The sequence below is a fragment of the Saccopteryx leptura genome, chromosome 1, assembly GCF_036850995.1.
Source record: "Saccopteryx leptura isolate mSacLep1 chromosome 1, mSacLep1_pri_phased_curated, whole genome shotgun sequence".
NCBI lineage: Eukaryota > Metazoa > Chordata > Mammalia > Chiroptera > Emballonuridae > Saccopteryx > Saccopteryx leptura.
The window spans coordinates 68,900,376-69,044,554 of NC_089503.1; the positions used below are offsets into that span (position 1 = coordinate 68,900,376).

The 144,179-nt window shown below is 40.6% G+C and overlaps 2 protein-coding genes across 5 annotated transcripts; one reads left to right on the top strand and one right to left on the bottom strand.

Annotated features, from left to right (window-relative positions):
- Positions 1-8,743: 8,743 nt before the first annotated feature.
- ANKRD42 (ankyrin repeat domain 42) lies at positions 8,744-74,325 on the top strand. The gene is given in 15 exon segments (XM_066369719.1): positions 8,744-8,883; positions 11,053-11,219; positions 11,420-11,484; positions 11,487-11,602; positions 18,639-18,746; positions 21,295-21,414; positions 22,785-22,920; positions 27,597-27,797; positions 32,934-33,059; positions 39,687-39,792; positions 46,021-46,193; positions 53,428-53,554; positions 55,842-55,986; positions 62,291-62,373; positions 74,191-74,325. Coding segments are annotated over 14 exon segments (1,668 nt in total). The 5' UTR covers positions 8,744-8,883; positions 11,053-11,154; the 3' UTR covers positions 74,288-74,325.
- Positions 68,004-97,065, bottom strand: CCDC90B (coiled-coil domain containing 90B). 4 transcript variants are annotated; one of them, XM_066369698.1, is made up of 9 exons: positions 96,812-97,065; positions 94,566-94,685; positions 92,880-92,983; positions 77,872-77,973; positions 77,189-77,230; positions 77,025-77,096; positions 76,876-76,929; positions 74,349-74,463; positions 68,004-68,588 (listed from the first exon to the last, which is right to left on the bottom strand). In XM_066369698.1, exons 3-9 carry the CDS (start codon positions 92,898-92,900, stop codon positions 68,533-68,535), a joined length of 462 nt encoding a protein of 153 aa, XP_066225795.1. In that variant the 5' UTR covers positions 92,901-92,983; positions 94,566-94,685; positions 96,812-97,065; the 3' UTR covers positions 68,004-68,532. The 4 variants fall into 4 exon arrangements, with proteins under 4 accessions (XP_066225795.1, XP_066225782.1, XP_066225791.1 ...); XM_066369685.1 differs by lacking the exon at positions 96,812-97,065 and adding an exon at positions 96,597-96,802; XM_066369694.1 differs by lacking the exons at positions 77,189-77,230; positions 96,812-97,065 and adding an exon at positions 96,597-96,802.
- Positions 97,066-144,179: the final 47,114 nt, after the last annotated feature.

Sequence of the window (144,179 nt, forward strand, 5' to 3'; positions counted from 1 at the left end):
GGCCATCTTTGCTCCAATGGAGCCTTGGCTGTGGGAGGGGAAGAGACAGAGAGGAAGGAGAGGGGAAGGGGTGTAGAAGCAGATGGGCACTTCTCCTGTGTGCCCTGGCTGGGAATCGAACCCAGGTCCCCCGCATGCCAGGCCGACGCTCTACCGCTGAGCCAACCGGCCAGGGCAAGAACAAGTAAATTTAAATCAACAAACTGACCAGTATTTCAATGGGAACTATGCTCCTCTCACTGACCACCAATGAAAGAGGTGCCCCTTCTGGGAAGTGCGGTGGGGGCCAGATAAATGGCCTCAGGGGGCCGCATGTGGCCCGCGGGCCGTAGTTTGGGGACCCCTGGTATAAGGAAAGGTACCTGGGAAACACATTTAGATTTACAGGTAGGGAGGTAAGAGCAGTATTGAAGTAAAATAGGAAAACCAGCAATGGGGAAATCAATGGATTCTGTAATAGGTGAGAAAATGGTTAAAGAGGTACTCTTTAAGAATTTAATTGGAGATATTTGTTAGAGTGAGATGAGTAGATGTGTAAGTTAAAAGCTCACTGGAAACAGGTTGACAAAAGAGATGCCTGTTTTCAGTTGGGAGATGGAAAGCAACTATAAATAGCACAAGAATATGGTAATTAGTGTTAGGAAGGAGGGATGGTCACAGGTATTGGACCTGGAATTGAGAATACCTTTGAGGTAGCAGGCTAGATGTCAGGTAGTGATTTAAATGTTCCTTTCCCAACCCCAACTTAACTAGCGCTGTGCACTAGAATCACTGTGGGGAGTCTCACTTGGTAGATTCTCATTCAGAGACTCTTCAAATATTTTCCATGGTTACACTTGAAACTAATATATCAATAAAAAAAGTTCCATACTTGATACTAATGAACAAATTTCATAACTGATCTAGAAATTATAAACTTTGAGTTTTAGCCCTAAAAGATGGAAAAGTAAGTCACCACATAGCACTGGAAACTAGAAACAGTAATCTATACTGGAAAGTGTAGCAAGGAAAGCTGGAAACCTCAGGGAAGATGTGTCATTTGAAATGAGTTTGTGAGAATAAAAGGAATAGTGTATTTCCTGAAAACTACAAATTTCATTGCTTATACTCTTACAATGTCAACATAATTTACTTAAAACTTCCAACTTTCATGTTCAGTAAAATACTACATAGTAATCTGTTATTCAGCCAAAAACAAAATAAGCTTTAGGAAGAAAAATTAGACCTAATTATATATTTAAAACTTAAGATTCTCATGTAAGAGCTTAACCTAAGATAGAGAATTCTAGGTTCTATTTTCCTGGCATTCAGCAGGGGTCCCCAAACTTTTTACACAGGGGGCCAATTCACTGTCCCTCAGACCGTTGGAGGGCCACCACATACAGTGCTCCTCTCACTGACCACCAGTGAAAGAGGTGCCCCTTCCGGAAGTGCCGCAGGGGCCGGATAAATGGCTTTAGGGGGCCACATGCGGCCCGTGGGCCGTAGTTTGGGGACGCCTGCTTTACAGCCTATTTTAGTGCCTAATAAATGCTCTGAAGGTGTATACAAAGTAGGAAAACAAGAGGCATCTATCTATCCAGTCTCCAAGTGAAAAGATATAGCTGACTCAAGTGGTAATCTGAAGGTAGAAATGGACAGTCAGGTTATTGTCAAGGCCTGAATTTGTGCAGAAGTTTTCTTCTAATCCTATATGGGGTCAACTCCCTGAAATAATGGGCACTTTGTTGGGCAAGTTAAAGAAAATGCCAAAAAGTACCAGTAGGTGCCTTAGTGAGGTTTTGGAGGTGTGTACCAGAGAGCAAGGATACACGGAGCAAGAATACAGAGAACGCATGAGGATACACAGGCAGAAAGTAGAGAGGATTACCAAAACCCCCTTAGTTCAGTTTTTGGTTGGGTTTGTCCTTTCTCTCTCCGGAACTAGATACAAAGAGATGAGTTATGGGGGATTATGGAGACAACCAGATTAATTACCCCACTTTGTAGAGGTGGACTAGCCATTTTTACTAATTGGAATCATAAGCTTCCCACTTACAATGAGTTCCAGTACTTGGGAATGCTGAGATGCCCACTTCAGTGTGTTCTGAAATGTTTCACTTGAGAAACTTCATTCACGTCAGTCCCTTACTTACCTTGAAATCTGGTTTTTACATCTGGACTACTTCATTAAAATTGCTCCTGAGTATTATCAATGGCTCCTTGCCAAAACCAATGTGCTTTTCTTCGTCTCTTACTCTCCCCTGGCCCATATTTATGTGACAGTGTGTCTTCTTATGCTTCTGTATGTTTTCTTAGGGAGAATTAAACTTTAAAATCAAATACAAGTATAGAAAAGTCTCCTTCACATCCCTTCTTGTATAAAGTAACCCCAAGTTAATTTGGTATAGATCCTGTGCAAACTTTGAAAAAAATTCTTTTACAAAGTAAAATTAAAAAGTACAGAAATTAAGTGAAATCACATGTATTGTTTTGCTTCCCTTTTATGTTACCGTTTTCATGTTAATGAATGTAGATCTGTATTTCTACTATGTATTTTATATTACAAATGTAATTTAGCTATTCTCCCACTGATGGATATTCAAATTTCTAATTATTTATAATTACAAAGTGTTGCAATGATCATCCTAGAACATACATCTAAGCAAGTTATTCTGAAAATTTTAAAACTGACAGTTGCTGGTTCAAGTATCATGTATATACACTCCTCACAAACATTATTAGGGGATATTTCAAAATGAATATGAAGCGATAAAATTTCCCCTGATGTTTGTGAGCAGTATACATTCTACTTGAATTTTATTAGGGAATGTAGTGTATATTTAGAATTATGATAGTGCAAAATTGTCCTTCATGGATCGCACTTTAGTCTTTCACTAAGTCTTCAGAGTGCCTTGTTTAGACCTTTTCCAACACTCATTATCCATGAATGACCTTTTAGTTTTTATAATTGTGATGTTAAGTCTATGAGCTTGAGTTTATTTTTGTTAATTTGATCTTGGTATTATTTTTTGCTCATTAATTATTGTTGTTATTCTTTCTCACTGACTTAAATTTTTAGAATAAGCATTAAGTTTTCTGTGGTTTTGACTTTATATTAACATAACCTATAGCATTTTAAATGTTTATATACTAATTTTTCTTCTGTGGTCTTGGGGTTTGTCTTGCTTAGAAAGGTCTTCCTAAGATTTATAAAATATTTTCTGTACTGCCTTCTAACACTTTACATTTATACTAATATCTTTAATTCTTTTGAAATTTTTGTATATAAAAATATTAGAGCCTATATTTCTGTATTTGAAAAACTCCACCTCTATAATAAATATGGTTATTTCTGGATTCTGGTTTGTTCCACTAATCTTTTGGTCTACTCTTGTTCCAATACCATCCTGTTCTAAATACTCTAGCTTTATAGTTTTACTAACATGTATTTGGGTTAAGTCCTCATTAATGGTTCATTTCCAAAAATTTTTTGGTTAATATTGTATATTTAATCTTTCAAATAAACTTTAAAATCATCTTGCCAATTTTCACTAAGAAATTACATTAGCATTTTTACATGAAATTCAACAAATTTAATCTCAGAACCCTATTGTTACAATACTGAACCTCCTCGTACAGGGACACAGCATCTTTTACTTATTCAAATCTATTGTGATATCCATCAAGTTTTGTTTTCATGTAAATTTTTTACTCCTTGATAGGTTTACTCTTAGAACATTTCACCACTGTTGCTACTCATGTGAATAAGATCTTTCTTTACATTTAAAAATTGATTACAGTTTATAAGAAATCTTACTTTTAGCTCCAGCCAGATAGCTCAGTTGGGTCAAGCATTGTTCAGAAGCACAGAGGTTGCAGGTTTGATTTCTCATCAGCGCATACAGGAACAGATGTTCCTGTCCTTTCTCCTTTCCTCTCTATAAAATCAATAAAGTAAAAACAGCCTGACCAGGCAGTAGCGCAGTGGATAGAGCGTCGGACTGGGATGCAGAGGACCCAGGTTCGAGACCCCAAGGTCGCCAGCTTGAGCGCGGGCTCATCTGGTTTGAGCAAAAAGCCCACCAGCTTGAACCCAAGATTGCTGGGTCCAGCAAGGGGTTACTCAGTCTGCTGAAGGCCTGCAGTCAAGGCACATATGAGAAAGCAATCAATGAACAACTAAGGTATTGCAACGCGCAATGAAAAACTAATGATTGATGCTTCTCATCTCTCTCCGTTCCTGTCTGTCTGTCCCCGTCTATCCCTCTCTCTGAAAAAATTTAAAAAAAATAAAAACAAACTAAAAAAAAGTTCTGTATGTTGCTCTAATGCAGGGGTCCCCAAACTATGGCCCGTGGGCCGCATGCAGCCCTGAGGCCACTTATCCAGCCCGCCGCACTTCCGGAAGGGGCACCTCTTTCATTGGTGGTGAGAGGAGCACATTGACGATCTCATTAGCCAAAAGCAGGCCCATAGTTCCCATTGAAATACTAAGTCAGTTTGTTGATTTAAATTTATTGTTCTTTATTTTAAATATTGTATTTGTCCCAGTTTTGTTTTTTTACTTTATTTTTTTTTATAGTCCGGCCCTCCAATGGTCTGAGGAACAGTGAACTGGCCCCATGTAAAAAGTTTGGGGACCCCTGCCCTATAATAGCTTACCATCTTACTGAACTCTCTATTCTAATATTTAATATTTCACACTTGTATTACATTCTCCAGGTAAATGACATCATTTTGTCTTAATTTCTTCCTTTCCAATTTCATAGCTTATTTATCTTGTTATAACACAGGGTCCAAAATTCTCAGAACAATGCTGACTTACAGGAATGATAGCAGATAGTTTGGACCATACTACTGGGTGTGCTGTTTATGTTCATTCAGTTAAGCAAGCTTCCACTTATTACTTAATATTATCTTCTTTTTGAGTCAGTAATAGATGCTAATTTTTAAGTGAATTTTCAGTATCAATTTAGATGATAGTTTTTCTCCTTGATTAAATTAGGAAATTTTCATTGCTATATTGTTTAAATGTTAACCCATGCATGTGCTGGCAGGATAAACTCAACTTGTTTGACATTATTCTCTAAATGCACTGCTGGCTTTATAGTTTTCTTAGGATTTTTGCTTATACATTAATAAGGGAAACTGAGATATGTTTTTGTTTTTACTCTCCTTATTTAGAATCTATTTGGGTTATGCTATCTTCACAGTTGAGAAGTATTCCATTCTTCTTTATGCTTTGTTCCTGGTCACTTGTCAGGGATACCAGCTATTATTGTAATCAATTTATTTTCTATTTCATTTATTTTTAAATCCTTTGAAATTTATTTTGGGAGATTTAATTTTTCTGTGTTGCTGTTTCCATTTTCTGATCCTTCCTGCCATGTGTGTACCTTTAAGGATGTGCTGCCTCATTCCTTCAGTGAGTTTATCCATACAACAAAGTAAAAAATGAAGTCTTTCCTATTATTATATAAGTGGCTATAAGCACTGTATTAATTTGGAGTCAGTCATAGTGAGTTCCAATTCCCCACCTCCTAGTTATGTGATCTTGGCCAAATTTGAGCAGTTTCTTCATCTGTAAAAACAGGAATAATACAGATTAGGAATAATAATAGAGATTAAGTTTGAAACTATTTGCAAATCACTTTAGCATAAAAACTGTCCCACTTTAATAATCCAATAGATGTCTGGTAAAAGGTCTCAGCTGCCTCATTTCTAAAAATAAGGGAATTGGGATGACTAATCCCAAATCCCTTCCAACAGTAAAAAAATCTTACTTCCAGTCTATCAGTTTATTCAGTAGACAGCCAATTAACCAACCCACCTACTTACCCACACAACAGTTAGTAATCCCTTCCCTATTGAACTAAGTATTCTAGATGTCAGGAACTCCATGATGAATAAGGAAACAGTCCTTATCTTCCAGAAGCTACCGATGAGGATCAACTGTTAAAACAGGTAATTTAATACAATTTGATAAGTGGTCTAATATAAAGGTTGTGGGAATTCAGCAACTTTGAGGAGTATGTGCAGCAAAATCAAAGATCTAGGCAGGAACCCTAATTCAGGTACTTCCTACTTACTAGCTGTGTATCCTCAGCCAATTAACTTTGGTGCTTTATCTATAAAAAGCAAAAGTAATACTATCCTGGTAGGTTATATTAAGGATTAAATAAGAAAACTAGCCTGACCAGGCGATTATGCAGTGGGTAGAGTGTCAGCCTGGGATGCTGAGGACCCAGGTTTGAAACCCTGAGGTCGTGGACTTGAGTGTGGGCTCGCTGGCTTGAGAGTGGGATCATTGTTGTTGGCTTGAGCCCAAAAATTTCTGGCTTGAGCAAGGGGTCATTGGCTCGGCTGAAGCCCCCTAGTCAAGGCACATATGAGAAAGCAATCAATGAACTAAGGTGCTGCAACAAAGAACTGATCCTTCTCGTCTCTCCCTTCCTGTTTGTCTACCCCTGCCTCTCTCTCTAAAAAAACAAAAACAAAAAAAAATCTAATATAAAGCACATAAAATACTTACTACAGTGCCAGACTAATCATGTGAACTCAGCATATGGCAGTTATTAATATTACAAAAGGCTATGCAAGTTAAATAAAGGCAATTTACTATATTTCTAGAGGAAAAGTAAGAGTCATGGGAATCTTCCAAATGTGTACACAGCACAAACCTGTTGCAAAGCTTAGGTAAGAGGGGGTGGGGGCTAGGTGAAAAAGGTGAAGGGAATGAGAAGTACAGATTGGTAGTTACAAAACAGTCATGGATGGGGCTGTAAAGCACAGAACAGAGAATATAGTCAATAATACCGTAATAACTATGTATGGTGCCAGGTGGGTACTGGAAATATCAGGGGGATCACATTGTAAAGTATATGGTTGGCTACCACTATGCTGTACACCTGAAACTAACAAAATAATATTGAATGTAAACTAATTGGAAAATAAAATTTAAGTTCTGTAGCTAATAAAACAAAACAACAAAACCACCAAAGTGGTAACATCTAAAACTAGGTGCCAAGACAGTAACAATGGAAAAACAGGGTGAGAAGGGAATCAAGGTGGGTGATGCCCATGGACGGCAGAGAATTCTAATTTCTGTATTCTCAGCTGTTAGCACATTTGCATACATTTAACCCAGAAATTTACAATAAATAGTGAATAGAAGAATACACGTTAAGCCTTAGGGTTGAAGAAAAAGATCTGGGCCAAACTGTTGAAAGTAAATATTCTACGTGAAAGGACCCTTGGATTTAAAGTGAGGAGACCTGGAGCAGTCTTTTGACTAATGACCTGTGTTTTTATACTGGCTCTACAATTTACCTGATGTTTGGCCTTAGTAGCAAATTACTGATAACTTGAATCTCCTCACCTTTAAAATAGGGATAACACCTACCTTACACAATTATTGTGATAAATTAAGTACCAAGCGATTATCAAAGGGCCGGGCACTAGCAAGCACTCAATGAAAGCAGCTGCAGCTGCTAACTTCTCCTTTAGGTCTTTTTCTGTATTTGGGAGAAGTTAGGGTTAAGAATCGCTTTTCTTCAACGTTCCAACCAGCACTGAAAAATTTATTCTGGGTTTGCCAAGGACGAAAGGCCCCGCCCGGCACGCGCCACACAGGTCACCTACGCTGACTGCAGTCCGGGAGCCTCCACCTGGGCGCCGAGCCATGGAGGGCGCCATCCACGCAGGCCGGGACAGAGACCCGACCTGGAAAAGGCTGGGTGTGAGACCGACCGGAACCTCACCGAAAACCGGTCTCTACCAGCATCCGATTCCTCCTGAAACGAAGCCTGGGAAAAGGTGAAGGAAGGGAAGCCGGAAGTGACGCAAAGCCGTAAGGAACTGGAAATGACCATAACACGCCGGAAGTTTAGTCGTTTCCAAGGCGACGGCTCCGGCACGGATACAACCAGGTGGCGGGAGTCGGGAAGCTGGAAAGCTACTCTGAAGAGAGGGTACTCGTCGACGGCGGCCGCCGCCACAGCGACTCGCGTGGAGTAGCAGCCGAAGACGGCGGCCGCCAAGCTGGCCCTCGCGCATGGAGGATAAACGGCCGACCCAGCCATCGCGGCGGCGGGGCAAGGGAAAGGGGCAGCGAAGACCAGGAGTGTAGTCTCAGGGAAGACAGAACTTCTGAAGGTGACTCTACGGGAAGAGTAAGTGAGGACGTCGGTTTCTCCGGCAGTGACTCGAGAAGGGTCGGCGAAGACCTGGGCCACCGCCGCAGTAGTTCTCGGGAGACAGTGAGACGAGGTGGTGGCCACGGTCGCTGCAGCTCCTGGGAGGGAGTGAGGGGAGGCGGCGGCTTTCGCAGCAGTCGCTGCAGTTTCAGTGAAGGCGGCGGCCAGCAGACTAGTGTCTCCAGGGGAGCGGTCAGGGAACTCGGCGGTCTCCGCCTCGGCGGTACCTGGGAGCGAGTCAAGGAAGTCCGCGCCCTCGGCACCAGTTACTCCGGGAAAGGGGGCAGTGACGACCGCGGCCGCCGCCTCAGCGGCTCTTGGGAAGGAGAGAGTGTCGATGGCGGCCCTAGCTTCAGTAGTTCCTGGGAGGGAGTAAGTGAGGACCACGGCTACGCGGCCAGCAACACCTCCGGGGTGAGCGGCAGCCTAGATTCCAGCGGCCTCCTTAGTGGCTCCTGGGAGAGGGAAAGTGAAGACGGCGGGTCGCGCTGCAGGGGCTTCTGGGAGAGAGCGAGAGAGGACGGCGGCCCGGGTCCTAGCGAGGACGAGGACGGCTGCTGCAGTGGCTCGTGGGTGACAGCAAGTGAAGACCGCCGCAGCAGCGGGGGCCTGGACTCGTCTCCTCCTCGGAGTCCGCGGGATCGCACCATGCCCGGGGTGCCCATGTCAGGCACCTCCACCTCCTCCACGGAGACGGCAACGCCGTGTGAGTCATGTTACTTCGATGGCCCTGGTCTCTGCCACGCTCCGTTTCTCACTTTGCCCACATCCGCCGTATACCGTTCTAGCAGTTCCCTTTCTCAGCTGTCACTCCTCACTTGCCCTGATTGACCTCTTTTCACTGGGTCCCAGAGCTGTTCCGCTTTTCCCCAACCTCCCTCATTTGACCATTCTGCACATTCCTGAGACTTCTGGCCCATTGATGTCCACTCTTGTTAAACTTAGGAACCCTTTTAAGTTCCTACTTGACTTCTCTGAAGCATTTGATCCTGTGCAGATGACATTAGACAAACCTAGTTTTCTTCCTTTCACTCTATCGACTCTCCCTTTGCTGACTTTTCTTCCATCCTCTCCTTAGATGTTGTTTTTTTGCCTGGACAATGCCATCACTGGTGCTTTTTTTCTTGTTATGTACTATAACTTAAACACTACTGATGACCCCCAAATCTATGATCTATGTTATTCATTCAGCCATCCAGTAATTTTTTTTTTTTTTTTTTTTTTTTAGCGAGAGGGACAGGAAGGGAGAGAGATGAGACCCATTAACTCATAGCTGCGGCACCTTAGTTGTTCATTGATTGCTTTCTCATATGTGCCTTGACCGAGGAGGGGGGGGGGAACTGCAGCTGAATCAGTGTCCCCTTGCTCAAGCCAGCGACCTTGGGCTTCAAACCAGCAAACTCTGGGCTCAAGCCAACGACCATGGGGTCATGTCTGTGATCCCTCGCTGGTGATCAAGCTGGTGAGCCCGCGCCCAAGCCAGTGACCTCAGGGTTTCAAACTGGGTCCTCAGGGTCCCAGGCCGACACTCCACCTGGTCAGGCAGTAAATATTTATTGAGTGCCTAGTATGGGCTATGTCTTAAGGGTATATAATTAAAGAAGATAGGCATATTCTTACCTTTTACTGGGGAAGATAAATACTGAGTGAATAATGTCTAGTGAAATGAATTTTATAAAGAAAAATAGGGTGTCCTTGGTTCCAGTGTGGAATGAAGATTGATATCAGAACAATCTGCCTATTACTGAGACACATCTAATACTGAGATCTGAATTCCAGATCTCTCCTCTGAGCTGCAGTCTCATATGTACTAGTCCCTTCTGGAACTCTTCCTTGGGCACCTTAAGATCAACATGTCTAAAATGTAATTTTGTATCCACATGCTCTCTCTGTCCTGCATTCACTTTCTAGGTGGCACCACACCACGCAGGGAACTAAGCCAGACTCCTTGGAGTAAGCCCAGTACTCTTACCTATTTTGTCCACTATATATGTCCAAATTCAGTTTAACCTGTTTTCATAATATTTGTTGAATATTCTGTTCCCTAATACCATTCTCTTAGTTGAATCTCAACCTTTCTTCTGTAGACTACCATAGCTGTTTTCTTACATGGTCTCCCTGAATCTCTAGTGTTGCATTTTTGTTCCTCAGTGAATTCCCCTTGCCGCAACCAGTCCTATAAACCCCAGCTTTACACATCTGATCATTATTAGTTTTCTGTTTAAAACCCTCAGCCTGACCTGTGGTGGCGCAGTGGATAAAGCGTCGACCTGGAAATGCTGAGGTCGCCGGTTCGAAACCCTGGGCTTGCCTGGTCAAGGCACATATGGGAGTTGATGCTTCCAGCTCCTCCCCCCTTCTCTCTCTCTGTCTCTCCTCTCTCTCTCTCTCTCTGTCTTTCCCTCTCCTCTCTAAAATGAATAAGAAAAATAAAAAAATAAAATAAAACCCTCAGTGATTCTTCATTTAAATGTTTCTAGCTCTTCATGGTTCTAGTGGCTTCGCCCCAGATAAGCTGAACTTGGCTGTATTTTTCTATATTTGCCTGTCTTCACAGATTCAGGGTGGCAGTTTGCCAAGACCTCAGTTCTCTGATCAGTCCTAGGGAAATCACTGGTTTTCAGTTTGTTCAGTTTTTCTCCTGTACATAAGAGAATGACTCTTCCATTCTCTTTACATGTTAGAACTGAAATGGAAGACTGATTAAGATGCTAATCATAAAAAAAAGATGTTAATCACACAGAAAAGATGTTAATCACAAACATCTTTGTAGTAAATTATTTGGAAAACTAAAGTGACCTTGTGTTTTCTTTTGATTCATTGCTTTACTCTTTTTCTTGTATTGTAATGTATTTTAAGCAATTTGATTTTTCAGTGGGTGCCAGGAAGAAGGTGCATTTTGGTAGCATACATGATGCAGTACGAGCTGGAGATGTAAAGCAGCTTTCAGAAATAGTAGAACGTGGAGCCAGCATCAATGAAGTTGACATTCTCCATAAATTTAGTCCTTTACATTGGGCAGCACATTCTGGAAGTTTGGAGGTAAGACGCTAAATAAAACTAGGGTGGGTTTATAACTGTTAGCAGTTTTATAAATTAATTTAATAAGCATAACTGAGGCCCTATACTAGGCACTGCAAATATTTTCCTTTTCAATTCAGTCTAATTACTGGGTGTTTTGGTTACAATGGCTTTGTATCCCCAAACTTAGTAGCATAAAATAACCATTTATTTATGCTCAGGAGTGAACCAGGAATTTGGATCCCAGGGCCAGCTTGTCTCTGCTCCATGATGTCTGGGGCTTCAGCTACAGATTGAAAAGCTGGGGCCAGAACCTCCTGAAGGCTTGTTCACACAGATGTCTGGTGGTAGATGCTGGCAGTGGCCTGGGCACCTTAATTCCTCTCCATGTGGGCCTGTTATTTGTGAGGATTGCCTACCTGGGTGAGTTTGTCCGTACTCACAGTGTGGTGGTTGGGTTCCAAAGGCAAGTATGTATAAACAGTTACTTAGGATAACATAATGATTACCTAGTTCTCTTAAATCCTAACATTTTTTCTAAGTTGCTTCAGATTTTTAGAAAACAAATGGAATATTATATAGTAGTTATATTTGAAGTCCATTAGCAACCCTTAGGGCACCATTTCTTTCCTCCCAACTCCAGAGGTAACTATTACCCTGAATTTGGTGTTCATTATTCCCATCTATGTTTTGTGCTGTTATTGCATATGATTATATCATTGTATTAAATGACATTTTATATAAATGACATGTATCATTCTGCCGCTTGGTATGTGTGATTAAATATATGTACTCTATGTCTTTCAGCCATGTTGTAATAGTTTATTCTTAGACTAATATCAGAATTTAATTATTTTTCAATTGATAAATATTTAGTTGGTTTCAATTTTAAGCTAGTACAAGCAGTGTTTTGTGAATTTTTTAATGCAAAACTTCCTATTCTTGGGCTGTGTACAAAGCGAACTGAAATTGTTCTCATGATTCAGGTTGTGTGTGGGGAGCTTATTTTAGCTATTACCGGTACATTTCCCTGGCCTGACGGCTGCAATAGCTTTATTCCCTATGCAGTCTTCCTCCCCCCGCCACACAGAGGCTGCTTTCTATCAATATGACTTCTCTGTGATTTCTTGTTTGTCTGGGCTTCTCTGCTTCTCGGAACCAAATCTGATTTGGAGACTCTCTCCACCAGTTTGTGTTCCCTACTTGAACTGTTGTAGACAAGGATTTTCTCTTTGGCCTTTTAGTGATTTCCTCTCAGCTGAGAGAAATGTGCCTTGACAGATCTTTCTGAGAATGCAGCCCTTGGCTGGTATTTTTTCCTGCTGTTCTCTCCCACATCTCTAATTTTAATTTTTCTTCTTTTCCAAATGAGAGGAGGGGAGATAGAGAGACAGACTCCTGTATGCACCCCGACAGGGATCCACTCAACAACCCTCATCTGGAGCCAAAGTTCTTCCCATCTGGGGCCGTGCTTGCAAGGGAACTATTTTTAGTTCCTGAAGCGGAGGCTCCACAGAGCCATCCTCAGTGCCTGGGCTGATGTGCTGGAACCAGTTGAGCCATGGCTGTGGGAGGCAAAGAGAGTGAGAGATAGAGGAAGGGGAAGGGTGGAGAAACAGATGGTTGCTTCTCCTGTGTGCCCTAACCAGGAATAGAACCTAGGACATCCACATGCCTGGCTGAGCTCTACCATTGAGCTGACTGGCCAGAGCCTACCCACATCTCTATTTGATCTACATTGGCAGCTTTTCCATCTGTTTTGTGGTTTGAATTTCAGCTGTCTCTTAGTTTCATCAAAGATGGGATTTTCTTATTTTTCTTTTTGATGATTTTGAAGAGATGAAAGGCTGATTATACTCTGCCATATTCCAATAGGATAGGACTTCTTGATGTACCATTTATTTAATCTCTTAATGTATGGGAGGGGAAGAGAGAGATAGAGAGAAAGGAGAGGAGAAAGGGTGGAGAAGCAGATGGCCACTTCTGTGTGCCCTGACCAGGAATTGAACCAGGACATCCACACACTGGGTGGATGCTCTGCCACAGAGCCAACCAGCCAGGGCCAATTCAAGCAGTTTTTAGACTTCCTGACTTTATCACTTCTCCATAATAATTCATGGATTTGATTTCTCTCCTGAATTCTGGCTTATGTATCTTTTGCTTGATCCACAGCTCATGAATATCTGACTAGTATCTCAAATTTAATTGCTGTAAAACTAAACTATTATTTGTTTCTATCACTTTCTTATTTTTCTAGGCTAATAACCTTTGAATCATTATTTAGTTGTCTCAATTTTTTTCATCATCTATTATATATTTTTAATAACAACAGAAAAAAAACCCCAGAGAACTATTGTAAAACAATATTCTTAGTCGGTGACTATTGTAATATACAATATAAAGCAGTTAATTTCCTCTGAAATCTGAGAAATATTAAATATGACCATTTAAAAAATGTCTATTTGCATTATATCAGTTTTCTTTTTTTTTGTTTTTTTTTTGTATTTTTCTGAAGCTGGAAACGGGGAGAGACAGTCAGATAGACTCCCGCATGCACCCGACCCGGGATCCACCTGGCACGCCCCTGCCCACCAGGGGGCGATGCTCTGCCCCTCCAGGGCGTTGCTCTGCCGGACCAGAGCCACTCTAGCGCCTGGGGCAGAGGCCAAGGGGCCATCCCCAGCGCCCCGGCCATCTTTGCTCCAATGGAGCCTTGGCTGCGGGGGTGGGGGGGGGGTGGGGGGTGTGGGGGGTGGGGGGGTGTGGGGGGGGTGGAGAAACAGAGAGAAAGGAGGGGGGGTGGAGAAGCGAGGGGGGGTGGAGAAGCAAATGGGGGGGGAGAGAAACAGAGAGAAAGGAGGGGGGGGTGGAGAAGCAAATGGGCGCTTCTCCTATGTGCCCTGGCCGGGAATCGAATTCGGGTCCCCCGCACGCCAGGCCGACGCTCTACCGCTGAGCCAACCGGCCAGGGCCCATTATATCAGTTTTTTACAGAGGCATTAAACATTATTAACCTTTGTCTTAGTGAAGGTACCCTTCATGGTAGTGCACAATGATGCAGTGAGAACTGATCACTTGGTCATTTGATTCTGTTCATCTTTGTCTTTCAAATTTGCCTTTTTCATCCTCATAGCCACTGCCTTAAATCTAATTAACTTTCTTCTTTTTTTTGTCTTGTCTACCTCTAGTTCATATTCTGTATACAAAATTATCATTCTAAAATCTGATATTACTTAACCCCACCCTCTACAGGACCAAGTTCAAGCTATTTAATGTGGTAGATTTATATTTCTAATCTCATCTCTCAACATACTTGGACATTTTGAAAGCTGGACATTTTAGATTACATGTTGTAGCAACTCTGGAGTCTGATTTTACTCCCTAACTCCTACCCAGGGGTGGTTGTTGCTGTGTTTGTGTGTTCATTTGCTTGCCTGGAGTTAGTTTTTCTCATAGTGTGTGGCCATTGCTCAGTTGTTGCTTTTAATTCTTGTTTTTATTTTTAAGCCTGAGTTCCTAGGGTTCACCACTGGGTCAGCATAGCTTAGTGGTCAGCGAGTGACTTATGACAGCATGTGCTTAAATATCGTGAGCCAGTAATGATTTCATCTTTTACTGATGGCTCTGTGTTTGGCTTTGGGAATGTTTTCAAATCCAAGCAGTTTACATATTAGCCTGACATCATTTTAAAAAAATGTGTTTATAAGGTCTCAAGTTAGCCAGGGATGTCTGTCTAACTTAGTTCCTCTTCAATCTTTTCTGGGTCTGAGAAGCCTTGTACATACACACAGCCTTTTAGATCAAAAGGGATAAGTAAAATTTTAGTAAGGTTCATTTCTTGGATTTTCTTATTAATTTTCTGGTAATCTTTAGATTTGTGCTTGCTCTGACCAATGCCCTGATTTCAGGCTAGCTCTGATGTTGGCTTTCTCAGATTGTTCTGAGGAGTGGAATTGTTTTTGACAATGTCTGTGGGCACGGAATTTTTCACGTTCAGCTCCTAATAGTCATCCCCTCCAGCAGGACAATGGAGCTGTCCACCCAGGTAGATCTTCTGCATGGGGTATAGAGATAGCTGTAGTCCCAGTAGATTTTCTTGAGTAAATGCTTTTGATTTTGTTGTATACCTTTGGTCAGTTTCCAGAATCATTAAATTGTTGTTTTTTGACAACTTTGTTCACTTTTATCATTGCTTCTTGGGGAGGATTTGCCAAGCTCCTCATTTAGTCATTTCTGAATTCCTGCTTGTCAATTGATTTTTGATAAAGATGCAAATGTAATCTAATGGAAAACAGATACTATTTTTATTAAATAGTGCTGGCATAATTGGACATTTATATTTAAAAAAATAAACCTTGACCCATACCTGGCATCATATGCAAAATTGTACTCAAAACAGATGATAGGAAAATTTGAAACTTAATCTTATAAAACTTCTAGAAGAAAACAGGAGAAAGTCTTTGCCTATCAGGTATCTGGCCTGAGCAAGTGGTGGTGCAATGGATAGAATGTCGGCCTAGGATGTAGAGGACCCAGGTATGAAACCCCAAGGTCGCCAGCCTGACTATGGGCTCATGCAGCTTGAGCGTGGGCTCACGAGCTTGAGTGTGGAGTCTCCAGCTTGAGCATGGGGTCATAGATATGACCCCATGGTCACTGGCTTGAGCCCAAAGGTCACTCACTGACTTGAAGCCCAAGGTTGCTGGCTTGAGCCCAAGGTCACAGGCTTGAGCAAGGGGTCACTGGTTTGGTTGAAGCCCCCTGATCAAGGCACATACGAGAAAGCAATCATTGAACAACTAAGGTGTCGCAACGAAGAATGGATAATTCTCATCTCTCTCCCTTCCTCTGTCCTTGTCTGTCTGTCTTTCTCTCACTTAAAAAAAATTTATCTGAATATGTAGCCAGAATAACAGACTCACAACTCAGTAGTAAGAAAAAAGAATAAAACAAATTAAAAAAACAACAACGGCAAATGACTTCAATAGATACTTTCTCAAAGATAATATAGAGGGCAGTTGAACACATGAAAAAATATTCAACATCATTAGGCATTAGGAAAATGCAAATTGAGACCACAATGAGATGCTACTACACACTTATTAGAATGACAAAACAAAAAATCCTTAATAAATGACAATACGAAGTATTGGGAAGAATATGGAATTACTGGGACTCTCATACATTGCTGGTAGAAATGTAAAATGATACAGCTACTTTGGAAAACAGTTTGGCAGTTTCTAATAAAGTTAAACTATACTTACCTATGTGCCAGTAATCTTGCTTCTACATATTTACTGAGGACAAATAAAAAACCTGTACAGTGGTTTGCAGGATGTTTGCAGTGGTTTTATTCTCCAGTACCTGAACAGTGTTAGTAATATACTAGTCTACCCATTAAAATTTGTTGACTAAATGAATGATTTACTGTGATTATTAGTGAAGTTGTGCTTTTAAAAAAATATATTGCCTTGGCAGGTTGATTCAGTAGATAGAATATGTACCTGGTGTATGGATGTCCCGGGTTGGATTCTCAGTCAAGGCACACAAGAGAAGTGACCATCTGCTTCTCTCCCCCTCCCTCTCCCCCTTCTCTCCCTCTTTTCTCACAGCCAGTGGCTCCATAGGTTTGAGCTTCGGCCACAGGTGCTGAGGATAGCTTGGTTGGTACCAGTGTGTCAGCCTCAGGTACTAAAAATAGCTCAGTTGATTCAAGCATTGCCTCAGGGTACATGTGGGAGTCTGTCTCATTATCTCCCCTCCTCTCACATATGTATTATTGGCCACTAATATCTGTGACAGGCAAATTTAATTTTTAAATTTAAATTTAGTTTTAAAATGACCATTTAGGAGATCTAAATCGTAAGCCTTTTCAACAAATGATATGGCTATGGCTGATTTCAGTGTATTCAAATGATACAATCAATGTTTTTTAAAAAGAAAGTTTTTAAAAATTGATTTTAGAGAGACAGAGAAGGAGGGAGAGAGAGTGTGAGAAAGAAGTGTTCATTTGCTCCACTTAGTTGTTCATTCATTGGTTGCTTTTGCTCTAACTGATGAGCTAACTAGCTAGACTAGAAAGAAACTTTTTGTAGGTAGAATCTACAAACTTGAACATATAAATATGTGGCACAGACCTCCAAGAACTACTATAATGAGACTTATGGTAATTTTAAAATATCTTTTTTTTTGTATTTTTCTAAGTTAGAAGCGAGGAGGCAATCAGACAGATTCCCTCATGTGCCTGACTGGGATCCACCTGGCATGCCCACCAGGGGGTGATGCTCCATTGCCACCAGAACCATTCTAGCGCCTGAGGCAGAGGCCATGGAGCTGCCCTCAGTGCCCGGGCCAACTTTGCTCCAATGGAGCCTTGGCTGTGGGAGGGGGAGAGAGAGAGAGAGAAAGGAGAGGGGGAAGGGTGGAGAAGCAGATGGGTGCTTCTCCTGTGTGCCCTGACCAGAATCTAACCTGGAACTTCCACACGCCAGGCCGATGCCCTACTGCTGAGCCAACCGGCCAGGGCAATTTTAAAAAATCTTAAATGAAGATGTATTTGATTCTCCCCACCACCCCTTTTTATATAAACCACTTTTTTTTCTTTTTCTTTTTTTAATGTTTTTATTTATTTATTTATTTACAGAGACAGAGAGAGAGAGTCAGAGAGAGGGATAGACAGGGACAGACAGACAGGAACGGAAAGATGAGAAGCATCAATCATTAGTTTTTTGTTGCACATTGCAACACCTTAGTTGTTCATTGATTGCTGTCTCATATGTGCCTTGACCGCGGGTCTTCAGCAGACTGAGTAACCCCTTGCTCAAGCCAGCGACCTTGGGTTGAAGCTGGTGAGCTTTTGCTCAAACCAGATGAGCCCGCACTCAAGCTGGCTACCTTGAGGGTCTTGAACCTGGGTCCTCTGCATCCCAGTCTGACGCTCCATCCACTGCGCCACCTCCTGGTCAGGCTAAACCACTTTTTTTTTTTTTTTAAGAACATGTCATCAGAATAACAAAGTTTGCTTTGATACAGTAGCTTCTGGACCCATTTAAAAATCAGTAGCAGAGGTTGCACACTAGCAGCCCTTGAGTGAATTTGGCTCACACATATGTGTTGCTTGGCTTGTATAGTATTGGTCAAACATAAGATTCAGATCAGCATTTTACTCACACCGATGACTGGAGTAGCTCTGAACCTTATTGACAAGGATGTCACCTCCAGTTTGTCACAGTTTCCAGTTTCCTGTTGTGTACCCTGCAGTAAGGCCAGATGTTGGTTACCTTGTCATGTGCTTGTGCTTTTCTTCTGCCTGATTCCCTCATTTATTTATGATGCTTCTCAGGCTGCAGTATTTCGTGAGACAGAATACATTTAAACGATATAAAAATGTTTAAAACACCTGTCTTATCACTTGTTAACATAGTGACTTTCTCAATTTAGTGTCTTCATTGGCTCCTCTGGCGTGGAGCTGATATTACACAAGCAACGACGAGAGGCTGGACAGCAGCTCACATAGCTGCAATCAGGGGTCAGGATGCTTGTATGCAGGTAGTAATAACTTTGTTTACTTTTTAAAAATTTAGTAAGTTTAATTACTTCAGCATAATTTCATTAAGCTATTGCTTTTATTCTAATAACTTGATCTTATAGATTTATTTCTATGTTCTAAAAAGGAATTTACAGAATTCCATGTCTTAAATATAATATTTTGGAATCAACTGTCTACTTAAACATAAGATGAGACCCTTTTATCTTCGACCTAGTTGGTTATCTGTTTGGGTTGTTTTAAGAGATGTCACAGTCATGCTCAGATTATCTCCTTTATAGCTCACCATGCCTAAAATTCCTTATTTAATGTGTTTCCTGGCCAAAATAGCACATTAATAGTACATTAGTATGTGTCAGGACCTAACTTATTGGAGCAACTAGGTTTAGTCAGTGTACCAAAATAGACTGGAATTTGGAGGAATACAGAAGTATATAAGCAAACAGTCCTTGCCTGTAAGAAGCTTGAGACTCTGGAGTGATAGGAGCTCTGCTCAGTGAGTTACAAAATGATACAAAGCACAGTTTATGACTCAGGTTCTAATGAAGAATCATAAATTGAAGAAATAAAATTTCAGCTAAGCCTGAAAAAATGGGTTGATTTCAAAGAGGTAAGTAGTAAAAAAAAGTTATAAGTAGGAAATATGTGAGTAGAAAATAAAAATAATGATTATCATATATTGAACAATTTTAATGTGTCAGTCACTGTCTCCCATGCATTACCTCATTTAATACAACAGTCTATGACTTCCCTTTTTTAGATTAGGAAACAGATTCAAGAGTTAAGTACCTTGCTAAGTAAATGAAAAAGCAAGGATTTGAATTTGCTTTGTCCTCTTAACCTAAATTTAACCTCTGTGCTATAATTTTTTTTTTTTTTTTTTTTTTTTTTTTTTTTTGTGACAAGGACAGAGAGAGACAGAGGGAGGCACAGATAGGGACAGACAGACAGGAAGGGAGAGATGAGAAGCATCAGCTCTTTGTTGTGGCACCTTAGTTGTTCATTGATTGATTTCTCATATGTGCCTTGACTGGGGGACTATAGCAGACAGAGTGACCCCTTGCTCAAGCCAGTGACCTTGGACTCAAGCTGGTGAGCTTTGCTCAAACCAGAGGAGCTTGCGCTCAAGCTGGTGACCTCGTGATTTCGAACCTGGGTCCTCCATGTCTCAGTCTGACGCTCTATTCACTGCGCCATCATCTGGTCAGGCCGTATGTTATAATTCTATGTGAAGTTCCTGAATTGGAAAAATGAGGTATGTTCAGGGGATATAGTATTAAATAAGTTTGACTGAATGTAGGTGGTTTGTTCTGTGAACTATTAACGAACTAAGTTTGGATAAGCTATACTGCTCACAAAGTTAGGGGATATTTAAAAAATAAATATGAAATGATAAAATATCTCCTAATTTTTGTAAGCAGTGTATATATTTGTAAAATGTCTGAGAAATAGAATAAAGATTTTTAGTTCCATTTGTGTATGAAAGAGGGTTTATACATGTACTACATATATATGTATGTATACACATATATATATATATGCATACGCATACATACACATACACATGGATGTTATCAGGAAACTAAGGTAATGAAAGCAGTATTTCAGGAAATTATTCTTGTGAAACGAATCCAGGATTACCTGGGATGAAGAGAGAGTTTGGAAAACAATTACTGTGTACATTATATAGGGAGGGATGTGCTGTGTATGTGATATAACACACAGAAACTGGGCCAATTGTAAATTGAGATGGAATTATCTCAAATGCAGTTAGAAATTTGTTTTGGAGCTTAGAACTATTTACTTTTTAAAATTTTTTTTTAGTGAGAGAGAGGGAGAGAGAGAGAGACAGGAAGGGAGAGAGAAGAGAAGCATCAATTCATAGTTGCAGCTCCTTAGTAGTTCATTGATTACTCTCATATGTGCCTTGACTGGGGGGTTACAGCAGAGTGAGTTACCCCTTGGTCAAGCCAGTGAACTTGGGCTCAAGCTAGCAACCTTGGGCTTTACGCTAGCGATTTCTGGGCTCAAGCCAGCAACCATGGCATCATGTCTGTGATCCCATGCTCAAGCTCCAACCCCACGCTCAAGCTGGTGAACCTGTGCTAAAGCTGGCAACCTCAGGGTTTTGAACCTGCGTCCTCAGTGTCCCAGGCCAACGTTCTGTCCACTGTACCACTGCCTGGTCAGGCAGATCGAGTTACGTTAATAATGAAATCCTTTTATTGTATTCAAAACCCAGTTAATAAAAGATTCTGCTTTTGAAATAGTGGAAGTATAAATTTCAGTTTTATTAGCTTTGTATTAAAGTATTTTAAGTTAGTGGTTATTAATCAGTGCTCATAAAAAGATTGTATATACATGTGTAAATCAGAATATGAAATCAGGTATTATAAATGTCTCCTGGGCAATGTTGAAAATAATCTCAAATGTAAGAACATATATAATTACTTAACTAGGTTAATAAATTGCTTGCCTTTAAATAATCTGCATTTGCATTTATGATTTAATGTGTATATTTATGTAAACTAATTTTTATCTTATTTTTAGGCTCTTATGATCAATGGAGCAAATCTGGCAGCTCAGGATGATCGTGGTTGCACTCCTTTACACCTTGCTGCAACACATGGCCATTCTTTCACTCTACAGATAATGCTCCGGAGTGGAGTGGTGAGGGTTCCTGTCGGTCTGTGGCAATGTATAATCATATAAATGATTGGCCTTTGGTAGTCTAGTTATCTCTTCCTGACTTTTTAAATAATCTTCCTGACTTTAGGGAAGTAATTTGATCTCTCACTTTAGCTTTTCCATCTTTAAACACAGGAGCAATAATTTAAATAAATCCTAAAAAAAAAAAATAAACCACTGCGTTTAATTGTATAAACTATTTTAGAGGTTTTGGGTTCTTCATGTGAACTCAGAGTATAAAACTGGGAAGATTCTGAAGCTTCTAAACACGTTAATAAGTGACTGTAAATCTTTCTGAATTTCTGTGTATAACTCTTTTTTGTATAATTATAAAGTGATTTATATCTCCAGAGATTTTATTTATTATTTTACTTATTTTTAATCTTACCCAGTGGTTATAAAAAATAACTTCTTATAAGAAAAGAACTATGAATATTGAAGGCATTATGGTAAAAATTGGTATTTCTATAAAGAAAAAGTGAAAAATCTTTTTTTTTTGTGACAGAGACAGAGAGAGGAACAGACAGACAGGAAGGGAGAGAGATAAGAAGCATCAAGTGTTCATTGCGGCACCTTAGTTGTTCATTGATTACTTTCTCATATGTACCTTGACTGGGGGGGGGGGGGCTACAGCAGACCGAGTGACCCCTTGCTCAAGCCACTCAAGTTGGTGACCTTGGGGTTTTGAACCTGGGTCCTCTGTGTTCCAGTCAGATGCTCTATCCACTGCCCACCACCAGGTCAGGTGAAAAATCTTAATTTTTTTTATTAACTCTTCCTTTATGCTTTTAAGGGTATGATTTGATCATTTGAATCCATTCCTTTTACTTTATTGGTCAGGAACCTGTGACCAGTAAAATGACTAGTAAAGTTTCTTTTTAAAAACTATTTTTGGCCCTGGCAGGGTAGTTCAGTTGGTTAGAGCATCATCCTGACATGCTGAGGTTGCTGGTTTGATCCCTGGTCAGGACGTATACAAGAATCAACCAATTACAGCATGAATATGTGGAACAACAAATCAGTGCCTCTTTCTCTCTCTCTCTCTGTCTTTTCTTCCTCTCTCTGTAAAAAATCAGTAAATTAAAATAAATCATTAGTAAATGATTTCTCACCAGATTTTTTTTAAAAACTATTTTTCTATGGCTAGTTATGTTCTTTTTAAAGAGTATTATATAAAGCTTCATTAGTATGTTATTAGCTTACAAGTTCAAATCAGTGATTTCAGTAAATTTTTATTTTATATTAGGCTTTAAGAGCAGCATCCAGTTGTCATTTGCATAGTTATGCTGCTACACTTAGTGTTTCCCCTACAAAATGGAAAGAACCTTAGTCCTTGTGAATATTACCTCTAGGATCCCAGCCAAACTGATGTGAGAGAATGGAAACCTGTACATTATGCAGCTTTTCATGGACGACTTGGCTGTTTGCAACTGCTAGTTAAATGGGGGTGTGGCATAGAAGATGTGGACCACAATGGAAACCTTCCAGGTATTTGCAAACACAACTATTTAATTTTTTTAGGGTGTCTTTTGAATAGTAGAAATTTTTTTTCCTTTGTTTTTTTCCCCCTTTTTTTAAGTGAGAGGAGGGGAGATAGATTCCTGCATGCTTCATGACTGGGATCCACCTGGAAACCTGTCTGGGACCAACGCTCAAAACAACCAAGCCATTCTCAGTGCCTGAGGCCCACTCTTGGACTAACTGAGCCATCCTCAGTGTCCCGGGCCAATGCTTGAACCAATCAAGCCACTGGCTGTGGGAGGGGAAGAGGGAGAGAAGAGGGAGGAGAAAGAGGTAGATGGTTGCTTCTTATGTACGCCCTGACTGGGAATCAAACCCAGGACATCCATACGTCAGGCTGACACTCTATCCCAGTTATTCTCAAATTTCTTGAAGTCGGGGAGCATTTAAAATCCTATAAATAATTGTAGGCTCACTATATACAAATTTCTGAGAAATATGTTATAATATTGATAATTAAGTCAAATATTAAAGAAAAAAAATATAAAGTTTAAGCATGCTTTTATGGTAATTAAATGAAATAAATATGACAAAATTAAATTTATTCTGACATTAAAAAACACTTTTATGTTAAATTTTTTTAGTTATGCTTTTTAGAATTTATAAAAAAAGGGGTTAAAAAATTAAAAAACAACAAAAAAGTTATCTTTTTATATATATAGATACACTCTTAGTAAGATTTAGTAAATTTGGCTGGTCCCGGTGCGAATATGTTGTTTTTTCATTCTTGTGTTTATGAGAAACATGAGCCTGATGTGTCCTAGCGATTTCTTCAATGTTTGGGCATATATTTGAAAGGCAAACTCTCATTTCCTTGTCAATACATTGAAGAATTCCTCTCTTTTTACTCTTAATTGTGTTGAGTGCAGAAACCCTCCCCCATACATATCATCTTAACTTGACACCAAACAAAGGATAGAAGAAACTTGCCTCTAATCTTTCCGGGAATATGGGGGGTAGTGTAAACAATTCAGCACCACAGCTTAACAGCCTTTTGCAACCTAATCAGGCAAGTGAGGTCGGGGGTTGAGCAGACTGTCAGCTTACAGCCAATTCCCCACACCTCTGTCCCCCAAAAATCTAAACTCCAAAAACCCTGTTGGTTTTTAGGTCCCCAACAGGCACATATTTCTCTGGAATACCATAAGGCGCACCTGGGAATCTTCTAGGGCACACCAGTGCACCCTGGCACACACTTTGAGAACCACTGCTCTATCCTTTGAGCCAGTTGGCGAAGGCCTGATTAATAGAAGTTTTAATTTAAGTTAGTCCAGTTTAATAAGCTCTTTTTTTATGGTTAGTGCTTTCTGAATGTTGTTAACTAAGTCTTTCCCTACTATATAGTCATGAAGACATTCTTTTATGTTATCTTCTAGAAATTTTATTATTTTACTTTCACATTTAGATTTCCAAGCCACCTAGAACTGACTTTTCTGTAATACAAGGTAGGGGGCAACTTCATTTTTATTTAGTATTTTATTAAATATGCCTGTTTACTTTTTAAAAATCTAACTTTTATTTCTTTAACTGTGTATATTATATTTTTATTAATTTTTTAAATTTACTGATTTTAGAGAGAAACATTAATTTATTTTTCTACTTATGCATTCATTGGTTGATTCTTATATGTGTCTTTACTGGGGATCAAATCCATAACCTTGGCATATGGGGATGATGCTTCAACCAACTTAGCTACCTGGCCAGGGCTAGTATAGATATATATTTTTTGTTTGTTTGTTTAAAGATTCTTATTTATTGATTTTACAGAGAGGAGAGAGGAGCAAGCAGCATCAACCCATAATTGCTTCACCTTAGCTGTTCATTGTTTGGTTTTCGCATATGCCTTGACTGGGCAGGCCCACGGTCTCGAACAGTGACCTTAGCCTTCCAGGTTGATGCTCCATTCACTGCACCACTACAGGCCAGGCCTAATTTTTGAATAGTGTGATGTAGAGTTTAAGAATGTGCCCTCTGTAGGAGAAAAGGCCATCTGCTTCTCCATCCCCTCTCTCCCTTCCCCTTCCCCTTCTCTTTCTCTCTCTCTATCTTTCTTCCTTTCCTGCAGCCATGTCTGGAATGTTTCCAGCAAGTTGGCCCTGGGCACTGAGGATGGCACCATGGCCTTGTCCTAGGTACTAAAATAGCTCAGTTGCTAAGCAATGGAGCAGTGGCCTCAGATGGGTAGAGCATCGCTCTGTAGGAGGCTTGCTGGGTGGATCCTAGTTAGGGCACATGCAGAAGACTGTCTCTCTGCCTCCCCGCCACTCACTTAATTAAAAAAAAAAGCGCCCTCAGCATTAGACTGCCTTTGTTCAAATCTCTCATAAAAAATTATTAATCCAACCTTTATTTATTGAGCATCTATTATATGTTAATCATTTTTCTAGGTTCTGGGTATACTACAGCCATAAAGCACACAAAAGTACCTGCCTTTGTGTGGTGGTGAAGTGGGAGACAGACAATAATCAAAATGAGTGAACAAAATTATATTAAATAGTGACGTGTATTTGGATAAAATAGGAAAGGGAAGTAGAATGTTAGAGGGGATGAAGTTTAAAATAGAGTGGTCAGGGAAGCCTTCACTGGAAAGATAACAACTGGGTCAAGACCTGAAGGAGCTGAGGAAACAAGACTTGTGGGTATCAGGGGGGGGGGGAACTTTTCAGGGAGATGTTATAGTTTTTCTTTTATGGTTCAGACTCGCAAGGAATAAGAGACATCGGATGAAAGTAGTACAAGCAGAGGGCTGAAACTCAGAAACAGAATCAGCCCTGAGAAACTGCCACTGCATATTTATTGAGTTCCAAAAGCCACAGCTCAGCAGATAAAACTAGAAAGCTACAAAAGCCTTTTTTCCCAACCATACCATTCCCAGTCCTACACATCTACTGTTTTCTTCATGATCAAGGACACAAGAAGAGTCAGAGTCTCAGAGTTTATCAATCATAAAGGACATCTGGTTCTTGAAGGCAATCCTCCAAGATTCCCACGTACTTGCATTCAAGTAACCCCAGGCCAGTCTCCTGCTATGGTTAACACACTCCAAGATCTTGTCTCTGAGTAACCCCTGCTCTGAAGTTAACTACCGTTCATATTTGTGCAGGGTCTTTCCCTTCAGGGAGAGGTAACAAGTAGAAAGCTCCTAAGTCAGGTGTGCCTGGTGTATTTGAGTAACAGCAAGTTGTAAGTCAGTGTGGTTAAAGAGAAGTGAGGGGGTAATTGATGAGGTCAGAGAGGTAACAGGAACTATTGAAAGATTTTGAACAGAAGAATGACATGATCTCACTATGTTTAAGAGCATCCTTTTAACTATTATGTTTAAAACGGATTCCAGTAAGGGTGGCAAGGGCAGAAATATAGTTGTTTGGAGACTGATGCAATAATTTAGATTGCTATTTGATTGAACTGAAGTAGAGGTAGCAAAGATAGAAGTAACTGGAGCCTGTGTATCTTTTAAAGACAGAACCAATTAGATTGGCTCATTGATCAGATGTGGGGAGTAACAGCGGAGTCAAGGATGGCTCCAGAGTTTTGGCCTTAACTTTGAAAGGGAGAGTTTCCATTAACTAAGAATGAGAAGCTATGTAAGGAAAAGTATACAAGAAGTATAAGGAGTTTAGTGTTTTACATGTTAAGTTAGAAATACCTATAAGACATAAATGTATATGATGAATAAGGAGTTTGAGGAGTTTGAAGTTTCAGGGAGGAGATTTAAGTGGAAGGTTCAGCTAAGAAAGTGTAGACTAGTGTGTGCCAACAACTTCTCTTTCGGGCATTGTGACTTGTTGTTTCTCCTGAATGGTACTGGTCACTTGGGCACTGTCCTACTTCTCCAGAGGCAAGACTTGACTATTGATTAGATTAAACTATACCCCAAGTAGTCTCTTCTCTGAAAAGGCCTTTTGTTCTTTGTAGTCATTGTCTCTAAGCTTGTAACACCCCAGAACCATTCCTATTTTTTTGTACATTTTGGGTTATGGCTGTCCCTAAATCTGATTCAATATATTGTTTTCTCAGATATTCCTTAACATTTATTGTCTGTTCATAGCGTTGTTGTTTGTCTTTCTAGTCCTGGCTGTAAAAAATATCTTTTCTAATATTCTTAAGGATTTGGAGTAGAAATGATAAGGTAGTATGTTTGCTTAATCTGTAATTTTGATCCAGCCTTCTTATTTATAATAAGAATAATGTTTATGGAAAAGTAATACATAGTGATAAAAATAACATCATATTTGCATAGTGCTATTTTGGTTTATTTTCTCTTTTTTTGAAAAATATTAAAAAAAATTACCTGTCTATCCTCTATCTACCTTACATAGCAGCATTTTCTTATATAATGGTAAACTGCACAATTAGAATTTCACTTTCCAACAAAATTTTCTGGGGCCTACTGTTTGGTGGCCCTCATCTGGCCTCTCTACACTTACACTATTTCTTTGGCATAACTAGAAGTCTCAGTAAGGACATGTAGGCTGGCGAACATTCTGTTACCCTTGGTCAGGTTATGAAGCATTATATAGGTCAGGATTGTGACCTCCCTGATTGTAATTCCCTGAGGATTAGAACCAATGTGTTATTTCTTTTTTATGATTATTCTATTGTCAATTTAAAAACGATAATTCTTTTTTCTCTCTCACCTATAGTTCACTTAGCAGCCATGGAAGGCCACCTTCACTGTTTCAAATTTCTACTCAGTAGAATGAGCAGTGCAACTCAAGCTTTAAAAGCCTTCAATGATAACGGAGAAAATGTATTGGACCTGGCCCAGAGGTTCTTTAAGCAGAACATTATAAAGTTTATCCAGGGGGCTGAGTATGAAAGACATGATCCAAAAGATCAGGAAAGTAAGTAATAAACCTGAATGTTTTAACATTTAATATGTAGAATAAATGGTAAAGGAAAAGAAAGAAGTTATAAATTAATATTATAGATACAGTTGAATCTTTTGGATCTTTCTCCCTTAATACCATTCATTCTTTTTTCTTCCTCTTCAAAGGTAACTATTGTTTTGGATTTGTAATTCCATTCTGTGGTTTTATATTCAGTATATATGTACTCACGAAAATATGCAGTGTTGTTTTGTGTAATTTTAGAGTAGAGACCAAACTGCTATAACTAAGAAATCCTAGAATTCAGCAGCTTAAATGTGATGTTTATTTCTTTTATATGACAGCTTGAGTTGGAGAGTAAATCTGTTCTATTCAGTCACTCAAGGACCTGCTATCTTCCTAACTAGTTTTCTGTAGTTGTTGCTAATGCAGCAGGAGGTACACAGGGAACAAGAGTAATGCCTAGGACTAGAGGTTTTCAGGGTTGAATTTGCACTCATTACTTTTACTAACTTTCCATTGGCGAGAGTTTAATTACGCGGCCATATGCAGCTGCAAGGAAGCCTGGAGAATTCACCACCGGCTCATCTCAGCTGCAACTCTCTTACTAATGAAGGAGAGTGAATTTAGCAGATAGCTCACGGTCTTTTAAACTTTATAAAAATGGTGTAAAAGAGTACATATTATTGTATGACTTACCTTCTATGGCATATTTTTGAGTTTAGGTTGATAGATATATCTTATTCTTTTTAAGTGTTTGTATAGTGTTATATTTTATACAAACCATTATTTATCCATTCTCCATTTTGCCATTTACACTGTTTACAATTTTTCACTATTACAGTTAATATGGGAGTAAATATTCTTGTCCTTATCTCCTTATGTACATGTACAGGAGATTCTGTAGAGAAGTGCTTCCCTACCTTTTTCACACATAGCCCACACAGAAAATGATGTTTGAATGGCACACTGGGACCATTGGATGAGGGTTCTTGAGGTACTGCCTATCTTCTCTGAAGACTGAGAGTTAAGAGCTCTGTCTTGGTAAATAGTTGGGAAACTACTTTAGGTTTTGCTTTGTAAGATATTCCCATCTTTAGTATAAATAGATATTGCTGCATTCTTCATCAATGTGGTTGTAGAAATTTATACTCTTATCAGCTATGTTTGCTAAGAATGAGGAGAGAGAGAGAGAGAGAAAGAAACATCGATTTGTTGTTCCACTTATTTATGTATTCATTGATTGATTCTCATATGTGTCCTGACTGGAGATCAAACCCGCAACCTTGGTATATCAGGGTGATGCTCTAACTCAGGGGTCCCCAAACTTTTTACACAGGGGGCCAGTTCACTGTCCCTCAGACTGTTGGAGAGCCAGACTATAAAAAAAAACTATGAACAAATCCCTTTGCACACTGCACATATCTTATTTTAAAGTAAAAAAAAAAAAAAATGGGAACAAATACAATATTTAATATAAAGAACAAGTAAATTTAAATCAACAAACTTGCCAGTATTTCAATGGGAACTATGGGCCTGCTTTTGGCTAATGAACTGGTCAGTGTCCGGTTCCATATTTGTCACTGCTAGCCGTAACGTGATATGACGCGCTTCCAGAGCCGTGAAGCGTGCGTCCCGCGTCACCAGAAGTAGTACTGTACCTGAGCGACGCCGCGCTTTGCGGTGGTCTCACTGACCACCAATGAAAGAGGTGCCCCTTCTGGAATGCGGCGGGGGCCAGATAAATGGCCTCAAGGGGCCGCATGTGGCCCGCAGGCCGTAGTTTGGGGACCCCTGCTCTAACTAATTGAGCTACTTGGCCAGGCCAAGTAGCTAAGAATTTAGGGAAACAGTATTCAGTATTGACAGGCTTAAAATATTTTTGCCAGCTGGTTGGATATGAAAAGCTTTAATTTGTGTTTTGATTTGCAATTTCTTTTTTTTTTTTTGTATTTTTCTGAAGCTGGAAACGGGGAGAGACAGTCAGACAGACTCCCGCATTCGCCCGACCGGGATCCACCCGGCACGCCCACCAGGGGCGATGCTCTGCCCACCAGGGGGCGATGCTCTGCCCCTCCGGGGTTGTCGCTCTGCCGTGACCAGAGCCACTCTAGCGCCTGGGGCAGAGGCCAAGGAGCCATCCCCAGCGCCCGGGCCATCTTTGCTCCAATGGAGCCTTGGCTGCAGGAGGGGAAGAGAGAGACAGAGAGGAAGGAGGGTGTGGGGGTGGAGAGGCAAATGAGCGCTTCTCCTATGTGCCCTGGCCGGGAATCGAACCCGGGTCCCCCGCACACCAGGCTGATTTGCAATTTCTTGAGTACTAATGAGATTGAACATCTTTTTTGTAACATTACTGGCTATTTTCATTTTCTCTTCTATGAATTGCCTGCCTATATATTTCTCCCTTTAAAAAAAATTGTGTTTGTCCTTGCCCTGGCCGGTTGGCTCAGCAGTAGAGCATCGGCCTGGCGTGTGGGGGAACCTTCCTGTCTATCTCTCTCTCACTAAAAAAAGAACAAACAAAAAACAAACAAAAAAAGAACTTGTTAAAACTGTTTTGCAAAGTAATTGTATCACTTTACATCCCTATTAGATATGAATGAGAATTCTGTTTGCTCCACAGAATTCCTAACATTTGATACAGCCAGTCTGTTTTATTTTAGCCATTCCAGTGGATGTGTGGTGTTATATTATTATGGTTTTAATCTACATTTTTCTGATAACTAACAATATTGAACATTTTTTTTCTTTTTTTTGAGAGAGAGGGAGGAAGGGAGAGAGGGGAAGAATCAACCCATAGTTGTTCACTTTTAGTTGTTCATTGACTGCTTCTCATATGTGCCTTGACTGGGGGACTCTAGCCAAACCAGTGACCCCTTGCTTAAGTCAGAAACCTTGGGATTATGTTGATGATCCTGCGCTCAAGCCAAGGACCCTGTGGTTAGGCTGGTAAGCCTGCACTCAAGCTGGATATACCTGAGCTCAAGCCAACAACCTTGGGGTTTCAAATCTGGGACCTCAGCTTTCTAGGTCGACACTCTATCCACTGCACCACCACCAGTCAGGCTGAGCATCTTTTCATATGGGCATTCATATATCTTCTTTTATGAAGTGTTTGTTCAATTTTTTGCCCAGTTTTTGATTGGATTGCTTATCTACTAATTATTCAGTTTTGGCAGGTTTTTTTTGTTTTTGTTTTTTGTATTTACAGAGACAGACAGAGAGTCAGAGAGAGGGACAGACAGGGACAGACAGACAGGAATGGAGAGAGATGAGAAGCATCAATCATTAGTTTTTCGTCGTGACACCTTAGTTGATTGCTTTCTCATATGTGCCTTGACTGTGGGGCTATAGCAGAGCGAGTAACCCCTTCTCGAGCCAGCGACCTTGAGTCCAAGCTGGTGAGCCTGCTCAAACCAGATGAGCCCGCACTCAAGCTGGTGACCTTGGGGTCTCAAACCTGGGTCCTCCGCATCCAGTCCAACGCTCTATCCACTGCACCACCGCCTGGTCAGGCCAGTTTTGGCAGTTTTTATGTTTTGCAAATATTTTCTCCCCCTCTGAAGCTTGGCTATTTTTTAGTGGAATCTTTCAAAGAGCAAAAAAGTTTAAAATTTTTTTTTTCTATTATTATTTTCTTTTTTTGTATTTTTCTGAAGCTGGAAACGGGGAGGCAGGCAGACAGACTCCCGCATGCGCCCGACCGGGATCCACCCGGCACGCCCACCAGGGGGCGATGCTCTGCCTATCCGGGGCGTCGCTCTGTCGCGACCAGAGCCACTCTAGCGCCTGGGGCGGAGTTCAAGGAGCCATCCCCAGCGCCCGGGCCATCTTTTGCTCCAATGGAGCTTCAGCTGCGGGAGGGGAAGAGAGAGACATTAAGGAAGGAGAGGGGGAGGGGTGGAGAGGCACATGGGCACCTCTCCTGTGTGCCCTGGCCGGGAATCGAACCCGGGACTTCCGTACACCAGGCCGACGCTCTACCACTGAGCCAGCCGGCCAGGGCCAAGTTTTAAATTTTGATGAAGTACAATGTATCAATACTTTTCTACAGGTCATATTTTTTGTGTCCTATCTATAAAATATTTGTCAACCCCAACATCAGCAAGATATTCTCTTATGTTTTCTAGAAGTTTTACAGTATTAGCTTTTTAATTCATGTCTTTGATTTACATCAGGTTAAATTTTATGTAGTGAGTGAAGTAAAGTGTTGATTTTAATTTAAAAAATATATATAACCACTTGTGCTAGCACCATGTTTTGGAAAGCCTTCCTTTTCCCTATGAAATATTTCAGCAGCTTTGTCAAAATCAGTCACCTGTGTGTGTATAGGTGTGTTTCTGGCCTTGGCATTCTTTCTGCCTTACTAATATGTGTGTTCATTTGCCAGTACTTACATTGTCTTGATTACTATAGCTTTATAGTAAGACTTAGAATCAGGTAGTTTAAGTCTTCAACTTTGTTCTTTTTAAAATACTCTTTGGCTATTTTAGGTTGTTTTCCTTTTGTATGTAAAAATGAGAATAGCTATATTTCAGCATTAAGAGGCAGTCCTTAAAAGTACTTACAACCGTGCCTGGCATTCAGTAAGGACTCAATATATGTACCTGTTAACATGAAAACCATTTGATCAAGTATTTACTATGTGCTAGGCACTATGTCAGGTACATTCATTCACACATGTATATGTGTATGTATATGTATTTATGTATTTGTATTTGTATATGTAGACATACACACATATACTTTTATCTGCTTCCTGTTTATTTTGATATCTTCACTTCCATGTAAACAAATAGAGAGAGTGGTTTGTACAAAGGTAGGCTTGAGCCTAAAGATATCTTTATGCAAAGGGTTGAAAATGACCAGCTCCTTGTGTTCTGTGGTGGCCCTTGGGTAAAAGAGAATATGACTAAAAATAGTTTTGCTCTAATAGTTCTCCTAGCATGTTTGAGGTTCAGAGGGGAAAGGCTACATAATTAATAATAATCTTATTTTATGGTTCTCTTTTTATTATTTGTCATTGTATCAACTGAACTAATTCCAATATAACATTCTCATACTTTAATTAATATTGAAATCTGTAACTGTAAGGCCAGAAAAAGGAATGAACTCATATGTTTACTGAAGTGCTGAATTTTTTATTCATAGCTTTAGCATTTCCAGGTCATGTGGCTGCCTTTAAGGGTGATTTGGAAATGCTTAAGAAATTAATAGAAGATGGAGTAATTAATATTAATGAACTTGATACTGATGGATCAACTCCTATGCATAAAGGTGAGTTATGGTTCATGCTTAATTTTCAATTCAGACACAATTACTATTGAGTTATTTACCGTTTAAAATAATTATCCATCAGAAACACATGAAAATGTATGGTATACAGAGTGCTTAATTTTTAATTCAAGTGTGATATTTTTTTTATGATGTCAGACATTCACACGTTATCATATATGAGGATAATTCTTTTTTTAATTTAATTTTATTTCATTTCATTTTAACAGAGAGAGAGTCAGAGAGAAGGATAGATAGGGACAGACAGGAACGGAGAGAGATGAGAAGCATCAATCATCAGTTTTTTGTTGTGGCACTTTAGTTGTTTATTGTTTGCTTTCTCATATTGCCTTGACCGTGGGCCTTCAGCAGACCGAGTAACCCCTTGCTCAAGTCAGTAACCTTGGGTCCAAGCTGGTGAGCCTTGCTCAAACCAGATGAGCCCGCACTCAAGCTGGCGACCTCAGGGTCTTGAACCTGGGTCCTCCGCATCCCAGTCCAACGCTCTATCCACTGAGCCACCACCTGGTCAGGCTTGAGGGTAATTCTAATAGAAATTCTCTTGATATTTTCATGTAGTTAAGATATGAAATTCACGGACCTGGCTAGTTGGCTCAATGGTAGAGTATTGGCCCCTGTGTGGAAGTCTCCAGTTTGATTCCCAGCCATGGCACACAGGAGAAGCACCCATCTGCTTCTCCCCCCTTCCCCCCTCTCCTTTCTCTCTGTATCTCTCTTCCCCTCCCACAAACAAGGCTCCATTGGAGCAAAGTTGGCCCAGGCGCTGAGGATGGCTCCATGGCCTCCACCTCAGGCGCTATAATGGCTCTGGTTACAATGGAACAATGCCCTGGATAGGCAGAGCATCACCCCCTAGTGGCCTTGCGAAGTGGATCCTGGTCTGACGCATGCAGGAGTCTGTCTCTCTGCCACCCTGCTTCTCACTTCAGAAAAATACACAAAAAAATAAAGTGAAATTCACTGCTAGAGAAGTTTTTTTGGAGTAATGTTTTTTGGGGACTAAAAGCAACCTATTTATGCTAAAATAGAAACTGTATCTCTTGAAAAAGATCTAGCAGAATTTTCTTTATTCTTATACTTTGCAAAAATGTTTTTACTTTCATAAAATCTCAGTTAACATGATATGAACACATTTTTAAAATGTCTGCATAAAAAAAGATGCCTGCAACTTTTCTCTGCACTCTTTTTCTCTCTATGTGGAATTTAAAATATCAGGGTTTTTTGCTTTGTTTTTTTAAACAGACTTTGTCAAATTGTCACTTCAGTGTTGAGAGTATATATCTAGGATTCATTCTTGTCAGTCTTTTATTTATAAAATCAAAAACCAAATCTTTAACCTACTGTGCCTGATATTTCCCTTTTGCTTTATTTGTGATAGAGTTTCTTTATAATCTGATGGCTGGTAATTCTTGTAAAAGTCTTAGAAGTAAAAAGACAATCTTGTTAATATAGTCATATGTTTGTATTGGACATGAGTTCAAAAATAACATCTGGCAGCCCCAATCACAGATTATGTTCCTATTGGTTAGGTTCTTAGCTTAATCATTAAAGTTTGTTTAATTCATAATGTATCTTAAGAATCTTAAGCACCATGTGGACCAATAGTTTTATAGGAGAAAGGGTGGTCAGGGTAGGAAGAAGGGGAAGCAAAGAGGGTTTCTTTTATATGTAGAGAGGTCTCCACTTTGGTAAGCACTATACTTAGAGAACCTTTCTCCGCTGATCTCGCCTAGCTGTCTTCTAGCTTTTTACTTGTGGATTTATGAATGGAGTGGACACTTAAAATGTGCATAAAATATTGTTGTTGTTTTTCTTTTTTTAAAAGTACTGTCCTGAAGCAGAGTCCCCATTTCATAACTTAAGTATAAGTGGTTTTATTTATTTATTTATTTATGACAGAGACAGAGAGAGGGACAGATAGGGACAAACAGACAGGAAGGGAGAGAGATGAGAAACATCAATTCTTCGTTGTGGCTCCTTAGTTCATTGATTGCTTTCTCATATGTGCCTTGACTGGGGGAGCTACAGCAGACTGAGTGACCCCTTGCTCAAGCCAGCGACCTTGGGCTCAAGCTGGTGAGCTTTGCTCAAACCAGATGATCCTGCACTCAAGCCAGCCACCTTGGGGTTTCAAACCTGGGTCCTCCACATCCCAGTCCAACGCTCTATCCACTGCGCTACCGCCTGGTCAGGCTAAGCAGATTTTATTTCTAATGTATATGTAAGGTGTCATTCATGAGGGAACAAAAGAGAGGTTCACTCATGATATTTATAATTCATCTTTGGAGGAACAATAAAGTAAGTTTTATTGACAGAGATGGTTTTCAGCCTATCTAAGTCATTTCTTCACCATTTGAATTGAGATGGAAGTGAGGGATCTGGAGGAAGGTTCTAAAGAGATTAATGTACAAAAACAGATAGTTTGGGATTCAGCCATTGTGAAAAGATGAAAAGGTGAAAGTGAGGAGGTACCAAAAGGCTTTGCCCTTAACCTCTACTCTTGTCAGTCTGTTAAGGACTCCTGGGACCAGCAGTGGATCAGATGGTGCTGTGGAGAGGTGTTAAGTGACTACGGCAGGAGAAAGGGGCATTTTTGTGTACATTATCTTTTCCCTGGGTAACATCTGTGTGTATAAGTTATGCCCAAATTGGGTAAATAAAAGTTGATATTTTCTTATAATTTTCACCGTATTTTCCCATATATAAGACACTCCCATGTATAAGACACATCTTAGTTTTGGGACATGAAATTTGAAAAAAAAAAAGTATTACATAAAGTTATTGAACTCAAAGTTTTATTTATCATAAAATTTATACAACTCCTCATCACTGTCAAAACTCCCATCCATTAACTTATCCTCAGCTGTGTCTGATGATGAATCACTGTCTTCAAAAAATGAGCGCAAAAACAAGCACAATAAAGCGGGAAATGCAAGTAAAATAAACCTACAACCTCTGAATAAGATGCACCCAGTTTTTAGACCCCAAATTTTCCAAAAAATGATGCGTCTTATACATGGGGAAACATGGTGATTGTATCTATTGATGTGACGTTGGTTAATAAAATTTTACAGGTTTCTGGTGTACAGTTCTATGATACATCATCTGTATATTGTATTGTGTTGTTAGTAATCAGGGTTTCATGAAGAGGAGCTGCAAAGGAATGAGGCAGCAACAATACTGCAAGTGGAGGACCCCAATCTCTCCAGGATTGAGGTGCCTTAGAGAGATCAGTTATCCAATTTATTAAGCAGAAACATGACATCATGCATGAGAAACTAACAAGCAGAATACAGTGTCTAATTTTATTATTTAGTTTTGCAAAACTGATTAGATTTCTCTTGCCCTTTCTGAGACTTAACACCACACCATCTGCTGTCTGATTCCTGACCTGCAGAAAGCTCCAGCAGGGCCAAGCATCACGTCCTTGAGCCTTCCCTGGACATGACTGCCTTCAGTCATGTATGCCTGGTCTCGACCTTCACTTCCTCAGGACGGGAACAGAAAGTCACTCTGTGCTTTGGCTTTCCTCGAACAGTATTGTGTGTTCACCACCCCAGTTCAAGTCTCCTTCCATCACCATATATCCCCCATACTCTCTTCTACCTCCCCCCACCCCCTTTTCTCTCTGGTAATCACCATATTGTTGTCCGTGTCTATGAATTTTTAAATATTTTAATAAACTAACAAACAAAATAGAAGCAGACTCATAGATAGAGAACAGACTTACAGCTGTCAAAGAGGAGGGGGCTTGTGTGGCTGGATGAAAAGGATAAAGGGATTAAGCAAAAAAAAAAAAAAAAGAGCCTTATAATTTTAATTCACATTTCGTCAATCTGCTTTTTTTCTTTCATTTTAATTTTAAGTAAGCTACAGTATATTAGTCATTTAATGATTGTGAAAGCCACTATGACTTTTCCTTTCTTTTACTTTTAGGCCGTAATTATTTCAAATCATTTCATAACAATTTCTAGCCACTGCTAATTTTATCTTGTTCTCTTATAAAACATTGATCAAATTAATCAACATATTCTGATGACTATACAATAAGGATCTTGGATAAAAATTCTTTTATTGTATTTCACTGTAGATAAATTACTTAGCCCCCCCCTTGTAAATATAACCTGTGTAATAAAATGGAAAAGTTGGGTTAAACTCACTCTGTCTTATAAAACTCATCATTATTTGGGATTCACAAATACAATTTTGTTAACTTTTAAAAAGAAAAGGTGTTGCTATTTTTGTGTAAAGTAGAGTTATTTCTAGAAGTATGGGAAACCCTGTAGTGTTCTTTGTTAGCTGGTTTGGATTTGCTGTAGGAGAAAGAGAAGCCCCAGGCTCCTCAGGAGCCAACTCTGGGTTTGGCAGATAGCTCTGAGTCACTTAGAGAAAGGTAGGACAACAGTGCTTACAGACCTTTTGCAAGCTGGGCCGTAGAGTCATAGTGATGGGGATGCTTGGTCACTGCATCTGGCTTTGTATCCTTTCCTCTCTGTTCCCAGTATTGGAGGTGGAGTCAATTATAAGGCACCAAAGCCATACCAAAAGTTCAAACTGTAGTTTATTTTACAGAGGCACATATATATTCAGCACTAGTAATGTGCCCGTACTATGGAGACAGTATGAGATCCAGACCTTACTGTTAAGGAGCTACATACTTATGCCATGGACAACTAGAGATTTGCATAAGTAAGGATGTAATACATGGCAAAAAAGTATTTGGTTGTTAAAATGCATGCAACGTAAGGAATTCAGGAGTAGAAATTAAACAAGTTGCTAAGGGTTAAGTTATTGAGGAAGTGTTCACGGAATTCAGAAATAATACCTATGTTTATGTGACATTTAATAGGGTACAATACTGTCATTTTTAATCCTTATTGTAATTTTATGAAGCAGCCATGTAAATCCTGCTGCTTTATAAATGTGAAATTATTTCTGTAAAAGTTGAGGAAATTGAGGGTTTTTTTGACTGAGGTTACATAACTAGTAAGAGCAGAGCTGAGATTTCATTCATTTTTTTCTTCATTCATTCACTCATCAACTATGTATGTGACAGCCACTTGCTAAATTCTGTTCTGTCCTCCAGTCTTATTTTTAAGTAGACCTAAATTCAGATATTTTAAGTCTACTGAGTTTTTTTGTTTTTTTTTTGTTTTTGTTTTTTTGCGAGAGAAAGAGAGAGGGACAGATAAGAAGGTAGAGAGATGAGAAGCATCAATTCCTCATTGCAGCACCTTAGTTGTTCATTGATTGCTTTCTCATATGTGCCTTGACGGGGGGGGGGGGGCTCCAGCAGAATGAGTGACCCCTTGATCAAGCCAGCGACCTTGAGCTCTAGCCAGCAACCTTGGGCTTCAAGCCAGCTACCTTGGGCTTCAAGCCAATGATCTTTGGGCTCAAGCCAGCAACCATGGAGTCACGTCTATGATACCATGCTCAAGCCAGGAACCCCATGCTCAAGCTGGTGAGCCCACGCTTAAGCCGGATGAGCCCATGCTCAAGCCAGCGACCATGGAGTTTTGAACCTGAGTCCTCAGCATCCCAGGTCGAGGCTTTATCCACTGCTGCACTGCCTGGTCAGGCTTAACTCTTTTTCTTATAGTTTCCCTGAGTCTTGAGATGGACCTAGAAGGATGGGTAGAAGTTAGATAAGCACATAGTTGAGTGACGGGCACTCGGTGAGAAGACACAGAAGCAGAGTTGTAGAGGTAAAAATTAATATTGCATGCCTGTGTTTTGAGGACAAGACCTAGCAAAAAGTGGTAAATAGTTTAGGTAATCAGTGGGGGAACTGTAAATTTTGAATTGTGAGGGTTAGAGGAATAAGCTATTAACATAAGATGGCACAAGATTTTCTCCCTTCCCTTCCCTTCCCTTCCCTTCCCTTCCCTTCCCTTCCCTTCCCTTCCCTTCCCTTCCCTTCCCTTCCCTTCCCTTCCCTTCCCTCCCCTCTCCTCCCCTCCCCTCCCCTCCCCTCCCTTCCCCTTCCCTTCTGCATGTGCCTGGACTGGGATCTATCTACCTGGCACCTGGGGCTGATACTTGAATTAACTGAGCTATCCTTAGCACGTGGGGACCAACATTCCAATTGAGCTACAGGCTGAAGGAAAGGAAGAGAGAGAGAATGGGGAGAGGGAGGGGAAGAGAAGCAGATGATCACTTCTCATGCGTGCCCTGACCAGGAATCGAACTCAGAACGTCTGTATGGTATCCACCGAGCAACTGGGCGAGCACAAGATTCTCAAAGTCAGTGTAGGTCTCTATGGCTAGATTGGTTTAAGATTGGTCAGGGGCAATAAATAGCAGAAGAGCGCTGGATAAGGATTAGAAAAAACTAGATTATAGTTTCAAATCCATTACTTACTAGCTATGTGATATTAAGTAGATAACCTTTTTAAGCCCCAACTTTTACATCTGCATGTAAAGTTCTCTGTTAGAAGATGAGCACAGTACATATTGGATTAAATGTTTGTCTAATGAATGAAAATTACATCTGCCCAATCTACTTTTCTTGGAACTCTCTAAGGAACTATTCAAAACTTTAGAAAATTGCTACTAATAACTAACTCTTTTCTGTGTATTTTCTTTTTGTGTGTGGTTTTTTTACAGCTGCTGGACAAGGCCACATAGAGTGTTTGCAGTGGATGATTAAAATGGGAGCAGACAGTAATATTACCAACAAAGCAGGGGAAAAACCTAGTGATGTGGCTAAGAGGTATTCTTATCTGCTTTGCTCCCTTTTTTGTTTTGTTTTTGAAGTTTTGCATATACTCTGTTATACTTAGAAATCTCTGAAGATTTAATGGAATTATAACTTAATCAAATGCTGATGGAATGATAATATTCAAGCTGAATGGATATTTGACGGTATATCAACTATTCTCTCTAAAACAGTGATTCTCAACTGGGAGGTAGTATTGTCCCTTTTCCTGGGGGGAGGGGCATTTAGAAATATATTGGGGTTTGTTACAATGACTAGCAACCATCACTAATATACTGCTCACAAAAATTAGGGGATATTTCAAAATGAATATAAAGTGATTAAAAAAAGCATTTGATTTTTTTTTTATTAAACAAAGACAACAGAAAAGCAAACAAGTCAAAGAAAGTTGTTTGTTAATGCAAATGAGATGCAAAACCAACTTTTATTTCGTTGGTGAAAATGCACTGTACAAAAGGCTGAAAGTACTGGAGTATCTGCATGTTTCCTGATCCTCTAATTTTTGTGAGCAGTGTATTTAGTGAGATCAGGTCTAGGAATGCTGAAATGCTAACTGTTCTACAGCAGTGGTCCCCAACCTCCGGGCTGCAGACTGGTACCAGTCTGTGGGCCATTTGGTACCAGTCCGCAGAGAAAGAATAAATAACTTACATTATTTCCGTTTTATTTATACTTAAGTCTGAACGATGTTTTATTTTTTAAAAATGACCAGATTCCCTCTGTTACATCCGTCTAAGACTAACTCTTGATGCTTGTCTCGTAAGTTCGACAATTATATTTAAAAATACCACAGTTTTTACGCCAGTCGCATAATTTTATTTTGTGCATTTATCCGTCCCACCCTAAAGGCCGGTCCGTGAAAATATTTTCTGACATTAAACCGGTCTGTGGCCCAAAAAAGGTTGGGGACCACTGGTCTACAGTACTCAGAATAGTGGTATATAGCATAGGCTCATCTCACCCTAATGTTGACCCCTGTTGAGAAATATTAGTGATAAAAAGGAGTAATCAAAAGAAGTCACATGGGTTTTATTTATTTATTTATTTTTGCCAGAGACAGAGAGAGTCAGAGAGAGGGACAGATAGGGTCTGACAGACAGAAAGGGAGAGAGATGAGAAGCATCAATTCTTCCTTGTGGCATCTTAGTTGTTCATTGACTGCTTTCTCATATGTGCCTTGACTGGGGGGCTCCAGCAGAGCGAGTGACCCCTTGCTCAAGGCAGCGACCTTTGGGCTTAAGCCAGCAAGCATATGGGGTCATGTCTATGATCCCACACTCAGCCAGTGACCCCACGGCTCAAGCTGGTGAGCCCTCACTCAAGCCAGATAAGCCCGTACTCAAGCTGGAGACCGTGGGGTTTCAAACCTGGGTCCTCCATGTCCCAGTCTGATGCTCTATCCACTGAACCACCACCTGATTGGGCAGGAGTCACATGGGTTTTAAAACAAATTTTGGTTTTCACATTTGAATTAAGTATAATATCTATTACCAAACACCTCATTCAGCTCAGGTCCTCAAGAAATATTTAGTCCATTCATTTGTTTATTTGATTGTTTTTTTATGCACCTTTATTATATTTATCATGTCCCAAGTGCTATAGTTAGTGTTAGGATTACAAAGGTGGAAAAACACAGTTCTTTCCCTCAAAGGAGCTTAGAGAATTGTGGAAAGACGAATTACAATATTATAATATTCATTATTAATTATAATTATTAGTAGCATGTGTAAATATAATAATAATATTTTATTTATTTATTTTTGAGAGAGAGAAAGGGACAGATAGGAACAGACAGGAACAGACAGACAGGAGGGAGAGAGATGAAAAGCATCCACTCATAATTGCGGCACCTTAGCTGTTCATTGATTGCTTTCTTGTATGACCCCTTGCTCAAGCCAGAGACCTTGGGCTTTAAGCCAGTGACCTTTGGGCTCAAGCCAGTGACCATGCAGTCATGTCTATGATCCCATGCTCAAGCCCGTGACCCTGCACTCAAGCTGGATGAACCAGTGCTCAAGCCAGTGACCTCAGGGTTTCAAACCTGGGTCCTCAGCATCCCAGGCTGATGCTTTATCTACTGTGCCACAGCACCTGGTCAGGCTGATTATTATTAATTATAATCATGTCATATTATATTATGTATAAGGCACAGTAAGAACATAGTAGAAACAATGCTTAATTTTTCCTATTGGAAAGTTGTGAGGAAGGGATATTAATACGGATGATGGTTAGAGTTATGAAGGAAACTGGGAGGACAGAATTTATATAGAAGTCAAGGGAAACTACAGTGTGTCCGTAAAGTCATGGTGCACTTTTGACCGATCACAGGAAAGCAACAAAAGAAGATAGAAATGTGAAATCTGCACCAAGTAAAAGGAAAACCCTCCCAGTTTCTGTAGGATGATGTGGCAGCATGTGCGCATGCGCAGATGATGATGTAACACCGTGTATACAGCGGAGCAGCCCACGGCCATGCCAGTTGAGATGTGGATGATACAGAGGAAAGTTCAGTGTGTTCTGTGGCTTGCTAAATTCAAATCCGTGACCAAAGTGCAATGTGAATATCAGCGCGTTTATAATGAAGCGCCACCACATAGGAATAACATTACTTGATGGGATGAGCAGTTGAAGGAAACCGACAGTTTGATGGAGAAACCCCGTTCTGGTAGGCCATCAGTCAGTGACGAGTCTGTAGAGGCTATACGGGATAGCTACCTAAGGAGCCCTAAAAAATCTGTGCGTGAGCCCACATCGAACTGCACTGAATAGGTATGAAACTGGGAGAGTTTTCCTTTTATTTGATGCAGATTTCACATTTCTATCGTCTTTTGTTGCTTTCCTGTGACCGGTTAAAAGTGCACCAGGACTTTACAGACACACTGTATTTTTGGAGAAAGCAACAGTTATGCTGACACTTGAAGAGGAAGAGCTGTAAGAAAACTTGTGTGTTTGAGAAACTATGTGTGGTTCAGAAATACTTGAATCTAAAGTAGGACTGTGGGCTAAAAGATGCACATGAGGCTTGAAAGAATACAAGGACCTAGTCATTCTTTAAATTGCCATGCAATTTTTGTTTGTGGGTTCATGTTTCTTAAAATTTTGTCTATGGGATTTCTTAGAAGACTTGAAGTGTGATTTTGTTATATCATGTATCTAGGATTCTGATCAACTAAAGCCCACTTTGTTTTTATTTTTATAAGCAGCTTTATCAAGATATGTTTGCATACAATAAAGTACACATACTTGTATATTATAAATTAATGGATTCTGATATAGGTATACACCCATGAAACCATCACAATAAAGATAGTGAACATGATCATGACCCCCAAAAGTCTCCTTGTACTCCTTTGTAACCTTTCTCCCTCCCACTGCTGGCTTTCCCAAGCAAACACTGACCTGCTTTTTGTCACTATGGATTAGGTTGCATTTCTATAGTTTTATTAAAGGGAAGAATACAGAACTTACTCTTATATATCTGGCTTCTTTTACTCAGCATAATTATTTTTGAGAATTCTTTTTTATTGTTGAAGAGTATTCCATTGGATGTAGAATTCCATAGTATTCCATAGTTTGATTATCCACTAACTCAGGGGTTGGGAACCTTTTTGGCTGAGAGGGCCATGAACGCCACATATTTTAAAATGTAATTCCATGAGAGCCATACAACGACCAGTGTATGTTACACATTATTCAATAAAAATTTGGTGTTGTCCTAGAGGACAGCTGTGATTGGCTCCAGCCACCTGCAACCATGAAAGGAGTGGTAGGAAATGAATTGATTGTAATACATGAGAATGTTTTATATTTTTAACATTATTCTTTTTTATTAAAGATTTGTCTGCGAGCCAGATGCAGCCATCAAAAGAGCCACATCTGGCTCATGAGCCATAGGTTCCCGACCAGAGCACTAACTTGTTGGATATCTTGATAGTATCCATTTTTTGGTGATTATGAATAAAGCTACTAGAAGCATTCATATACAAACTTTTGTATGAAGTTGTTTTCAATTCACTTGGGTAAATACTTAGGGGTAGTATTGTTGGGTCATGTGTTAAGGGTTTGTTTAACTCTACAAGAAACTGCCAGAGTGCCTTCTAAAGTAACCATAGCAATTTGCAATAGATGAAAGTCTCTGTAGCTTCTTATCTCCTCAGCTTTTGATATTGTCAGGTACTATGATTTTAGTAATTTTAATAGGTGTTTAGTGGTATCTCATTGTGGTTTTAATTTGCATTTTTCTAATAAATGATTTTGAGCTTTTTTTTTTTTCAGAGACAGAGAGTCAGAGAGAGGGATAGACAGGGACAGACAGACAGGAACAGAGAGATGAGAAGCATCAATCATTAGTTTTTCGTTGCGCATTGCAACACCTTAATTGTTCATTGATTGCCTTCTCATACGTGCCTTGACCGCGGGTCTTCAGCAGACTGAGTAACCCCTTGCTCGAGCCAGCGACGTTGGGCTGAAGCTGGTGAGCTTTTGCTAAAACCAGATGAGCCCGCGCTCAAGCTGGCGATCTCAGGGTCTCGAACCTGGGTCTTCCGCATCCCAGTCCGACGCTCTATCCACTGTGCTACTGCCTGGTCAGGAGAGCATTTTTTGATATACATATTTGCTATTTGTATACCATATTTTCCTTTGGTGACTATTCAGATCTTTCATCCACTTTTAAAAATTGGGTTATTTTTTTATTGTTGAGCTTTAAGAGTTCTTTATCCTAGATACTAGTTTTTTTCCTCACATTTTTATTTTATAAAACTTTTCTCCCAGTTTTGGCTTACTTTTTCATTCTCTAAACAATGTCTTTGAAGAACAGAAGTTTTTTAAAAAATTTTTTATCAATTTGTTTTTTTATGAGTTATGCTTTTGGTATATTTAAGAAATTATTGATGAAAACAAAGTCAAAGATTTTCTCCTGTGTTTTCTTGTAGATGTTGTATAGTTTTAGGTTTTACATCGAGGTCTATGATCCACTTTGACTTAATTTTTGTGTATATTGTAAAATATGCATCCAAGTGTTTTGTTTTTTTTTTTAAATATGGACACTCAATTGTTGTACCACTATTTGTTGAAAGGGCCTTTCTCTGCTATATTACCTTTGTATCTTTGTCCAACTTAGTTGTCCATATGTGTGGGCTTATTTTTAGACTCCATATTTTCTCTATTGATCCATTTGTCTATACCAATATCACCTGGGTGATTTAGTGCTGTGACCGTGTCTGGAGTTAGTCATAACTTCTGACCCACATTTCTTTATCATTCATGCCTCAAAATGCTAGGTGTGAATGTAATGTTATAGAGATAACCTTGAATCTGGTATAAAGCAAGTACTCAGTAAATGATAGCTTAATGTTAAATTATAACTTAGTAATAGAGCTAATGAATTCTATTAATGTTAAAACTTCCTACATGTTTATTATTGTATCTAATGATTTACAGTTCTTGGTGAAAGATAAGGATATATGTGTGTGCATGTGTGTGTAGTTATGTGGTTATGTATATGAAAAAATAGAATTTGAGGTTTTTGTGTTTAGCGAGTAATTCTCCATGTCCTAAGAGAAAACATTAACCATCTCAATTAGTAGAAGTGTCGAAAAAATATGCCAGTTACATGCAATTACAACTCCAAAACCAAGAGTATATAATAGAAGCTTCAGAGATGTGGGAAAGATCACAGAAAATAGAGAATATGGATAGAAAAGTCACTATTTTTTTGTTAAATTTCAAAGCTATGCCAAGAGCTTTGGTTTGAGGAAGGATGAAGATTAAGGGGGCCAGAGCTATAGTTTGCCCTAGAACTGGAACCAGAACTAATTCTATAATCTAAAATAGGCCATTAGAAAAAGGTAGTAAATACAGGTGATCAAATATGATGTTTTTTTTTTTTTTTCCCTAACCCCTAACCCTAACCCAAACCCAATACGATGGTTTTGAGCTTTCTATCCAATTTATCAATTCTGTTTGGGTCTCCTAGTTAAGTTTTTGCCAGTAAAAATTATGGGACTAACATGACAGCTTGTCCTTAGCATCCAGTAACTGAGTTTCCCATGTGGCTGGACACAGTACATCAAATTGGCACTGATTATTAGATACAGTTTTGCTCCTTTACTGGTGGGTGAGTTGGCATAATGCACAGAGTGTAGTTCCCTAAATTGAGTTTAAACTGCAGTTTCAATTTGAAAATTGTGGTTCTTGTTAATTCTTGATTTCTTTTTACAGGTTTGCCCATTTAGCAGTGGTAAAGCTTTTAGAGGGGCTACAGAAATATATAGATGATGATAATGAAGTTGATGAAGGTGATATGAAGTTTTTTATAAGACACGGTGTTGAGGGAAGCACTGATGCCAAGGATGACTTATATCTTGATGAGTCAGATAAAACAGATGCCAGAAGTAAGTGTACCAACTCTGTTGGGATTTATTCTTTAAGAAGTGCCATAACTGTTTTGTGCCACAAATTTGGAAATTACCCTAAACACAGTTACCATCTACAAAGTAAAGTACTTTGATTTGGGGGAGAAACAGAACTAGTATAATTTTTGTACTAGGAGTTGTTGTGCCACAAATTTGGAAATTACCCTAAACACAGTTACCATCTACAAAGTAAAATACTTTGATTTGGGGGAGAAACAGAACTAGTATAATTTTTGTACTAGGAGTTGTTGAACATACAAAAAAATGTAAGACATGATGTCTTTCCCTCAAGGAAGAAAAAGTTATATAAGAAAAAACTATCTAAGTGGATCATAGGAAATAGGAAGAGAGAGACATTTCAAGGATTTCTGTGGTTACTAGGCAATGATTTTTTACAGAAAATAATAGCAGCAAATATTGACTGTCTACTATGTGCCCGATACTGTTGTAAGTATTGGAGAAACAGTGAACAATAGAAAATCCTCAGCTTGCCACAAAGAACTTACATTTTGGTGATGGTGGTGGTGACAGATATTGAATAAGAAAAGATACATAAGGAAAATAAAGTTGAGTGGTGCTATAGATATGATAACCATTAAAGGAGGTCACCCCTAAGGGAGTGACATTTGAGAAGAGACCTAAATGGTGAGAGTGAGCTATATGAAGATCTCAGAAGAGTATTACAAGCAGAGGGAGGCCATGAGGTGGAACTGAGCTCAGTCAGTGTGGGTGGTGTAAAATCACCAAGGAAGTAGTCACAGATTTGGTTGGAGACGTAAGCAGGGACTCAGTGAGATCAAATAGGGCCTAATAAGGCTTTATGTTTAGATTTAAAAATTTTTTTGTGTGACAGAGACAGAGAGAGGGACAGATAGGGACAGACAGACAGGAAGGGAGAGAGAGAGATGAGAAGCATCAATTCTTCGTTGTGGCACCTTAGTTGTTCATTGATTGCTTTCTCATATGTGCCTTGACCGAGGACTACAGCAGACCGAGTAACCCCTTGCTTAAGCCAGTGACCTTGGGCTCAAGTTGGTGAGCCTTACTCAAACCAGATGAGTCCACACTCAAGCCCGTGACCTCGGGGTTTTGAACCTGGGTCCTCTGCATCCCAGTCCAGCGCTCTATCCACTGCACCACTGCCTGGTCTTTATGTTTAGATTTTTACTGGTCAGTTTTTAGGTGGGGTTAGTGTGATCTGATTTATATTTAAAAATTGCATCATTTTAGTTGCTGGGTAGAGAATGGATTGGCAGGTGAGAGACAGCATAGATTTCAGATGCGTTATAAATAGTTAGGAAGAGAACACACTTACCTGCTAATGCAAGGTTAAAGGAAGTTCCTGATATAATTAAAATTGACCAAGAATATTAAATTAGAATTGTGTAAGAGCAGATGTAAAATATTTGCCCAGATTTTCTGTGCTCCTAGGGTCCCTGGTGTAGGCCTGCGACTACCAGTGATGCTGGATATCTCCATTGTTGTTTTGCTTCAGCCTTGTTGTTAAAGGCTTCACCACCATTCCAGAGGAGCTAACATAAACACTGTTTATTTTCCTTTAAGGTAGTGTGTGTGTGGATATATATATATCAGGTTTTTTTGTTCTTGATCCAAACCCAGCATTAGTAAGACGATATTCATCTGGAAGGCGATATGGGAGAAAGCTGAATCAGGATCCTGCTGGCCTGACAATTTTTGCCTCTAAAGTTCTAGTGCTATGAAGCCCATTTGCCTTTACAGGGCAAAAATAGAAGTAGGGAGATCAGTTAAGAGGCTGTGACCTTAGTTAAGGTGAAAACTGGTAATGGCTTGGACTAGGGTGAGAATGATGGAGATAGTGAGAAATAACCAGATTTGGGTGTATTTAGAACACAGAGCTGATAGTATTTGCTGATAGATTTGAATATGGAATATTAGAAAATGAGAGTCATTAAGGATGGCTCTTAAGATTCTTGGCCTGGATTACTAGATAGTGAGTTTAAAAGGACTGTTCACTCAGGACTAGAGTGTAGCAGGGAAGGCTTTTTAGAAGTGGAACTTAGACTTTTCCTTAAAGGCTGGCCAGGATTTAGATGGGCAAATGGATAAGGAAGGAATTCCATTTATCCAACAGATATTTGAATATCTCCTGTGTGCACAGAGATTATAGCAGTGTGATAGAAATAGTTCTGCTTTCTGAAAATCAGAAAGCATTCTGAACCTGCTCCGTGTAATATTGAAAGAAATGACTGAAGTTGTGCTTTATCAATTCTTGCTCTCCCACTACTCAGTGTATGTTTATGGAGTACTCAGTTATGTGTCAGGTGCTGTTCTAGGTGCTAGGGTTACATTGGTGAACAGATACATCATTCCTCCATATTTGCTTGTTTCCTAAATTGTCTGATGTTTTATTTTTTTAAGCTATAAAAGTCTTGGTTATCTGCTCTTATTTTAACTAAATAAAAATGCTTTTTATTTTTTTCTTTCACATAAATTGCATTATGGAGATATATGTCAAAGATTTAATTTGCATAATTACCAATGAGTAACAGTCTTATTTTATTAAATCATGTCTTAGTGTACATGGACTGCTATAACAAAATACCACTGACTGCATAGCTTAAACAACAGGAATCTCTTTTCTCACAGTTTTGGAGGCTGAAAGTTCTAGATCAGGGGTCCCCAAACTACAGCCCCCTGACGCCATTTATCTGGCCCCCACCGCACTTCCGGAAGGGGCACCTCTTTCATTGGTGGTCAGTGAGAGGAGCACATTGACCATCTCATTAGCTAAAAGCAGGCCCATAGTTCCCATTGAAATACTGGTCAGTTTGTTGATTTAAATTTACTTGTTCTTTATTTTAAATATTGTATTTGTTCCGGTTTTTTTTTTTTTTTTACTTTAAAATAAGATATGTGCAGTATGCATAGGGATTTGTTCATAGTTTTTTTTTTTTAACTTTTTTTTACTTTTTAAGACTTTATTCATTTTAGAGAGGAGAGAAGGAGGAAAGAGACAGAGAGAGAGAGTGAGAGAGAGAGAGAGAGAGAGAGAAGAGGGGAGGAGCAGGAAGCATCAACTCCCATATGTGCCTTGACCAGGTAATCCCAGGGTTTTTTTTTTGAACCAGCAACCTCAGCATTCCAGGTCGACGCTTTATCCACTGCGCCACCACAGGTCAGACCATAGTTTTTTATAGTCCGGCCCTCCAATGGTCTGAGGGACAGTGAACTGGCCCCCTGTGTAAAAAGTTTGGGGACCCCTGTTCTAGATCAAAGTCCAACAGATCTGTTTCTGGTGAGGACTTTCTTTCTGGCTTGGGGATGGCCATCTTCTCTCTTTCTCATGTGGTAGAGAGAGAGTGAGCTAATTCTCTGTTGTTAATTTAAGGGCTCTAATCCCTTTGGACCAGGGTCCCACCCTTGTGACCTTATCTAACCCTAATTACCTTCAAAAGGCCCCATCTCCAAATGCTGTTACATTGGAAGTTAGGGCTTGCACATATCAACTTTGAGGAGATACAAACACTGAGTTCATATCAAATGGTTAAACGTTGAAGGACAAAATCAGAGGATAGAGGTGGAAGTGTTTCTGTCTCTTAACTAGACATGTGATTAGGTTGATGCAAATGAGTACCCAGGAGCCAGCAGGACAGTGGCTTACCTCAGTGTTATACGTATTTATTATTGAACATACTGGAACTAAATTGAAGTCTAATAATTGGAGCAAATTTTCATTTCTGTAGCATTTCTACTGGTGGTACAGTTACTGGCATATAACTCTCCTACTAGAATTTTTGTTCTCCAAAATCCTAATAGTAATTGTTTATACTTTTTTAGTGTTTTACAAAGATTACAGAATATCTCCACATACATTATTCACAGTAAGCCATTGAGGTAGGTAATATCTCTGCTTTCTATTGCATGAAATGCTCATTTAGTATAATATCCTCATTTGATAGGTAGGAAGCCTGAAGTTCAAAAGAGCTAAGTACTTACCCAAGTCACACAATGACTTCCTTCTAGGAAGACTCAGGGATTTCTTTACATGGTGCCCTTATCACTATACACATTGCCTCATGAAAGTATATTTTCTTGCCACATAACCCTACTTTTAGTTCTCATGATACTTGGTCAGAGAACCATGATTCATGGTTCATGGTTCATGGTTCATGAGAAGAGTTATTTTGAGGGAGCTCTTTCATAGAGGAAAGGTGAGAAGGATCTATTTGCACTGAGGCTAATCAAAACTAAGGCAGCTGTAGTATAAAGTGAGGAGAGCTTGGGTATTAGATCTAGACATCAGAGCTTTATCACTTTCTGCAAACTATTTTCAGTTATTCTGGCAGGAAAAACCAGTTGTACCAAAACTGAATTCTCTAAGAAAAATTTCTAATTTATGTCTAGATTTTTTTTTTTTTAAATTTCAAGAACTCTGAGAATACCTGTCAGGCAGAACCTTCCAGAACCTTCCTCTCCAGGGTATGGTGGAAGCATCTTTTTCTTAAAATTTATTATTATTTTTAGATTGATTTTAGAGAGGAAGGGAGAAGCGAGAGAAGCATTCATTTGTTGTTGCACTTAGTTGTGCTTTCATTGGTTACTTCCTGTATGTGCCCTGACCAGGGATCAAACTCACAACTGTGGCATTTCAGCATATCAGAATGATACTCGAACCCAGTGGTCGGCAAACTGTGGCTTGCGAGCGCATGCAGCTCTTTGGCCCCTTGAGTGCAGCTCTTTGGCCAGCTTAGGAATACCCTAATTAAGTTAATAACAATGTACCTACCTATATAGTTTAAGTTTAAAAAAATTGGCTCTCAAAAGAAATTTCAATCGTTGTACTGTTGATATTTGGCTCTGTGGACTAATGAGTTTGCCAGCCACTGCTCTAACCAACTGAGCTACCCGACCAGGGGTTCGGTGTAAAAGTTTTCACTTATGAATTCCAATTTATCTATTTTTTATTTTGTTAATTGTATTTAGATTTCTTTTTATTGGTTGCATTCAGAATTAGCAAGGACTTAGAACTCTAGAAAATGAGTAGTCAATTTATAGAATTTCAGTTTCTTCTGAAATTATTATTATTATTATTATTATTATTATTTATTTTTTTACAGGGACAGAGAGTCAGAGAGAGGGATAGATAGAGACAGACAGACAGGAACGGAGAGATGAGAAGCATCAATCATTAGTTTTTCGTTGCGACACCTTAGTTGTTCATTGATTGCTTTCTCATATGTGCCTTGACCATGGGCCTTCAGCAGACCTAGTAATCCCTTGCTCGAGCCAGCGACCTTGGGTCCAAGCTGATGAGCTTTGCTCAAACCAGATGAGCCCGCGCTCAAACTGGTGACCTCGGGGTCTCGAACCTGGGTCCTCCGCATCCCAGTCTGATGCTCTATCCACTGCGCCCAGCTCTTCTGAAATTATTTTGTAAGAGATAGTTGTGAGGGGATCATTGTCAGTGAATTATAACATTTTAAAAAGGCGTTTTAGGAAAGAACAAGAATGTGGTCAGAACAGTTTCCTAATGTAGTTGTCTGTTACAGATGTGCTTACACCTTGCCATAGTGCAACTCACTGGTACCCAACTGGGGTGCTTGTAGCTAGTGAAGGTACTATATGTGATATCATGTCCCTGTTTAATTTTATTCCAGGGTGAAACTCAAAGGACTAGACGACCTCTTCTTAGGACACTAGATTTAACCAGAGCACCTACATGAGACTGTTTGGATTTCTTGTCATCCCAGACTTCCTGGAACTGAGCCTCAATTCAGAACATTCTTTAGTGAATTATGTTTAGGACCATGGTATCAGAGCACCCTGTAACTGTTTGAGGTTTGACTCCTGGCTAACATGTCTGTCACATGTCATCCAGCATCCACTCAATCACCGTCAGTGACAAGGGACTCAACTTACTGTTGCTGAAGGGGCCCACTCCCATCTTTTGACAGGGTTCTTGTGAGGATTAAAATATATAAGGCACTTAGTGTAGTATCTTGCACATCATAGGCTCTCCACAACACATGATAGCTCTCACTATTTTTGTTGAAAAGTTTCTCTTTTGTTGAGTTAAAATCTTTCTTACTGGAGCTTATCCCTGTTGATCCTACTTCTTACCTCTGATGACACCATAGAACAGTTTTTTCAAAGTAAAGCCTTCAACTATTAAAGAATTATTATATAAGCTAATAGCCACAGTTCTAGCTTTCCTTATGTAACATATCTAAAATCCCCTCTACTTGTTTGCTAGTAGGTACAGTGGTTCCCAAACCTGTCTGCCCATCAGAATTACCTGAGGAGCTTTTACTGAGTACTGATCCCAAAATGTATCTGGTATGGGGCTCACATATGTACACTTTAAAAAGGCATCCCAGTTGATTCTGATGTATGCAGTTGGAAACCTGCAGCTCTGACGTACTGAGAGATAAATCCAAGTGGTAAGTGCTAGGGAGTAGAGGCTTTAATTCGACCTGGTCCTGTAAAGCAAGGTTTCTCAACTCTGCGCTATTAACATTTGGGGCCAGATAGTTTTTGCTGAGTGGGGCTCTCAGGGACATTTTAAGATGTTTAGTAGCATCTTGAGCTGGTAGATGCCGATAGCCTGTTCCCCTCCATCCATCAAGTTCACAAGCAACAGTCAGTGTATCCAGATGATGTCCAATGTCCCTTGTGGGGGGAAATCACCTTAGGTTGAGAAGCACTGCCAAAAGGGATAAAAAATTCATAGGTTTGACGTTGGAGAATAGCTAAAAGCAGCTCTCAACACACTTCCTTCTCTCAGTATCCTCTTGAATAAATATTACAAGTAACTAATCATACCATTTGGGGGATGGGTTCTTGTTTGTTTTAAAATAATCTGACATATTTTAGTTTTTCTGATTTTTTGATGTACTGTAGATTATTCATGGCCCTACAATATACTATATGCTACTAATCCTAAAACACTGCTAGTCTTTAAGACTTCTTGTTCATAGTGTTTAATAGTCATAACAATGGGATACCTCCCCCAATAGCAGGAAAAGAATCTTCCATTGAGGTTTTTCATTGTTTGTTCATCCAAATACTCTGTTCCTGATGTTTGTCCTCTCTGTATGCCACCTGGCTCCACCCCTCCCCTGAGCCACGTGGACACTGGCTTTAGAGGAAGAAGGTGCTCCAGGATGAGCAGCCTGTGAGCACATGAGCTGTCACCTGTCTAAACTATGCTCTGTTCAACTTTGTCTTGTAGGGAGAGCTTATAAGAAAATTGTGGAATTGAGACACCTTCTGGAAATTGCTGAGAGCAACTACAAACACTTGGGAGGGATAACAGAAGAAGATCTAAAGCAGAAGAAAGAACGGCTGGAGTCTGAAAAGTAATGTCTGCCAGACTTTAATGGCTTGTTTTTAGTTATCTCTCTAAATACCATATGAGGGTTTGCTGACTATCAGCTTGTTTTTATTATCCCCACCAAAGGGTGTAAGATTTCACATTTTTGCACAATCTCCAGAACTCTTTTCATCTTGCAAAATGGAAACCCTGTAGAGTTAAGGGTTTTTTTGAGACCACAGCTACTTTGAACTTTTCAACCAACATGTTCTTTCTCAGGCCCACTGCTGTGTTCACTGACTAGCACCTCATGAGAGAGCGCTCTGGGTCTAGAGGCAGTGAGCAGTGCAGTCTTCATTCCTGCGCCCTAAGTTGGCTCTCTGCACATTTGGTGCCTCTCTAATTAATTAATGGCTGCTGGAATAGAGGGTGCCTCGTGCTTATTTCCTCCCACTGCCTCTCTGCTCGTCTGTCTGACAGGAGGGGAGACTTTATTTAATCAAGCTCAGGTCTATAAAGAGCAGTACATGGACTCTTGTCTTTCCCTGCCCTCTCCTTTGGCTGGATCTCTTTCCTCTGCCGCCTTCTGGATATAGTCTCAGTGAGAGGTCTGGTAAATATATTGAGTAACATCTAAATCTTGATAAGAGTTGATATGTTATCCTTCCATGGGTACTTGGGAATTTAAACAGAAGACAAAGCCTTAAGTCAAAATACTCCAGCTCATAGTGGGATTTTAGACACTAGGATGCTGTGGCAAAAAAAAAATATTTTTTTAAATCAGGGGCCTTCTTGGTATCTCACAAATCACATCATTTAGTTAGCTATCCATTTCCTCTATATTGATTACAGTATTTTGAGATGTTGAATATACTTAGTATGGGCTTTGCCTAAGAGCCTAAGTTTTTAAATCCCTTGTGGTCTAGATCAGGCATTCACAATGGAGTGATTTTGTTTTAATGTTTATTTTATTGATTTTAGAGAGAGAGGAAAGGAAAGAGAGAGACAGAGACAGAGACAGGAACATTGATCTGTTCCTGCATGTGCCCTGACCGGGGATTGAATTGGCAATCTCTGTGCTTCGGGATGATGATCTAACCAATTGAGCTATCTAGCCAGGGCTGGAGCAATTCTTTTTGTTTTAAATTTTTATTTATTAAGTGATTTTAGAGGGAGGGAGAGAGAGAGAGAAACATCAATTTGTTGTTCCATTATTTACGCCATCATCGTTGATCCTTGTATGTACCCAGACCAGGAATCGAACCTGCAACCACGGCATGTTGCGATGACGCTCTAACCAACTGAGGTACCCGGCCAGGGTGGCTCTACTTTTTCTAGATCCATTTTACTTCTCTGACCTACTACTCTCTCATTTATATTTTGGACTGTTCCAGCTACATTAGCCTCTAGTTTTCTTCCAGTTTACCAGGCATACTTCTGACTTAGGGCCTTTGCACTTGCTATTCCCTCTCTGTGGAATGCTCTTCCCTGAATGTCTACTTCATTAGCTCTCTTATTTCTTTAGAACTTTGCTCAGAAGTACCTTCTCAGGACGGCCTTCCCTGGCCACTGTGTATGAAGTGTTAACCCTCTCTTCAGCAACATTTTATAGTACTTTTTCTTGCTCTATTTTTTCTCCCTTAGCATTTATCAACTTCCAGCATACAATATTTACTTATTTTCTTTACTGTCTGTCTTCCTCCACTGAGAAGGTAAGCCTCATGAAGGCAGACTTGGCCTGTTTGGTTCACTGTTGTATCCCCAGTGTCTAGATCAGTTCTGGCTACTTGTAGATCCTCAAAACATATTTGTCAAATAAATAGTTACTTTTTTATTTGCTTTATTTACAATGCATGGATGCTTTTCACTATTACCAAAAATACTAATACTTAGTTCATATTGGAGACTGATTTAAGAAAATCTTTTTTGGCCTTGGCTGATAGCTCAGTGGATAGAATGTCTGCCCAGTGTATGGACATCCCAGGTTTAATTCCAGGTCAGGACACACAGGAGAAGCAACCACATGCTTCTCTCTGGCTCCTTCTTTTCCTCCTCTCCCTCTTCCCCTCCTCTCCCTCTACCCTTCCTCTCCCTCTTTCCTTCCCTCAGCCAGTGGCTCCATTGGTTCAAGTGTAGGCCCTGGTGCTGATGATAGCGTGGTTGGTCTGAGCGTATTACCCTCAGGTGCTAAAAATAGCTTGAGCATCGGCTTCAGATAGAGTTGCCCAGTGGATCCCGGTCGGGGCACACGCAAGAGTCTGTCTCACTCTCTTCCCTCCTCTCACTTAAAAATAAATAAATAAATAAAATAATTAAAAAATCTTTTTTGACAGGACCATTCAAGAGCTGCAGGGCCAGCTGGAGTATGAACGGCTACGTAGAGAAAAATTAGAATGTCAGCTGGATGAGTATCGAGCAGAGGTGGATCAACTTCGGGAGACCCTGGAAAATATTCAGGTCCCCAACTTTATGGCAGTGGTTAGTGTCCTTAACACATTTATCTTTCTTAAGAAGTAGTATACAAGAGTAGCTAAGAGTTCAAGCTTTGGACTGGGGCTGTTTGGATTTGAATCCTGGTTATAACCGTTTTTGATTTAAACAAGTCATTTTTTATTTTTTTTTTAGAGAGAAAGAGGGGGGAGAACTGGGAAGCATCAACTCACAGTCATTGTTTCCCATATGTGCCTTGACTGGGCAATCCCAGAGTTTCAAACCGGCAACCTCAGTGTTCCAGGTCGATGCTTTATCCACTGCGACACCACAGGTCAAGCAGCGCCTTCGTTTTGAACTGGAGATAGTAATTTATACTTTCTAGAGTGTTGTAACAATATTAAAAGATTATGTCTATGCAGTATAGGCAGTCCCCAGGTTACAAACAAGATAGGTTCTGTAGGTTTGTTCTTAAATTGAATTTGTATGTAAGTTGGAACAGGTATATTTACCTATTAAATGCAACTTAGATGCTTGTCATATTTTTTACCTTTCTGTGCATATAAATACTTAAACATTTTCAAACCTACAGAACCTATCTTGTTCATAACCCAGGGACTGCCTGTACTTTATATATACACACACACACATACATACAGGGGTGGACAAACATAGGTTTACAGTTCATATGGAAAAATACAAATTACCGGTAATAAAAAAAACCCACAAGAATAAACTGTGTTTTGTCTACTCACAACCGTAAGCTACTTTGCCTACCCCTGTTATTTTTCTTATTGTAACATATAAGGAAAAAACTATTTGCAGAGTAATCAATAAGAGCTCTATGGCATTTAGAGAGTATATGTATTTTAACATTCTAAATAGTCACAATAAAGTGCATTGAATGGAATCCCATGTAAGAAAGCTTCAGCTTCTCAAAAGAGCAGTTTTAAAAACAGAAAGGAGGCCCTGGCTGGGTGAGTCAGTGGATAAAGCATTGACCTGGTGTGCCAGAAGTCACAGGTTCAACCCCTAGTTAGGGCATGTATAGAAGCAACCAATGAGTACACAACTAAATGAAACTACAAAGTAAAATAACGAGTTGGTGCTCTCTCTCTCTTCTCCCTCCCTTTCTCTCTCTCTCAGATCAATGGAAAAGTTTAAAAAAGAATGGAAAGGAGCCAGTGTAGAAGTTGCATGTATCCCTTTGTTCAGATTACAGAATAACATTTGTAACACTTTACAAAGTTGTTTCACATGTTATCATATGGTGTTTGATCTGCCCTCATTTAATATCTGAAGAAACCAAGGCTCAGAGAGGTTGAGTTGTCTAAATTCACACAACTTTGTAGTTATAGTGGGATCAGTATTCAATCTCTAACTTTTGATTCATAGCTTTAGCTCTTTTCATAATTCCCAGCTGGAATTATGAATTTGGAATTCAGAATATAGCTCTAGAATATAGTGCTTAGAGTGATAAATGAAAAGGGCAAATATCTAGAAGGAGGCTAAAAAAGAAACTAATATGGAATAATTATTTGTATGTGCTTTGTCATATATTATCTCATCTTAGCCTACATTAAATAAACCTCACCAGCCTTATTTTTTTCCTGTACTGCTACGTGTAGCTTATATTTTCTGAACTTGCCCCACCACCAAGTCTTTGTTCATTTTGTCCATGTGTTTTGAAGGCTATCAGCTCTGCCTCAGAGTCCTCTAGGAACCATTTTGTTTATCAGCCTTGACTTAATCCCCCAGCCACACGTAATTTCCCTTTTTTACCAAACACTTTGTACAGTCTTGATGGCACCTCATTGTGTTACAATTTAGTTGGGTACTTACTTTACCCACAGAACTGAAATTTAAGTTCCATGACTCATCTAACTTAGCTTAATAACATCTGCATCATCAACAAGTTACTGAATACTTTAGTTCAGTGGTCCCCAACCTTTTTTGAGCCACGGACTGGTTTAATGTCAGAAAATATTTTCACAGCCTGACCAGGTGGTGGCGCAGTGGATAGAGCGTCAGACTGGGATGCGGAAGGACCCAGGTTTGAGACCCCGAGCTCGCCAGCTTGAGCGCGGGCTCATCTGGCTTGAGCAAAGAGCTCACCAGCTTGGACCCAAGGTCGCTGGCTCCAGCAGGGGGTTACTCGGTCTGCTGAAGGCCCACGGTCGGGGCACATGTGGGAAAGCAATCAATGAACAACTAAGAAGTCACAACGCGCAAGGAGAAACTGATGATTGATGCTTCTCATCTCTCTCCGTTCCTGTCTGTCCCTGTCTATCTCTGCCTCTGTAAAAAAAAAAAAAAAAAGAAAATATTTTCACGGACTGGCCTTTAGGGTGGGACGGATAAATGTATCACATGACCGAGACAAGAGTCCACAGTGAGTCTTAGACGGATGTAACAGAGGGAATCTGGTCATTTTTTAAAAATAAAACATCGTTCAGACTTAAATATAAATAAAACGGAAATAATGTAAGTTATTTATTCTTTCTCTGCGCCAAATGGCCCACAGACTGGTACTGGTCCGTGGCCCGGGGGTTGGGGACCACTGCTTTAGTTAGTGCCAAGAACTTTTTATCTGGCACATCTCCAAAACTAGTATCATTCAGGAAGTCATTGGTTCAATGCTTTGGGATATGTTTGCTAATCAAGAATGGCCAAACTGGAACGGTAATAGTCCATGATTATTTTTATGTTTAACTTACCTTTATTTTCTACACCTATAAGGGTATGAAACTGGGTTGGACTTTGATATAGTCTCTTCTAGCTTTCTTTCTGTCCTTTGACATTTAGCTTATGAACCTGTAATGGCCCGTGGAGCAACTGGAGGTCTTAAGTGAATTTATCCAAGCTGAGCTTTTTAGTCTAGAGAAGTTCTAGAAGCTTGTGATCTCTCTCTCTCTCTCTCTCTTTCTCTCGTTATACTGTTTTGACACTGTTTAGAAGAATCTGTTCTAGCAATCAAGGTTGGATTTAAGAACTCAGATTACATGCAATTTTTAAAAAATAAGACTTCCACATACCCAAGCAATAATTTGTAGCTACATAACCTCTGTCAATAGTTTCATGTATAGTATTATTAATCACTTCAAACCTCTGAATTCTTTCAGAATAAAAAAAACACTGTTTTTTATATAAAATATATACATACATTTTTCACCCAGGAGAGAGTTATTTTGTTGTAGTACTAGACCGCATTTACACTTAGACTTGCTTTTGTCGCCTAGGTGCTATGATTCATATATTCAATATCTTAATATTCTAGTTTTGCCCTGGCCAGATAGCTGTTGGTTAGAGCTTCACTCTGAAGCACAGAAGTTGCCAGTTCAGTCCCTGGTCAGGGCACATACAAGAACAGACCAATGTTCCTCTTTCTCTCCATTCCTCTCTTTCTCAATAAAAATAAATTAAAAATGAATGAATAAATAAATAAATATAGTTCTTGGTTTTGGAGAAAACATATTAGGGGGAAATTTGTTTCTGGGTATAATTTGTGATGAGGAAATGAGGAATTTTGGTGAAGAATATTCCCCAAATCTAGAAACATCTGATATATGAAAGTTTGGAATTTGCAGTGAACACTTACTGGAGGCCTGTTGAGTGCTAAGCACATATTTTCTTTTGAAGTAGTTATACAGTAAGGCAGGGGCCCCCAAACTTTTTACACAGGGGGCCAGTTCATTGTCCCTCAGACCGTTGGAGGGCCAGACTATAAAAAAAAACTATGAACAAATCCCCATGCACACTGCACATATCTTATTTTAAAGTAAAAAACCAGGCCCTGGCCGGTTGGCTCAGCGGTAGAGCATTGGCCTGGTGTGCGGGGGGACCCGGGTTCGATTCCCGGCCAGGGCACATAGGAGAAGCGCCCATTTGCTTCTCCACCCCCCCCCCCTTCCTCTCTGTCTCTCTCTTCCCCTCCCACAGCCAAGGCTCCATTGGAGCAAAGATGGCCCGGGCGCTGGGGATGGCTCCTTGGCCTCTGCCCCAGGCGCTGGAGCGGCTCTGGTCACGGCAGAGCGATGCCCCGGAGGGGCAGAGCATCGCCCCTGATGGGCGTGCCGGGTGGATCCCGGTTGGGCGCATGTGGGAGTCTGACTGTCTCTCCCCGTTTCCAGCTTCAGAAAAATACAACCCCCCCCCCCAAAAAAAAAACCCAAAACGGGAACAAATACAATATTTAAAATAAAGAACAAGTAAATTTAAATCAACAAACTGACCAGTATTTCAATGGGAACTATGCTCCTCTCACTGACCACCAATGAAAGAGGTGCACCTTCTGGAAGTGCAGCGAGGGCCGGATAAATGGCCTCAGGGGGCCGCATGTGGCCCGTGGACCGTAGTTTGGGGACCCCTGCAGTAAGGATTGTTTTGATAGAAGAAGTTACATATTTGGTGTTAGTAGAGGCTTTGAAATTTACTTATTTCTAGAGTATTTTTTTTTAAACTTTTAGGAGTTGGCATATGTGAAAGGTAAAGGAAAATAAATATTACTGTTTCTGGGGTCTTGTAATTCTATTAAGCACTAGAAAACTGGCTACTGAAGCAGTAGCTACCTGTTTCTCTACATTTTCTGTGTTCTTTCTCTAATCCCATATAGTTGGATGAGGTGAAAACCTTGCTCTCCAGTGTTTTTCTTTTGTGGACACCTTTGCATGTCCATCCCCTCATGATCTTGAAGACCTCTTAAACCTGGGGTGGGAGGTGATTGAGCACTTTCCTTTATATTTGCTACTCTGCTGCGAACTCCTGAGTAGGAACCAGATCTTATTCCTTTTATATATACTTACAATATAGAGTATTCAGTACAGTTGTAGGAACTGGGGTTTTTTTGTGGGGGTTTTTGCTAAAAGAACTGAGGAATGGTTATAACATGCACTTTGGTGTCAGACAAAATTTAGACTTGAATCCTGCCATTTAATTAAACTTTTGGAGAAGTTACTTATCCTCTTCGACTTCTGTTGACATCTAAAAATGTTGGTAATATTATCTACTTTACCTTGTCATATATGTATGAAATACAGTGTTATTGATTTTCAGACTAGTTGGCATGCTCTTTTAAGGGAAGAGACCATCTGTATTACCCTATGCTCACCAGTGCCTTGCCACCTGTAAGGGAGGTCTACCAGATTCTTCATCTAGTCTTCTCTCAAGTTTGCAGCTAAGAGAGGGGGAAGGAACAGACATGTGGTTCTGTTTTTTCAGATGGTGTTGGGATAATGGCAGCTTATTTCTGTGTTTGCATAGTACCATTTGAGTTTAGCTGCCTGACCTCATTAGCAAAAGTGTGGCAGGAGCACTCTGGGGAATACTGACTCCTTCCATGGGATCTACCCATGGACAGTGCCTTGTGTTGTTCTTGGAGCTCCTGTGCTCAGATCTGTCCTGCCTAACTGGGTGCAAGCATATTTGACTAGAAGACTTATTCAGAGATGATTAACATCTAGTGAGCGTCCACTGTGTTCTTTGCCCTCTCTTGCTCCTTCTCATAGCATTTATTAAGTGAATCTTCTGTGTTACATTCTGAAAATACCATGATGGATAAAAATATTCAGAAACAGTGGATGGGAGAGCAAAGTGGAAAATGAGGCAAGAGCAGCAGAGGGATGTTGTGTGAACACAGAGGGAATGGAAGAGCCAGGAAATGTAATTTCTAGAACTATGGGGCTTGCAAAGACTACAGATGATATAGTAACACTTTGTGCATTTCAGTTCCCAATCTGTTGTGAAATGTTAGTGAAAGTAGAAGCAAAAATAACAAGGTGTTCTATTTGGGGCGATATGTTAGAGATAGTACTGGACGGTTTCTCAAGGGCTTCTCAGTTTTATGAGTCAACACAATCTGATGCACTGGTTCTTCAGTTTTAGGAAGTTATTTAGGCCCTGGCTGGTTAGCTCAGTCGGTTAAGAGCATCATCCAGAAACAAGGTCAAAGGTTTGATCCCCAGTCAGGGCACACAAAGGAAGCAAGCAAAAATTGCTTGACTGAATGGAACAACAAATGCTTCCCCTTCTCTCTCTTTCCTCTCTCTGCCTCTCTAAAAATCCATAAAAGCTAGTCCCTGGCCAGATAGCCCTGGAGCATCTCCCCAGAGCATGGAGGTTGCCGACTGGATTCCGCAGTCAGGGCACATGATGTTCCCGTCTCCGTCTCTCCCTGCCTTTCTCAAAAAAATCAAACAAACAAACAAAAATTTACACCAAATCCTAAAATAACTTTTATCCAGAGTTGAAAATATTAGTAGTATCATTAATTTTTTTCTTTTGGAACAAAACTGTAAAAAGATGAACTGTGTTCTAGGGTAGAAATCTTATTTGTTTCCCTTTTTCTTCATTGTAGGAAGATGACTCTTCCTGTGAGTCAAGCAAAGAGAAGAGACGAATGAAGAAAAAAGTGTGTTCTGGGGGAGTTTTTGTGAGAAGGTACTAATCGGTGCAGTAACTTTAAATAAAATTGCTTGATTTTTCTCTTTTATTTTAAAAATTGATATGTTAATTGATATAAACCTTTCTTAAATTACTCTGATATATTATTATTCCAATTCTGAAGGCAGAAATATGTTACATAACATCAAAGGACTTGTTAAAATTACATGGACTCAGTTGTACTCCCCTCCCAATATATTCTTTTTATATTTATGTAGACAAATCAAGATTCTAAATTTATGAAAAATTAATATAGCAAATATTTACATAAACTTTAAAATATAATACAGTACAGTGTAGTATTCAAGAATTCCAGTTCTAGATATTAAAAATTATTAAAAATTCTATTATAGCTTCATAATAGAATAATATATATATTTATTTTATTGTCTAGACAGTACCATTTATGTACTAGTATTACTATTTTTTATGTTTGCTTTTTATGTTTTAACTTTTCAAGTGACTTGACTTTTAAAAAGCATCTGGACTAGGGAGAAAATGCAACGTAAGACCAGTAAGTTTTAGAGAAGGACAACTTCATAATAACAAGCCAAATACCTCACTCAGGAAAGTTTTACCAAAAATGAAGATCAGCATTTGAAAAGGAAAAACAAAACAACAACACACCATAATGTGTGCTTACTAAGGCTACCCATTTAAATAACCTGCTTTAAAATTCAATCGTCCTGTCTTACAAGCTCTGTAAGAAAGGAATATAGAGACAAGTCAAATTGGACAGAATACAAAACATGGTTTTATTATTTTTCCCTTTTTCCCCTTGACTTTGCTGACCAAAAACGTAAGCATGGCATTTCATTTCAATTCTGACTTCATTTCCCTCACTTTTCCTACCTGACCCCGCTTCTCTTTGAGCTAGCAAAGATTTGTCCCTCTCTTGAGACAATTGTCTAGAAAGATCCTGCCTCCTCTGAAGATCTGATTGCTAGCTTTGGGCTTCACTGGCAGCAGCTTCCTGCCATATGTCAGACTGTCCACCTTCTAAAGGCTATTTGGACCCAGCATCAACAGGGCCAGTTTGCCCTGACATGAGAGTATGTGATTTCTAAGACCAGTACAGGGCTGGTCAAGAGTCTGTAAGCAAGTATAAAAACCCCTTTGATAACCTGTATAATCATTACTATTAGTTTTTCTGTGGTTTCCAATGGGCTTTCAATCTGTAATAGTTTTCAGCATGTTTTTGGTCATTTACTGTGTGTGAGATTTGTGCCAGTCCTTCACAGATACTCTCCAAATTCTCACGACAGCTTTATGTGATACAGTTTATACATAGAGGTTAAATAATTTCCCCAGAAACACATAGCAATATGGAGCCAGAATTCTAATCTCAGCAGGAAAAGTTCAGAGTCTGCCTTCTTAACCACTTCTGATCCAACATTTCTTTCACTTTCTGGAATACATAAGCCTTACTTTTTCCTTCTAGCCCGGTGCCTCTAGAGTTAAACCCAATCTTGGAAATAGGCTGTTATACTTGCCTGAGTTTTCTGAAGGCTACTTCTCTATTATCTCTCCATACAAGTGAGCGAAGAAATAGCAGAAGTGTTGTAATAGAAGTGTGCACTCTGGTTGTCCCCCAATTCTGTCCTCTCCTTTTTCTATAATATTAGGATTTACCTGGGCTTTGGCTGCTCGGGATGAGGGCTTACTTCCCAGCCTCCTTTGCATCTAAGATACCAAGTTGTGGCCAATAGAGTATAGCAAAAATAGTGTGAATAATCTTAGGGTCATGCCTCTAAAACGCAAACGTTTGCCCATTTCTTCTCCTGGAATGTGAATGTGGTAGAGTCTTTTGACCTTGTGAATGAGGACACCAGGGATGTTAGAGCACCAAAGATAAATAGGAGCCTGGTCTATGACACATAGAGCTGACATACTAGCTCTCAGATGTTTACACTTGGATTGTAGATGAGAGAAATAAACCCCAGTATTACTTAAGACACTATTATTTTGGATTTATTATAGCAGTTAAATAAATTGTAATACAACCCCCAAATTACATGTATTTAATTGTAAATCATAAAAATATATTATCTTCATGTTATGTGCGATGTTTTCCAACACTTAACAGCCAATTCTCTGATTTTTCTGGACACCAACTGGGTGTTCAGTAATTTATTTCAGACAACTACCCGGAGTTAGTGTTAGACTCTACAAGTTAAGGACTCATTCTCATAATACTCCCCCTACTTCAGACACCATTTAAAATTCCCAGGTTGTCAGGGATACTTTTAATTGCTAGTCATCTGAGGGTTACCATATTACCCTCTTCAGGTTCAATAATTTGCTAGCATGACTTGCAGAACTCAGGAAACACTTTACTTACTATTATCAGTTTATTAAAAAGGATTCATCTCAGGAGGAGTCAGAAGGGAGACACAAAGGGAAAGCTATGGAGAGACGCCCATGGAGCTTCCAGCCCTCTGGGTGTTTAACCCCCTGGCACCTCCATGTGTTCACCAGCTCGCAATTGGTAACTGAACTCGATCTCCAGCTCTTCTCCTTTTCTTCCCTGTCTTTGGAGGTTGAGACAAGGGTAGGAGAGACTAGAAGTTTCAACTCTCTAATCATGCCTCGATCATTCTTGCAACCAGTCCCTGTTTTGAAGTTAGAGGCTCCTACCTACCAGTCATCTCAGCATAAAAAAGACACTCTGTCACTCTGGAGAGTCCAAGGATTTTTAGGAGCTGTTGCGGGGAAGATAAAAGCTACTTATCACCTCTATCACTCAGGAAATAACGAGGGTTTTAGGAGCTTTGTGCCAGGAATTGGGGACAAAAACCAAATATATATTTATTATACATTATATCAATGAAACACAAAAACAGAAGTAAAGAAGATGTTAAAAAGAGATATTTAAGTAGAAACTAATTTCCCCCATGCCGCAGTAGATTGACCATCTCTTGAGCTAGAGGGCTCAAAGTGGAGATTGCTAGAGTATTGAGCAAGAACATGAGAACTGGAGTTTCAGTCTAGGTCAGTTATCTGCTGTGTGACCTTGCCAAGTTACTTACCTTTGTTTAGCTTGTTTCTTTAGTTGTAAAATGAGGATACTACTACTTGCCTAAGATGACTGCCATGAAAAATAGGTGAGTTGATACAGATTTTTTTTTACTATATTCACTAGTCACAAAAGAACCACTAATTTCAGTGTTGGTGACCTATATGGTCTTCTACTGCTTCATTTTCGTATATTAAAAAATATTTAACTTTTAAATATTTAAAACAAGATGTTATATATCTAAATTCTTAAAGATTGATAAAAAGGGCATTATGCTTTAAAGTGTTTTTCAAGTATGGTGAAGGGTTTTTACTGAATCTTGACTAGTTCCTATATAATCCTGCCTGGTGTACTGTCATAGAATAGTATGTCTGGGCAAGTTTTAGGCTCTAGTCTATGGTCATAAACAGAGTGAAGGCAACTAATTCTCTTGGAAACTTACCACCTACAGAAAACACTAAAAAGGTGTAGTGTTCTCAGCAACTATAAATGAAACATTCTCACCAAACTCATTTAAAATATTAAAAAGTTTAGATTAAGATTGAGATCTAAGCACATCATTTATCCCACATGCATTTAAGAAGTACCTCATATATGCTTAGTGGCCTTCTGGCAACTCACAGTTTAGTGCAAGAAACAGACTTACATAACAATAGCTATTTTATAGTGGGTACAAGTGCTGGGAGAGGTGGTGTTGAGGTACATGGGAACACAATCCTCATTTTCATTTCAGATATTTCCATTCCCTAAACAAAAATCAATTTAAACTCCAAAATTAACACCAAAATGAAATCTCCTTGGAAAAGCTATAGGATCTAGAAGTAATGGGAACTGGGTGTGGTATGTATACGTCTATTCTTTCATTACTGCATGCAGAGCACTTCATTTACTAAATCCCTCAAGATGGAACAGATCTATTTTATAATTAATGGCTACGAACTGGGAATAGGCACCTTTATTTTTTTAGTTTTTTGGAGATCCAATAAATGGCACCCCTTTTTCTCTTCTGGGCTGTGAACATAATTGAGATGAAGAACAAATGAACTGATATAGTCCTGAATAGTACCTTTATTTACTATATTGGAAAATATGGTTTATATGTTCAGTAAGTTTCCTATCACAGAACCTCAGAATTGGACAAACTTACTCACCTTGCCCCAAGCATCAAAGTACTGGGGTAGGCTTCACCTTGCAGAGGCCGAGCCTGATCCCACAGGAGCAGAGCAGAATGGATGCTCTCTGCAGGTAGGCTGGTCCTGAACAGGAATGGGGACGAGTGGCTGGGCCATCTGGACCCTGTTTCTCCCTTCACTTCACCTGGGGCAGGTGACAATAATGTTATGCTACTGGAGCTTTTTTTACCTGGATTAAGGAAGTATGTCCTCTCAATATTTTATTGTATTTTGAACTGTAACAAACCAATCATTTCTTTGTTTACTGTTTGTCTTCTCCACTAAGATTGCCCACTTACTTGAGAACGAAACTGGGTTCCCCTCTGTGCACATGCGGGCTGGCGTGTTGTATGGCACTTAGCAGGCATTCTTATTTATTCAGGGAACAAACACATTGTAGAGTTTGTTACAATGGAACCTTTGGGTCCACATTTATGAATCTAATAAAAATTTATCTGCAATGTGCCAAGAATGTTCTGAGATAGAAATGAATCAGAACAAAACAGGATATTATTGTAAAATAGAGTTTTGTTTTGAAAACAACCCAGCCGTTAGATCTTTGGAGAAAACTGAGCTAGAAAGCCTCTGATACTCACTTAACTGGGGCCTACGGGGCAGTCTGTGCCTGTTCAGTTCTTCAGATTCCCTATGTATAACTAAACAAATGATGACAAACTAAAGAAGCATCGAACTTCTTTAACCATTAATATATCACCTGCTTTTTCTTATATCATTCTGGACAGAAAACCTTCCTGTTCTCTTTAAGGAACTGAATCTAGGTGAGGCTTTTAGGGACTCCCTAGTTTCTAGTTTGTTTAAACAGCCATGACTCCCCAGCACCATGCACAAAGATATTTATTCCATCATTATTTACATAGAGAAAAATTGTAAATGACCTAACTATATTATAATAGAAGTAATCTATGATACTGGGTAGCCATTAAAAATGACATGTACTCATAGAATAAAAGACTGAAAAAATACAGTAACATGTCAGTTATTTTTAATATATTGAATAAATAATTTATTATTAAACTTTTAAAGCTATTGCCAAGGCATTATTAAATCTTTTGAAATGTTTAGCACTCCCTGGCCTTGGCTTCTTGATCTGGATAAAACTGAAGATCTGAGTTGAAAATATTTTTTACTTTCCTTGAAATTACAAGTGTACTACTAATAGATGAGGAAAACCATATAGTAGACCCAATAGCAATAAAACAAAGGTTTGAATTTCCCCATGATTTTTTTGAGTAGGGATTATATATCAATAGATGTTTGCTGAATTTAAGTATCAGAAGAAAAATATTTATTTTATGCAATTAATTTGAAGCAAGTATAAACTGGTTTTTGTGAATCAAAAAATTTAAAAATATGTGTAATAATCAGAGCTCAAGATGTAACAACTCTGCAGGTTTCATATTAAGTGTCATACACTTGCCTTAGAACACACATTTTACATTTTTAATTTATTGTTTTTAATTGTTCATTACAAAATAAATCCAAAACTATCTCCAGCTATATGTTAAGTCACTCTTAAAATCCAAACAACTTTCTTACAATATTTCACTTTATATGAAAAGGTAATTGTGCACTAGTTATAAGGAAAATTGAGTAACACTATGTAGGCAGCAGAGACCAAAGAATCCTATATAATTTACACCATTGTTCAAGTGGACACGAGAAAACTCTGGTTCAGTTTCTATGAACTATCAAAAGGACAAAGACAAAAAGCCCTTCCATCTCAAAATATCAGGTTTTGAATGGCAGCTTTTCAACATAATAAAATAAAAGGCATAAAAAAACAAAGTTAATAAAATATATCTTCTTATTCTAAAGTATTTCTTTTTAGTCCATATGTATGATACTTTGAATGATCTTGTTGTATTAAGTTTTGCTGCAAATTTATCGTGGTGCAGAATTTTAAGAAGTCAATAGAAGCAGCAGTAGGAGCATAATGTCATTTCTCTGCTATTTCCAGATTCTATAAAATCCCAAGGCTACTGCCAGGCAAGTAAACACTGAGGCTGTGAACAGAAGAAACATGTTACAGGTCATGCATTTGTGATTATTTTGCAGAGAGAAACAGAATAATGTCACCTTCAATTTAAATGAAGAGCAAAAAATAAAGGGAATCCAACCAGTGTTCTATCTTAGGTTTTCCATTCCCTAGAAAATTAAACTAAAGATAAAGTTGATATCTTTTTGGGCAGGGTTGGTATCAATCCTTAAAAGCTTCTTGTATTTAAAACCCAATAAGGATGACAATAATTTAAAAATGTGGGTCATATGTCAATTAGAATCTATAAACTGTTTAGTCATTATTAATATTAGTGTTATTAACTGTGACTAAACAATTATGAAATCTAATTTCAGATCTTTTTTTTTTTATTTTTATTTTTTTATTTTTTATTTTTTTTCATTTTTCTGAAGCTGGAAACGGGGAGAGACAGTCAGACAGACTCCCCGCATGCGCCCGACCGGGATCCACCCGGCACGCCCCCACCAGGGGGCAACGCTCTGCCCATCCTGGGCGTCGCCATGTTGCGACCAGAGCCACTCTAGCGCCTGAGGCAGAGGCCACAGAGCCATCCCCAGCGCCCGGGCCATTTTTGCTCCAATGGAGCCTTGGCTGCGGGAGGGGAAGAGAGAGACAGAGAGGAAAGCGCGGCGGAGGGGTGGAGAAGCAAATGGGCACTTCTCCTGTGTGCCCTGGCCGGGAATCGAACCCGGGTCCTCTGCACGCTAGGTCGACGCTCTACCGCTGAGCCAACTGTAATTTCAGATCTTAAAAGTGAAAAACTGTTTCACCTGTATGAAAAACTTATGTATTTACGCTAGTAAAATTGACATATCACCCATGACAAGAAAATCTTATTTGCCTTTTTAATACATTTAAAAGTAATTTTTCTCATAACTATTACATTTTATATTAAAAACTTGTAAATAAAGTTAAAATTTAATAAAAACCCTTGGAAAAAAAGCAGAAAAGGCAGAACAAGCATCAGACTTCTTTAACCATTAATATATCACCTGCTTTTTCTTACATCATTCTGGACAGAAAACCTTCCTGTTCTCTTTAAGGAACTGAATCTAGGTGAGGCTTTTAGGGACTCCCTAGTTTCTAGTTTGTTTAAACAGCCATGACTCCCCAGCATCATGCACAAAGATATTTATCCCATCATTATTTACATAGAGAAAAACTGTAAATGACCTAACTATATTATAATAGAAGTAATCTATGATACTGGGTAGCCATTAAAAATGACATGTACTCATAGAATAAAAGACTGAAAAAATACAGTAACATGTCAGTAACTATTACTTCTAATTGCTGGGATTATGGATGATTTTAATTTTTTTCTTTGTAATTTTTAAACAACTATGACTTTTAAAATAGAGAATCTAAGATGAAGGGCAAACTTCTTTGACTAAGGCTGCAAGAAACAGCCTTTCATAGTAAAGCTATCCCAATTTTAATGTATACATTTCATTAGACATTATCCCATTTGATCTCACTACTTACTGAAACTTGGTTAATTTTAAGAAGTGGGATTTGTTCTCTCTAAGACATATAGGAAACAAGGACATATGAGGAAAAAGTATAATAGTGAGAGTTTCTTGGTCAATTATACATTCTTCCATTTGATCATGCTGCTATTTACCACGTTCCAGGCAGTGTGCTGAGCAATTACATACATTACCTTATTTAACCATAATTAAAACCCTATGAGGTTGGTGATATTATTCCCATTGTACAGATGAGACAACAAGCCCAAAGCTATATTGCTACATGTGGTGGAACCTGGACTCAACATTATGTGTGTACCAGACTCCAAAGTTGTTATTTTTAAAAATCCATTCTATTATCCTTATTTATCCCTTGTCATTTTGGGGGCTACTTATGCTATCTATCAATCAGGTGGTTATATTCTTTAATCCAAATGGCTGAGTCTTAGACTACTAGTGAGCACTTTATTGTGAGAAGTATTTCATTCCTTTATTAGAAAACAAAATACAATGGTTACTGTATTTAAGTTTCTCTCTCCTTTCTTTTTATCAACTGTCACTTCTCATTGCTGTCATTGTGCCAGTCCCAATAGCTTTCAAATTTGTTGTTTATCTTCTATGGCCTGTCTAGGATACTTCCTTTGGGTATGTAACATGCAAAGGTGAGCATGTACTTGGTACATCTTAAGTAGACTGTGTTAGATTTTATTATTTCTCTGCCCAGAACAGAATCTGTCACATTAACTGTATAGATTAAATGGAAATTGCCATTATCTTACAGCTCTTGCTTCCTTGGCAACAGTGATCTGGGTCAGAGGGTAGTGTCTAACTCAAGATGGGCCATTCAGATCCTTTCCCTGGGATTTTCTGAATTGGAACTAAGAAAAGCGATATTTTCTTGGTTGGTGAAACCATTTGGAATGATAGGGTTCTGGGAGCTACTGATGGCCATGTTTCTAATCCAGGGAGGAAGCTGGTATAAGAAAATGAGGTGGATATTCAGACACAGGATACAGAGTAAGTTGTAATTCCAATTATCCCTGGGCTGAAGCTATACTGCCCTTCTGTAATTTAGTATGTAAACCAATAAATTCCCCATTTATGCCTAAGCTAGTTCAAGTTGGAAGTATGATGCCTGAAACTAACAAAGCCATAGCTGATGCATGCTGGGAAACCAAAATGATTTAAAATTTACAATTTCAGCCTAACCTGTGGTGGAGCAGTGGATAAAGTGTTGACCTGGAATGCTGAGGTTACCTGGTCAAGACACATATGGGAGTTGATGCTTCCTGTCCCCCCCTCTCCTCCCATTCTCTTTCTCCTTACTAAAATAAAAAAAAAAAGATTTACTATTTCAGAAGGATTTCCTCTCTAAGGGAAACATAAAACCTTTAATGCTGGGCTTTATTAGTATTTTTTCTATTTTTTTCTGTGTTCATGATTGAATTCAATATGTGAATCTCAGATAAGTGGAGTATTCTTGTCTTACCGGCAACATCAGGTATTCTAGACCTAATGGATCCACTCATGATGTTAACTTCCACCGGTTGACAGTGTGGGATTCAAGTTTCCTAAAAGGCTTGTGAGTAGCAGCAGTGGTAAACAAATGTTTGGAGAAGGATAAGGAAGGAGAAAGACAAAGCTTTTAGTACTGGTTGCAGTGTGGTGATTGCGGGTGGGGGTGGGTGGAGGAGAGTATGGAGAGGTAAATAGTGATGGACGGAGACTTGGCTTGGAGTGGTGAATAAATAATACAGTGTACAGTGTGGTAAAATTGTGCACGTGAAACAATAAATTTTTTAAAAAGAACGTTGGTTGAAAATCATTGAAAAAGGCAATGGAAGATAACTTAGGAATGATATATTTTCAAACAATGACTTGCTGATTTCTTTTGTCACTGCTATTAAGTCTATTCGAGTCAGCCTTGTATATATATATCCACTACTGAATAAAAAGTCTCATGAAGACCATCGCCATCTTCAAACAGTATAAAAAAGATTTTAATTTTAACTAAGATAATTGATTCTTTTGGTAAATACTTGAGAGGAAGCTGAATAGAATTTGAAGCTCTTCCTAATCTGCGTTGCTTTGAAATCTATTTTGAGAGTGGGAACACTCTAAACTGGGCTGTTTCCCCTAAGCATTACCATTGAACTGCTCTCCAGTTCCAGAGACTTTGCTAGAATGGGGGTTTTCAAACTTGTTTTTGCCTTAGAACCCTTTCTTCAAATGATTCTTTGGCAGAAACCCAATATTTTAAAGAGATAGGAGATGAGCCATTCAGTTGAAGAAATAAGGGATGTGCATCATTGAGGGCTGGGGACTCCATCTTTACTCCTGCCACTGCAACATAATCAGCGGCTGCTTAGAAAACCACTGAGATAGAAATCACAATTTTACTTTGGACAACAGTTCAATAATATGAAAAAATTTAAATGTGCATGTCTTTTTGACCCAAAAGTATAGATGTGCAAAAGAATTTATAAAGAAATATTAGCACAAGCGCACAAAGGGGTATGTGTGTGTGTATTTACATTTATTCAACACAAGCATGTATATGGATGTTTGGTGCAATATTTTTAAATAAAATAAAAGTGACTTTATTGGGGTGACACTGGTTGACAAAATTATACAGGTTTCAGGTGCATAATTCTATAACATCATCTGTACACTGTATTGTATATTGGATAAATTATGGAAAGTTTTTAAAAATTATTTTAATTGATTTTTTTTAAGAGAGAAAGGAGAGGGGTAGAGAGAGAGAGAGGAACATGGAGCTGCTCCTGTATGTGTCCTGACCAGGGATTGAACTGGCAACCTCTGCACTTTGAGACAATGCTCAACCAACTAAGCTATCCAGCCAGACAGGCAATTTCATACAATGGAATACTATGCTTTCTAGCAAAAATGTCTGTTGATGTGGAAAGATATTCAAGACATTTGGTTAAATTTTAAAAACTTGTAGTCTATACAATATGATCTAGTTATTACTTAAAAAAATTATAATGCTTATATAAAGAACAAAAAGCCTGCCTGACCTGTGGTGGTGAAGTGGTTAAAGTGTTGACCTGGAATACTGAGGTTGCCAGTTTGAATTCTCAGGCTTGCCCGATCAAGGCCCATACAAGAAGCAACTACTACAAGCTGATGCTTTCTGCTCTTCCCTTCTCCCTTTCTTTCTCTCTCTGTCCTCTAAAATCAATAAATAAAATCTTTTTAAAAAAGGAAAGAAAGAAAGAAAAAGCCTAGAAAGATGTATACTACTAATAGTAAATACCTATGAGGAGGGAGTAGAAGGCTTTCAGGTTAAGCGTATTGTTTTTTTTGTTGTTGTTTTTTTTTTCGACAGAGACAGAGTCAGATAGGGACAGATATACAGGAAGGGAGAGAGATGAGAAATATCAATTCTTTGTTGCAGCTCCTTAGTCTCCTTAGTTGTTCACCGATTGCTTTCTCATATGTGCCTCGACCCGGGAGGCTACAGCAGACTGAGTGATGACCCCTTGCTTGAGCCAGTGATCTTGGGCTCAAGCAGGTGAGCCTTGCTCAAATCAGATAAATGACCAAGCTGGCGACCTCAGGGTCTCGAACCTGGGTCCTCTGTGTCCCAGTCCCACACTCTTATCTACTGTGCCACCACCTGGTCTAAGCGTATTGTTTTTGAATTATATGAACAATTTATAACAAAATTATATATTTTTATAAAAAGAAAGAAAAGAAGTACATACTTAACCAGGGCAATTTCCTCCCTCTATGGGGTCCTGTAATTGGCTCAGGTCACATGGAAGAGCCCAGTATGGGACAAATAGTCTATTTTGGGGTATTATCTGTCCTTACTCAGTTGGATTAAAGGTAGGGGGTACTTTCCCCTTTGTTTGCTGTGATTTTTAATGGGCTATATATATTTTAGTTAGGTTTCCCTGTAAGTCCACTCAAATACTGATGGAGGAGCACAGCAATGAAAATAACATTTTTTTCATTGTGGAATACCCAGTTTATCATCACATCATTTTATAATTGTTTTTTTTATATTTCTTTATATCCATAAGTTTTTCCTATTGTAAGTTAGAGAACTGCCTGTTAAACTTATATCCTAAACTTATTGCCTTTCAAACTTAGAATCTTCACGCACTGCAGAGGACCAAGCAATAAAGGAAACCTGATATAGCTCCTCCATTTTGTCTTCTGTGCTGGCCATGGTTACCTTGGGAGGTAGGAGCTGACAGATCTGAAAAATCAAAGGACAGTAATTCCTTCTCTGACAAACACAGCCTTACCTGCAAGGTAACGAATTGTCTCAAGCCTGTTAGATTCCATTAGCGTTTTTAAAGAAGCAATTTCAGTGTCTATTTTATTACTGGTCTCTGAAATAATACTTCTGGTTTTGGTATCCTGTAGTAAATAAGATTAAAGACAATTAAGTTTTGTCCTTACACATTATTGGCAAAAATACTTACATTAGAAACCCTTTATTTATGGATGAATTGTGTATTATAAAAATCTTACATGTGGGAAAAAAGCACTGTGGTTTTCTTTTTTTGTTTTATTTTGTTTTGTTTTTGCTACAGAAAGAGACAAACAGACAAAAAGGAAGGGAGAAGATGAGAAGCATCAACTTGTAGTTGTGTCACTTTAGTAGTTCATTGATTGTTACTCATACGTGCCTTGACCCAGGGGCTCTAGCTGAGCCAGTGACTCCTTGCTCAAGCCAGCGACCTTGGGCTTCAAGCCAGCAACCGTTGGGGTCAAGCCAGCGACCATGGGATCATGTCAGTGATCCCAAGCTCAAAGTGGTGAGCTTGTACTCAACCTGGATGAGCCCATGCTCAAACCGGCAACCTCAGAGTTTCACACCTGGAACCTCAGCATCCCAGGTCGATGCTCTCTATTCATTGTGCCACCACCAGTCAGGCAAAAAGCAGTGTGATATTTAAAAAAAAACATGTGAATGGACAAAAAAATATTTCTTCTACTTTGATATTTGGAGACCATTTATTAGGATTATCACATTCAAGGCACATTCTACTAAAAGCTTTATAGTAAAATATTTGAGGCCTCACCTGTGGTGGCACAGTGGATAAAGCATTGACCTGGAACACTGAGGTCACTGGTTCAAAACCCTGCACTTGTCTGGTCAAGGCACATATGGGAGTTGATGCTTCCTGCTCCCCCCCCTTCTCTCTCTTTCTCACTCTCTCCTCTCCAAAATGAATAAATAAAAATAAAATTTTTTTAAAAACTTTATTAAAAATATATATATATATATTTGAGACTTAAATTTATGAGGATAAACTAGAAAGAAAAAATTTGTCACTGAACTATCACTTTATTTTTTCTTCTTCTTTTCCAAGTGGAGAGGAGGGGAGATAGACTCTCACATGCACCCCAACTGGGATCTACCCGGCAACCCCCATCTAGGGCTGATGCTGCAACCAAGCTATTTTTAGTGCCTGAGGCAGAGGCTCCAAAGAGCCATCCTTAGTGCCTGGGCTGATGCACCTGAACCAGTCAAGCCGTGGCTGCGGGGAGTGGGGGTGGGGGAGTGGAGAAGCAGATGGTCACTTCTCCTGTATGCCCTGACCGGAAATCAAACCCAGGACCATCCACATGCTGGGCTGTTACTCTACCACTGAGCCAACCGGCCAGGGCCTCCACTATCGCTTTATGTATAGAAAATCCTTAGGATAAGATAGTTAAAAATTTAAATATATTTTGCGAAAGAAAAAACCAAACCAGGTTTGTAATATGAACTGGCACCAATATTAAAGGAAATGGCAGAGATGCTTGTTAGGCAACACTGAATGCTATGTGTACAGGAGCTAAAAGATAGCAAGACACAGAAAATGGTATGTAGAGCTCAGTAATTAGCTGTGAGAGAATTTTTAAATTTTCTTTTGTCCTTTATTGGCCAAAAAGTAGGAGAAGAGAATAGAATATTAAGAAGGACAAATAGGCCTAGGTCAGACAGCTTGGTTGATTAGAACATTATTCCAATAAGCAAAGATTGCTGGATCAATCCCTGGTCAGGCTACATACAGAAACATACAGACGTTTCTCTCTCTCTCACCCCTTCCTCTAAGATCAGTAAATAAAAAATTTTAAAAAGACAAATGGAACTTTCTCTTTTATTAAATTAGAAATAAGAAAAAATGCTGTCTCTTCTGTTACAATGTAGACCAAATGACTTATAACTTTTAAGAAAAGGACTATGCTAAGCCAGAAAGCTGGGTTTTACTCAAGTCACAGAGATTAATGATTACAAGTTAGGATTACTGAGAAGGTACCAGTAGTAATGAGTAATGGGTTTAAAATCCAGGCTTATAGCTCAGCTCAGCTCTTACTAGCTGTGTGACCTTAATGTTCCTGTGTCTCATTTTCCAAACAGGTAAAATGGGAATAAGGCTGTCTGTCTCACAAAGGCCGATATAAGGATTAAATAAATTAATAGAAGTAAAACAAGTAGAACAGTATCTGATATATTTTAAGTACTCATTAAATTATTACTATTATTTTTCAAAAAAAGATAATTTAATCTAGGCACTCAAATACTAATTGTGAATTTTTGTCTTTTAAAAAAGTTCTTTTTTTGATATAAAAATATTTTAGTTAAAAAGACGTATGCTACCTAGAAAGCTTGATTCTGACTCAGAGGTCACAGCTCAGGTACAGTCAGTCATCCACCTGGTGGCAGCTTTCCCCAGTTAACTATAAAATCTAGGAGGAAATCATGGAGTCCAAATTTATAAGAGCAGTGACAGAAGGCATGAGAGCTGTACAAAAGGGAGATTTTACACACTAGCTTACCTTTCTGGTAAATTCTGTGGTTGCTTCCATAAGTTTCTTTTCCTGATCTGTAAACTAAAGAATATGATGCATCAGGAGGTTAACAAAAAAGACTAAAAGGGATTAAAAAGCAGTAAGTAACCAAGAAAGTACATTTCAAAGCACATTACCATATCTGTTACTCTGCTCCTTTCCAGGTTGATGTCCAGTTTATTATCTGCTCTGATTCGACCAGTTTCATTCTTTCAAGAAAATAAAAATATTTAAAAAGTGATCTTGTAATGAATATTCTGAAATTAGTAAAATATCTCAAAATGGGAAAAGTTTCACTTACTAAGAGTTGTTGCTTAACTTGTTCTAATTCAATTTTCATTTTCTAGATATAAGAAAGATTACATACAATTGGCATTAAATCAAAGCCCATATTATTTTTTCATAAAATCTGAAACCCTGGGTTAGCAAAAACTGGACAATGTAAAGATTTCTAATACAAAATTTGATTAAAAATAAAGACAAAAAAGAATAATTCATCACATTCAGAAAATAATTCTTATGAAAACATAAAAAAGTATTTGTTTTAGTATTCTACTTTTTAAAATGATTGATAATGTAAATTTAAAAATAGTTAAGCTAGTGGATAACAAAATTCTGACTGAATTACAAAAACATTTTTCTCTTTAATCACAAAAATAATTAGTGCAGAATCAAATAAAATGGAAAATGCTACATTACTTTCAGCTGAGAACACTATACTATGAGCTATGCTAAAATTGTATTTAATACATCAGCTCACAAATTTAGGTGACTTTTATACATGTAAGATACAGCTCATTTAGTATGCAAGGAAGTATGCTTTATACAAAGAAAGGTTAGGTATTGTTAAACATATTTTTATCTAAGAACTTGAAAATAATTATTTAATGACCATATAAAATTGTTATTTGGTCCGATTATTCACCAAATGGACAACTTGTAAAATCAGTTATTTTAGTACTAATAAAGCGAAACTTGTGTCACCTCGTTCTCTGCTCTCAGATTTGCAAATTCACTTTTCTCTAGGATGACCATGTCTTTCCTGATGGAGTCCAAATGAGCCATTAGTTGTTGTACTGTTATTTCCTAGAAACAAAATAAAACAACCTAGTAATCTATGAAATGTTATCCTTTACATGGAATTGTTTTCATGAAACTTAAAGAGTTTAAGCTAGAAGATATAACGTTGCCTAAGTAAAAAACAACAACACAGAACATATGAAACCTACATATCAGAAATATCTAAGTAAAAAAACCCCACAAAATATATGAAACATACATATCAGAAATATCAAAATGAAAAGGACCAAGAGATTCAAGGACAAAAATGTATTTCCCAGTGAAGAGAAATAAATGTCTAGACCATTTATGAAAGAATCCCAGTAAAATGCTTATTTAACATCTAAGTGTTCCTCAACAAACACTGTTTCTTTTTCTTTTTTTTTCTTTCTTTTTTCTTCCTGAAGCTGGAAACGGGGAGAGACAGTCAGACAGATTCCCGCATGCGCCCAACCGGGATCCACCCGGCACGCCCACCAGGGGCAACGCTCTGCCCACCAGGGGGCGATGCTCTGCCCCTCCGGGGCGTCGCTCTGCCGCGACCAGAGCCACTCTAGCGCCTGGGGCAGAGGCCAAGGAGCCATCCCCAGCGCCCGGGCCATCCTTGCTCCAATGGAGCCTTGGCTGCGGGAGGGGAAGAGAGAGACGGAGAGGAAGGGGGGGGGTGGAGAAGCAAATGGGTGCTTCTCCTATGTGCCCTGGCCGGGAATCGAACCCGGGTCCCCCTCACGCCAGGCAGACACTCTACCGCTGAGCCAACCGGCCAGGGCCAACAAACACTGTTTCTTAAAATGCCTACATGGACCTGACCAGGCAGTGTTGAAGTAGCCAGAGCATCAGCCTGGGATGCTGGGGACCCAAGTTAAAAACCCCGAGGTCAACAGCTTGAGAGCTGGCTCATCCGGCTTGAGTGCAGGGTCGCTGGCTTGAGCACGGAGAGCATAGACATGACCCCATGGTTGCTGGCTTGAAGCCCAAGGTCGCTGGCTGGAGCAAGGGGTACTTGCTTGGCTGGAGCACGCCTCCCCCCCCCCCCATCAAGGCACATATGAGAAAGAACAAGTTGATGCTTCTCATCTCTCTCTCTTACTTAAAAAAAAAAAGCCTATATGAAAAGGGTTTTGTTACCTTTTATTACTTTAATTTTGAGGGATTTCCAACATCAGAAAATTCCACGGTACTGGATAAGACTCAGAGTCAGGTAGTAAAACAAAATAGAAGTGTGGTTTAAATAACCATACATAATGCATAACATTGTGGTTTAAAAAAAAAATTATTGACTTAACAGCGGGGGGGGGGGGGGGGGGGGGGCAAGAAGTTTCAACTCATAGTTGCTTTGTTTTAGTGGTTCATTGATTACTTATTGTATTCGCCTTGACTGTGCAAGCCCAGGGCCTCAAACTGGCAACCTCAGCTCTCCAGGTGAACGCTCTATCCACTGTACCACCATAGGTCAAGCATAATTAGTGTTTTTTTTTAAATGACATTTCAGTCCTGTCTCTGGCTGAAGACAGAAATAGTAAAAGGCACATAAAAAAAAAAAAGCATTGCACATTTTCACTTTTTGTTATTTAGACAATTAATTTTAACAGGGTGACATTGATCAATTAGATAGATTTAGAGAAACATCTCCAGATCATTTTGACACTTGATTATGTTGTATACCTATTACCCAAAAGCAAATTGTCTTCTGTCACCTTCTATCTGGTTTTCTTTATGCCCCTCCCCACCACTCCCCCTGGTAACCACCACACTCTTGTCCATGTCCATGAGTCTCAATTTTGTGTCCCACCTATGTATGGAATCATACAGTTCTTATTTTTTTCTGACTTACTTATTTCACTCAGTATAATATTATCAAGGTCCATTCATGTTGTTGTAAATGATCCAATGTCATCATTTCTTATGGCTGAGTAGTATTCCATAGTATATGTGTACCACATCTTCTTTATCCAATCATCTATTGAAGAGCTTTTCGGTTGTTTCCATGTCTTGGCCACTATGAACAGTGCTGCGATGAACATGGGGCTGCATGTGTCTTTACGTATCAGTGTTTTTGAGTTTTGGGGGCATATACCCAGTAGAGGGATTGCTGGGTCATATGGTAGTTCTATTCTTAATTTTTTGAGGAACCACCATACTTTCTTCCATATGGTTGTACTACTTTGCATTCCCACCCACAGTGAATAAGGGTTCCTTTTTCTCCACGGCCTCTCCAGTACTTGTTATTACCTGTCTCGTTGATAATAGCTAATCTAACAGGTGTGAGGTGGTTATCTCATTGTAGTTTTGATTTACATTTCTCTAATAGCTAGTGAAAATGAGCATCTTTTCATATATCTATTGGCCACTTGTATTGCTTCCTGGGAGAAGTGTCTGATCATGTCCTCTTCCCATTTTTTTATTGGACTGTTTGCTTGTTTGTTGTTGAGTTTTGTAAGTTCTTCGTATATTTTGGATATTAGGCCCTTATCTGAGCTGTTGTTTGAAAATATCATCTCCCCTTTAGCTGGCTGTTTGTTTTGTTGTCAGTTTCTTTTGCTGTGCAGAAGCTTCTTAGTCTGATGTAGTCCCATTCATTTATCTTTGCCTTCACTTCCCTTGCCTTTGGAGTCAAATTCATAAAGTGTTCTTTATAGCCAAGGTCCATGAGTTTAGTACCTATGTTTTCTTATATTAACTTATTGTTTCGGGTCTTATATTTAGGTCTTTGATCCATTTTGAATTAATTTTGGTACAAGGAGACAAATTGTAGTTGAGTTTCATTCTTTTGCATGTGGCTCTCCAGTTTTCCCAGCACCATTTATTGAAGAGTTTTCTTTTCTCCATTGTGTTTTTGGCTCATCAGATGATTTGACCATATATATGTGGTTTTATTTCTGGGCTTTCTATTCTGTTCCATTGGTCTGAGTGTCTATTTTTCTGCCAATACCATGCTGTTTTGATTGTCATGGCTCTATAATATAGTTTGAAGTCAGTTGTAATGCCCCCAGCTTTGTTCTTTTTCCTTAGGATTACTTTGGCTGTTTGAGGTTTTTTATAGTTCTGTATAAACCTGATGATTTTTTTTGTTCCATTTTTAAAAAAAATGATGTAATTTGATGGGAACTGCATTAAATTTATATATTGCTTTGGGTAATATGGTGATTTTGACTATATTTATTCTTCCTATCCAAGAACAAGGAATATTTTTCCATTTCATTGTGTCTTTTTCCATTTCCCTTAACAATGCTTTGTAGTTTTCATTATATAGGTCCTTTACATTCTGTTATGTTTATTCCTAGGTATTTATTTTTTGTTGCAACCATAAAATGGATTATTTTTTTGAGTTCATTTTCTGATGTTTCATTGTTGGCATATAGGAAGGCAATAGACTTCTATATATTAATTTTATGTCCTGTGACCTTACTGTATTGGTTTATTGTTTCTAATAGTCTTTTTGTGGAGTCTTTGGGGATTTTGATGTATAGTATCATATCATCTGCAAAAAGTGAAACCTTTACTTCTTCTTTCCCAATACAAATGCCTTTTATTTCTTTCTCTTCTCTGATTGCTCTGGCTAGAACTTCCAGCACTATGTTAAATAAGAGTGGAGAGAGTAGGCAGCCTTGTCTTGTTCCTGATTTTAGAGGAAAAGCCTTCAGTTTTTTGCCATTTAATATGATGTTGGCTGATGGTTATCATAAATGGCCTTTATTATGTTGAGATATTTTCTTTCTATACCCATTTTGTTGAGTGTTGTAAACATAAAATGATGTTGTACTTTATCGAATGCCTTTTCTGCATCTATTGATAGGATCATATGGTTTTTGTTCTTTGTTTTGTTGATATGGTATATTATGTTAACTGTTTTACATACGTTGAACCATCATTGTGATTCCGGGATGAATCCCACCTGATCATGATGAATTATTTTTTAATGTGTTGTTATATTCAATTTGCTAGTACTTTGTTTAGGATTTTAGCATTTGTATTCATTAGTTTTTCTGTAGTTTTCTTTTTTTGTGTTGTCCTTGCCAGGTTTTGGTATGAGAGTTATACTGGCCTCATAAAATGTGTTTGGAAGTATTGCTTCTTCTTCAATTTTCTGGAAGACTTTAAGCAGAATAGGAACCAAGTCTTCTTTGAGTGTTTGATAGAATTCACTGGTATAGCTGTCTGGCCCTGGACTTTTATTTTTTGGGAGGTTTTTGATAATTGTTTTTATTTCCTCCCTGCTTATGGGTCTGTTTAGGCTATCTACTTCATGACTCAGTCTAGGAATGTTGTATTGTTCTAGGAATTTATCCATTTCATCTAGATTGTTAAATTTGGTGGCATATAGTTTTTCATAGTATTCTAGGATAATTTTTTGTATATCTATGATATCTATATGGTGATTTCTCCTCTTTCATTTTGGATTTTGTTTATATGAGTCCTTTCTCTTTTTTCTTTAGTGAGTCTTGCCAAGGGTTTGTCAATTTTGTTGATCTTTTCAAAGAACCAGCTCCTTGTTTTATTGATTTTTTTCTATAGTTTTCCTGTTCTCTATTTCATTTATTTCTGCTCTGATTTTTAATATTTCTATTCTTCTGGTTTGGGGTTGCCTTTATTATTCTTTTTCTAGTTCATTAAGATGTGATATTAAGTTGTTTACTTGGGCTCTCTTTTATTTGTTCATATAAGCCTGTAGTGATAATGAACTTCCCTCTTATTACTGCTTTTGCTGCATCCCAGATTCTGATATACCGTATTGTCATTTTCGTTTGTCTGTATGTATCTTTTGATCTCTGCTTTTATTTCTTCTTTTACCCACTCATTTTCTAAAAGTATGCTGTTTAATTTCCACATTTTTTAAAAAATTTTATTTTTTATTTTTTATAGTGACAGAGAGAGAGAGAGAGAGAGAGAGAGAGAGAGGTACAGACAGACAGGAACGGAGAGAGATGAGAAGCATCAATCACTAGTTTTTTGTTGCGACACTTTAGTTGTTCATTGATTGCTCTCTCTCATGTGCCTCAACCGTGGGCCTTCAGCAGACTAAGTAACCCCTTGCTCGAGCCAGCGACCTTGGTTCCAAGCTGGTGAGCTTTTGCTCAAGCCAGATGAGCCTGCGCTCAAGCTGGCAACCTCGGGGTCTCGAACCTGGGTCCTCCGCATCCCAATCCAACGCTCTATCCACTGCACCACCACCTGGTTAGGCTAATTTCCACATTTTTTGGGGGGGGTAGTTTACTTCTTTTTTGTAGTTGAATTCGAATTTCAAAGCTTTATAGTCAGAGAATATGCTCAGTATAATTTCAATCTTTCTGAATTTGTTGATGTTAGTTTTGTGGCCCAACATATGGTCAATTCTTTTTTTTTTTTTTTTAATTTTTATTTTATTTATTCATTTTAAAGAGGAGAGAGAAAGGGGCAGAGAGAGAGAGGAGAGAGAGATGGGGAGGAGCTGGAAGCATCAACTCCCATATGTGCCTTGACCAGGCAAGCCCAGGGTTTCGAACCGGTGACCTCAGCATTTCCAGGTCGACGCTTTATCCACTGCGCCACCACAGGTCAGGCTGGTCAATTCTTGAGAATGTTCCATGTACACTGGAGAAAAATGTATACACTGGCATTTGGGGATGAAGTGTCCTGTAGATGTCTATCATATCCAGTTGTTCTAGTGTTTCATTTAAGGTCCGTATTTCTTTATTAATTTTCTGTTTGGATGAATGATCTAGAGCCGTCAGCAGTGTATTAAAGTTTCCAAGTATGACTGTATTTTTGTTGGCTTTTATTTTTAGATCAGTTAGTAGATGTCTTATATACTTTGGTGCTCCTTTGGTGCATATAGATGACATATTAAGAAGTGTTATGTCTTTTTGATTCAATGTCCCCTTTATCATTATGAAATGACCATCTTTGATTACCTTTGCTGTCTTGTTGACATTGTTAGATATGAGTATGGCTACACCTGCTTTTCTTTGGATGTTATTTGCTTGGAGAATCGTTCTCCAACCTTTCACTTTGAATTTGTTTTTATCCTTGTAGCTTAGATGTGTTTCTTGAAGGCAGCATACAGTTGGATTTTCTTTTTTGGTCCACTCTGCTACTCAGTGTCTTTTTATTGGTGAGTCCAATCCATTTACATTTAATGTAATTATTGACACTTGAGAGTTTCCTATTGCCATTTTATATATTGCTTTCTGATAGCTCTTGTTTGGTTCTTCTTTTGTTTTTGTGTCATTTGCTTTTGTTTGGTTGTATTCCGTACTTCTTTCCTCTGTTTCTTCTTTTATTAAGCCATGTGTTTCTGTAGTGTTTTTTTCAGGGGTGGTTACCATTAGGTAATAAAAAGGATATATATCATATTCATTGTAGTTTATTATCTCATGAGTGCTTCTGCATTCCTTTCTCCTTTGCTACTGTTAATTTTGTCCTCTCCTCTCTCTTATTTTTGTTGTCACAGATTAATCTTGTCTTTATTGTGATCTTGTTGGAACTTTTACTTGTAATTCTGTTTTTTTTTTGTTCTTTGTATCTGGTCAGATAACCCCCTTTAGTATTTCCTGAAGTGGGGATTATCTGGTGATAAATTCCCTCATCTTTTCTGTATCTGTGAATGCTTTTATTTCCCCTTTGTATTTGAAGAATAGCTTTGATGGATATAGCATTCTTCGCTGGAAGTTCCTCGCTTTCAGTACTTTAAAAATTGGGGTCCACTCTCTTCTGGCTTGTAGAGTTTCTGCTGAGAAATCTGATGATAGCCTAATGGGCCTTCTTTTATATGTTGTATTCTTCTTTTCACTGGCTGCCTTGAAGATTTTTTATCATTGGTTTATGATAATTTCATTATGATGTGTCTTGGAGTTGGTCTGTTTGGGTTAAGGTAACTCGGTGTTCCTTTGCTTCTTGGATTCGAGGCTCTAATTCAGGGGTCCCCAAACTTTTTACATAGGGGGCCAGTTCTCTGTCCCTCAGACTGTTGGAGGGCCGGAGTATAAAAAAAACTATGAACAAATCCCTATGCACACTGCACATATCTTATTTTTAAGTAAAAAAACAAAACGGGAACAAATATCAATACAATATTTAAAATAAAGAACAAGTAAATTTAAATCAACAAACTGACCAGTATTTCAATGGGAACTATGCTCCTCTCACTGACCACCAATGAAACAGTTGCCCCTTCCAGAAGTGCGGTGGGGGCCGGATAAATGGCTTCAGGGGGCCGCATGTGGCCCGCGGGCCGTAGTTTGGGGACCCCTGCTCTAATTCTTTCCACAGGCTTGAGAAGTTCTCATCTATTATTTGAATATGTTCTCCATTCCATTTTCTCTCTCTTCTCCTGATATACCCATTATTCTTATATTGCTCTTTCTGATGGAGTCAGACAATTCCTGTAGGGCTTTCTCATTTTTTTAAATTCGTGAGTATCTCTCCTCTAACCTCTGTAGTGTCTCTAGTTACCTGTCTTCTATGTCACAAATTCTCTCCTCTATCTGGACTATTCTATTAGCTAAACTTTATTACATCATTTTTCAGTTCATGTATTGAGTTTTTCATTTGTTTGGTTCCTTTTTATAGTTTTAATTTCCTTGGTGATGTATTCTTTTTGCTCATTGAATTGTTTTTTGGAGCTCTCTAAATTGCCTTTCCGTGCTTTCTTGCACTTCCCTAAGTATTTTTAGGACTTCAATTTTTAATTTTCTGTCATTTAACTCCAAGGTTTCTAAGCAATTGAAATAGTTTTCTAGAGATTTATCATCATCTATCTGACCTACATCTCTATCTTTTGTATCCATGATATTTAATTTCTTTTTCCTTAATGTCATTTGAGAGTGGTATTAATAACACTAATAAGATAATTAAAAAATAAAATAAAAATTGAAAAGATACAGTGAAAAAATGAAAATTCTATTATGATAAGTGGAACAAAAACTACAGAGAACAGGAAGCCAGAACTGAGGGAAAATGACAAAGAGATAGAAGAAGTCAAAACATGCAAAATGCCACAAAGAAAAATATGAATCCAAAAGGAAATAATTTGTTGATAAATGATGATCGAATGAGAGAAATAGAAAAAGAAGTTAAGGTTTTTTAAATGTAACCCTCATAAAAAGAACAAGAATGAAAAATGTAACAACTATGGATAATGAAGTTTAAAAGGAAAAGGAAAGAATAAAATGAAAAGAAGATAAAATGACCAGAGTGGAAAAAAAAAAGAAAAAAACCACAAAAAATGTAACTTTTTCCTTGTTTTGAGAGGTAGCTTCTTTTTTTTTTTTGGCAGGTGGCAATGTACTACTGGTTTTTCCCCCTGTGGGGCTCTTGAGCAGAAATTTGCTGTTGTGTCGCTATGGCAATGAGGTAGGCTGGGCCTCAGTCCTGTTGGTAGGTGGAGCTTGTTAGGGTTTGGAGGCTCTAACAATGGGAGACTCAGTTAGATTTCTAGGTGCCTCTCCCCAAGTCTCTCCCTCCTGAGCTAGCAGCCTGGGGACTTAGCTGTGAGGTCCCCCACAGCCACTGCTTGCAGAGCAAGAGTTGCTCTAAGAGCAGCTAAGTCCTTCCTCCAGTACTGCTCAAAGCACAGTTCTGGGTAAGGCTGTGCCTACCAGAGCCGCCAGTGAAAGCGGGCAGGGCAGGGAGCGGATTGCAGGTCTGGTGCCTGTCTAAGGGCTGGCAGACAGGTCTAGCATGTCTCAGTGTGCTGTGGATTGGGAGCTGATTGCAGATCAGGCGCCTTTTTATTTTTTTTTATTTTATTTATTTATTTTTTTTTTTCTGAAGCTGGAAACAGGGAGAGACAGTCAGACAGACTCCCGCATGCGCCCGACCGGGATCCACCCAGCACGCCCACCAGGGGCGACGCTCTGCCCACCAGGGGGCGATGCTCTGCCCATCCTGGGCGTCGCCATGTTGCGACCAGAGCCACTCTAGCGCCTGGGGCAGAGGCCACAGAGCCATCCCCAGCGCCCGGGCCATCTTTGCTCCAATGGAGCCTTGGCTGCGGGAGGGGAAGAGAGAGACAGAGAGGAAAGCACGGCGGAGGGGTGGAGAAGCAAATGGGTGCTTCTCCTGTGTGCCCTGGCCGGGAATCGAACCCGGGTCCTCCGCACGCTAGGCCAATGCTCTACTGCTGAGCCAACTGGCCAGGGCTATTCTTTTTTTTTTTTTTTTTTTTTAAAGATTTTATTTATTCATTATAGAGGGGGGGGGAGAGAGAGAGAGAGAGAGAGAGAGAGAGAAGGGGGGAGGAGCAGAAAGCATCAACTCCCATATGTGCCTTGACCAGGCAAGCCCAGGGTTTTGAACCGGCAACCTCAGCGTTTCCAGGTTGACGCTTTATCCACTGCGCCACTCAGGCGCCTTTTTAAGGGCCACTGGGCATGTCTAGTACGCCTCAGCGCTTCGTGAGTCTAATCTCCATAGGCTTCTCCCTTGTGCCGTTTGGTAGCCCGCAGCAAGCCACATGCATGCCCAGCCCCTACAACTTCCGCAGTGGGCACGGAGGTCTGCTCCTGCCCACTTAGACACACGCCTGTGATCTCAGTCAGTGCTAAAAATGCAGGAATGCACTTTGAGACCTGTATAGGCTTGTGGAGGCACCCCGCCCAGACAGATCCAGGCCTAGGGATCTCGACCTTGTACACTTTCTATGCTATTGGTCTGGGAGCCAGGATTACACAGAAACGCTGGCTACCACCCACCGCTGATAATCTCGGGCTTAGCCCTTTGGCCAGTGAGCGTGTGCACCCATACCAGAGGCGCCAGGTGGAGCTATTTGCATACCAGCAGTGATCGCAGACCCGGGAGTGCACAAAGCCGTTCTGGCACCGGATTCTGCAGACAACCTGCTCCAGCCACCTCCATCGGAGTCTGCCACCTGTGCTAGCCCTGTGTCCACGATCTCAGGCTGAGCCGGCACACTCTCTCCTCTGCTTGATCATCCATCCTATCCCAGCTTCTTCCCTCTGCCCCAGATCCTCTGTTTCTCTTGGTTCCCGACGAAAGTGGCCCTTCCTCAGATCAGTGAGGAAAGCGGAATACTGTTCTCCGTCTTATTTCCTTCAGAGTGGATTATATATTCAGCCACCTTTTCACCCAATCATACCTTTGTCTGGTGTGTGTATATTTCAGGTGCTCCTGAGATTTTTTTCTGTCTTTAGTTGTTGAATTTGTTGAAATTTCAAGGGGAGATATTGGAAGCACCCCTCACGGTGCCATTTCTCTGATGTCACTCCATTTTCAGCTCCTTAAATAGTTGATTTTGCTAAACCTTTAAGCCAGTTTTCCCATCCCTAGTGGCACCATGAATAAATTAACATAAATACATACACAAAATAAATAAATACATTCCTATGTAACTTTGCTATATTTGGTACTACAAAGAACATGTGAAAGAAAAGTGGCCCCTATCTGATAGATTTATAAGCTTTTTCTTTGTTAGGGAGGGACATTTTTGTAGAAATGATTTAAGGCAGCCTTAAAAAAAATAAAAATTTCACATTAATATTTTTTTTTTTTACTTTTTTTTTTTTTTTTTTTTTTGTATTTTTCTGAAGCTGGAAACGGGGAGAGACAGTCAGACAGACTCCCGCATGCGCCCGACCGGGATCCACCCGGCACGCCCACCAGGGGCGACGCTCTGCCCACCAGGGGGCAACGCTCTGCCCCTCCGGGGCGTCGCTCTGCCGCGACCAGAGCCACTCTAGCGCCTGGGGCAGAGGCCAAGGAGCCATCCCCAGCGCCCGGGCCATCTTTGCTCCAATGGAGCCTCGGCTGCGGGAGGGGAAGAGAGAGACAGAGAGGAAGGAGGGGGCGGGGGTGGAGAAGCAGATGGGCGCTTCTCCTATGTGCCCTGGCTGGGAATCGAACCCGGGTCCCCCGCACGCCAGGCCGACGCTCTACCGCTGAGCCAACCGGCCAGGGCCCACATTAATATTTTTTAAGATTTTTATTTATTCATTTTTAGAGAGAAGAGGGAGAGAGAGAGAGAGAGAGAGAGAGAGAGAGAGAGAGAGAAAGGGAATGGTGAGGGGTGGAGAAGCAGATGGTCACTTCTCCTCTGTGCTCTGACTGGAAATTGAACCCAGGACATCCACACGCCTGGCTAATATTCTACCACTACCAGTGAGCCAACTGGCCAGGGCCCACATTAAATTTCTTAAATGTGAGTGGCTTGTTGATTCATTAGTTCTCCCAATTTACCAAAAAGAAAAGCAGATGAGGATGTAGCCATGAAAAGCACCATCTATAACATGATATATAAACAAGAACAGGATCACTAGTGGAACTCTTCCCTCCCCTTTTCTTTGGTCACAGTTTGTGGCAAGGAGTACATTATTGGAATTACAGTCCTTCACTGACCAATATGGGCAAGAAAGACTATTTCAAAACTGACTTGACTTTTAGAAAACAGAGATTTTAACAGGTCCAGAGGCATGACCAAAAACTGATTCAGTCTTCAAAGGGTCTATCTAGAATGCACATTATCCAATAATAGTTCGCAGATGGTACTATCATATGGAGTAGATGTTAAAAAAATTTGAGTTCTGGGTCATGCTGCCTGGCTTTGAATTCAAACGTTGCCATTTACTTTGAGACTCTGGGCAAGTTATTTAACTTCTTTGACTTCCTCATGAGTAAAATGGAAATAGTAACAGTAACTATGCCTTGAAGAGTTGTTTGGAGAAATGACATAGTACACATCAAGTGCTTAAAATAATATTTGGCACATGATTTTCTATTATAAATTTACCAGAGACAGGGATGTAATGGCCAAAGCAGGACAGTTTAACTCCAATGTTTTGATGTGGAGAAGTTTTGCCTTAAATATTAATACTATCATAAAAAATTATTTTTTTACTGCATACAATAGACATCCCCTAGTCTTATGCCTTCCCTAACACTCACCTACTGTATATTATTGGGGATATGGGTTTATTTTCCTTTATGTAGTTCTGCTTGAAATATTCATGAGAATTAGTTCAGCAGTCATATAGAAGTGGTTCTATGGGCTGTGTTAGTCCCCTTCTCCCAAAATGTCTCTATGAAGGAGTTCTAAACATTAAATATGTTTTATTTATTTAAATTATATATATTAATAAAATTTTACTGAAGTTATGTAAGAATAGTTGAAAATGTAATTATAGATTTATTGTGGAGTCTGAATCCAAGAATAAGGAGCTGTACTGTGACCCTTATAGCCTTTTTATCTCCATTTCCACCTTTAAATAGTTTGTGACTCAAAAAGGCCTACAAAACAACACAGATGTCCATCTTCAGCAACTCTAAATGGAAATGTATAATCCAGTATTAAGTAGTCAAATGTATTAAAAGTGTGATCATTGTAACAGTTATGGAACCATCAGAGAATATGACTGTAACTCAGATTATAAATGAATTCAGGATGTAACTGTATTCTCAGATTGAGTAGACTTAATGTGGCCCTTACTGAAGGGATAAAATATGAACCTTGTTTGTCTGATGGTCCTGAGCCTCAGCCCCATCTTTCATGACATCTTTATGAGTTATTCTGTCCTCGAGGTGGTGTCAGCAAGGAAATCAGGCTCAAGGAAGGAATGGGATTTTAATTTCACACACCAGTAATAAAAAAATCAAAAATGCAGTCCTGCATTTTGAATATATAATTAAATGGTCCTAGCAGTATAAACATTTTTCAAACCAGTTTTAATCTACTATATAATAGGTAGACTTAAAAATCTTATTTAAGAGTATGTTACTTTAGCCTGACCAGGCGGTCGTGCAGTGGATAGAGTGTCAGACTGGGACACAGAGGATCAGAGGACCCAAGTTCGAAACCCTGAGGTCACCGTCTCGAGCACAGGCTCATCTGGCTTGAGCACAGGCTTACCAGCTTGAGCCTAAGGTCTAACGTCGCTGTCTTGAGCAAGGGGTCACTCGCTCTGCTGTAGCCCTCAGGCAAGGCACATGAGAAAGCTGTCAGTGAACTAAGGTGCCGCAATGAAGAATCGATGCTTCTCATATCTCTCCCTTCCAGTCTGTCTGTCCCTCTCTGTCCCTCTCTGTCTCTCTCTGTCACACACACAAAAGAAAGTATATTACTTTATTAAAAATGTCAGTAGCTCCATTAGCTCTTTTAAGATAGTTCAGAGATTTAGGAGAATTAAATGACTTGTTTTTTCTTTAATGGATTTAGTAGTCTGTTATATCTCTGAATAAGGTAAAATAAGTGCACACAAATTTACAGATAAGTTAAATCCAAGGGTTGAGTAGTTTTAATTCTAAATATCTAATTGGAAATTGTCCTTAAAAATCTGTAAAAAGCTTTTGACCTTTCACAGCTTTTAATGTAATGAAATTTTATGCAAGAGCTTCTTATTTTACATAAGAAAGAAACCCTGATTTCTCTCTGCTGTAAAATATTTATCTAAGGAAGGAAGCCTAAATTTGAAAAATTAAAAAATATAACCATAAGAAGATTCTTAAATTTAGTGAATTAATTCATGATGACAAACTATGAATTATTGCAGTTAAAATCACTGAACTTATTCTATTCTTTATATAAAATCATTGCTTTTGGGCCCAAGCCAGTTGGCTCAGCAGTGGAGTGTCAGCCTGGTGTGTGGAAGTCCTGGGCTTGATTCTTGGCCAGGGCACAAAGAAGTGCCCATCAGCTTCTCCACCTTTTCCCCTCTCCTTTCCCTCTATCTCTTTTCCCTTCCCGCAGCCAAAGCTCCATTGGAGCAAAGTTGGCCTGGGTGCTGAGGATGGCTCCATGGCCTCTGCGTCAGGTGCTAGAATGGCTCCGATTGCAGCAGAGCAACGCCTCAGAGGGGCCAAGCATTGCCCCCTGGTGGGCATACTGGGTGGATCCCAGTTGGGCACATGCAGGAGTCTATCTGTCTGCCTCTCCCCTGCTTCTCACTTTGGAAAAATACAAAAAAATAAAAAAATAAAATAAAATAAAATCATTGCTTTTGTTCACAGCACAACAATGATAGCTCTTGCAAATTACTCAAGCTAAGCTCTCTGATCATCTCTTCAGTGGCAAAGAGAATAATTCTACTGACATTTCAAGGTTGTTAAAGAGGTTAAATCAATGTTGGAAAGTACCCAATGTTGTGCCTCTCACATTTTAACTTTTTAGTTAAATGACACTATTTGAAGGAAAGGACTGCATATTAAAGCATCTTAACCAGCTGATTTATGAAGTCCTTCCCAGCCATGTAAGTCCCTTCCAACCTTCTAAGTTTGTGAAAATTAAGCAGAATATACACATGACTGTAGTAAATATTTTTATATTCTACTGTGGTGGGCTTTCAACAGGGAAAACGCTGTATCACTAATGATCTACCATCTCACAATTCAAGTAATATACAGCTAGTGCTCGTCTTACGACCACGATTGATTCCGACAGACTGGTTGTAACACGATTTGGTTGTAAGTTGAGTAGGCTATATGTACAGTACTGTGAAATGATGTTATAAAAATCTTTAAGTCAAAGACAAAGACAATTTCCTCTTGGTAGACATCTTGGGAAGGGTTTGATGAAAAATATCCAAGACACAAAACACAAATTGCTGTACCGAGTCTGGGATAACAGTTGAAATGGTGCACGCGAAGATGGTAGTGCTGTTGGAAGCTGGTCAGCACTGTCGTGCGCCCAGCCGGGCAACGCTTGAGCTGCCAGACGCAGAGCAGTCGTGGCTAGCGATTGTGGTCATAAAGTCGAATGGTTGTAATTTGCATGGGTTGTAAGTCGATCAATACCAATAATTATCTCACAATGTGTTACCATAATTCTGGACTATACTAACTCTTCAATCCCTTTAGATATGACTTTACTAAAGGGTTTTTTGCTTTGCTCTTCTTAGAGAGAACAATAAGGAAGATGTAGGTATGTCTGAGAGGTCAGTGGGTAGACAGGCATGCAGTTATGAAAGATTGTCTAATGTGTTAAGAAGTGATAAAAATGAAAATATTACCTGTTGAGCTTGAGTGACCATCTCCTTATAGATACTGTCCAAGCTGACATTTGATAAAGTGGTTAATGCTGATACAATGGTCTCTGCTTGTGTTTTGTCAAATCCTGTAGGCAGCAAATAGGTATTTATATTTTTTAAAAGTTGTATATTCTTATCAGAATAGACAGTTGAAAATATTTTCCCTATAAATTGTTATACTCTTTTAAAAAGTAGTTATAATTAAAAATTTGACAGATTATGCTAAATTACTCTCCAAAAGCACTCGACAGTTTTAATTCCCACTGATCCAGTTCCCCAATCTATGTGAACACTATTTTTGAATGTATAATTGTCATAAAAATGGTACTACATTATTTTAATTGGTACTTAAATTTGCATTTTTTGTCAGGCATCTTTACATATATTTATTGGTTATTGATATTTACTTTTCTGTGAGCTGTTTGTTCATAGCTTTTGCCCATTTTCCTATAAAATATCTGAACTTTTTCTTATTCACATGAACTTTTCGTATATTAGAGCAGCAGGCTCATTTGTCATGTATGTTGCTAACAATTTTAACTTTATGGATGATATTCTTTGAGATATATATTTAAATATTTTTGTAGTCACATCTGTCTACCTTTACTTTCATTGCTTTTGATTACTGTCTTGCTCAATTTTTAGTTTTTCAATTATTACACTAAACTTTTATACATATATTTACATATATATTTATATATAAAGTCTAGAATTTACTTTTCAGTAAGGGGATCATATATATTTTTCCCAATGGCTACCTAGTCAGTTATCATAACTCATTTATTAAATAGTTCTTCCTTTCCCTAATTTGTAATGCCTTCTTTATTGCTTGCTAAATCCATATATATGTGTCTGAATCCCATTCTATAGTTTTCTTTTCTTGTGCTATTACATATGTGTTTTGGTATCTGGTCATTTTGTATGCTAGTTCTTTCTTGCTGTTCCTAAATGTTAGCTTTGGGTCCAGGGCCTCCTACCAAAAGCCTCAACAAGCCGGGTGGAACTTGAGGTGACCCAGCACCAGGGCAGTTCCCGTAACTCTCCACCTGAGCACCCTGATGGATATCTTACCTCCGCCTAACCATGAGACATCCTGCCAGTTAGTTATCCCCCCTTCACTTGTCTGGACATTCTATTCTTGGTCATTAATCACTACCACCTCCTCCATTGTGGAACTGCCATAGGTAACAGAAGTTTTCCCCCTGCAGCAAGAAACACAGCCAAATTCAGTCCTATATAGGATGAGGCTTTTTATCCTCTTGCTGCTGACGCCACTGGGGTCTCCGCCTATCTGTTTGCAGATGCATAAATAAATTTCTTATAAAACTCATTAGGCCTTGTGCATCCCTCCTTTGGCAACCTAACACTAACACTGTCCTTGTACTTCCACATGGACTTCAGTATCAGCCTAGAAACTCCATAGATTTTTTTCCCTTTTTTACATAATTAGAATCATTCCACACATGTAGTTTTATATGATTTACCTTGAGCATTTCTCATCTTTTATTCAAGCAATAGCATTTTTATGACTGAAAAATATTCCACTGTATGGATGGCACTTATATTTAAATAGTGACTCTTGTTACTGACAGTGATATTATCTCGACTAGGTAATTTATTATGACTGGTGTTAATTTAATTCTTTTGAGAGATACCCGTGTTTCTCACCATTAGTTTCCAAGTCTTGAACCAATGCATGGGTATCAAAAGTTAATTTCCTTTGCTCTAAAGGAGTTATGTCCAATGGCCTTGCATCATAGCTTTCCTTGGTTGTGGTAGTTAAGAAGTCTGAAAAGAGAAAACAATATTTTTATTTTTTGTAGTAACTACTGGAAGCATCACACTTTTGCTTCTAAAGTATTTTCCCCATCTATTTATAATACAGTTCCTACTCTTCTACTTAGGAATTCTATAATTTCAGGCAAGATAATTGACTCCTCTCAGCCCAACTCTTTCATTAAAATGTGTCTAGCATTATTTGGTGTAGCAAACACTTAATAAATATTTTCTTTTAGTATTCAGAAATGTTTTGTTTGTTACGTGTACATCAAAAGCTCAGAATATCACTCTGCCATGTCTCTAATTGCTGGAGAACAGAATCTGCCCAGCTCTCCTCTGCTCAGAAGTTTTAGAGAGCTGAGAATTTTTTATACCTATATCCCCATCCAAAGTAGCCTTCTGTACTCCCACTCTTATATATTCAGTTTGTTTATTTCCCATATAGCTCTCAGTTCTAATATGAAATTATCTTGTTTGTTTTACTGTTTGTCTCTCTGAGCCAGAATATAAACTCCATGAGGCCCTGATTTTCGTTTCTGTATCTTTCATACCTAGAACAGTGCTTAGCAAAAAGTTGTTGCAATGTTTTAATGCTGAATCAATGAATTTGACTTTAAAAGCAGGAGAATTTACTGTTAACACAAAGGCCCTAGGAAAAGTTTCACTTTTTAATAATATATGTCCTATTTCAATAAATTCTCAATTTTTAAGGCATAGGGGATGATGAGCAAATACAGACATAACGTTTTCATTGACTTGATAGGCTAGTAGTCAGGAAATACATGGTTTTTAAAAAATCTAAACATAAACTCAATTCAGATGATGAAAAAGAATAAGGAGTCACATAAGGTTTACCCAACAGACTCAAGAGGGGTAACTCAACAATTATTTTGACATCATTTAGCATGGTGATGTACTTTCCAGTATCATATGTACTTCAACATTCTCTAAAAAAACGCTTAATATTTTCACTGAATATGTAAACAAAGTACACCTCTAAAAGTTTACACATATAGGATTGAAATTGGGGTGATTTCCCAGGATTCAAAAAATGTTACCTCCTTTTTGTAAAGGCCACCTAATGTGTATGCATGCCAAACACCTAAATATATAACCAAAGACGTTGAGAAGTACCCTGGCAGCCAAACAGCTGCCTTATGGGGGATCAACAAACGTCGTTTTATTGTGCGAGTAAAAAGAAGCAAAGCGCAAAATAGCATAAAGTACAGGGGTACTGGTCGGCTCATTTCACCTGGTACTGAAGAGTCAAGGTGAACAGAAAATGCTGGCATCCGTACCAAGTGCCCTCTCTGGACAACCTTAAACGGGGAAAACTTTGAAAGCCTCTCTCAGAAAAAAGTCAGATGTCCTTCAGGACGCACTGTTAACAGGGGTGCCAACTAGTAGTAGTTCAACTCCGGTGGGTCCCAGCATTCATGTTCTGATGCTTTTCAATGGCTACTACGTGATGATTGCCGAGTACAGAAAAGCACGAGAATAAAGCGGACCTGACGTATGCTGCAGTCTACCAAACATCTGAGCTCGAGACCAGCGACTAAAGAACACCTAAATCTGAACTGACCGCGGAAGAAATCAGGACTCTCCAAACCCCGGTTACCTTACGCTAACTCCTGACAGATGTACGAGAGCGGGGTTCACCGGCCTCACTGGACAGCAAAGGAGACGAGCTCAGAAAGCCTGGAGGGGGTCTATGGTGCAGCCAGGCGAGCGACCCAGACCGTCAGAGGCCCGCTCTCGGGAAGGAAGGCAGACCCCTCGCAGCCCTGGCCCTCTCGGGGCCGACCGGGCAGCAGGGGCTCGGGCGCCAGGAATGGGCCGGAGGGCGTGGCGCCTCCCGCCCCGCTCGCCGGAGCAGGCACGAGCATCGTCAGGCCTCAGTGACACGAGGCCTTTCCTCACCTCTCCGCAGGGCCGGCGAAAAACGCCCGCGAGGCGCTAAGACCTGGCAGCCCCCGCTGCTTTCAGACCGCAGGAGCCGCCAAACACTGCGACTCCACATATCCTCCGACTTCCCCGGTGTGTGGGAGGAAGCGAAAGGCTGGATGAATGACGCTCAGGCTTTCGGGCAAGGTAGTTCTGGCACCGCGAGGATGCTGGGAAATGTAGTTTTTGACCTCTTGCACGGTACGCTCCCGCCTCCCACTGGAACTGCGGTTCCGCGAAGCTGGGCCTCCTCGGAGACGGACCCACAGTGAGCTAGCATGGTTCAGAGCGGCCTCGCTCCATCCGCCACCCCTCCCCAGCCCCTGCACGCCGTTACCGCCCTATGAAAGCGAGATCTTGTCTGTGAACTTTTCAGCGCCTACTTCCTGGCAGTGAGACACAACTAACAGCAAAGTAACCCTGGATAGCCAGAGGCCATTGCGCGTTTGGATCGGTGGGAGATGGTGTCACATTTAGCTATAGAGGAACCTGGGACTTGAAGTCCTTGGCCGCTGAGCATTTTGGGGGGTGGGTAGTGACGTTGAGACCTTTTGGAGAATGTAGTCCAGAGAATTGTTCATGCTTGCTGCTTTACATCCTGCAGCTTCGCCCTCTGGTGCACAGGAGGAGGAACTTGGTTTAGTCCTTCTCTTCAGGGAAACTGAATTCCTGTATCCAGGATACAGCTAATATTCACCACTCATCCCGTTCAGACCTCAGTTACTCCAGACTTTGCTCCGCATAGTGAAATGCTGAAAATAACACATAGTAGTTGCGGGGCTAATACATTTTTTTGTAGATCTTAAAGTAGTACACAATCAATTTTTAGTGGCTGAATTATTCTCACAGGTGTCCAGTTACCACTAGGCTTTCCTACTAGATTTTCCTACCTATTTGTTTTCAAAGCTCCGGGAACGTGAGGCACCATTTTCATCCGGTGAAAAGCACCATTCTAACCACTGAGGCACAGTAAAAGAACAACACTTGATTCCTGCCAGGAAGGACTTTTAATAGATGATTCATGGAGAGGAAATATAAATGGCTATGAAAAACTGAAAATAAGAAAGAACAGTTTAATGTCACCAGTTAAGAAAAGCCATTTAAGCCTGACCAGGCGGTGGCGCAGTGGATAGAGCGTTGGACTGAGATGTGGAGGACCCAGGTCCAAAATCCCAGGGTCGCCAGCTTGAGCAAGGCATCACTTGGTCTGCTGTATCCCCAGGCCACAAGGCACATATGTGAAAGCAATCAATGAACAACTAAGGTGCCACAATGAAGAATTGATGCTTCTCATTTCTCTCCTTTCCTGTCTGTCTCTGTCTCCGTCACACAAAAAAAGCCATTTAAGATTTTAAAGTGATAATTATTAATACTATAAAATATGCAGTTAGGGCCATTCTGCTGGCAGGAGTGTAAATTTGTACCTTTTCTTTTTAGTGAAAGAGAGACAGAAAGTCAGGAAGGAGAGAGATGAGAAGCATCAACTTATAGTTGTAGCACTTCAGTTGTTCACTGATTACTTCTTATACTTGCCTTGTGGGGGTGCTCCAGTGGAGCTATGACCCCTTGCTCAAGCCAGCCACCTTGGGCTCAAGCCAGTGGCTATGGGGTCCTGTCCATGATCCCACATTCAAGCTGGCAACCCTGCACTCAAACTGGCAAGCCTGCACTCAAGCTAGCGACCTTGGGGTTTTGAATCTGGGACCTCAGTGTTCCAGATTGATGCTCTATCCATTGTGCCACCACTAGTCAGACTTACAGCATATTTGGAAAGCAATTTAATAATATATATGAGCCTGACCAGGAGGTGGTGCAGTGAATAGAGCGTTGGACTGGGACACGGAGGGCTCAGGTTCAAAACCTCAGGGTCGCTGGCTTGAGCGTGGACTCACCAGCTTGAGCAAGAGGTTGCTGGCTTGAGTGTGGGATCATAGACATGACCCCATGGTTGGTGGGTTGAGCCCAAAAGTCACTGGCTTAAAGCCCAAGGTCACTGGCTTGAGCCCAAGGTTGCTGGCTTGAGCAAGGGGTCACATGCTCTGCTGTAGCCCCTGGTCAAGACACATATGAGAAAGCAATCATTGAACAATTAAGGTGCCACAACAAAGAAATGATGCTTCTCATCTCTCTCCCTGTCTGTCTGTCGCTATATGTCCCTCTCTCTGACTCTCTCTGTCTCTGTCAAAAAAAAAAAATTATATATATATTCTAAAAAGTGAATAACTAAAGTTTCACTTCCAAAAATCTATCCTAGGGAAAAAGAATCACATTTGTAGGTAAGACTTAAAATTTATAGTGTTTGCAGTTATTTATAATAATGAAAAATTGAAAATAACCTAAATATTCAAAATGATTCAGTAACTTGCAAAAATGATTCAAGTTGGAATAATATGCACCATTGAGTGTTTTTTTAAAAAGTGTTAGAGACAGGAAAATTCATAAACACACACACACACACACATACACTTGACCCTTGAACAATGGGGCCGAGGTTAGGGGTACTGACTGCTGCCTAATTAAAAATTCATATATAATTTTTGACAGTACAGTTAACCCTTCCCACCCACAGATCAACCAATTGGGAACTAAAAATGATATTTTCTGTTCATGGTTGGGAATCATTGTTGTGAGTGCAAACATACTTTTTTCTTTGACACTGGGCCAACTGTTCAGTGGATAAAGCCTTGGCCCAGTGTATGGACATTCCAGGTCCCATTCCTAGTCAGGGTACACAGAGAAGCAACCATCTGCTCCTCCTCCATCCAGCTTCTGTCTCTCTTTCCCTCGGCAGCCAGTGGCTTGATTGTTTTGAGTGTGGCCCGGGGCGCTGAGGATGGCTCTGTGGGAGTGCTCTGGTACTGGTACTGGAGCACTGGCCCCAGATGGGGTTGCCAGGTGGGTTCTGGTGGGGTGTGGAGGCACATATGGGAGTCTACCTCACTATCTCCCCTCCTCTCACCTAAAAAAAATACTTTTGTTCAAGCTTACTTGAATCTGCAGATGTGAAACCTGTGAATACCAAGCACCAACTGTATTTATTGAAAGAAATCTGCGTGTAAGTTGGACCAGCACAGTTCAAGCGACTGATGTTCAACTGTCAACTGTATATCTCCAATATGATTATACTTTCGTTAAATAATATGATCCCTACTCTGGAGGAGTTCACAGCCACTGGAAGATACAGAGCAGTAAGTGGGACCGCAGTATTTTTACTTACTGTAAATTAAGTAATGATAATAAGAAACTATACCTCCTGCCTGACCAAGTGGTGGAACAGTAGATAAAGTATCAGCTTGGGATGCAAAGGATCCAGGTTTGAAACCCTGAGGTTGCTGGCTTGAGTGGAGCTCGTCCAACTTGAGCACAGGGTTGCTGGCATTAGCGTGGGATCATAGACATGACCCCATGATCAGTGGCTTGAACCCAAAGGTCACTGCCTTGAAGCTCAAGGTCGCTGGCTTGAGCAAGGTGTCACTGGCTTGGCTGGAGGGCTCCCCCCCCATAACTCCCCCCTGTCATGGCACATATGAGAAAGCAATCAGTGAACAACTAAGGTGCACAACTACAAGTTGATGCTTCTCATCTCTCTCCTTTTCTCCCTTTCTGCCTGTCTGCTAAAAAAAAAAAAAAAACAGTGTATGCAGGGGGTCCTCAGGTTATGACACAGTTCCATTCCTATGACAGTGACATAACCTGAATTTTGGTATAAGTTAAAACACACCCTAGCCTAAGTCACTTACCTATCCTAACACAGCTTTAAAATCATAATCTAGAACATAAAAACACAACTAAGCCACAGAAAAAGAATACTGCATATTCTTCCACCATACACAACCAAACTAGTTCACCCATGTAGTCCGTAATTACGATACCAACAGTGTAAGCCAAAAGATGCATGTCTCAAGTTTTTTTTACATTTTTATAGGAGTGAGAATCGTAAACTCAAAATGTCATATGTCAAGACTGTTGTAACCCGAGAACCCCCAGGTACCTCCTTATTTTTTAATACTGGTTACTTAATTATTCTTTTCTCAACACAAATACAACAGTGTTGATTAGTCATGTGACCAAAGCTGTACCAATCATGTTCTCTTTCATGGAACTGGTGATTGGATTGGATTAAGGGATTCTTTTTTGTGTGTGTAACAGAGATAGAGAGAAGGAGAGAGTGCAGAGAGAGGGACAGATAGACTGGAAGGGAGAGAGATGAGAAGCATCAGTTCTTTGTTGTGGCACCTTCGTTGTTCATTGATTGCTTTCTCATATCTGCCTTGGGGGGCTCCAGCAGAGTGAGTGACCCCTTGCTCAAGCCAGCAACCTTTGGGCTCAAGCCAGTGACCATGGGGTCATGTCTATGATCCCACGCTCAAGTCAGTAACCCCGCAGCTCCAGCTCGTGAGCCTGTGCTCAAGCTGGCGACCTGGGGTTTTTGAACCTGGGTTCTTTGCCTCCCAGTCCACAGTGCCACTGCCTGGTCAGGGATAACACTGCCTGGTCAGGGATCCCACTGCCTGGTCAGGCTATTTAGGGACTCTTAATTATCTTCTAAGCCTGCCTGGGACTATAGCAATCAGTTTAGGAGTTGCGAAAGCAATATTCTGCCCAGTGGGCGGGAGAAATATAGAGAGGCAGCGGCAGGGAGAGCAGATGGGGTGAGAATGGAGCAATAGATTTTACTACTCCCTGAGACTTCTCTAATGCTTCTTTGTGTTTCCAGAATCTCCATTTTTACTATTATTTGTATGCTGAAAGTCTTAATGTATAAAATTATTTTCCCATATATTTGTTCACATTTTTTATAAGTGTGTTGGGAGGAATAAAGGAGCTAAAACATATAAAATGCTTAGCACAGTACCTGGCACATATAAGCACCCAATAAACAGTAGCTATTTTTATTGTTGACCTTGTTCTCAATGTTGGGAGATAATTCTCCATGGATCTCTCATACCTCGCATGCAGAGGCCTCTCTGCCTTTTGTTATGAACTCTCTTTTTAACCCTTTGAGTAGTGAGTATTTTTTATGCTCGCTGGTCCCTGGGAGTGAGATTTTTTTCAAAAAATGAAATTAGTTCCAGTTCCAGTTTTATTAACTTAAAATCATGTTTGATCATTGATTTATGGAAACAAGAAGAAAATATATTTGCCTTTTTTTAATGTTACCTTACACATTTTTTAAATAAATCGATCATACTCTGGTTGGTCAGGAGGCACAAGGACGTACATGAAAGTTCATACTACTCAAAGGGCTAAGGAAGTATGCATAATGAACAGCCTTGGGAAATATAATATCTCCCTTTGGAGGAATAGGTCTCATGTTTGCTACCTATTATAAAAGATTTGGGGGTTTTTTTGGTCAAGATTTCTTTCTGTAATGCAATCTATTACACACTCTTACTGGCCCTATTTGTATCACCCGCATGAGACTCTGGGGCCAGGAAACTGACACAGATATACTGGTGCTCATGCAGCTTGTGGTGCCATGAGTAGCAATGTCCTCTGTCTCTGGCCAAGGATGCTCATGTCTCCTGCCAGCATCCATGCAAGTGTGACAGGCTAACTTCTTAGCCTACAAACAGTAATATCTCAGACCCTTCACAGTTTTTGACAATTGTTCCCTTACTCTAGACCAGGGGTCCCCAAACTTTTTACACAGGGGGCCAGTTCACTGTCCCTCAGACTGTTGGAGGGTCGGACTATAAAAAAAACTATGAACAAATCCCTATGCACACTGCACATATCTTATTTTAAAGTAAAAAAACAAAATGGGAACAAATACAATATTTAAAATAAAGAACAAGTAAATTTAAATCAACAAACTGACCAGTATTTCAATGGGAACTATGGGTTTGCTTTTGGCTAATGAGATGGTCAATGTGCTCCTCTCACTGACCACCAATGAAAGAGGTGCTTCTTCCAGAAGTACGGCGGGGGGCGGATAAATGGCCTCAGGGGGCCGCATGCGGCCCGCGGGCCGTAGGGCCGTAGTTTGGGGACCCCTGCTCTAGACAAATATAAATATATATATATCCTTTTAATTTTACTCACAGAGTGCCAGCTAGGTTTAAGGTTAATGTGGGGGGAATATAAAGAAACATAACTCAGTCCAATAACTATTTGGTTTCTTTCTATATGCAAAGATTTCTGCTCTTTGAGAACTTGTAATATAAGTGGGAGAACAGAAGAAATATACCTCTAGCTTTACACAAGGCAGTAATAGATGAGTGTCATTTAAAGATTATGGAAAATAAATCTTTCGTTTCAGTTGAGAATGATACTTTCCTGTCATAGTTATCAATAACAGATAGGGTTTGAGCCCTGGCTTTAAAGGTTTTTGTTAGGTCAAGAGTGTAGGGCAGAAGTCTAGGAGAGAGGATGGAGTGAGCAATCTCCATGCCCCTTCCCTCTTCAGGGACTTGGCACATGGTGTTCTCTCAACCTGGAGTGCCCTCTACTCTTACCTGGTTAATTCCTTCCTGTCCTTCAGGTCTCAGTTTAAATGACACTTCTTTAGGAAGTCCCTGACTCCCCACGTGTCTATTTCATGTTTTTGTTATGAACTCCTATAGCAACCCAACCTTCCCATGTTTCTGCACCCTCATCTGTATCCTCCATGATGGTAGAGTACACATCTGTCATGGTTTTCTCCAGCACCTAGCACAATGTTTGGCCCATAATGAGCCTGTAGTGAATATGTTTGAATGAATGAATAGATGTTCAAAATATATGTAGTCATGGTTTAATGAGGAGACCTGATGGACTGGAACACAGGAGTTATTTGGAAGATTGGGTGGGACTGGAGGACAGAAAACTGAAAAAAAAAAAAAGAAGAAGAATAGAAAAGATCAACAGATTTGCATTTTATACAGTAGACTCTCAGGAGACTTCAAAAGCTTTCAAGCCAAAAGTGATAAAAGCCAGTCTGAGTGGCTTTCCACAGAAGAACTACTTGGGAATCACTGGTATAAGCTAATGAGTCACTTCTCCTCCAAGTGTCCAACGAGGTGGCCTGATCCTTGTCTGAAAGCAGCCTGGTTTCTCCATATCTTAGAGGCCAATAAGGTAGCAGAGAAGTGGGTCCTGGAAGTTTCATTGTGAAAGACCACTTTTATTATTATTTTTTACCCTTATGAGCCCCGCATTGGAACATATCTTACACTTTTTATCAACCACATGTAGAAAACCATTATTTCTTTTACTATATTCAATTAATTCAAGGCAATGAATAGGAGATAGGCAGTGCAGATCCAACACCAAGCAGAACGATGCCAGCTGAAGGCGAAGACGCTTGCCAATTGTTTTTGGTGGTTTCCAGTTTCATTCCCAGTGATGGTACAGTTTCTTTATACATTTTGAAATTCTATTACTTTTTCAAGGACCCTAGCACTCTTTCCTCCGATGCCCAGAGGTTTGGGGACTCGGGTTGGACATAACGGTATGAGGTGGCCAAAGGCCCTCCGCGCAGGGACTGTAGCCCTGGTGACTTTGAGGAGAGAAGGTGCAGCCTGCAGCACCCACATGGCTCAGGCTGTTTCTCTTGCAGTAGGTGATGGGAAGGGATCCCAGCGTATTTCTGGAAGCAGGTGAATGAGACACACTCGGAGAGAGAGAGAGAAAGAGAGCACAGGACCCAGTGTCTCCGTTTCTGTTCTTAGCTTACTTGGAGTTCTTGACACTAGAGGGAGTATGAGAACAGAACAGAGGACAATCTTTTGCTCTTCTGTAACTCATTTTTATAGTTTTTGTGTCATTCTTGAGTCAGAGGAACCCACTGTCACAAAAGCTTTATGTTATTTTATGGTTTTTATTTTATTTTATTTTTCCTTTATTCATGTTTTTGGTTTTTGTTGTTTTGGCCTTTGTTTTTTTTGTTTTTTAGAGAGGGAGAGGAGAGAGAGAGAGAAAGAAAGAAGGGGGAAAGAATAGGAAGCATCAACTCCCATATGTGTCTTGACCAGGCAAGACTGGGGTTTTGAACTGGTGACCTCAGCGTTTCAGGTCAATTCACAGCACCATCGCAGGTAAGGCTACTTTATGTTAATATCACATGGCTTGGAAGTGACCACCAACCCCAGTCCTTTTCCTGAATTGTACCAGGGGGCTGGCAATGACACCCAATTACAAGATTGCTGATTACAATGAATTAAAAGAATGACTAAAAAAAAAAAAGAAACTGTTAAAACATTGTATACTTTGCAGTGTATATCACATCTCATGGTGACTCTTACTGATTATTCATTTATTCCTTCAAATGATTCTTGCCATATACTCTTTTTTTTTTTAATTTTTTATTTTATTTATTCATTTTTTAGAGAGGAGAGAGAGGGAGAGAGAAGGGGGTAGGAGCTGGAAGCATGAACTCCCATATGTGCCTTGACCAGGCAAGCCCAGGGTTCCGAACAGGCGACCTCAGCATTTCCAGGTCAACGCTTTATCCACTGCGCCACCACAGGTCAGGCTTTTTTTAAATTTTTTATTTTATTTATTCCTTGCCATATACTCTTGATGGTTCCGGGCAGCATGCTAAGCCGTGGGCTACAGACAGAAGACACAGTCTTGCCCTCAGGTTGCTGTCACTTTAACTGTAATCAATAGTATGAGGAAGGAAAGTATAGGCTGCTGAGGGAATGTGGAGGATTATACTACCTAGAGCACGGAGTGCTGGGAAGGTTTTAGTTTGGGGGGGATGGCTAGAAAAGTCTTCTAGATAAGTGGATTTGGTAGATAGCAGGGTGGGGTATGTTGTGTGCAAAAGGTAACACTTGCAAAGGTCAGGAAGTATGTATGAGAGAACTTGGCTTGTCTAGGAATTGAGAATGGTTGGCACAATGGGTTGAGTGTAGAGGGTTTCAGATGGCGAGGTGGGCAAATGTGGGGCTGGCCCTGTGTGGCTTTGACGTCATTGGGGGTAAAGCGGGTTCACTACAAGGCTGCGGAGTGGCATTGAGAAGAAAGGGTCTTTGCCTGCTCTTTGCTCACTTCTGTCTGGACTTTCAGGAGTCACAGCCAAGTATTTCACCTAGGTCCCTGTCCTAGATGCTGAGCTGGGTGACCTTCAAGAACCCTGCTTTCCCGGCTGGCTGGGATGATCCCTCTCCTGGCAGAAGCCACAGGGGGCCATACTGTGCACTGCTCACATCGAAGTGCGGGATCGAAGAGGCTTTCCTCCCTGTGCAGCCTGGCTGCCTGGATCTCACGGGACCTGCTAAGAAATAGGATTTTGGGGTCTCTTTCTTTTGGGGCCAATTTCTGCAGTGGAGAATAGGAGAGCTGGCAGATCTCACCAAAGCTGCTCTGTGGCCTGTGTCCTCCCCTCCCCATCCATGGTTCTTCCCCGAAGAACTGATATTGCTTCACCTCTTCATATGAGGTGAATTTGCTCATGTGAACTCTTAGCAACTCCATGAACTGAGTACTATTGCTTCTATTTTACAGATGGGAAAACTGAAGTTCAGACGGCTGAAATGACCTGACCCAGGTTGTAGAGCAAGTAGTGGTGGAGTTCAGCATTGAACTGTATAGAGAAGTCCCCTGTGCCACTTCCCCTTCTACCATTTGTTTTCCTTGGGCACAGGACACAGGTTGTGAAATCACGATTTGTACTCTGAGACACATGACCCAGCTTCAAATAGCTTTTTCTTCCCTCCCTCCCTCCCTCCTTTCTTTCTTCTTTCTTTCTTTCTTTCTTCTTTCTTTCTTTCTTTCTTTCTTTCTTTCTTTCTTTCTTTCTTTCTTTCTTTCTTTCTTTCTTTCTTCTTTCTTTCTTTCTTCTTTCTTTCTTTCTTTCTTTCTTTCTTTCTTTCTTTCTTCTTTCTTTCTTTCTTTCTTTCTTTCTTTTTTCTTTCTTTCTTTCTTTCTTTCTTTCTTTCTTTCTTTCTTTCTTTCTTTCTTTCTTTCTTTCTTTCTTTCTTTCTTTCTTTTCTTCTTTCTTTCTATTCAGGAAAACCAAACCTCTAAAACAGAGGTGGTGCCTGACCTGTGGTGGTGCGGTGGGTAAAGCATCAACCTGGAACGCTGAGGTTACCATTTCAAAACCCTGGGCTTGCCTGGTCAAGACACATATGGAAGTTGATGCTTTCTGCTCCTCCCTCCTTCTCTCTCTCTTTCTTTCTTTGTCTTTCTCTTGTCTCTAAAATGAATAAATGAAGTCTTAAAAAAAAAAGAACAGAGGTGGCAAGTAGGTTTTATCTTCAGGACAACTTCCATCAATTGACTGCTCAGAACAAAGCATTGAATTATGTGAGGCTGAATTCTGGCACAGCAGGAAAGAATATCACTCCCCCTCCCCATTGATTTGAGGGGTGGGGAGGGAGAAAGAGAGGCATCAGCTCCTTGTTCCACTTAGTTGTTTCATTTTCATGTGCTTCTTGCATGTGCCCTGACCAGAGATCGAACTCAAGACCTCAGTGCGCAAGGATGATGCACTATCCACTGAGCAACCCAGTCAGGGCCAGGAGTATCACTGCTGATTGGCATTGTGTGCTGTGGATGTAGAAGAGGGAAAAGGCAACCCAGATGCTGTTTTCAACATATGTCTCTGAGAAGACCGAGGGTTGACAAAGGGATCCTCTGCAGATTTACAAGAGCATGTGCAGCCTGGATATGTGAGAATTGGAAATGAAGAAACTTGAGATTGCTACAGGCATGTTTGTGAGATATGAAAAGTAGCCTGGGATAGAGGACCTCTGGGTGGTCCAGACTGTGACAATGGCACTTTGTCTGGAGCTGAGGCTCTCCGTTCTAGGAGCCTGAGGGACACATCAAGCACTGTTCAGCTCCACGCCACTGTGGAAAGGCAAGCAGATGGCGAGCCTCTCTAAGGTTGAGCATTTTGTTGATGTTCACATTGGTGTATTAGGAATAATGGCCACTGGAACCATAAAAATATTGATAGAGTGGTTCTATCAGCATTTCAGGCATGAACTCGGAACTACTTTGATTGACAATTCTCCAAACCTCCAGACCAGGAAGTAGCCATTAAAGGCAGATGCGTGCAGGACATGGGCCCTGTGGGATGTAGAAAAGGATTATAATGAAGAGTCGGGATGGCAGATGAAGACCATTGTGGACAGGAAGAGGGCAGAAATGTTTCTTTAGACACACATGGCTGAGGGCAAGAGAGATTCACTACTCCTGAAGATAACTTTCTGTCTCACTGTGGTGGTTATAATTGGTTTTCTGTACACTTATGCTAAAATAATATGCACTGTAATCTGTATATCATTTATACCATAGATTGGGTTTGTTTAGTCTCAATTTCTTGCAGTCATGATAAAATTTCAAACCTTGAATCATGCAGGTAAGGTTCTGATGTCCAGAATGGGCAGACAAGTTATGCAGCTTACAGATACAAAATGTGGTTTGGTTAAAGCTGTTTTCAAGGTTTTGACAGACATGCTATTTATGTGGCCACCTTGGTGAAATGGATGGCAAGATGTCAGTGTGGTTTCTGACAAGACAACCTTTAAGTTGACGGGCTCATGTACAGGGTCTAGTTCTTCTGGCTTATATTATCCACACAGTTGCCTCGGCTCCCCCTAAATGTAGCAGCACAGTACAAAAGAGAAATTTCAGAACCTGTGTCCTTTTGATCAGGTAGTCACTGGAAGACATTCACAATTGGATCTGAAATATACTGCTCACAAAAATTAGGGGATATTTCAAAATGAATATGAAGCAATAAAATATCCCCTAATTTTTGTGAGCAATATGAAGCCCTTGGCTCTGGAACGTAAGTTGTTTCTCACAGAAAGTTCCAACACAGAGGAAAAAATCTTGGAACCAGGCTTCCCTTTGCCTACAAAATGATCAAACTGTAATTATCACGTTTAAGGAGTAATTGTTCCAATTATACCAGAACGTGATGCTCCAACCGCCTTGCTTCTGCTGACACAAATAGAATGGCTGTGAAGATGGGACCATGTTTCCAGAACAGCTTGCTTGGAGCTTGTTCTTTTTATAGTGACTCTCGGGTCAGGGAAACGTGCTGTGTGGACCAGCCCTGTTGGGGTGGCCGGGGTGCCAGCTTCAGGAGCTCTTCCCTCTTCACAGTTAGGCCCTGTGGGGCCCAGACTCCAAAGTGGCACCCAACTTGACATAAGGCATTTGGAATTGAACAATTCTTGTCAGATTCTAAGACGTAGGAGGCTCGACCGTTCTTAGACGTGCCAGAGGGCGTATGAAGTGCAGAGCCTGTCCTGAGTTGCTTTCATGGAGACAGGATGAGGATGTTAGCACTTTAGTCATAGGGTTCCCAGGAGAGGAAGAGAGGAAGAAGGAGACTATCACATACTGAGTAACTACTGTGTTCCAGGCACTGTGCAGGGTACTTCCTCATGTGTCATTTCAGTTAGGGAACAGAATACCAGTGGGCAGAAAGGATAAGATAGGGGTACATTTGGGAGTCAGCCAGGTGGACAGTCTTTATCTGGGAGTGTCTTGCACTTCCATCTTGGGCCTTCTGCCTGAGGAAGGGAGGGTAGCAGGCCCTAAAACAGACACCGGGGCTGAGAACTAGTGAGCAGTTGGGGTGAACTTACATAAAATGGTGGTAGGGTTGGGGGAGAAGAGCACATGGGGGTCCAGGAATACATTTTCTCTCTTTAGCTGTAGATCGCTATGGGAAGGGGACAAGGACAGGGAAATGATAAAAAATGAAGCTGGGGCAACACCCTGAAGAACACTGTGTGTTACACAGACAGGTCTCGACTTTCTCTTAGGGCACTACAAGGATATGGGAGGGCTTTAAGAATGTGATTTCATGTGGAGTTGGACTCTCACTTTGGCTGTCCAGCTGACACGGGATGAGTAAAATGCAGAGTGCTGTTGGTAGACATGCTCCATGCTGAGGAGACATTATGTTTGTCAGGAATGTTTTGGTTGCTAGCGACAGGAACTCACCTTGAGAACCAACCCTGTGTTGGCTGCACAGATATCCTCTGTAGACACAGGAGAGGACAGTTCCAGCAGTCTGGAACAGCTGCGAAAGGGGCTTGAATACAACAGAGCCTCTTGTCGTCTCTCATTGCTATTCCCTCTGCCTGCCCCCTCTGCAAGGTGGCACAGTGGGTAAGACAATAGGCTCTGGCACCAGGCGAGCTTGGGCTTTGTTACTAGCTGTGTCATGGTGAGCAAACTTCTTAACCTTGCTTTGCCTCGTTTTCCTCATTTGTAGACAAGGATCCTCATGTTATTTACCTCCTGGGGTTGGCACGAGGACTAAATGAGTTCATGTGCATAAAGGGTTTGATATATATAGTGCCTGGGTTAAGTACATAGAAGGTGTTTAAAAAGCATTAGCTGTTAGTACTATTACTTCGATTACTTGACTGCAGACTGACTTCCATATGATAGGAAAACAGCCTTTGACAGCTCTGAAGTTTTACAACTCACTGCACCACCAGAGGGAGGCTGCCTGGTTTCCTCAGGTTCCAGGTTCAAACATTGGAAGGTAAAGATTCATAGGCCAGCTTGAATTCAATGTCACTCCTGGACCACTTAGCATAGTCATGTGTACAAATGCCATGATTGCTCCACTTTGAGCTGTGGTCCCATAGATAACTACAAGGACTGCCTGGACAACATCCCTGTCCAGTCTAGTAGAGGAGAAGGCAGGGTCCCCAACAACCCCAGGAGACAGGTACAGTGAAGGAGGCTCTCTGCAAGTCTGTTAGATTTTCACATTTCAGAAACTATATAGCAAGGCCTTTGGGACCTTGGCATTTGGTGGGTGCTCTATAGTCTTCCACAGGATTCAGAAAAAGACATAACAGAAATACTGAAACCTTATCAAGCTCGATCAACAGATATAACAAAGGAGTGTGGAAATTTGGTGTTTGGTTCCTGGATATCTGGTCAGTTCTCTGGCTCCAAAACCTACCGTTCCTACCTGACACCTGGTGTCTTAGCCCTGCTTCCTGATCGGCAGTGCTTCAGTCCTGCTCCCTGGGTCCCTGGCCAGCTCCCCTACACAGCCTTCCCCTTTTCCCTTGTAAGAGCACCTGGCCTGCTTCTCCTGATGCCCCCAGACCCTTCTGATGAGGTTCGGTGACTAGATTCCAATCCCTTACCAGCCCTTCTCAAACAGAGTGAGGCAAAGGTAAGGATAGAAATAGGAATCGCTACCTTCTCTGCCCTCTTTAACCTCCAGGGCCTCATTTATACCCAACTTGGTCACCACCCTCTTGGCTCAGTGACATTATCCTCTACACCAGCCTCACATCTCAACAAATTTCCAAATTAGTCCATGTCTTTGACATCTAGGGTGGTTTGAAAATGTTCAAAGTGGAGAATGTTAAAATCTATAAATGTCAAGAGTCTACAGTACAGAGGTGGAAGAAGTAGATCCTGTGTCCAGGGAATGGCTGAAGGCCCCGTGGCATCCGGCTGGGCTATGGCGGGTGGGTAGGATTTTGACAAGTCCAGTGAGCAGGATGACGGACTCACAGGAGACAGGGCAGCTCCTGCTTGGGGGATGGTGGAAGTTAGATGTCCCCAAACCTCACAGTGAATGAAGAGATTAATAGGAGATAAGGTTGGAATGGCACAGAGTCCTTGGAATCTCCAAGACAAGCAGGGTTCTTTCCCCCAGCAGCCATATGTGGGTACAATTTTGAGTGGCCATTGCACTGTGGTAAGCAATGAGCGGGGCCTTTGTTACAAGGAAACAGGGTAGCATTGGTGGGGAGGTGTGTGTTTTGTTCTTACAGGAGTTGCCTGGCTGTGGTGACCAGTGCTGTTAGCTCTTGGTAGATTTTCTTTTTTTTTTTTTATTTCTGAAGCTGGAAATAGGGAGAGACAGTCAGACAGCCTCCCGCATGTGCCCGACCAGGATCCACCCGGCACGCCCACCAGGGGCGAAGCTCTGCCCCTCCGGGGCATCGCTCTGCTGCGACCAGAGCCACTCTAGCGCCCGGAGCAGAGGCCAAGGAGCCATCCCCAGCGCCCAGGCCATCTTTGCTCCAATGGAGCCTTGGCTGCGGGAGGGGAAGAGAGAGACAGAGAGGAAGGAGGGGGGGGGGTGGAGAAGCAAATGGGCGCTTTTCCTATGTGCCCTGGCCGGGAATCGAACCCGAGTCCCCCACACGTCAGGCCGACGCTCTACCGCTGAGCCAACTGGCCAGGGCCAGCTCTTGGTAGATTTTAAAATCCTCATCTCATAAAATGCTTACTAGTGCTTGTTTCACTTTCCAGAAGATGCATTTGTAGAACAGAGATAAGCTTCCTGGGACATGGGTGTCTCTTGTTCAAAAACCTTCCTGGATTTCCTGTCTCTGATTGATAAAGTTTTGATTACACAATTAGCGACTAGGTCTCATTCATGTCAATAAGTCCAGCATCCAGCCCAGAGCCCCTGAGCAGAGCAAGTTCTTCATATTGCTTAGATAAACTGAGTCCTGATGGAGAATGTGGGAGTTGGAGTTTGGGGGTTAACTTTGGCAGGTAGAAGGCCAGGAGCAGTCTGACCGTGTGAGGTTCCTGGTTAGAGATAACAGAATCTGTTCTCCCTGGTTAAGCAGGAAGGGGTTTAGGAAAAAGCATTATGGATCGCAGAATTGTTGGGAAGAAACAGAAAGTAAATGGAGCTTCCTTTCCAGGGATGACTCCCTAAGATCACACCATAGGGTTGCTGGGCTTGCTAAAAACAGGAAGCTGCTGCCACAGCTGTTGTTTGGTTCTAATGTACACAGAAAACTTGATGCCTCAGGCCTTGTCTCTTGTCCCACACAACTCCATTCTGAAGTTAAGTCTCAGACCAGTGCATCTGATTAGCAAAACTAAATGACTTCAGAACCTAGATAAAAAGAAGCTTTGGAAATTGTGTTTCTCATTTTGCAGCCTCTGTTGAGAGCACCATAAAGGGGCCTGAACAAGGCAATTCACTGTGTCTGCCCCAGTGGGGCTGCTGGGAAGGCTGCCAGGATAGGGGTTAGGCCCAGGAAACCAACTCCCTTGTTTATTTGGCAAACATTCACTGACAACTTACTGTGTTTTGGACCGGAGCAAAGGGCTGTGCAGGGGCACTGTTCCTGACCTCAGGCCACCGGCAGCCTGAGGAACAATACAGAGATGGCCGGGATGAAATTCTCACACCTGCTTCCAGGTAGGACTAGCTCCAGAGACAGGGAGAAGTGCAGGTAGGAGTCAAGTAGCACCCTCAGGCCCCAGCCACTGGAGGAGAAGGGGTTCAGATCCTGGCAATGAATGAGGCTAGGCTTACCATCGTGAGACCTACTGTCCAGGCAAAACCCATTCTCACAGATTCTCAGAGCAGGAGGGGCCTTGGGGGTTAGCTAGTCCAACTGTGGTAGTTGCACAAACTTCCTCGTCTTTAGCATGTCTGAAGAGTGGCTGAAATTATTTTTGGTTTTATTCAGACTCTTGGTTTAGTTTTTAGTTTTCAGGTCCTCATTTTATAGGTCAACATGTGGCAGGCTGCCTCCCAGATAAAACTATGTGAACAAGTGCAAGAACAGAAAAATAAAGTAACAGTGAGTTTAAAAATATTAATGAAACCAGGACACAAAGGAGTCCTGAGAGCTTGGTTCCCACGGCAGCCTGGTGGAGGTGTTGAGTATTTGAGGCTGTGACCACAGAGGTGACTGTGCTCCGGTTCCTCTCTGCGGGACATAAGCCGGAAAACAAGGGCGGTGCTGAAAGTGGAGGAGAGGATGTGTAAGTGAGCTTTCTTTGTAATAACAGAGCCCAAATCGCTCCCACTGCATTTATTTTGCCATGGCGACAACAGTGTGGAGCCACGGGCCCCACCTGAGTCCGCATCATGGTTCCGAGAGGTTCTCTCCTCTTGATGGAGCCAAGTGGGCTTTTCCAAATGCTGTGCCAGCTCTGTGGGCCACCAGCAGTGTGCCAGGGCACACCCTCCTCCAGCCTCCTGGCCATTGAAGGTGCTGTGAGAACAAGAAGACGGGGCGTTTATAGAAGAGTTGTGGTAATAAGGAAAATAGGCATGCGAGCCCAGCCCTGGCAAGGCCTCACCTCAGGGGAAGAGCGGCCCTCAGTAGAGCTGGGCATCATGGAGCCAGGACAGGAAGGATGTTCAGAATCCAGGGCCTCGGGAGCGGGATTTTGTCACTCCTCACCCTGTTGCTGTACCATTGAGGTGACTTGTCTTTATTTCTCTTTGTCAGAGTGGATCAGTCCAGGTCCCAGCAGGAAGTGGCTGACACGCCACAGCTGGGAGTTTTGAAGCAACCAGGCGACACTCAGCAGTCCTCACACCACCTCATTCTCGCCACCTCACGTGGGAAGAGCCCTGCTACCATCGCTCACGTCCGAACACGTTCTGTTGGAGGGGGGCATGCACTGTGTGAACCATTTGGAGTTCAGAGCTTACATATGGGCCTGGTTTCTTGGGGTCTTCTTCCTTCCAGAGGGTTGAGCTAGCTCTCACGCTCAGGCAGCACTGCAGTCATGGCGCTGGCTCCCCTGTGCTCCTTCAGCCTCCTGTTCTGTGCTGTGTGAAGGTGCGACAGGCCCGGCTGCTTTCCCGCCCCAGCCCGTGAAGCCAGACCACCTCTACCGGGGGCCGGGGGCCGGCTGGCAGAAGCCCTTTAGCTCTGGCTCGTGTGCACGCAGAACCTTTTATTTGCCTTCTGTATTGGTCTGCCCTTCCTCCCTGAGTTGTAGGATCTGGGGTTCTCACGTGGGCTGAGAGGGAAGGGGCAAAGGATGCCACTCGCTGGGCTTGGCACCCACAATGCAGGCCGTCTGGACAAAGGAGTTCTGCACCTGCGTAGTCTGCATTGGAGTTCAAAGTCTCGTAGTAACAAAGGATGTTCTTTTGCCAGACCTCGCCTTACACTTATATGTCCCTCAGGAACCTTGCGGGTTGGCAGGGGAATAGGGTATGATGTCCAAGCATCCACCTTGTAATATCTTCTGTTCCTGGTGCTTTTATAAGTCCTTGAAAATACACATTTTTTCTCATTTATTCCTTACACTCTGAGTCCACATCCAGGACTTAGTCCCATTTAACTGAGGCTTAGATAACTAAACTTGCTCAGAGGCCTATAGGTAATGACTTTCAGAAGTGGGATTACAGGGGAAACCCTCTTCACCAGAGCCAGCAAATGAAAATAAAGCAAAATGTTCTCAAGGAGTTGTCTGGGAAGCTCATCCTAACAAGATATTACACTGGCTGTCCTTTTAATGTTTTTATCTTCTGGTAAAAAACAGCACCGATTTATCATTTCAATGGCAAGATGTGTTTCCAAATGAAAATAGCCATGACATCGTTTTATGCAAATACATCTGCATCTCTCACAAACTGATGTTTCTACCAGTCTACAGGTACTAGAGTAAAGTGGTTTAAGAAAATTGTTTTTGGCAATACATGCTTTTGATATAAATGAATTATTATTATTTTTAAAATCTTTTTGATGGATTCCTTCGTCAAAGATTCACTCAGCTGAATTCAGAGGTATAAGATATATCTGCATTTGCAGCCTCCTGTAGTGCACCAGAACCCAGAATATTCCAGAATATAAATCACCTGAGCTACCACAGCTGCAGTGAAAAACCAGCAAAACATTATTCCACTATCCCAATAAAACAATTATGGACATACTGGTATGTTTACTTACAGTATTTTTAATTAGGAGTCCTTTTCTTTAAAACATAGTTGCATGAGAAATAATGCATATTCCATTTTGTAGTTGTTTATTAACTAAGTAATATAAATTGTATGTTATTGCTGTTTTCTCAGAGACTTTTAAGCCCTCATATTAGACAATGTAGATTGAATTTTTAAACCAATCTTTTATCCTCAGCCATTTGAGCCTTCTTTTACAAACAGTATAAAGTGTTTTCATGTTGAAATATAAACTTCCAGAATATAAACATTTATCATTGCTCTCTACATATATTTTGCCCAATTGTTTTTATAAATTAGTTGCATGAATTTATCCTCGCATCTGCCCTTTTGAATGCCCCCGTTTTTCTGAACCCTTACTAGCACTAGATATTATTGAGACAAAAGCCTTCTGTCCTTTACTGATTTTACATGTAGAATGGCACCTCATAATCATTTTTAGTCTTCATTTCTTTATTAATGAAGTTGATTATTTCTATTTGTTTGCTAGCTATAAATCCACATATCAATTCTGGTTGTATATTATTTGTCCAGGTATCAACTGGGTTCTTGCATGTAAAAAAAATTATGTAATGTGTGGTATAAAATTATTTTAAATTTGAGATAAGCAATGAATAATTTTTAAACTAAATTTATTGGGATGACATTGATTAACAGGATTATAATAGGTTTCAAGTGTACAATTCTTTTTTTGTGTGTGACAGAGAGAGAGACAGAGAGAGGGACAGATAGGGACGGACAGACAGGAAGGGAGAGAGACGAGAAGCATCAATTCTTCATTGTGGCACCTTAGTTGTTCATTGATTGCTTTCTCATATGTGCCTTGACCAGCAGAGTGAGTGACCCCTTGCTCAAGCCAGCGATTCTGGGCTCAAGCTGGTGAGCCTTACTCAAACCAGGTGAGCCCGCACTAAAGCTGGCGACCTCAGGGTTTCAAACCTGGGTCCTCCATGTCCCAGTCTGATTCTCTATCCATGTGCCACATGTACAACTCTATGATATATCATCTGTACATTGCATTGTGTGCCCACCACCTAGAGTCAAATCTTCTGTCACCACTTCCCTCTGGTAACCACTGTACTGTCGTCTATGTCTGTAAGTTTCAGTTTTTATATCCCACATATGAGTAAAATCATGTGGTTCTTGGCTTTTTCTAACTATTTTTCCCATTTAAATACTAAGGAAATAGTAATTCTTCCTCTAATATATCTGTTAATATTTTTTCATGATCTATCACTTTTTCTTCTATGTTGACTCTTTAATAGTTTGAATCATTTTAAAAGAAACATTTAGAAAAGCAATTTTTGTCCTGGCTAGTTAGCTCTGTTGGTTAGAAGATTAACCTGATATGCAGGTTTGATTCCCAGTCAGGGCATATACAAGAATCAACCAATGAATGCATAAATAAGTGGAACAATAAATTGATGTTTCTCTCTCTCTCTCTCTCTCTCTCTCTTTTTCTCCCTTCCTCTCTCTCTAAATATCAATAAAAAATTTTCAATTAAAAAAAGAAAAGCAATTTTCCTATGAGCATAGCTGGGGTCCCTGATGTATCAAAAACTCATGTCACAAGAAATGGGATTGTAAGGACCATGTAGTGCAATCTGGATAGGACTTGGGCGACAGGGCCTGTTCCTCATTTATGTGAAGGGCTGCCGTATTAATGAGGAATGAAACTTACTCTGCACGGCTTGAGAAGACATAATAGAGTAAATGATAAGAAGTTGCAGGTAATAAATAATAGGTGATACTAGTACTTTATCTAGACTATGTGTCTGGTACTCATTAATCCTTACCACTTGAAGGAAAGAATTATCACACCTCTTTCTCCAGCAAGTTTAAGGGACCTGCCCAAGGTTGCACAGCCAGCCAATGACAGAGCTAAGCTTGAGCCCAGACCTGGGACAGACCCCAGCGCACATGCTCTTTTCATGGACTGTGTGGTGGGGGCTGGTCACTTCCTTTGTTGAGACCTCAGTTTCCTCTTTATAGCTTGAGGGTTGGAGCCGAAGTCCTCTAAAATTCCTTCCAGCTTGAATGAGAGAGGGAGGAAACTGTAGCTGCTGTTTCAAACAGGCTCTCACTGATCCTGGAGGACCAAAGAGAAGATCACAACTAGGATGTGGCCTCTGGGTCTCTAGTAAATGCTCTTTCTACTAAGTAATACTACTTCTCTTTTCACACGTTCCCATTCAGTCTCCCCCAAACCCTGAGCAAAGCCTGCTGTCTATCATCTATCTATCATCTATCTATCTATCTATCTATCTATCTATCTATCTATCTATCTATCTATCTATCTATCTTCTATCATCTATCTATCTATCTATCTATCTATCTATCTATCTATCTATCTATCTATCTTCTATCATCTATCATCTATCTAATCTATCTATCCATCCATCCATCCATCCATCCAGAATAATGGCCCCCCAAAATATCCACATCCTAATCTCCAGAACCTGTAAATATGTACGTTGTATGACAAAAAAGGGCTTTGAAGATGTGATTAAGTGAAGGGGAGATGGGGAGATGACCTGGATCGTCCAGGTGGGCCCCCTCTTCATAAGGGAAAAGGGAAGCAGGAGACAGACTCAAAGGGATGTGAGGGAGGGAAAATGAATGCTTCCCTCAACACTCTGGGAGGAACACGGACCTTGACTTCAGCGCATTTTGAGTCCCTTTGGCATTCATTTGAACTTGTGACTCCGGAACGGTAAGATTATAAATGTGTGATACTTTAAGTCATTAAGTCTGTGGTCCTTTGTTACAGCAATAGGAAACGAATACACTTAACTACATTAACTCTTTTCATCCTCAAAACAACACATTTTAAAAAATGAGGAAACTGAGGCTCAGAGAGGTTGCATAATTTGCCCAAGGTCACACAGCTGGTAGATGGTAGAGGTGAGATTTGAACCTAGGGACCTAGGGAGGCTGACTCCAGTGTCTGTGTGCTTGACCTGTGTACTATACTGCCTTTCATGTTTTTGGTTTATTATTTTTAAGAAAATACCTTTCCTGAAGTTTTCTAGGATATTAGTGGGGAGGTAGATGTGTGTGCTCAGTTTAATATTTTGGTCTCATCATGGTGTAGCGTGATGCACGCCCAGATTCTGCTGTACCAGCCACTGTAGATAGTGGTTAAGAATGGGGCCAGCTCTGCCCAAAGTTGCCTCTGACTGGACGATGATGCTGAAGTGATTTAATGCAGCATGAGCGTCTCATTTGTAAAATGGAGACAATAATAGTATTTACATATATAGGATTACTTTAAAATGAGATTATGCATATCAAGCATAACAGTAAAAAACTAATATTTATTGACCTGTTATGTAGCTAATAATAATAACAACATTATTAGAACTATAACATAGCATTATTAGAATTATTTTTATTTCTCATGTATGCTTTCAGGCCCTCCCAGCCCAGCTCACATCTTAGAGTTTACACAGCAGGAGGGAGGAAGAGGCTCATTTGCTGTAATGTCCTTTGTTAGGCTTCTGGAATATTGCTGATGTCAGAGTTGGGTCCTGTCCTTTAATGAGAAGAGCAGCCTCACCCCAGTGCCCTTTTCCACCACTTGAAGCAGAGACAAAGGACATTCATCCAAAGAGAAAGATTAGATTAGGCAGTTTACCAATTCATGAAATTCATTCCACTGTTTGTCCTTTTCCTTCCCCAGGAGCTGTGTCCCCTCGGCCTCCACAGCCAGCGCCCAGGTGGGCCAGCCTCGGTGCCTGCCGGGTGCCCTCCTGCGGGAGACTGTCTGGAGCCGGGGTGCCGCTGGAAGTGAAGGTGAAGGGCTGTCTCTGCAGTTAACTGAGGAGCCTGCAGTTCATTTCCCTTCCCATTCCGGTCACCCTAAGACAGAGAGTCAGAGAGAGAGAGAGATAGGGACAGACAGACAGGAACGAAGAGAGATGAGAAGCATCAATCATCAGTTTTTTGTTGCGAGACCTTAGTTGTTCATTGATTGCTTTCTCATATGTGCCTTGACCACGGGCCTTCAGCAGACCGAGTAGCCCCTTGCTCGAGCCAGCAACCTTGGGTCCAAGCTGGTGAGCTTTGCTCAAACCAGATGAGCCTGTGCTCAAGCTGGCAATCTCGGGGTCTCAAACCTGGGTCCTCTGCATCCCAGTCCGATGCTCTATCCACTGTGCCACCACCTGGTCAGGTGCAGAGGCCATATTTGATGTCACTGGTTCTTCCACCTACCTGCCTCCCTCCCTCCCTGTTCTGTTGCACCCCCTCCCCCAGCATCAGCAGAAGAGGAGAGGGGTGATTGGCAGCTGGGAGGGAGCAGCAGGAAGAACTGTACCTCCCTCATGGAGCACCTGTGGAGAAGTAGGTTCTGTCTTTTCTAGCCTGTGAGTAACTCCCAGCTCATTTTCCAGAGTATCTAGTTGGGAAGATGGAGGGGATGGAGTTATTGGAGGAGGGCTTCTGTTTAAAAAATGAAAACAACAAAACCCCCAGAAAACAACAAGAAAAAAAGCATGTATTGTTTTAGAAATGAATTGCTTGTCTGGAAATAAAAGTAGGGAAATCTACAGCGTTGAGGATGAAATTATTCTCTAATACCACGTAAACTCTCAATAGTCTCGTGCGGTGCCTTTCCATGGTACTGCAACGTGCTTTCTCAGTTACTTCTCAGTTATCGTCCTGTCTCAGACGTCTTTCCAAGTCAGTTCATTCAGGTCTTTTCATTTTTGTTAGTCACTGGATGTTAGTACATGGGATAGGTATAACATTTTCCTTCTAACTAGTGTTCCTAATAATGGGAACTTAGGTTGTATCCAAAATTTTTTGCTACTATAAATCTGCACCAAATATTCCTGTAGCTATTTCTCAGCACATGTATGTGAGAATGTGTCTAGAAAGAATTCTTGGAAGTAGAATGGCTAATTCAATAAGTCTGCACATTTAAAATATTGAAATCTATTGCTACATTGCACTCTAAAAAGTCCCACTAATTTTCATACTTTTATGAGGCTGTTCCTTGGTCCAGCAGGCAGCATGTGAAGCGCCTGAAGCAACAGCTCCTGAGTCCTCCAGAGATTTGGACAATCTTCAGTAGCTCTTTTGGTGCAGGTCAACACACTTCCGTGTGCCTGGTACAGATACTGCGATAGGCAGGGGTAATCAGGGATATCTGAAGGCTGAGTAGCTCTCCATACCCATCTTAGAGGAGTTTACAAGTGGGAGAAGAGACAAGTAAATGCAAATTAAAAGAGAATTTTCTTAGTTATTAGGCTATAAATTAAATACTGGGAAGCACGGAGGAAGAGTCACTGCCTCTGTCTGGGGCCTTCAGAGAAGGCTTCCCAGAGGACGTGCACCTCGCCAGGTGAGCAGAAGTTCTGATGAAGAGGCAGGGAAGGGCAATCTGGACAGAGGAACTAGCATAAACAAGGGCCCGCAGGTGGGAAGTTCCTGTGCTGTCTGGAACATGGTTCCTTTGATTGTCGGATGATGGGGAAAAGTGGCGAGAAATCAGTCAGGAGAGTGCAGGGCCTTGAAAGCCACAGAAGGGGGAGATGTTCATTCAGGTCAGGTGAAGAAAGGCTGGAAGGGAGAAAGCGTGGAGCCCCAGAGAATGATTAGGAGACTGTGTGCAAGTTCAAGCAGAAGTGCTAAAGCATGAGATTGGGGTGGTGGTGCTCAGACTGGGGGTTGGAGGGTGGGGTGGGGCTGGAAGAGTGGATAATACTTGGACACATTCCCTTTATATCTCAGACTCAGGCCGGATTGATAAGAACTAGTCTTGGAGTTTGTCATCTGGGGCCAATTTATTACAGTGGATGGTTAATAAAACTGTATTGATTTCATTTTGTTTTGCAACAAGAAATCCCTCTGCAGGGAGAAATGTCAAATCTGTTGTTTCTGGAAGGGATGAGCAATAGATCTGCTTAGCTTGGTTCAACAGAAAACTGCTGTCTCAGGACCAGAGCTGCTTGCACTCTGTGCTGGGCCAGGACACGACCTTCTTGATTGGGAGCCCTGACACTGACCCCGCTAGAGAGACTGGAGGGGTGCAGAGGAGGAAAACAAAGGTGAGAGCAACAACCTTGTGAAAGACAAAACCAGGAGTGAGTTTAGACACATAGACATTCATTCATTCTTTCATCAAACCTGTATGAGAACTTACTCTGTGCCAGTGCTGGCCATAAAGTCCCTGTCCCCCAGAGTCCTGGTCTAGGACCAGAACCAAAGGAGCTTGCAAATGGGTTTGTTTGGCATGGTCGGATCTCTTCAGTAAATCTATGGAGTTTGAGATGTTTGTCTGGGAACCTCCTCTCCTCCCTTTTCTCCATCTGACCCCAGCCCAAGCTTCACCATGATAGCGGGTTTCTGTCCCTTTCTTGTTTTCAGCTGACTGTCAGCTCATCACCATTAAAACATCAATTAATGATCAGAGAATTTCTCAAAATAACTTAGGTCATTATCCATTTTGAGTGTTCTTTCCCAATGTGTGTGAGAGAAAGCCGGAGAAAAATATCTGGTCTTGATTCCTGCTGGTCCCAGCCTAGCTGCTCCCTGCCTTTGTGATTTTGGAAAAATCATTTAGCTTTTTTGAGCTTCATATGAGGTATCATTGTTCCTGCTCTGCCCTCCTCATGGGGTGGTTGGGAGGCTCAGTAGGATGCAGATGTGCTTTGAAAATTGTCAGTGCAATACAAAAGCAAGAGCCTGTAATTGCCCTCTGTGTTCTCTGTCGTTTGGAGACAGAGATGTAGATTGTTACTGCAGGGTACCACTTTCTTTACCCTAACTCTCAAGGGAGTGAACATACTAAACTTTGATTCACCTCTTCTCATTCAAAGATGATGGACTTTTAAGCTATCGGGGCCCTGGCAGGATAGCTCATTTGGTTAGGGCTTTGTCCTGAAGCTCAAAGGTTGCCAGTTTGATTCCCCGGCAGGGCACATACAGGAACCTATCAATGTTCCTGTCACTCTCTCTAAAGTCAATAAGCTAAACATAAAAAAAAGTTATTAAGCTAATTGGGTTGAACACATTTTCTTCAATAAGAATCTGTGTGAGGCCCTGGCCGGTTGGCTCAGCAGTAGAGCGTCGGCCTGGCGTGCGGGGGACCTGGGTTCGATTCCCGGCCAGGGCACATAGGAGAAACATCCATTTGCTTCTCCACCCCCCCCCTTCCTCTCTGTCTCTCTCTTCCCCTCCCGCAGCCAAGGTTCCATTGGAGCAAAGATGGCCCGGGTGCTGGGGATGGCTCCTTGGCCTCTGCCCCAGGCGCTAGAGTGGCTCTGGTTGCAGCAAAGCGACGCACCGGAGGGGCAGAGCCTCGCCCCCTGGTGGGCAGAGCGTTGCCCCTGGTGGGCGTGCCGGGTGGATCCCGGTCGGGCGCATGCGGGAGTCTGTCTGACTGTCTCTCCCCGTTTCCAGTTTCAGAAAAATAAAAAAATAAAATAAAATTAAAAAAAAGAATCTGTGTGAAGCACAAGGTAAAAGAGATTTAAAAAGGGATTCCTATGGATCAGTGGTTCTCAACCTTTCTAATGCTGTGACCCCACAATACAGTTCCTCATGTTGCGGTGACCCCAAACCAAAAAATAATTTTGGTGGCTACTTCATAACTGTAATTTTGCTACAGTTATGATTTGGAATGTAAATACCTAATATGCATTATGTATTTTCCGATGGCTTTAGGCGACCCCGCCGGGGTTGCGACCCACAGGTTGAGAACCGCTGCTATAGATGACAGGACAAGAGCAAATAGGCTTGGACTATAGCAGAAGAGATTACCTTGGAACTTTCTAAAATTTGGGTGTTTTCCCTTCAGAACAACTGTGCAAGTTCAGGCAAGTTACCAAGATCCTTCAACTAACTAAGTAACCAAGGATCTCTGGACCTCAGTTACTTCCAAGGGGTTCTGTTGCAGAAACATTGTGTATATTACACCAAAGGTGAGCTGAATTGAATCTTTTTTGCTAAATAGGTTCTGGTATGAACAATGGAGGCTGTTCTTTTTGTGTAATTTGTGAAGCAGGAGGATAAGGTAGGTAACTAGAATCTGGCAAAGCCTCTAAGGAGAATTCACATTGCAGATAGTATGAAACTTGGTGAAACATCAAGGTGGTAATTCTGAACTGAATGTGGCTGTTCAGCTGCTGAAAGGCTATCATTTACGCTCAGTGGGAGGGGTCAAAAGACCTTCAGCAAGCTGCATGCAACCATCTTGAACTTTCCCCTACAAAATGGTAAAAAAAAAAGTTTTCTTAATTAACTAGGACAAAGGGGACTAGTGAGAAGTCTAGGTTAAGTGTGAGAAGGCTGAGTTTATTTACCACTGATAAGACTATTCTTGGTTGATCCTTCTGGAAGGGAAAGGAAGGTTTCAATTGATGATTCACGTCAAAGAGGGAGAGGCTCCTGCTGTCTCCCATTAGGAGCATTTGTGCTAAGATCTTCCCAAGTCACAGTCATTGAGTGACACAGTGGAGGACATGCCATGAATGATGATGACAATGATGATGGTGATGGGAGCTGACCCTCTCTGGGAATGTATCATGTCCCAGACTATGTGCTAAATGCTTCATGCGGATTATCTCACTGAATTCTCACCATCACATGGTGTGTTATGATCCTCCCTTTACAGATGCAAAAACTGAGGTTAATGAAGGTAAATACCTTTCTCAAGGTGGCCTCTCTAGGAAATGAACAAACCCAGGCAGTCTCACCCAAGAGCCAACAACTAAATATGTTGTTTCTTCATTTGAATTATTTTCTAGCTCCTGCTGTAATCATTACCATATGTTATAAGATATTTAAATTTAAATTGAAGCAGTGCATGGAGATTTCATTTATTTTAGTTTTGCCATATGGCTGAGGTTTACCTCCTTAAAGAGGATCTCTGAGCTTTCAAATGAAGACATTTTATTGCTTGTAAGATACCTTACTGTTAATTTTTGGAACAATTGCACAAGGTGTATTATTCCATTTAACAGATGAAGAAATTGAGACTCAGATAATTTAAGTCAGTGTTCCTCAAACTTTATATATATCCTCTGATCTTGTTAAAATCAGATTCTTTAAAAAATATTTATTGATTGATTTTAGAGAGAGGAAGGGAGAAACATGAATTTGCTCCACCCATCTATGAATTCACTGGTCAATTCCTGCATGTGCCCCAACCAAGGATCAAACCTGTGTCTGGTACTACACATTGAAGAGCAAAGTAAATAACCCACTCAGGATCGCATAGCACAAAAGAAGGAGATTCTTTCTTTCTTTTTTTAAAATGATTTTGTTTATTGATTTTTTTCTTTTTTCTTTTTTTAAAGGGCAGAGAGAGAGAGAAAGGTGAGGGGTATGGGGAGAAGCAGGAAGCATCAACTCATAGTTGCTTTGTGTACGTGCCGGGCAAGTCTGAGGTCTTGGACTGGGGACCTCAGCATTCCAGGCTGACGATTTATCCGCTGCTCCAACACAGGCCAAGCAAAAAGAAGGAGATTCTTAAAGCCTCGTCTCTTAAGGTTAACTGGCAGCTTCTAAGGAAGGCATGGTATTGGTGGTATTGAAAACACATGGTTGCCCTTTGTCAGGTGGGACAGGCAGCTGGACAAGAATGCAGACCTGACCCAGGCCCTGGAAGCTCTGCCTCTTGTTCATGCCTGTCCCTCTCTGACCCTCAGTTTTCTTTCTCTGTACAACGTTGGGGGTGAATTACATGACTTCTGAGATGTTTGAATACCAGAATAAATTGTAGCATCCACCGGGTATGAGAACAAACGGAGACTTTCAGGAGTTAAGATGTTACTTTATTGGCCAGTTTAACCTGCGCAGGGGCGAACTCCCGAGATGTCCAGAGACACCGTGCCCACAAGGAGCTGCAAATGGGAGCCGCGCCTGGAGCTTACAGCCAGGCCCTTATATATCCTAAGTGAGCAAGCATAGAACAGAAGCAGATGTGGCAGTTTAGCTATTGGCTAGGGAGGTCACATGCAGCATAGCAACAGGGGCCGGCATAGCAACAGGGGCCGGTTTTAGCTTAGTGGCGAATTTCAAACCTAAACTAAATAAGGGTCTCTGACCTTCTTTGTTCCCAGCCTCACAGGAGCCATATCAGCACTTACTGTCCTTCAATAGTTACACTCTTTGGCAGCCCCAGTATTCCCTGAATCTAACATAAATCATGAGACGTGCCTGGGATGCTGTACCCCGGATGGAAAGCTATTTTCATGAGGTGGAAAGATTGAAAGGAGTCACCTTCAAATACAGATCATTTTTGAGAGAGCTCCCTTTCCAGATTTAGTAGAGAAAACATTTTATCCATGAGAAGAGAAATGATTAATGCCTCTCAGAGTGTTGATTTTCTAAGGGCTGTGATTTAGCACCAGAAATCTGGGAAGCTGGAAGGTCGGACTTTCTAGGCTGTGATTGAAACAGTAGGGAGGGAGCAGCCATTGGATGTCTGTCAACCTGTGTGGCCTGCAGACTGTGCTGGGCTTTCAGCCCTCTCTGGGAAAGTAAAGGTTTCCTTCTCACCCCACAGCCATGGTCGGGGCACCTCATCTTACACTCAGGAGCCTTTTCTTTCACTCCTGAGGTTTACAACAAGTGCTCAGGTTTTCAAAACTCTTTTGTGGAGAGCAGGGTGGTCTTTTTAAGGAACTGATAACAATCCAAACAGAGAAAGTTCCTGTCTGATGTATTTCTCACTAGAGAGAATTGAGACTGAGATGGTAGGGTTGCCTCTGGGGGACTGAAGCCAGGTGGGGAAAGACCATTTGTTTAACCTCTTTGGAGAAATGTCTACTTAAGTCTTACCCATAAAAAATTATTGTTGTTTATTTTATTGATTTGAGAGAGAGAGAGAGAGAGAGAGAGAGAGAGAGAGAGAGGAACATCGATCTGTTCCTGCATGTGTCCTGACCGGGGATTGAACTGGCAACCTCTGTGCTTCGGGACTATGCTCCAACCAACTGAGCTATCTGGCCAGGACCTCCCCATCTTTTAATCAGGTTATTATGACCATACTATCAAGGTAAAGGTCCAATTTATTCAAGGCAAGAGATGGTTACCAGATGAAAGAACTTTTAGTAACTTTTTGAGCAAATAAGCTTGCTCTTTAACTTTCCTCCCTTTTGGGTTTTGAAGGAGATACAGAAAAAAGTTTAATCTTTTTGTAAAAATGACCTTTGACATGTTTAGAGTTATTCTGTTTACTATTCAGGTTTTTGGGCTAAGCCACGACTCCAAATATCTGCAAAGTAAAAATTCTTACTTTTACCTAAAAATAGTTTCTTTTAAGAAGTTTAAGGATTGCAGCATATTTTATCATGCCCCTTAAAAAGCAGTTTGAACATTTTCATATTAAGGAAGTGATCATAATCAGTCAATTCACATAGCTGTTCTATTTCTACTCAACTTTGAAAATTTCTTTATAATACCTTTAACTGAAGATCATTACCTTTCAAAGGGATTATTTCAATTCTAGTTTGGTTTGTCCTTAAGGACATTTAAAATAATTGCTGGGGTGGCAGCATTAGTGACCTGTGATTTTCTCATAGGGATATTATGAGCACATAAAGTAGAAACTTCCTATATTACTATTATTTTTTTCCCCTTACATCTAATTCTCACAAAAATGTAATCTCCTTATTTTGTTAGCTATCTTCCTTTTCTGAGTAGTCTCAAAATTAAAATTACCACGACATCCAAGGATATCTTGATTATATAATTGAGTTTGAAGAGTTTGCTCTCTAAGGATAAATGTCTCATAATAACCATACAAATGGAGGTAAAGACTCTAAATGCAAGATATTTTTTATTCATGCAATCATTCAATAATCTTATATGATTTTATCTTGACTAATTTACTACTAATTTTTATAAATTTTAATATTTTTAAAAGACATTTTAACAGCTTTATTGAGAAATTTCACATACCAAATAATTCATCTCTTTAAAGTAATTAATTTTCTTTGTATATTACATTATTGAGTTTTAAAAAATTGTACTTATATATAAAATATAAAATTAGCCATTTAAATAATTCCTAAGTATTAACTATGTTCACAGTGTTTTGTAACCATTACCACTGCTATTTCCAAAATGTTTTTATCACTCCGAATAGGAATTCTGTAACCATTAAGCAATACTTCTCCATTCTCTTTCTCCCAGCTGCATTGGTAACCTAATATCTTCTGTCTCTGTGATTTTGTCTGTGATACACCTCTGAATCACATATTAACCTCATATAAGTGGATCACACAATGTATGCCTTTTCTGACTGGTTTGTTTCACTTAATGTAATGTGTTTAAGGTTCATCCCCATTGACTAAAAAATATTCTAGGTGTGTATACATCCAGTTTTGTTTATCAGTAATATCTATTGATGGAAAATTTTAATATTTTTTAATCCATCCCCCTTGTGAATTATATATTTTCATACATTTGTTAGCAGACAAGGGAAAAGAGTGTATTCTTTGGAGAAATTGAATCAGACAGACTCTGCACTCAGGACACCATGGACAGCAGAGTACAGACATCTTCCTGAAAACAGCAGAATTCAGTGAAAGCCTACATGTTAGGCAGTGAGGCACGGACCACCTCACTCATACTAAGCTGCTAGAAACCAGATTGTCAGACAAAGGTGGAATATAGAGGAGAAAAGAGATGTAATAAATAAAGAGGCCCAATAGCTGATTAATTGCTTTTCAGTATCCTGGATATTATTTACAAATAAATTCAGAACCAAGAAGGAAAGGGGGAAAAATTATTCAAGAGAAAAAACAAAAATTCTAAAACGAAAGAACATAAGTTTGCAGATATAAAGAATTCATTGAGTGCTCAGTACAATGAACCAAAAAGAAAAAACAAAACCCCACTTTAAGGCATTTTGTCATGAAATTTCAGAACTCCAATTGTAAGAGATCAATTGTTGGAGCCCTTTTATTTTTGAGTATGCTGCATTCTGCAAATAATCAAGTTTAGGACCTTGCCTTCAGGTCACATTAAGTTGTATTTTGGGGTAAATAGAAAGGAATGAAAATATTAAAATATGCATATTCATTGGCTTGAAGGGAATACAGACTGTAATTAGTACCATATGCCATTGCATTAGTACTGCATACATCATTGACAGGTGGCCTTTAAAGGGTTTATGAGGACATGCTAAGTTTTTAGGAGTGGCTAGCAATACTGCCTACTTCCTTCTCCTGTACAGAGCAAGTGACCTAGCAGTTTTCCTTAGACTCATTTTTATTCTCTTGCTCTCTACCTTACAATGGTCATTCTGGTAGAAGAGACCTTGGAACACAATTATTTTTATAAGATTTGGTGAGACTAAACAGCTCAGGCTTTCTAGTTGGAATTCTATTTGAGAAATGTCTTGCCAAGATGTAGTCAACTCTTAAAAAAACAAACAAAGAAAAACTTTTAGGGATCATCAGAGCTTTATCTTTGACAGTCAAGACAAATGAACCTGGGAAGACCTGTTGAGAGGGAGATAAATTACATTGGAAATATGGTTCAAAGCAAGCTGAGCTGGTTATTAAATTACTGCCACTCAGCGCCAAGCCCAACTTTCTGTCTTCTGCTTTGGGATGCTGGTGCTGCGTCTCTGCACAATGTTTTTCTTTTTCCAGGTGGCATCTTATTAGGTTCTGCCAACAGGAGGTGCCTGTACCAGAGGAAAGTTGGAAGGCAAGATGAGGGCAGAAATGACTTTCTTCCTGCTTGCTTTTTGTTCTGGTCACTGTCAGCCCAGCCAGTGCTCTTTGCCCAGTGACAGTGGTTGGTGCGAGCCTCCAGCTTCTTTCGGAACTCCCCTCATTAGCCTCCTCCCGCCCCTTCAGTGGCGTCAGCAGCGGCTGGGTTCTGCCTCCTTCAGAGGCAACAGGAAGCAGCACGAGGCACCTCCCTAGACTTTCCCTTTGTTCCCTCTGCCTTAGCGGCGGTAGCTTCTAACGTGGTTACTATTTCTGGGTACCTCAAAAGTCTTCTTTTTTTCTTCTTCTTGGTTCTGGCTGATAGCTCAGTTGCTTACATCGTCTTGAAATACAAAGATTGTGGGTTTGATCACTGGTCAGAGCATATACTGGAACAGATTGATGTTTCTCTCTCTCTCCCTTTCTTTTTCACTAAAATCAATACATAAAACATTTAAAAGTTCCCTTTTGCTCTTTCAACCTTCCAACATTGTCTAACCCAATAATAAATGTCCCCTATTGAAATGCTTAGAGTGGTTTCTGTTTTCCTGATCAGAACCAGACAGGTGCACAGACTGATATAAAAGTAAAGCTGTAGACATGATCTGGTTTTCTTATCACTTAGCCGAGCACTGTTATGTGATTCTTCTTCCTTGGACAGTTGAGTGCGTGGTGCTGCCATTTCCTGAGATTTGGGACGTGGGAGATGTGATGGGTAATTTTTTGTGTCAACTTGACTACCCTGTGGTACTTATTTGTGTGGTCAAACAACAATCTAGATGTTGCTGTGAAGATTTTTTTTTTTTAGATATGATTAACATTTAAACCAGTAGACCTTGAGTACAGAAGATGACCCATAATGTGGATGAGCTTCATTAAATCAATTGAAGGCCTTAAGAGAAAAGACAGGTCCCAATGACGAGTCAGACACAGGACTGCATAGTCCACTCTTCCCAAATTCTCCAGCCTGCCCTGCAGATTTTAAACTTGCCAGAACCCACAGTCATGTGAGCTAATTCCTTAAAATAAGTCTCTCTTTCTCTTCATATGCATTCTATTGGTTTCATTTCTCTGGATAAAGTATATGAATGCAGAAGCATGTCTTTGTATTCAAGTCTATGACTCAGAAATGCTTTGCTGAAACAGGAGTTCATGGATTTTAAGAGAGAAAGTAAAGGCTAACTTGCTGTTATAGTAGGCAATGTGGTTTAATATTAGTGGTGTTTATTTATTCCTCTGAGTTGTTGAACAATGTCCCTTCTAGGCTTCAGTTGTTGTATAGTAGAAAGTGGAATATATGTGTGTAATTATCACAAGTAATAAAATCCGTTACACACAATAACTTCTAATTATTTTACTGAAGCCAGAATTGTTGTCTGGTGGATTCTTTGGAAGTTATACAGATGATGTGTACCTGTAAAGGAAGTGTTGGAAATGCTTCTAAAAAATGGGCATTACTTGATACTACAGCAAAGGGAATATAGTGAATAATATTGCAACAATGCTGTATGGTGCCAGGTGGGCACTGGAACTATCATGGGGAACACTTTGTAAAGTATATAGTTGTCTAACCACTATACCGCTCATCTAAGCTAATACAAAATACTGAATGTATATTGTAATTGAAAAATAAAATTAAGAAATAATAATGAAAGTAAAGAGGACTCCTAGTAATAGTATAAAAAAAGTGTATCACTTAAGATAAATGTTTAAAAGTGCAGGACTATTATTCTTTTTATATCTATGGGAGAGGTGGGTTGTTCAGTGGGTCATGGGAAGGGGTAGAGTGATTAGATTCTCCTACAAAACTACAGTTGGAGATATCTGGAACAGGGAGAACTTTACATGATTTTTTAAAGATTGACTAGTTTTAAATTAATTTCATTTTCTTAAGAGCAAAGCTTTGAGGTCAAACAAAACTAGGCCCTCCACTTATTATCTTTGTGGCTTTGGGCAGGTAACTGCACTGTTTTGAGCCTCAAATACAATGCCTATACATACCACTTATGTTTTGTTTATTTGTTTTTAAATTTTATTTATTTATTTTTAGAGGAAGAGGAGAGAGAGAGAGAAAGAGAGAGAGAGGAGCAGGAAGCATCAACTTCCATACATGCCTTGACCAGGCAAGCTCAGGGTTTCAAACCAGCAACCTCAGGGTTCCAGGTCGTCGCTTTATCCACTGTGCCACCACAGGTAGGCCTCCTCCTGGGTTTTGCAAGGATTCATTGAGATGTTATTTATAAAGTATCCTGTTCAGGTCCTGTTGCAGATCTGGCACTCAAATAATAGAACTATTTTTATTATTCTTTAAATTTATTTGTTCCTTCGTAGGCTTTCAAATTCTAGGTTCCCCAGGATGGTTATATATGCTTGGTGTGTTGGGCCTTGTGGCATTTCCTCCTGTTTGCAGATTGTCAACACCTGAAATTTTCTCAAGAATGAAGGGAAGTGACAGAACGTAGACATGACATCTTTATGGTTAAACGGTTTAAGCCAAAGAATAAACTTTATTTCCTAAGAAACAAAACTGTACTTTCATGCATATCTCCTTTCCCCTCTTTTATGTGGCCAGCTCCTACTCATCCTTTAAAACTCAGGTTGACACCACCTTTGAATGGCGCCTCCTCTGTCCTTGTCCAGCCCTTCCTTGTATTTCAGCAGCTTCCATGGACCTAACGCACATCTTTAGGGAGCATAAGTGTAATTTTATTCTATAAATAAGTAATCTGTTTATTCTGTGGAGTTGTCCAGTGGGTGCCTTTGTTCACTCTCTCGCAGAACTTACTACATTGCTTATAATCATCTATTCTAATGTTTGTATCCCTTTGTAACAGGAGCTATTTTAAGTACAAAGACTAAAGTCAACTTTCTAACCTCCAGTGTCTGGCACAGTGCTTGGAACATTGTCTAAAGAAAGAATGAGTGGATGGGTAGATAGATGGTTGAGTAGATGTATAAATATCTTTGTGACATCTTAGGACAAGTAGTGCAGGCCACCAGCCATGAAAACTGAGTACATCCAGTACATGGCTGGAGGAAAAAAAAAAAAGATAAGCAACTATTAGAAATGTAGACCCAACATCTTGCATTCTATGAGTCAGAGACCCTTATCAGAAGTTTATGTTTGAAATTCTCCACTGAGTTATACCCTCCCCCCCGTTGCTATGTTGCGTGCAACCTCTCTAGCGAATAGCTAACTGCCACATCTGCTTCTGTATAATGCTTGCTCAGCCTAGATAGCCACCCTATAAAAAGGAGCCATTTTAGAAGCTCGGGGCTGCAGTGCTCCCTTGTGTGGGTTGCCTGCAGTCCCTGCGCAGGTTTGCAATAAAACTTATAAAATTCACTTTGGGTTTGCTGTGGTCTGTCTCCTGGGATGTAACAATCTTCAGTGAATTACAATCATGACCACATGATAAATATTATTTTCCATCATCCACTGTTCCCAAGCATGTCTACATGTTCCCCAAGTACTACTGAAGACACTACCATGACTATAAAACTTACAATGTTTAGGAATTCTGCAATCCCACCCTCAGGCTTCATCCATCACAATCAGATTCAATAGGGCAGCTTCTGTGTGCAAAAGCAGAATAAGATAGGAGAACCATCAGTAGAAATTCTGATTAGTTTTTAATGAGGCTAACTGTTCTGAATGTCAAGTTGGTTTGTATGCTCATTTGCAATTTTCATAAACTATTTGAAATGCTCATAAAGTCAGGATGGCAAACTTAGAAATGAATTACTTCTACCTTGACTTCCTGTTGAATGAAGATAATTACTTGCATCCTTTCTCATCAGAGAGCCCCATACAATTGCAGCCTTTATTTTTAGCTCTATTGATAGCTCCTACCTGAACCAACTTGTTTTGTATAATCAGGAATGTGAGGGTAAATCTTGGGTAAAGGGAAAGAAAAACCTAGAAAATTGTATCAGTAGTCTTTTTTTTTTTTTCTTAAGATTTTATTTATTCATTTTGGAGAGGCGCAGGGGTGGGGGGAACAAGAAACATCAATTCCCCTATGTGGCTTGACCACGCAAGCCTGGAGTTTGAATGGGCGACCTCAGCATTCCAGGTTGATGCTTTAACCAGTGCATAACCACAGGTGAGGCTGTGTCAGTAGTCTTGTTAGACTCAGGTTCCACACTACGATTTTGCAAAGAAGTCACTGAATGCAGACTACAGCAGCCTCCCAATAAGGAGAGCCATAATCCCATCTCCCACCCGTGCTGGCCCTTTTCTCATGCTCTCTTACCTGGCCTACAGAGGCTTCCTCAAGCATTTGTGCCAGAGTGCTGCCAACGCACCACCTTCTATACCACTACTAAACTGTGGACCCGCCCCCCAAAGAGGGCCACCACTCAGCATCTGTGGTTATGATTTCTTTGCTTTTATTTATCATTTTAGTTACTGGTAAAGTGCGTGCATTTGTAAGCAATACAGTGTAAAGTTTATTAGCACTTAAACTTTAGGAAACATGTATCGTGCTGAATATTTTTTTCTGTGACTTGCTGTCTTTCATTCAACATGTGTTTGGGATTCATTTGTTTTGATATGTATAACTGAAATGCATTCATTTTCATTGCAGTGGGAATCCCACTGTTTGAGTATATAGGTCTTCAAGGCTTCAGTAGAATTTCCTGGGGCCCGTGGTCTTTTTCTGCTTGTTTTTTATAAAGGCAATTTTCTGCTTGTTTTTTATAAATATTTATATCTATATCTATCTGTATTATATTATGTAATTCCATCAGTTATATAATCGCTTGCTCCACTAGAATTTTAGAAGCATTTGTAGCCTGAACCAAGTGGTGGCACAGTAGATAGAGCATCCACCTGGGATGCTGAGGACCCAGGTTCAAAACCCTGAGGTCTCTGGTGAGCACATGCTCACCAGCTTGAGTGTGGGGTCACTCACTGGCTTGAGCGTGGGATCATGGACATGACCCCATGTTTGTTGGCTTGAGCAAGTGGTCACTGGCTCAGCTGGAGACCCCCAGTCAAGGCACATATGAGCAAGCAATCAATGAATAACTAAGGTGCCACAATGAATTGATGCTTCTCATCTCTCTCCCTTCTGGTCTGTCTGTCCCTCTCTCTGTCTCTCTCGCTAAAAAATAAAATTAAATTTAAAAAAAGTAAAAAAAAAAAAGCATTTGTAATCAGACACATGAATATTTCTGGTTAAGATGTAAAAAATGTTTGCTTTAAGTGAAATAATAAAAACACTACCTAGCCTCATGTTATTTCATGTCAGGCTCTATCGCCAAATTCCATATTTTTCGCTCCATAAGATGCACCTGACCATAAGACACACCTAGGGTTTTAAGGAGGAAAATAAGAAAAAAAATATTCTGAACCAAATGGTGTGTTAAAATACTTGATAAAATACTGTATTTTTTGCTCCATAAGACGCATGGGCATTTATCCCTCCACTTTTGGGGGATAAAAAGGTGCATCTTATGGAGTGACAATATGGTAATTAGGACATCACTTTTCATTTTCAAAGTTTAGGGGTTATGGTCCTACTCCGTAGTTGTTTTCCCATTCTCTCTTTAGTAGATGGACACATATGGTTGGTTTCCAGCAGTTTGTTATTATAAATAATGCTACTAAAACTATCTGAGTGTGGCTGCCTTCACCCACTGGGCTTTTTGAAGGCAGGAACTGGGTCTTACTCATCTTTGTGGCTTAGCACAAGGCCTCAGTAAATGTGTTCTGAGTGAATAAATAAGTGCTCAGACACTTTGATCTTCTTGAAAATTATGGAACCATATCAAGATCACAAAAATGAGCCCCAAGGTAGGAGCTCAGTTTGCCAATTCCATTTTAAAAGTGTGCAGTAAGTCACATAAATAAAACCTCTAAGCAAATCCAGGAGCATTTGCCTCTATTATTGGTTAAATAGAATGCCCTCATGTGTCTCTGTTAAACCATTACAGGTCTTTCAAGGACATTCTATTACTTGTAAGTATAATCCTAGTAAAATTCATAGTGGCACCTCCAACCCTGGCTTTAGGGGCCATATGCAAAGTTTGAAAGATCAAATACAGATCAAAGGATGGGAAAATGGGGGAGTAGCTTCTCTGAATTTATTGGACAAAACCCTGAATTCCATCAGTTACTATCTCTACCTGTGGTTCATGTGGCTTACAAGCAACAAGGATGCAGAATTGGTGTCGACTGTGCCCAGGGTTAGTTTATGCTGGATTCATGTCTATTTCCACTTAGGGGCCCAGTGAAGAAGAGGACTTTTAACATTTTTGCCTACAGGTAAAGATTATTTATCAACCTCTAAATTAAACATTGCCACTGTTTTAAGAGGTTTTTATAATTACACTAATAAGTCAAAAGAAAATGCTTGGGTCATACTGAACTGGACGTTTTGAGTCTTTGAAAGAGTTTGTTCTGTATTCATTCAACATCATTAATTCAAAAAACACCCTGTATATTAAGCCTTTTCTGCATGCTAAAGATGTCAAAGACAAATGACATAGAGTTCCAGTGATGGTTAATTTTATGTGACAGCTTCTCTGGGCCACTGTACCTAGATATTTGGTCAAACATTATTCTGGATGTTTCTGAGAGAGTGCTTTTGGATGGGATTTACATTTAGATTGATGAACTTGAGTAAAGCAGATCACCCGTCATAATGTGGGTGAGCTTCATTCAATCAGTTAAGGAAGGTCTGAATAGAACAAAAAACTGATCTCTTTCCTCGAGCAATGAGAGTTTGCTAGCTGACTGCCTTCAAACTTCATCTGTAACATTGGCTTTTCCTAGTTCTATAGCAGATTGCCCTTCCTGAGTCTCCAGCCTGTCAGCCTTCCCTATTGAATCTTGGATTCAGCAAGCTGCCACAATCACAAGCGCCAATTTCATTAAGTAACTAAATAAATAATATCTATCTATCTATTTTTCCATCATCTATCTATCTATCATCTATCTATCATCTATCTATCATCTATCTATCTATCTATCTATCTATCTATCTATCTATCTATCTATCATCTATCTATCATCTATCTATATCTCCTATTGTTTCTGGTTCTCTGGAGACCCTGGCTAATATAGTCCCTTTTCTCAATCACCTGAGTATCTCTTGAAGCAGATGTGCCAGCAAGCAACTCTAATCTAGTGTGAAGACTGCCATAAAGGTAGTCACTTGTATAAAGTGCAATGAGAGTGCAGTCAAAGAAACATTTGTACTCCAATGAGGCTACTTAGGGAAGGCTTTCTAGGAAACATTTTCTAGGAGAACTGTATCTGAGGCAGAGAGAGAAATATGGAAAAGTCCAAAGGTATGGGAAAACACAGTGTATTCTGAGGACCGTCTGTGTAGGAGGAAGTGGTGCAAAATTGAAATACAAGGTGTAGAAATGAAACAAAATGCTCAAAAGTTAAGAGAAATCAATAACATGCTTGTGCGCACCTGTGGACAGATAGGCTCTCTGGACAGACACACTCTCCTTGGGGCCAAGGACTGGAAAGGACATTATTTTGCACCAGAGTTTAGTGCTGCAAACAAAGCAAACAGATGCTGAGCAGCACGCCTGTCCAGCCCAGATAACTGGCCTACTTTGTGGAATTTGAGAGCCAGGGGAGCTCTGGGTACACGTCGTGGCCTCCCCACAAGGACCTATGATCAGGATGGCCTTCTCTGTGTGGCACTCCAGGGCAGACTGTCGTCATGAATATTTGTTAAAAAGCACTGACATTTCATACACTGTGCTCATTGCCTCAAATGCATCAGTGCATGATTTAGAGAAGCAAAGGCTTATTTTTATAACCATGATTACATAATATAAGCAAATGGACTTTAAAAAAGAAGAAAGAGGGAGAGAGAAAGATGGTAGCCATTAAAGCACAGAATGGCTTTAGTTGAGAATGCTGCCCCATTTCTGAGAGAAGTTGCAGAGGAAAAGCTAAAAATAGACACTAAATAGGAAATAAGAGAAATGTAAATAAAAAAATCCACTCCTCTAGGCTAGAGATTGATTAGGATCGAAAGTAGATCGTACAGTTAACCTAATTGTGGTGAAGTCGCTGTAATTAGGTTAGGGAAATGCGGAGGATAAACATTTCAAGGTTACCCCGACCTGTGTCAGGGTTGCTGCGGAGATGTTGGGCATAGAGTGGACAACGCTCTGAGAGCCTGATTCATCCGAGAAGGAGAGTCGGGAGCCTGGAGTGGAGATTGGCAGGAGTGTTCTGCCTTACTTGGTTCCTCTGAGCACTTTATCCACCACTCCTTTGCCTATCAGCTCCCTCATATTCTTTAGTTAGCCCGTCTAAAGGCTCTCTCCGTGCTGGGCTCCCTGCCTTGCCTCATTTCCATCCGTAGCCCATCAGCTCCAGGGACACCCCAACAGACCTTTCTCACTTCTGAGGCCTGAATGCTGACAGGAGCAATTTTTAACAACGTTTCAAAGTAAATGGAATAGAGCTTGTAAAAGCAACATTACATGATTGTGCTTTGCCTAGTGGTGTTTTCAGAGCCTGTGGAATATGGAAATGGGCTTTGTGTGGTAAACTACATCCCGCAGAGATGTAGAGGTGGAAATTCAATTTGCCTTCAACTCTCTGTGCCAACGGTATCTATTATGCCTACAGCATACATGAAAGTACAAGCTGCACGAAGAGTCTACTCTGACCTCAGAGAAACTCTGTGTGCATGTGTGTGTGTGTTGGTGAGAGGTTGGAAATGACTCTGGTATATAGATAGTAATCTCTCCTTATCAAGTCATCAAGGAGGAAGAGGAAAGTATTGACTTATCAAAAATAACTTGACTTTACCTGTGTAAAGACTAGGACTTGATGACAGGTTTTGTAACTAACTGGCTCTTTGGTCTTAATTTCTTGGAGCTTCTGGATCCTCATCTGTAAAACGAGGACACAGGAATTGCCTACCTAATGCTGTTTTGTGAGGATAAAAAAGTTGGCTCAGTGGTAGAGTGTCAGCCTGGCGTGTGGATGTCCCAGGTTCGGTTCCTGGTCAGCGCCTATCTGCTTCTCCACCCTTCCCCCTCTTGCTTCTCTCTCTCTCTCTCTTTCCCTCCTGCAGCCAATGGTTTGATTGGTTTGAGCATGGCCCAGGTGCTGAGGATAGCTCCCTCAGAGCCAAGACAGCCTTAGACACTAAAAGTACTCGATCATTGGCCCCAGATGAGGTTGCCAGGTTGGATCCTGGTTGGGGCACATGCAGGAGTCTGTCTCATTATCTCCCCTCCTCTCACCTAAAAAAAAAGTAGGTTTCCATTATTTTCCCAGACTAGTCAGAGGTTTACTCTGACTAGTGAAAAAGTTTAGATATCATAGACTAAATGGAAATACCAGTAATATTAGATATTGTTTATTAAACACATTCTGGTAACAAACACTATACTGTATCTTGTCATCAAAATGACCTTGAAAGTTTAGTATTGCTGTTTAGTTTTAAAGGTGAGGAAACCAAGGGTCTTTATAATAGCCAGGAAACCACAGAAAAATTATATATCTAAAAAATTATATAATAAATAAATAAATAAATAAATAAATAAATAAAATTATATACATAGTTCTGGCCAGGTAGCTCAGTTGGTTAAAGCATCATCCTAATGCACCAAGCTTGCAGGTTTAATCTTTGGTCAGGGCATATACAAGAATTAACTAATGAATGCATAAATAAGTGTAACAACAATTCCATCTTTTTCTCTCTCTCTCTCTCAAATTAATTTTAAAAAATTACATACCTCTGAAAAAATAATTATTAGGAGCTCATTTTAGGAGATTTAATAAAATTAAGTTTATAAATTGTGAGAGTGGTGTTGATGGCTATAAATATGCAATGATACACCACTAATGTAATTTTCTGGAGGCCACATCAATGTGCTGCCTAATTCAGCCTTGAAATCTGCACACAGTTAACTCAGTTATCCCCTAGAAGGTTCCTTTGCAGGACCTGATTATAAGGCAAGACAATAAAATAGGGAGAAAAGTGAAATAAGAAGTCTTGAGCTTAGAGGGAGAAAGGGGTCACCAACCTATGGAGGAAAGGGGTAGACCTCCCAGGTAAGGGCTCACTAGGGAAGTTCTTTCTGAATTTCTTTCCTAAAGCCTCAGCTGTCAGTGTCAGATTTAAGCATCATCTTCACAATACAGTATTCTGTTAGTGATACAAACAGCTGGCCTAGCTGGACTAGGAAAGGAGCACAGTCTTAGGGACTTAGGGAGATAGTGTTTGAAAGCAGTGGTTCTCGATCTCTGGCTTTCAGCAGGATCACCTGGAGGACTTGTGAAAACAGGCTGCAGTTTCTGATTGTGGGTCTTTGGTAGAGCCTGAGATTTTGCATTTCCAACAAGTTCTCAGGTGATGCCGATGCTGATAATCCAGGAAGCGCACTTTGAGAACCACTGATGTAGGAGAAGCTTTATTGACTTTTTAAAAATTTTGGGTAGATTCCCTTCCTCTTCTCCCTACTCTCTGTCTCATACTCTTTTCAGGGTCTCCTCATTGGTCTCATTGTTGACTTTGTTCTCTTTTGAGGGACTGTGGAGTGGGGGAAATTCAAAACCTAGCAGCTGCCATTGTTCTCCAAACATAAAATAAGCTGGGAGACAGACTCTTCTGACAGAAGGCCAATCCGAGGACAACTATACAGACATCTGATCTAGGCTCTGAGCTCTGCGTGGATGCCTGGCTGGTTCTCAGTTTATTCTGGTGGTGGACTGAGTTCAGTTGTGCCAGGATGAAATGTTAGGCATATGTCTTCAAGTGCTAAAAACTTCCTCGGTTACATTTCTTTCAATTGTGGGGGTCTAGAATGAGTCTCCCCCAGATGTGCCTCTGAGATAGGCAAATTGTTTTGAGCTAAAGGCAACTTTAGCCACAGACTCAAGAGAAACTTCTGCCCCTCCCTTAACTACCTAGGAAAAAGGAGGACTTGAATCAGGGTTCTTGTGCATAATAAGTGATTATCAGAGATAACCTCACTTTCTTTTTCTCTCTTTCTTTCTTTCTTTCTTTCTTTCTTTCTTTCTTTCTTTCTTTCTTTCTTTCTTTTTCTTTCTTTCTTTCTTTCTTTCTTTCTTTCTTTCTTTCTTTCTTTCTTTCTTTCTTTCTTTCTCTTTCTTTCTTTCTTTCTTTCTTTCTTTCTTTCTTTCTTTCTTTCTTTCTTCCTTTCTTTCTTTTTCTTTCTTTAGAAATAGGAAGGAGAGAGAGAGAGAAACATCAATTTGTTGTCCCATTTATTTATGCATTCATTGTTTGATTCTTGTATGTGCCCTGACCAAGGATTGAACCCGCAAGCTTGTCATATTGGGATGATGCTGTAACCAACTGAGCACCTGGCCAGGGAAGTCTCTTTTGATTCATCTATAGGGCAAGACAATCTTCTAGTTACTAACCATCAGTTTATGTCATCCTGCAATGATCCTTTGAGGCCCCAGGTGCATTACCTCATCCCTAGCTCAGGATGTCTTAAATACCTCAATCCCACTTATCTCTGAACCTCTCCAGCATGTGAGGTCTCTGACTCCCTCATGTATGTGGTTCCCATACATATATACAATACATATGTATTAAATTTGGTTATTTTCTCTTCTGTGGGGGAAACAGCTGTATTAGGCTTGCTCATTGGTTTACCGGCTGCAAGTACTTTTCCTGATTAGTGTGTGCACATGTGGCAGCACCACGTGTGAATAGTGCATGTAAGGCTGTGGGCGCTTGCCCTCAGGGAGGATGGCGGATTGCCTGCCCACTACTGTGAGGGGTCATTTTGCTGTTTGCCTGAGCAGTGGTTTTCCCCCGCCTGTTTGCTCGTCCACTGTGGTGAGACTTTATTAAGTGGTAATGGCCCAACACTTTCTGGTTCTGCAGTTTTTCTGTCCAAATCCATTGTGGACATGCCTGGCCTTGGGCACTGCCATTACATCTGGCATAGTGGGCAGGATTCAGATCAGATTGATATGGAGATGCCGACACCCTTGAGGAGGGGGATAGAGGAGTGGCTGTTCCCTGTGGTTGTTCTTTTGCTATGGGCTGAGTGTGTTTTACAGCCCTGTGGGAAGAAGCTGAGAGGTCTGTGCAAGAGGCTTCCTAAGTTTGAGACCTCCAGGAGTTGTTGCAGACTGAGTGCCAACAGTGGTAGGAACTGCAACGGTTGCTGGAGAAGGGGATCAACCGCTCTTGAGAGCTGCAGTGTGAGGTGTAGGCTGAGCACCAACAATACTTGGAACTGGAGCTGTCACTATAAAAGGAATTACAAGCTCATGAGCTGCAATTTTCTCTGGAAGCAGAACATTGGCACCAGCAGTTAGAGAAATACTGCAGGTTCAAGAGCTCAAGTTCCAACTTCAGGCCGAGAGCCAGCAGCGGCAAGAGCCGAAGCAGATGCTGATGACGGAGCTGCACCTGTGCAGGTGGAGTAACTCTGAGTCAGCAGTTGTAGTCATTTCTAACTTCTCTTCTAAGGAGGAAGTTTGGGCTGAAACTGCTATTGGGAGACTCAGAGCCTGGCTGGTGGTTGTCCAAAAGGTAAAAACCCAGCAGCCAAGGGTGCTTCAGGGACAGACACAACGCCCTCCCTAGGTAGTGGAGCACTATGTGGTCTAGCCTTACACCCAGGCAGAGCTGATGGAGTTGGGGGCAAAATTCAGGCAGAAACCCACCAAGCCCCTGGCAGCCTGGTTGCTGTGGTTGTGTGACATTGGGGTAGATGGTATCATGCTCTCCAGAACAGAGATGGAGAAATTGGCCACCATTACCACTCACTCCTCCCTGAGTCAGCATTTTCAGAACTGCCATGGCAACCCAGGAAACCACACCCTATTAGAATGGATGATGGCTGCCATTCGTATGGTCTGGAAGAATGCTGGAGACTTGCCAGGGGCAGTAAGTTGGTGGCAGTGCTACAGTGAGCTACCCCAGGCCCTTCAGGAACTAGGTGTGAGGAATGCTGGCTGCTTTCAACCCAAGATCCCATGGGCCAGATGAGGAAATGTTTACGGCAGAAATGAGGGACTTTATTCTCTGTAGTGCCCCACCAGCCCTCTTTGGGCCATTAGTGGATATCTTGAGCCCCTATGTGGGGCAGCCCATCAGTGTGGTTACACAGATGGTAGCAGATTTGGGGGAGTTGGAGGCAGCACAGAATTGTAAGGCTGTGAGGGCTGCTGTCCATGCTTTCCCCTGACTAATAGGAGAAATGGGTTACCTGTAAAGGTTACCTGAACAGATGTAGGGAGATTTGATTGTGGCCCGGGAAGATAGGGAGAAATTAGATGGCAGGTCTAATAAAATCCTGTTCGTGCTTTGACAGCAGCTTGAGCTGGAACAGAGGTTCCAGCTGCTGACAAAGCAGGGAACACAGGCAGCCCAGGCAGCTGCCAAGAAAATAGCTGGTGTTCAGGTTGCAGGGTTGCAGGATTACTTGTTGGAGACAGCTGTGGAAAAGGAGGATCCCCCCCAAGACCTGTTATTCCAATTTGAATAGGGGGAAGGCCGAGGGACCTGTTCAATGGGGATGGGTAGAGGGAAGTGAAGGCGCCACGTGAACTTGGAAATCCACTGGTCCTTTCTAATGTGCAACAGGTGTTGGCATTAGAGGATAATAAGTCTCTTTTGCAGCAGCAGCAGCAGCAGCAGCAGCAGCAGCAGCAGCAGCAGCTAAGAGACCTGTCAAGGGGGCACAGGTATTGAATGTGTTTGACCTTACCAGACCCTGTGAGCTTGTTGAGGGGTTTGGATGGGGCTTGTGGCAATGAGCAGAGCACTTATGAAAAAGTGTTGAGACCCATTAAAAAAAGAGCTGTATGGCTAGTTACCTGTAATGGACATTTACCTTGGTGATTTGCACAGACAGCTGGCCATATATTGTCAACTGATTATGGAGCAGTGTGATGGACTCTTGGACTATGACCAGAGAGGGGCACCGACTCCCTAGCTGGATGGACAAGAGATATCTTGATGGGGCAACTGCAGTACCAGTGAAGGCCCTCTTGCTTAAGAAGCTGCTCCCATCCAGTTGCAGAGATGCACGAAGGACATTTTCTTCAATGGACATAACCCTGGGCTACACAGGCCCTCCCACCTATTATGGTGTAGGGGGCTAGAGGTGGGCCTCAAGCTAACTCTCTGGACAGAGTGCAGGGAGGCATTGTGAAGGGCACCTCTGTAATTATTGTGTAACTTGTGCAGTTGCTGTAATGTACCTCACTCCTCACGCAGAGACCATAGCAGAAGATAACCTGTTGTGTAGATTGTGAGACGAGCAACCCTAAAGGGTGGAATGTGGAGAAAACAGCTGTGTTAAGCTTGCTCGCTGACTGGCTGAAAGCACTTTGCCTGATTGGTGCATGAGCACATGGCAGCACCACACGTGAATAGTCTATGTAAGGCTACAGGTGTTGGCTATCAGGGCAGAGGGTGAATTGTGGATTGCCTGCCCGCCACTGTGAGGGGCAGTTTTGCTGTCCATTTGCCTGAGAAGCGGATTTCCCCTGCCTGTTTGCTTGTCCACCATTGTGAGACTTTATTAAACAGAATGGCCCAACGCTTTCTGGTTCCGCAGTTTTTCTACTGTCTGCCGAATCCAGTGTGTACTTGCCTGGCCTTGGCCACTAGCATTACAACTCTTGCTAATCTGTCTCTTGTCCACTTGATTATTAGACCAACCAGAAGAATCTTGAGGATAAAGGAAAGTTTGTTCCTCCCCACATTACAAAGCAAATGGTTCCCACTGTGCGTTGACTTTCCTATATCCATCTTCTGACCCTTCCTGCTCCTCTTCTGCAATAATGCAATTGTCAAAAGCAGGCTATGCTTTCAGTCACCTGTCATCAACCCTAGTTCTGGGGACTGTGCATCCTTACTGAGGACTGCTTGATGTCAGACTGCTACAGGGACTTATACTTATGGGCCTGCTTTGTGGTTAATTAATATAGATGTATTTGTTTGTCTGATCTGGGAATGAATTCTGGCCATTTTTTATATTTTCCTAAGGCCAAGACAGAAAAAAAATAATAATTTGAAATGACCAGTTTCCAAGCACTGTAAGAGACAAATGATGGCTCAGGATGTTATTTACATTTCAATACAACTCATGCTAGATGGAGGGTGCTCAGCATAATTAAGCCTCTGGGAATGCATCTAGCCAGTGCATCCTTTGATTCAAGAAAATTGAATCAATATACAATGAGCTCCTGTATTAACATGCAATTTAGGAGGCATTTATGCTGAGCTCAAAAGCTAATTACTGGTTTTCTGTTTGGTCTATGGTGACTGTTTTTCTATTTTCAGT

Coding starts and splice junctions, on each gene's coding strand:
- CCDC90B (XM_066369685.1), bottom strand. CDS start 96,696: ATGTGGAGTCGCAGTGTTTGGCGGCTCCTGCGGTCTGAAAGCAGCGGG. Junction 92,984..94,565: donor TCAAGACTTGGAAACTAATG/GTGAGAAACACG, acceptor TGCTGCCTACAG/GATTTGACAAAACACAAGCA. Junction 74,464..76,875: donor CCACAGAATTTACCAGAAAG/GTAAGCTAGTGT, acceptor TATTTACTACAG/GATACCAAAACCAGAAGTAT.